At 33.7% G+C, this 144,179-nt stretch overlaps 6 protein-coding genes across 6 annotated transcripts; 2 read left to right on the forward strand and 4 right to left on the reverse strand.

Annotated features, from left to right (window-relative positions):
- Positions 1 to 7,959: 7,959 nt before the first annotated feature.
- LOC107186165 (mitochondrial fission 1 protein) lies at positions 7,960 to 10,035 on the reverse strand. Its single transcript, XM_015573977.1, has 4 exons — positions 9,886 to 10,035; positions 9,185 to 9,394; positions 9,008 to 9,113; positions 7,960 to 8,234 (listed from the first exon to the last, which is right to left on the reverse strand). Exons 1-4 carry the CDS (start codon positions 9,928 to 9,930, stop codon positions 8,146 to 8,148), a joined length of 450 nt encoding a protein of 149 aa, XP_015429463.1. The 5' UTR covers positions 9,931 to 10,035; the 3' UTR covers positions 7,960 to 8,145.
- Positions 10,036 to 12,671: 2,636 nt separating this feature from the next.
- Positions 12,672 to 13,727, reverse strand: LOC107186168 (N-acetylserotonin O-methyltransferase-like protein). The gene is made up of 4 exons (XM_015573981.1): positions 13,619 to 13,727; positions 13,110 to 13,351; positions 12,893 to 13,039; positions 12,672 to 12,810 (listed from the first exon to the last, which is right to left on the reverse strand). Exons 1-4 carry the CDS (start codon positions 13,706 to 13,708, stop codon positions 12,672 to 12,674), a joined length of 618 nt encoding a protein of 205 aa, XP_015429467.1. The 5' UTR covers positions 13,709 to 13,727.
- Positions 13,728 to 43,335: 29,608 nt separating this feature from the next.
- On the forward strand, positions 43,336 to 60,267 carry LOC107186154 (endocuticle structural glycoprotein SgAbd-1-like). Its single transcript, XM_015573965.1, has 4 exons — positions 43,336 to 43,404; positions 55,703 to 55,836; positions 57,642 to 57,919; positions 59,833 to 60,267. The coding sequence occupies exons 1-4, from the start codon at positions 43,390 to 43,392 to the stop codon at positions 59,835 to 59,837; spliced, it is 432 nt and encodes a 143-aa protein (XP_015429451.1). The 5' UTR covers positions 43,336 to 43,389; the 3' UTR covers positions 59,838 to 60,267.
- An 8,209-nt stretch (positions 60,268 to 68,476) lies between these two features.
- LOC107186167 (endocuticle structural glycoprotein SgAbd-8-like) lies at positions 68,477 to 68,875 on the forward strand. The gene has a single exon (XM_015573980.1). The coding sequence runs from the start codon at positions 68,477 to 68,479 to the stop codon at positions 68,873 to 68,875; it is 399 nt and encodes a 132-aa protein (XP_015429466.1).
- Positions 68,876 to 81,622: 12,747 nt separating this feature from the next.
- LOC107186161 (endocuticle structural glycoprotein SgAbd-8-like) lies at positions 81,623 to 89,153 on the reverse strand. Its single transcript, XM_015573974.1, has 2 exons — positions 89,117 to 89,153; positions 81,623 to 82,385 (listed from the first exon to the last, which is right to left on the reverse strand). Exons 1-2 carry the CDS (start codon positions 89,129 to 89,131, stop codon positions 82,005 to 82,007), a joined length of 396 nt encoding a protein of 131 aa, XP_015429460.1. The 5' UTR covers positions 89,132 to 89,153; the 3' UTR covers positions 81,623 to 82,004.
- A 38,032-nt stretch (positions 89,154 to 127,185) lies between these two features.
- On the reverse strand, positions 127,186 to 130,014 carry LOC107186143 (larval cuticle protein LCP-17-like). Its single transcript, XM_015573954.1, has 2 exons — positions 130,003 to 130,014; positions 127,186 to 127,569 (listed from the first exon to the last, which is right to left on the reverse strand). The coding sequence occupies exons 1-2, from the start codon at positions 130,012 to 130,014 to the stop codon at positions 127,186 to 127,188; spliced, it is 396 nt and encodes a 131-aa protein (XP_015429440.1).
- Positions 130,015 to 144,179: the final 14,165 nt, after the last annotated feature.

Consider the following 144,179-nt stretch of genomic DNA (forward strand, 5'->3'; position numbering starts at 1 on the left):
CCTCTATGCATCCACCTATCAAAAAACTATTCACATAAAATTATGTACTCCTTGATATCATGTAAATTTAGTCTGACACATTTCGTTCTATTACCAGTAACAGCTGAGATATTTAGGTGAACTGTTTTAGGTGCCTCGCCCTGTATAATTTAATTACATTTTACTATTTGAATGGGATACGTATGTATGGTATTTTAAAAGTATTGAGACAGTATTTAGGAACGATACAGTGGTTTCATGTTAAGCAAATATACCATAAATCAGTAAAATTATACAGTGCTTGCAATTGAATTGCATGCCGTGTTTACCGCAACGTAGGACCGCAAAGGGTTAATAAAGACAAGAGCAAACGTAAGAATTTCTTTACTCCCTTGCGTATTGTATTAGATTCGAAATGCAATAGAAAGCTTGCATCCGATGAAACATTTGACGGTAAATATTTACAATAAGGAAGCCATCTCCGATTTCGAAGATTTTTCAATGTGTTTTAAAAATCATCACCTTGAGTAGTATTGTGAAGTTTTAGTTGGGGGTCGATGTTTGCAAAAGAACTATTATCAAAAAAAGTTTAATATCGTACTTTGGTAGTATTGATAAATAAAATGACTGATGACCTTGACCTTGACATATGTTTACAAGGTCACCCTCCCGAGTAGCCTCCAGAAAGTTTCAGTTGTCAAATGTTGTTAATTGAAAGGTTATTAACAGAACAATGATGCCTCTTTCTTCAACTGTTTTTCAATAACTAGTTTTTCTTGAACTGTATCTAACCAACTCTGAAGCATTATATTGAATCGAGTTGGTTAAAGACAGTTCGAGAAAAAAAGTAACTTTTTTTGATAATAACTCCCCCAAAACAATAAATTTGTATCTATTTGTTGAAGTAGACTGAGAAGCTCGTCTATTGTTTTTTGGATGATACTTTGTTTCTGTTATTAATATATGATAGAAGAAAGTATTGTGCTTTTGGCTTCAGCGAAATTGGTGAGAAAGCCAAACTATTAAATAATTAGTTACCTAAACTTTTTATTATAACTTTTTTACAAACAGCAATCTCCAAATAAAACTTTCACAACACTACTCAGGGTGACGGCATTGACAAGATATTGAAAAGTAATCGAAATCCTAGGTGTCTCCTTTATTGTAAATATTATTTACCCTTTTGTCTTTCAATCCTGTTTCATAGAGCCCTACAGGCTATAAACTTATAAAAATCCGCAGTCTACTAACGATTGTTTCCTAACGCATCCCGAAACGTGCTGTTCTCCATCGCGTTGAAGTTCAGCGGAACGTTCGCGCGGCGAGCGTTGTCCATAATGTATTGTAAAACGGGGGCGCACTATTTTTTATCAGCGAGCCCGAATGTCCTTTGGAAACGCGCCGTTCACCGCGCGAACACGTCTCCATTGAATCGATCGTATAACGGGGAGACTCTACCAAGGATCCACAGGATCAATATTCAAAGTCTTTGGGTACGTGTTCACGGAACGTACCCCTAAACTTAGCGCCCACGTGAAACGGTGAAATTGTTTCAGTTTTATCGGGAGCCGATTCCGGACGAAAAATACCTCGGGATCGGATTCGAATAACTCGAAACATAGGCGATAAGACAGCTCTAAGTATATCAGATCTTATTTTTTAAGAGGCGTAACATTCTACGAGTAATAGAGCGACACAATAAAAGAATGAAAAATGATGGGTGGGCGGGGGAGGAATGAAAATACAGGGAATCGGTGGAGAAGAGTCTGATCACCGTTTGTGTTTTGCGACGATCGAATAAGGGGGACTGGGATGGTCGTCGCACCGGATTTGGGGGGGAGGGGGGAAGAAACTAAATTAGAATGTCCGATTGTAATTAAATATATTGTAACTGTACATGTCGGGAAGTTGTGTATCGTGGGTATTCGACGGAGGCGAAAGAGAGAAAGAGAGAGAGAGAGAGAGAGAGAGAGAGAGAAAAAAAATGTATTACTCTATCACGATAGAGACGAAGAAAAAATTCTATATTTTACGGTATCACTGTCGTGTACCGACCCGGTAGCGAGGAAGAATTAATTAAGTAAATCACCATCGTATATCGTATCGCTAGTCAATCGGTATGCGTCGAGAGAGAGAGAGAGAGAGAGAGAGAGAGAGGGAGCAGCAGATTACACTCGATGTGAGTGGTTAGGTAGTGAGTGGTGTGTGATCGAGAGTGAATTAATCGTATCTCACCGAATATTAAATTATTGTACAAAATTTGAATTGCCGATAGTTCGTAAGGGCCTATTGTTTCCCGAGATCGACTTACGTTTATATCGTACGGTGTATATGTATATCTAATAGTATACTATCGAGGGCTGCGAAATAGCATCGCGCCCAAATTCGTATCTATGCACACGATTCATTCACGTTCCTTTCGCAACACGGGAGGACGGTGTTAGAGTTCCCCATTTGTTTCGAGAGAGAGGATATACCCTCAAAGTAGTTTTCTACAAACCATCGATCGAGAAGTGCTTTCCGTTAACGCTGTTCGCCGCTTTCAGAGTCACGGGGGCGGAACCGTTTCTACGCGGTCTCGAGCCACTTTTTTAAACTTTCTACTTTGTAAACGGAAACCGTACTGTACCGCGGCGCGGTTTCTTTTTTTTTTTTTTCTTTTTTCTCCGACGCTTTTTATTGGCCACGCGTTCCGAACAGAAAACTGTGGCGACTGGTGATTTTCAGTGTCGTTCTTGACGGACGACAGGTAATTTTTAATCCTCATCCGTTCCCTCATTTTCCCGACTTAATTTGTCCCTCGGTGTCAAAGTGACACAGTGGTGAAACATTAATACACTGCGTGGCATAACGATAAATCCACACTGAAGTTTCCAATATTTATGTAATGTGGTTGTAATAAAAACGACTACTTTCTTTCTAGGGAATAGAATCGATCCTTTTCTGGATTATTTCTCGACACGATTTCAGACATCGTAGGGGGAGTTCCCCTAGTGCCGGACGCTTAAAGTTTTTCTTAAATATATAAACAGAAATAATGTTTTAATCTTTTTATTCTGCATTATTTATAAGTTAACAATATTGGAACTCCAAATAAAGGAACAATATAATCAACATTATCGTAATAGTTAACTTAAATGAACGTTAAACTTTGGTATATGATTTTGAAAAATCATTAAGTGGCCCCTAGTACCGGACACAGTAAGACTTAGTAACTTAACTCAGGACAGTTTCAATATAATTTGCAGCGATCACAAATATAATTATCCGAATACTCGGGAATATCGGTACAAGCCTCGTGTGCCCATTCTTGGCAGTTTGAACATTGAATCCAGTCTTCTTCGTTGCTTTCCTAACACACAACACAGAGTCTCCTGGTTTGTCTCTCTTGGTTTCAGTGATCTGATTTCCTTAAGCTTATTTACTACGTTTTTCTTTTGTTCTTTATTTCTTTTTTTATTTTCTTTCTCTTTAGTCAATAATTTATGCGGAGATGAAGAGAAAGAATGAGATTTGTACTGTCCGGCAATAGGGGAAACCGTTTAAACAAATTCTTTCTTGTAAAAACCAGTGCACTGTATACACAAAACACAATGACAATTAAAAAAGTACTTACGAAAAGATACAATAACGCAACACACACGTCTTTTGGCCAAGGAAAGTGGTAAATATGACACTTTATAATTTATACGATGCACCAGATTCCAGTCAAACAGGCAAATATGAATCGATTTCCTTAGCTGTGCACGCGCGATTGAACGTGTCGAAATCTGATCGTTGTTTTTTCAATCCCCTCTACCACTTACGCGGGATAATGGCTCGCTAGCATTTCAACTGTCACAGATATAGATAATGTTCGATATTAGGTGCCGTCCGGCGTTAAGGGAACTCCCCCTACACTTGGTTCGTTTTATTTCAACCATAATACATAAGAATTGATATTTTTAGGGTGGTTTTATAGTTATGCCACGCAGTGTATAATGAAGAGATAAATAGTTAAATTTTGAAATTCTTTAAAATAAAAATCATGGAACCTCGACTAAATTTACCTACATATGACAGAATAACATCATTTCTTAGGAGAAAAATGTGACAAATTGACACATGGGACAGATAAAGATTAAGTCAACGTCGGTTACTAAAATTTGTTCACGCGAAGACGGCGATGATGAAACTGAGAAAATATTCGTGTATATTTGGTCGTTGTTATTTTATTGTCACACTGTAGTTGTGGTACAATCTAGGAAAAGTAACAAATTACTCATATTAAAATAGTTTATCTAAAGAAATCTTCATAACAGAGAATAAGGATAAAGGAGCTCATAAAATTTTCGTGACAACGAAGTGAAAGATATGTGAACATGCAAACAAATTTTTCCTTGCGTAATTTTGTCATCTTTCGTAAAATAATTAATGTTAGAAAATTTGTGATTTCGTTGATTCGAAAAACATAAATTTTCATCCACCGATTAGCCATTAATTTCTGAAGGTTCACCACGAATGCTTCAAAATGAATTATATACAGGAAGACATGAAATATAAATTGTAGAATTTCAAAGATACATCGTAGTACTCACCAAAACAGAACACTTCGACTTTCAAAGCATTAGGTTTTTTTATTTATGGATGTAATAACAGCCGGGCTAGTTGATTAGCGACTTTAATTATATTAACGAAATAAACAAAAAATGAGTGGATTGGAATTTCTGGAATTTAAAAATTGGTTTTTCATTAACAGAATATATAGATGAAAATTTCTCGTAAAACTGTAAATCATCGTGTATTGTAATTTTGTACACAACTAATTCTCGCGAAAAAGTAAATTATATGTTTAATAAAATAGACAGCCGAATTTATGTTGGCAAAATATTTTACGTCTACAACCGAGAACACGTCACATTCACAAATTATTCTCTATTTCCTTTTTGTTATTATATATTTTAATCCAGGCGAAATAAAATAAAAATAGAACAATAAGAATTAGGGAAACATAATTGATGTCTCTTTAATTGACAAGTCTTTCGTAATATAAAATTAGCTAACTGAATTACTTTTACTAACCAACGCGTAATATTAACCCTTATTTCATTCGACTATCAAAAAACGAAACTAACATGATATTTCTGAAGTACACCAACTTCAAGCTTTCTTTTATTCTATTTTTGAAAAATTCGATGTAAATCACCACTTGCTAATTAAATAAATTGTACAGAGAACGAGGTAAAACGTGGCGTAAAGTAAACACAAAATTGAATTCCTAGGTTCAAGCCTCACGATAAAACAGGGTCACAGATTCGCGTGAACGAAAGCAGCCGATAAATTGTTAGGAACGAAACAGAAAGAATCCGTAACTATGGGCATCGTTCCAGCGTTGATGAACGATTGGAATGCACAAATTAGCGATCGGTATAATCAAAAGAATCGTTTCGCTCGAAAAATGGAGAACTCTCACTAGCCTGTATACCCAGTAGCGGCTGGCTTCGGTGTCCATCTCCCAAGTTCTTCGACCTTCGAATTCAGAATCGTTTCAAATTTCATCAAAAAAAAAAAAAGCTATGAAGACTCACAGGGCTTCACGAAGCTAGCGGTGTGATAGGGATTGGGTAGGGAAACGCGTTTAAGAAAAAAAAAAATGAAGAAGTAAAAGTCGAAACCTCGTATCGGAGCGTCAGCCAGCAAACAAAGCGCAAACATACGCGCGATGACACCTGTACATTCGTGTAAAGCATAGCGGAGCCTTATTGAGAAAAGCAATATGCATCCTTAAAAACTGCTTAAAGTCTTTACAAACTGCTAATTCTATTCGAGTAATTAATTCCTACGCTAAGTAACGTCGATGTGTCTGAATTCTCGGAAACTAACGCTTTTCTGTCAGGCGTCTGACACGTATACCGACGAAAAGCCCCGTGTTTTTCGAGCATTTAACGGCACAACCCACGGATAACAATCTCGAATTTTTTATTGTATCATGTTCCACTACAACGCACAATCTTACTTAACTCTGAACGATCGGTAATATTGCCGAATCGTTTCCACTGCCATGTAAACCCTTTAACTGCACTTACTTGTTACGATATAGGGACGATTTCCTTTGTGGAAACGTTTCGGATCTTCTCCAGAATTATGCGACATATCGGTCTAATAAATGTATTTTATAGAAATTGTTTCGTTTCGTTCGGTTAAAGGGTGAAAATGATCGTTTCAGAAATACACTGCCATTCGTAAATAATGGAACAAGTGGTCCGTTTGAAGAAAATGTAATGTTTCATGTCATTATTATTACTTTGTATTAGTCCAAGTCTGATCCACCGAGCTTTAACCTTTTTCCTTCTAACACCAACTGTAGTTGGTGTCCGTAAGCCATGGAATAAAAGTTTTAAAATAATATTAAAATATACTTTTAAAGAAATACTATTTTTATGTAATTTCTATCATACTTTTATGCAACGGATCTAAAAGTGTGCAGTAACTAAAGATCGTACCATGATACCTACCAGAGATCGTAAACAAACGGATTAATATCCACTAAACAATCTATATTTCAGATCTTCACTGATTTCGTAGTCACTTTAGATTTCATATATTTCCTAATGCATACGTATGACAGTGTATTTCTCGTTACAAAACGTTGTTCAAGTGCGCCTAGCACGAGCAAGTAAACACAAAAACTGTAATTGTACGAAATACACAATAGTATACTCTGGTGACACCTTGGACTATTCGATGACTGTTCTAAGTTACAAATCATGTTTTTCTTTCTGTCCTATTTAATTTCTATACACACGTGTGTGTGCATACTGGAGGAATCGATGTTATACCGTGGGCGGCAACCAGAGTCTTCTCGACTCGGTGTAAATACACTTCCGAAAAATAGCATGTAAGAATCATTCATCGCCTATACGATTTTCTCCCATTTATTGAATCTTCAACGTAAAGTGTATAATAACGGCGAGCACGGTCCCGAGTACGACGGCCATCTTTCCGCCGCTTCTTAGCGGATGGAACCGATCGCCGATGATTGGCTGGGGTTCGAGCCTGTAAATAATATTGCGACGACGAGGAAAGAGGCCGAAGGAAACAGGACCAGCTCGAGAAATAAGGAAAAATAGTAGCGGCGCTCCGTATTTTGGCGTGAAGGATAAGCAAAATGTGTAGACTCGCGAGACCGAGCGGGGAGACGGTGGTTTTAGCGAGTCGTTGGGCCATAACATAGGTCACTAAATGTAATAATATTACATAGGGATATTCCAGCGTTATTTTGTACATAAACAACTTTATCAACGGATATTAAAAAATCATCAATAAATCTATATATAAAAAGTATGATACATGCGAATTTATCTCGAACGATACCCCCACTCCCGTTCCACGAGTTAAATCTTTTATCGAATATGAAGCGGATCGAGAAGTAATTCCAATGACTCATAATAACTTGTTTACGGAAGAACGTCGAAGCATAGCGATTCTACTTGTGTTCCTCAAATAACTGGTACATTACACACATGGCATAGAATCGTGCATCATAAATTGTATTTTGGTCTGACACAACACATTTATTTTGATAAAGGTTTTAGTATCAATACATGTAGATAGGATCGTACAATGACTTTATCTGTATGTACAAAAGATATAATTATATATACTGAAGTTTTCGTACAGGCGAACATTTATACATATATATTTCTCTGTTGTATCTAGATGTCAAATAAACAGACAGTTCTCACTGTCGAGGTTTTCGGGTGTAAGCTGTGACCTCGTGGAATTGTTTTCTCAACGTTCCGCAAGCATTGCAGCTAGCTTTATCAGGGGGTCGAAAGACACACTGATACTGGGACCAGAACATGGCTTACACCCCTGAAGCCTCAACAGTGAGAACTGTATGATGCTGGGCCGTGAAAGCCTCAAATCTCTGCTCAAATAAACAAATTTTTATTAACACTATACACTAAATAATCGAACGAAACAAAAAAAAACACTCGGAATGATGTTTTTTTTCATAAATTAACGTAATATCAGTGACTACAGATATTATAGTCACTGGTAAGATATTACGAGAAAATTGATTCCCTTATCTAAAAAATGAACACACATGACTATTAATGATGTTTGTGATAATCTGAAATAATGGTACACGTATCGACACAAGCAATATTTATTATTTTTCGTTTATTTTTTGCTCATCGCGAGACCAAGGCCAAGAATGCTTGCAATACCAATAATAACCCCTCCTGCAATGGCTATACCGTAGAGTCCCTCTGTAAAAAAAAAAGGTACATATAATACTGACAACAGTGTAGAATCTTAATGCTTCTTCACTTTGAATATTATTACAACCCACATTGCTACCAAATGATACACCGCATGAACAAGAATGTATGCTGAAAAAAAGACTACTAGTCAACTACTGTAAAGGCATTGAAAGGATTTATTTCATTATACGATTTTTATTATATGTACAAATAATACAAGGAAAAAGAGTAGGAAACAGCCATCTATGTACTAAAGTAATAAAATTTCATAAAAACAACTTATATAATTAAATACGAGGTCCCCTGTCGTATAGGAAACTACTTATGTACCAACTATCAGAATGCTGTGTCGTAATGCTTAATATAGGAACCAGTAAGTTTATTATAAAGAAAATACCATAAATAGATATTAAAAAATGCAAGATGCTCTTATTTTATATATACATAAACAGGTACACTGTGTTTGTACTTTCTTTGTATGTCTAATAAAATTCGTGATTTATCATAATAGTGATATGCGAAACTTTTTGTTCCAATTGTAATAATATACAGTGTGTATATTGTTTGAAGGCACAAAGAACTGAATTCAGTTATTATTAATCAGTCTTATTAAAAAGGAATATAGTGACTACCAGCCCATGAAACTACAAATGCAAGAAGAAATAATAGAAAATAAAAGAAGTGTCTTATAATGCTACGTGTAGATTGTAAAAGCAATGAGCCAGAATGAATAACAACCCCTAACTGCCTAAGCCAATAGTAATTTATAAAAAGAAAACCTTTTTCCATTTTTTTCTTGATCAGCGTCTCCAGGTGTTGTACTTGTTTGTTTCCAGGTTCAACTTTAAGAAATGCTCTAACATATGTTAAGGCCTTTGAGTATTCCTGTAAATATAATATTGAGTTACTTAATACTCAATTTCAGAAAAAATTATGAATAATTAATTAAATATTACCTTTACTCTAGCATTTCCAACAGCTAAATAATATAGACAATCTCGTTTCTCACTATCTGAATGGTTGCTATAAAGATCTTCTAATAAAATAATTCCTTTACGAATATCTGCAGGATATTTGCTTCTAACAAGACACCACGCATATTCAAACTGTGCCTTTTGTGTTACTAATGATGAATGGAATTGTTCATAATATATACGTTCAAATTTCTGAAAAAAAAATTTCTTATATATACATGTGCATGTATACTTTAATATGTGATGCAATAACTGAATCTGGATAATTAGAGAATTGTCAGTTTCTGATGACATCATCCTTTTAAATTAAAATATTTCAAACAAACATTCTATTATTAACATATAAAATGACATATACGCAAATACATGTCATAACTTAGATATTACCGTAATATCACTAACAGTATTTTACGATGTTATAAAAAACCACTGATAAATATTTGAAGCCCGAGTAGCTTTAAATTAGTCGTACATAACCTCCAAAAATAATGAATACGTTATGTACAATTGTATATCAAAGAGACAACTGACTACAATACTAAATTCTGCTGGCAAACGAATTATTTAATCTTCGACAATACCTGTATTCGACAGATTAGCTATTGCCCTAAAATACACGTGTATTTAGAAGCATAAATAAGCTGAGAACGATTTCTGTATTTTATGTCACCGGAATGGGTTACCTTCAAGTCGTCAGAAGAAACAACCTCTTCTAAGACATCCTCCATCTTCTAATATAGATACACGCGACCACACGATAAAATAAATTTATCCCGTCCTAAATTCTACCTTAAAAACAAAGAACTCATCACAAATCTACCAACTGTGTTCTGGCAAATCGGACTGTCAAAGCAGAGAGGAAATGAGAGTGCTCATGCCTGGGAATTCGTTGTTCCCGGGCAAGTGCTGCACCAAGCGGCCAATTCTAGAATAATAGTAGGAATCTACATGTTTGGTTCCACGCTAGCATATACAAGAACCCATTCGGCTCCACGGTAGCATCGCAGACAAGGTATAGAAGCATAGACGAGATATTCTCGTCTTTCATTCAACCTATTCATTCAATGTATTTCTTCGAACCACTTTTCTGGGGTGACGTCACCCTATTTTTTGGGGCTGAAAAATAGTTGGCGCGGAATACTAGTATTTCTTAACAATTTATATCTTAAAAAATTGCTCCCAATTTGCTCCCTCGGAATCTAAAATTGCTCCCATCGCAACTATTATATTTAATGAGACATTCAATTATTTAAGACAAAAAATTATTATTTAGGAATATAATTATTACAAATTTTTATAAGCACGTCTTGTAAGTAAATACACGTTTTTTTTAAATAATGATATAAAATATATAATCATTACACCTATAAACGGATTTTGTGTATGACAGCAATTTTTACAAAGTCTATAAATGAAATTAACAGCCCACTGAGCTGTAAATGCTACAGAGGATCCGGATTTGAACATTACAATAACTAAAAATGTCCAATATTAAAAGTAATAAATTCTAAATAAATTCCAAATAAGGTCTAAATAAATTCTAAATACATTCTAAATATATTTTAAATACATTCTAAATATATTTTGAATAAATTCTAAATAAATTCTAAATTAATAACTAACCTATAAATGAAAGAATTCTGAATAAAAATTAAAAGAATATCGAAATAAACATCGGAAGAATCTAACAATGGAGCAAGAAAAGCAATCCCGTTCTCTAATGGAAATTCATTGCATTGTAGATGTCATAAACTATAAACAGATTGCTATACATCCGTTTATCGTCTCCAAAAAGATGTAATAACGCGTTGTATATGCTACATTACATAGACATCCGATTCCCGCACGAGTCGGGACTGTAGAGGGCTAAATTTCCTGGGACCGTACAGGAATCGGTGACCAGTTACCCGAGCACTTTCCCCACCACTCGGCCGTTCATTTGTGCGACGCAGCTGCATATAGGGTGGGCTGGATATACGCAGTTTACGATTATGTTAATTACCTCCGTTATTTTTAGAGATATCAGAAAAGTGTATTCACAGAAATTTTTGTAGTATGGAGAGGGCTATTATTTAGCAATCACAGTTTTTTCGTAGGTAAAGGATCTTTTGAGTTCTCAAAGTTAATTATGTTCTTTTATTAATAATATTAAAATACTATGGAATAAAAATACTTTTTTTCACATAAATCGATTCTTCTAAACATGTTGCGTAATAAAGTATTAAGGTATTAGCTGAATTTAATCTGAAGTTAATAATTCGTGACATATTTTAGTGGTTGCCCCGCGGGTGGTGCGATTCATAGGGTCACAGCCGCGATGACCCTCGTTTCGCCCGCGGGGCAACCGGGCCGAGGAGGTGGTACTGGGGCTACCACCTCCTTTCGCGGTCGGCCCACGAGAAGACAGCGTCGAGAGGTGACCCCTCGGTGCTGTAGGTAGGAGGTGGCGGGACGGCATCAAAGCCGTTCCGGAGGGGGATGGGCAATTGCCCCCCTCCGGAGAAGAGCCCACCCCTTAAACACCTAGAGGGGAGGGCAATGGGCGAGACTGGTCGCGGTTATGCTGAGCGATCCCGTTGCCAGCCCTACGCCCGATGGTCACCAGGGGGTTTTTAGTGGGTGGAACCCCAGATTGGCCGTCTTCACCCCCAGCGGAAACGATGCATCTTTCCAAGGTTTTCCCCACGTAAAAAAAAAAAGGGATGAGGTTGGCAGTAGAGTGAGAGGATAATACATGGAGTCACAGACTTCTCTTTCTAATGGGGCTGTTGGTGGGGGATTCTCCTACGGCTGTGTGGAGGCATTGCATGCGTGCACTATTCCTTCTCCTCATCGCCCGCCAGTTGCTTTCTCCCTTCCCTCTGCGACGTGTGAACAAGATAGGAGGTACTCCAGCGCTACTTCCGTCCTTCGGTCTTGCTTTATCCCTACCATAAGACCGCGCAGTCTAATATATATGCCTATGAAGGTAATGAAACAATCAAGTACCCACACTATCCACATACCTTTCCATTTGCGCACTGCTGCTCATTGGTAAAGTAGCAACGCGCCATTATTTAGATGAGTTTATGGTTACATTGGCATTAAATATTATTTTTCAATAAAATTTTAACTTTCGACGCCAAATCTTACGTTAGATAAATTTACAGTCTACTCTTATAATTGTTAATAGACATTACTACTTATTTACACATTTATTTAATGAAATATGTGTTGCAAATTTTTTGTTTGCACTTGTATCTTTAATTTTTGGTCTAGAAAAATATTTATTTGTTATCAATTATATACTACTGCGTATAATACTTCAGTACAATTTATCATTCATTTTTTCTGTTTTTCATTAATTTATACTGCTCCAATTAAAAAATGTATACGCATGTAAAATATAAATCGAGATTGAAATTATTATACCTTCTTTTACCAACATTTATTACAAAATAAATTATTTACATAGTACATTTCATGTATTTTAACTGTTACAAAAAATTTCATTTAATCGTTTTGTCATGGAGTACAGTGGTATACCCATTACAGTATAAAAGTCACCATTTATTCTTTCAACTAGACATCCACCAACTCCTTGTACACCGTATCCTCCAGCTTTATCTCTATCATGAAAATTTTATATAAGATTTATCTTATATAATACAATATCTACTTCTGCAACAAACCAAAATAATTGATACTCACAATGGTTCTCCTGATTTTATATATAGTTCTATTTGTTCTGTAGATATATCTCCAAATTTTACTTCTGTAGATTCATAAAAGTTTATCTCTCTCTTAGGTGTTTTCAAACACATTCCTGTGTAAACTATATGTTCCTTATTTGCTAGACTGCAATATAGTACATCAGTAACATTTACATTTATTCTAATATCACTTATATATAAATTAATTGTTTTACCTTGACAACATTTCAAATGCATGTGACTTATTTTTGGGTTTTCCATAAATAATGTTACCCATTGTAACCATCGTATCTGCACCAATGATTAAAGAAGGTGGTACAGGATCTTCTTTTAATCTATTATATACATCTTCTACTTTATACTTTGCTAAATCCTGAACATAGGCTCCATGACTTGTATATGCAGATCTATCTAAGTCTTCATCATACAATGAGGGCACTACTTCTGCATTTATACCCTAATATGTAAAATAAATATGAATTAATGCAGCATCGTAAAATAAAGCCAGCTATTCTTCTTCTTCTATTTCAGTTATAGAATCAGCATGAAATTAGTATAGAGTAAAAAGCTGCAATTATGAATTATATAATTTTACATTATTGTATTTTATTTATCAATATACTTATTCAAATAGGTTAATTACAGTACTTGATATGATAATGACCAATAAAGATATTTCTTAATACCATAGTAATATACACTCCTTATTACAAAAAAAGATTACCATTTGTTTTATTATTTCATGTCGTCTGGGAGATCCACTAGCTAAAACAACTCTAGTAGTTGTTAAAACTTGCATTGTTTGTTGTAACATTATTTTAAAACAAACTTAACAGATAATTCAAAATAAATGTTGTAAAATCTATAACATAAAAATGTCTTATATTAACTACGAATATAACTGTGGTTTTTTATATTGGTGTCATGAATACCAAATATTTCAGTGCACACGTTTTTTATTCACTTCTGTTATGAAGTCTATTTAATCTTTCTAGATGTCGCTAGGTATGAAGACTTGCGCTAATAAGAAAGTGTATCTGACATTATTACTTTAAATTTCCACTAAAAATCTACTCGCTATTTATCAATTTAAGATACTCAACATTTGCGACAATAAGTATCTTAACAATTTAATCAAAATAAAACTGCATATCATTAAATAACTTACGACGACTTTTATTATTCTGGAATTATATACCACACGCATTAATTATTAAGATACAATATACTGTATAAAAGATTTAAAACAATGGAACTCATTTTTCAAATAACTTATTATCCTACTACTCAATGTAAATAATATATTATGAAATGTGCTATTTTCTGAATGACATTGAAATGTGTCAATCGACTAGTTTATAGCCGGTAAAGACTGGAACCAAAATGGCGGAAATATGTGTATTCTTCTATTTTGCAAAGTTCACAGATTTAAAGAGAATTAAATAATTGTATAAGTAAAGGCTGCACAGGTCGAGGTATAGATAAATACGGAGAAAAGGTACGCCGAAACGATGAGTATGAGATAACACACCTGTGGTGTTGGTTCATTAACAACCGTTGCGAAAAAGGTAGTGGGGAAGGAAGAAGGCGCGAGCACCTTCGTAACTTCCTTGCATCCTCGCTTTGACACTACTTATATTGCAGAATGCATTTTGAACACTGTGTGCCCAATTCGCGAAACGAATCCCGCCTTTCTACAGCGGGCTGACGAAATTACTGAAAAAGGGTCGTGTTCAAGCAGCGCCAGCTGTACCACCCTGGGTCCTCGTTAAAAGGTGGGATCACCATCAAAGGGCGAATACTTTATTGGGTGCAGCCGTGTGGAAGGAGGATGCGACACGTGTTTTAACGTATCTTAAAAATATTAGATCGAGACGGAGAACTATTTTCTAGGTTCAGAAGGCTCTAATACATCGTAATCGTTAAATTACGTAAATGCCGCATGCCATGAACGAACCTAAAGGTCAGTCAGTCCGAGGTCTTACATAATCGTAAGGCGAAAGGTTGACCCATCTTTACGCTGCAGCCTTCTTAGTTGAACAAAGATTTCGCGGCATTTTTTTGCCATACCTCGCATTGTTTCGACGGTGCAGCGCTCTCAACGGCTGAATTAATTAATTCAGAACGAACTCCCGAGGGTGCTTGACACAGCGCATTAGTCTTATTTAAGTCGTGACTGTGAGAGGAGGTTCCCGATAACGGCGAGGAACACGCTCTTCGGAATCAGTTCTTACGTGGAAGATGAAAGTACAGAATGTTTTTTTTTAACGCTGGAGAGAAAAAGTATGGTCATTTTTTTGGAAAAACAATTCTAAGATCTTCGTTGCAATGACACTTTGGAACCATTTTGGAATATTTAGAATCGGAAGCAATGATGTTGGTACAGAAGTCTTAAATCAAATTTAAAAATGTGATTTGATCATATATATATATATTTTTTTTTTGTCGAATTAATTTTGCTAAGTAAACAATTTACTTTGAAATTGTTTAATGTACCTAGTCATTGAGTCACTGATTTACTTTAAAAAAGAATATGCATTATAGTTAACGTAGACCGATTTGTAGGGTGATAAAATACGTTTGCATTCTCGTGATACACAGATAGACGAATTTCTGAAGTTGGATCTTACTATTTAAATATAACCTTCACGTTATCACAATTAATCTGTTAAGAGTCGCAAATTCGACAAAAGAAATTTGTCACGCTTTCTATTTTTTTTGGTATACAAGACTATCTCCCTCTTGGTTATAATATTTATTTTAGGACATTTGTATTGGCTACAGCTAATTTTATATCATATTAAATTATTTCAATATTTTTCACCAGTAGAAAAAAAAGACAGTTTATAGTTGAACACATTTGAATATTTGGAATATTGGGTAACAATTAATTATTTTTATTAGTATTTTACTTCAAATTTATTAATATGTATATATTGTGTTATTTCTCGTGTTTTTCTTTTTTCTTGTGCGCCTAAACCAAGAAAGCAATAGACTAGACGCTGCTCGCTATTGTAATGTTTAAAATCAAGTTGGACTACGGAATATAATAATGAAGTTAAGCGAGCAGGTGGGCTTGCTGTACACAGCCCTTAACGTCTGTTAATTGCCGCTGGTCGATGAGGAGACCCATTTTCACTAATTACATGGTCTTGTAGTTAAGTACGCGGACTGCCACTTCATTAACGTGATCTTTAATTTCTAAACAATTGTGTCTTTTGATGTATCTGTTTTAATGAATTTTTTGAACTTCTGAATCAAATCATAACTTTGCAGTGAAAATTAATGACATTACACGAGCACGATTCTTGAATGTAATATCAGGACTGGTTGAGTAAAAATGGTTCATTTACAACACATTTATAATGTTTATTACAAACTTTTGAAAACATCAACATTGATTACAAAGCATATTAATGGAGGAATAAACTATATTAACGAAAGAAATAACTGTTTAAAATGAGAGTACGTAGCAAAAAAATTCGTATCAAAATCAACGTTGTCTTAGCAATATATTTAAAATTACGATTTTGTAATTTTAAGACAAATTACATTCTTTTCTTATTCTAAGGAGCAACGATTAGTATATATACGTAGAAAGAGGTCGAATGATTCATAGATCGTTTCGTTTCTTGCAACCTCATCTTTTCTCGAATTCCACGATGCATGTGTAAAACACAATTAACACAGAAAAAGCGATTATTTTACGAAATATTTATAAATGATTCAAAAACTTGGAGTCAGTAAAATATCATGCTAGATTTTGTTTTGTATTTTGTATTATTAGTAATACAAAAGAGATATTCTTCCATTTAATTTAACGACCGTATGTGCGACATATGTTCTTTAAACATTTAGGATGTTAAACGAAATTCGTAAAGGTAAATGTATCTATGCAAATATAATTTTTTTGAAATAAAATGGTCAGAAAAATTAATATATTTTCAGGAATGGTATCTCGATTTTAATAATTTAATTATCGAAAAACACGGTTATTTTTCACTGACGTTTTTACCAAGTTCAAAGTAATAAGAGGTTGCGGAAGCATATTTGTTGCAACTGAAGATGCAAATTACACGGACTTGAAGATTCCGTGAAAACAAGGCGGGTTATCTAAAGATCTACATAATCAGAGTCTATGACGAGTAGGATATTAAAAACCAGTTATTAAAGGGTATTCATGGACAGCATGCCAAGATGTACGTGGATGATGTATGCTATTGTTATTTCATGCCTTCGCTTTTTTTACGGAATCGCCAATTCACGGAAACAGAGATTACTGAGATCATGAAAGCATTCTTCGAAATAGCAGGAAGTTTGTTCTGAGGTTTACGCAAACTATGATAGGGTTGTGCATTAATTAACAGGGTGATGAGATTATACGAAAGTGCCGACACTTTGTTTAAATAGAAAAACAATACCGTCGAGTAGTGCATTTTCTTTTGCTTGTCACAATGTATTTACTGTAGTCTTTATCATAGTTTTGGTTACCATAGAAATAATAACAAGATAATAATTAGAAGGTGATACAAGAGAAATGTTAACAAGTTATTAAGAAATTATTAATATTGTTATACATATACATACATACGTACGTGCATATACAAACATTTAATTATGCAAATGGGCTAACTACTAGTATTAATATTGACTAAAGTTTGGAATAAATTATTCCTAAAATATTGATACAAAACTAAAAAAGAAATTTTAGTTTTCTCTATCATTCTATAATCAACAGTTTGATTTATATGTATATACATATATATGTATATAGGTACATATAATATAGATGCGTTTTTAATATATCTGGAAGATGGTATAGGTTAACTAATTGAATAAAATTGTACAATCTACGTGTCTGTCAATAATTTTAAATACCACCCAAATATTAGTCGGCAAATATTTTGTGGCGGAAAAACCTGCACGTTTTTAAGTTCCAAAGTGGTGGGGGCGCCACCAAAAATCTCCCATAAATTCCCAAATTTTTCCGGCACTTTTCTGAATCCAAGATGGCGGAAAAACCTGCACGTTTGTGGCGCCCCCACCAAATGGTGGCGGAAATTAGAACTAATTCTAGAACTTAAAAACGTGCAGGTTTTTCCGCCATTTTGGATTCACAAAAGTGCCGGAAAAATTTGGGAATTTATGGGACACTTAGTGGCGCCCCCACCACTTTGGTGGCGAAAATTTAGAATCAATTATTTTGTTATTATTTATTATTTCTTATTCCTTTTTTGGTTAATTGATACATTAGGAATAGGAGTGGAGATAGTACGGGATTAATGAATAACGTATATGTATGGTTTGACTGTTTTTTATTGACAAATCGTAAGAAAATATACAATTTACAATGGTATTTGTATAAATTTAATAACAATTGTTTTAAATTTTACTTATACATAATACTACTTAATATAAAGGCACCATTTTCGCGTGGCCAACACAAGATCAGGTTGCTTCTATCTGTTTTGAATAAAAAGAAACATAAATGATTAATAATCTATAAGTGATACGCTAGTTTAGATTAAAATGTGCGAGAAGGGTCAAGGAATCCCAATACGCAAATATGTCGTTACGTTTCCTGCCTCGCATCGCCTTCACAGGAGCCCGCGGTTGCCCGCCACTTGCCCGTGCGGGCAACATGCCCGAGCGGGCTCGGTTGCCCATCACTGTTATAGAGTGATCGTATTATTAAGTGCTTGATTATTATTCGAAGAAATTTTATTTAGAATCGGCCAATAAGAAATTCGTCGTTACATGTTGCTTAAGTGAACTTTCAATCGTCGGTGCTTGCTAAATACATATCTAGGAAACGTTAACAAGATGATAGTGCAATTAATTACTTAAATTCCGATTAAATAGCTTAGAGCTGCAGAATAATGTCCATCGGGCCTTTATCGCATTTATGAAATAACTATCAATCGCAAAAGATAACACATCGATTGGCGTACAATCGGTCACAAAAATATTACCGGTATGAATTTTACTCCTCTATACTTTATTTTCCTTATATATTTGTTTTGACATCTATAATTTCGAATTTATAGTTCTTCATTGAACTCAGTAGCCAATTTCGGAGAATTTAGTTGAGGATTTTTTTATTTTCGCTAATAATAAAACGTCTGTCGTGAAGACTCAGAATTTTCGGGCGACTTTTTTGAGGCTTGGAATCAATACTGTCTTCGTCTCTCTCCCTTTAAAATCCTTGTCATTTCCAGTACTTTTTCTTTTCCTAGTGAAATAGTACTACATAATTAAAAGAATATTCAATAAAAGAATATTCAATTCCTAACACCTTCAAACGACGATTCAACATTATGCTCACAAATACTCCTTCCAAGTGTTTGGGAATTGGAAGCAACGTAAGAAATTCCTTAAACATAACAAGTGCTGAATAATTTTGTGTCTCTAAAATGCGCTCTTCGGTTTATCTTCTAATTTTTAACACGTTGGCAGCTACAGTGAAAAAGGCCGTACGTAGCCAGACACGCTTTAGTTTGTTTGTTAAGTCATAAATCGTAGAAAATATACATGCGTTTAGTTAATACGGACTTGTTTTAAATTATACTACGATATTAATTTTACACAAAAATTGTGTAACCGTATTTAAATAATCTATCCACTTTGCAATGTAGGTATCACTTATATTTGGGTGACGTGACAAAGTGTTAAATAACGATCCATCATAAATCAACCATTTTTTTTTTATGTTTTAGCATCTATATACGGTACTGTAATATGGTGTAATTTATTTATATTGATCGTATACATATATTAGGAGTCCGAATATTTTTGCTATCGACTATATTTTAAAACCAATGGATTTATTTACGGTTTGATTTATTACTTTTAATATTACAGCCCTGAAAACCGGTGAAATTGGCTAGCTTACTTAGCTAATAAGTGAAATTACCGGTATAAGAGGAACTTCTATGTGCATCCATCGTACGTGGCGAAATGTTACGTGGGTATCGTAAAAATTCCAGTGATCCGAGTGACCAAACGTGTTGAGTAATTACAAGGATATTGCACTGCGCATCTGCATCGGCGACATTACATAACGATATTATGTATCGAGTGTCAAACGTTGTTAATCGTGATACAAATTTAATACGCGGTCGTGTGACGACCAGACATTCGGCGCTTCGCAGAAAAAGAGCGTAGGAGTGTTGCGACACATCGCGACGGCCTCATTGCCATATTTATTTTCCTGTTCCATTTTTTTCTGTCTTTGCACGTATCGTCCGTAATTAAGAGAAAATTTTTTGCTTCTCATTCGTGTTGCTGTTCGCATTCGGTATTATTAAATTATCAAAGCATTAAATTCTCAATATCTTCGAGTCTTTGAAATGAAATAAAACTGATCTTACAGGTTATTTGCTAAATAATTTACATGGTAAATTATTATAGAAACATGCATATATTGATTTATCGTTTGTTTAATTTTTTTCCCCGTTTTCTATGGTTTTCTTATATGTCAAAAATGTTTCATATGTGCTCTACTCTACTTTGTATTGTAATACAAGGTAGAGTGGACAATTAGTTTTAGCATAAAAGTTCATTTTTTCGGATTTCTGATTTTTAATACCTACTGTAATTAAATATCCATAATCTTTCGTAAAATGATTTGATTACTTCCACTTTTCGTAATACAATTTTTCGGATAATGGTTTACATCAAATGGATTTTCTAGGTGGAAAATACGAGTAGGTATTATTTTCCTTTGCTTCGATTCAACCGTATTTTCGATTTAAGTACTATATTCATTTACTTCATATTGTTCATTCAGTGGTGAAATATTTATTTTGTCCTTTTAATTTAATTACAATAATTACAACGTCTCGAATGTTTCAAAATGAAATCTATAAATTATAAAAAGATATAGATATTTTTCAAAAATCTAATTTTTATGTGCAAAATATTTATTAACATAATTATCATGTAAAATTCGACTTTAATAGTTACAAAATCTCTTAAGCGTTCATTCATTAGATGCCATTTGCTTTACTTATCGTTCCGATCCCCGAAGGTAGTTCCTCAAAATTTCATTCGTTACCGTCACGAGAGCATCGAAAGGTCGCGCGAATCGTGTGTCTCTTTAATCCCGATTGTAAATTCGACCGCTCCTTTACACGCCTATTGGTTTCACTTGGTCGGAGGGACGATGGAATCAGGGTGGTGGTGGATATTTTGCAATCGGCCATCTCTCCAGCAGGAATGTCATAAGGTAAAACCAGGTAAAATCGTGGCCGACGAGCATTGAGGCGGCGGTAATCGCGAGGCAGTCGTTATTAAATGTGATTACGCAACTCGAAAAGCGGCTTCAAAGGACGGGCGAGCGCGCGCGCGCATTATGACACTATGGCACGTAGCCATTTCTATGGTATGATGTACACGTCATGCCTCCGGGTGTCCGAGTTTAGCATTACATTACAAGCTAATACGCCCGCGATCAGGGGCGTATACGAACGGAACTCGATCCCGGAACACAGGAGATCCTTTCTTTCATCCGACGCGACATTCTTAGACGACACCGAGACCTTACACGGCGATCTAACGGCCTTTTAGATAATCTTACGTGTCTGGTTTTCAATGAAACTCGTACGGTGCCTGTTCAAGTCCGCGCTACGACTTTCGTAAGAGTTCACTTCTACGTCGAAACTGCAGATGTTTAGAATGCTCTGCGGTGCTGAATAATTTTGAAGAATTTCTGAGATAACCCATTTGGCGATAAAATTTTCCTTTTGAGAAATTCAAAGTAAAGTAGTTCCTGGCCAAAAAATTAGGGCCACGCATAATTTTTCAAAGTTTTCGCGGTAATCGTGGAATTAAAAGACCAGAACGTATTTTAATAATAATTTTTATTAACTAATAAAGTACGTACATGTATAGGATGTTCCGTTTAAAAGAGATCACCTATCTTCTCTATTTGTGAATTGGATGGCGGCAAAAATTTTTGGGGTCATTTTTTAATGGTTTTATCAAGGCTACCCATGCTTTTTTATATATATTCATATCAGTTTTCCTGTTGTATATTAGAGCCAATATTATTATGCATTTATCTATGTATAATAGTATCTACAAATTTTAAATTTACTAATAAAAAATTTACTCCACAAATTTTAAATTCACTTATATAACTTTTTCCAGCATTGATTCGTCTCTTGAAACCATTTGAATAGAGAAGGTATTTAGGTGGCCTGTTTTAAGCGGAACACCCTGTACATTACTTACATACATATTAATAATTTGTGTTTCCTTCCTTGATTTTATTACAGCATGCACCCTCTCCGGCATACTGGTTATATGAATATTGCCAAATAATGGTTTTGCCAAACATTCAGCATTTGTTTTTTAATTATCTATTGTGGTGACAGGCGATGCGTATACAAGGGTTTCAAGTAAATTCCAGACGTCATGGGTTTTTTGTCAGAGGAATTGCCTTACAATAAACTACAAAAGTGAAAAATAATAAGATGCAATCATACAATATATATAAATTATTAATATGTATGTATGTAATTTACAGGGTGGGGCAATAACTATGTCCACTTTGAATATTGCCGTTATGTGTAATAATATGAAAAAATGTTAAATACAAAACATACACGGTATAGAAGGGGGCATATTGTGACACAAACATTTTCTGCGTAGGTGAAGGCATAGAGGAGATTTCAAGGTCATCTCTATTTTTTTTTAACGGAATGCTATGTTTTTTTATCGCGATGTGATAGCCGGTGTTGAGACGACTTCAGCGAGCTATCATTGAAGGTCATGCAAGGTCAAATGTGGTAGTAAAATAAACTTGACTGATGCACCGATACGAAGATTGCAACTTTGCATTGACGCAAACGGTCACCACTTCGAGCATCTCCTGTAATGTAAGAAAGTTTATTTTACTACCAGATTGTACCTGCCCTTGTATGACCCTGAAGACCATAGTATACTACATGGTTGAACTCGTCTTAATGCCCGCTTTCATATAATATAAAAACATATGTAGCATTCTATTTAAAAAAATTAAGGTCACCTGTGTTTCTAGAAAAATATTACAAATACAAAGACTTTAGATACGCTATCATATTATTAGTAATATATACTATAACTTCCTCCTCTTCGGTTTTTTTTCTAATGTTTACCGTTTACGAAAAAAACGATGGTAAAAATTATCGCGAACACCCTGTATATACTACTAACGTTACATCATACAAATAACGAGTCACGAAACTATTCGGATAATAATATTCCAACAATGAAATGCCGTGTCAGATTGAAGAAATTTGTACGTGTATCGGTAGATCCGCGTTAAGAGGCGAGAATTTATAACAAACGAAATGATACAACGTACGAAAACTTTATAAGAACAATTGAAATACACAATAAATTGTCATTCGAATATTTTTGTTACTGACTGTTATGTCCATTCGTTGATTAATTGCAATCGTAAATTATCGATAGTTTTTCGCTCAAAACTAGGTCTTTAAATAATCATAATATTTCTGGAGAGGTGAGTCTAAAAAGAATAGATTTTTGGTAGGTGAAACAGAGTTATCGCATTACAGACCATGTAAAATAAAGGCTGAAAAATATATTTTGGATGAACCCAAGACCGAGAGACCCAACATTGGCTCAATCACGGACGGAGAGGATCGAATCAGCTCAACCTACATATGGAGGACCCAGAAACCAATCAGTGTAAGTCACAAAGTAAGTTAACAGAGATAATTGTTTAGAAAATTGACTGTAAAAAGTAATATATGATATTAACAAATAAAAAATGATTCGTATGCATGGGATACATACATATGAAACTGGTTACGTATAAAATAAACAATGAAAGTGTATGTACACGGCATAAGTAATTTTTAATGAAAGAGTGACCTACACTGATTGACTTCTGAACCCTCCGTATGTAGGACTAAAAAGCTCGGAACGGGCCAATTTAGAACTGAAGGGCACAACTCTGAGGATCCTCGGTGCCAGTGACCCAAGCTGATGAGAGCTGATCCAAGGAGCTAGGCTGAATTACTTTGAATCGATACTGAAAATCCTTAGATTGTAACAGTTCTAACCTACCGTACATGATACTTAAGTATGTAACGTAATTAGATACAAAAATATCAATTATCCTTTAATCCCAGAACAACGACATATCAGATGCGCTTACCCTACTTCTAGAACCGTGATTGCAACAACGGCATTTTCTCCTGTTATTACAGTTACAGTTCCTGGTCAAAAAATTGGGGCCACTCATAATTTTCAAAATTTTTCGCGGTAATCGTAGAATTAAAAGACTAGAACGTAGTTTAATAATAATATTTATTAACTACTGAAGTACGTATATATATACAGGTAAACAAATATGTAGCATTATAGTAAAAAAAATTAAGGTCACCTTTGTTTTTAGAAAAATATTAAAAAAAACAGAAACTTTAGATGCGCTATCATATTACTAGTAAAATATGCTATAACATCCTCCTCTTCGGTTTTTTTTCTAATGTTTACTGTTTACGAAAAAGACGATGGTACAAATTATCGCGAACACCCTGTATAATTGATAATGAAGAAAATTTATCGAAATAACTGCTCAATCGGATAAATGCAATGAATAATACCATTATGCTCTTCTTATTCGTCGTTTATTATCGAAATAAAATTTTACTTAATTCCCGTTTCTTATCCACCGTCCCATAAAATTTTAGCTGGAATCGTTACACGGTTCCTTGAACACGCGAGCACCCAGTCTTTTTTCATCATCGACTCGTTTATGTCCGTCGTGATCTATACGTGGCATCCATTCGCACGTAACTTACTCGAACGTCTCATCTTCTCTCGGCCGGCTGTATGAACGGGCTGCATGATTTGTCCATACTTGCCACACTGTCCTGGCAAGCAATCCCGTCGATGCTTCTTTCATCCATTGGAATGCAAATTACAGCTTTAACGCGCAGAGAAAAGATTTACAATGGTCCAACATTAATGGTACAGTGTAACAAAACGGGTATATTTTTGTATTTGTAATGGTCATCGAATGTTTATAACCCACGAGAAAACATTGTATTCACGAAAATGAAGAAGTACGTCTTCCACTTATTTATAATTCAGTGAATGAATACGATGTTTGGTTTAGTTCAATATTATATTACGTAGGTGATCTCGCCTCTCTATAATTTGGTCGGTTGAACCTGCTAAGATTATTATTGTAATGTGTAGAATTTGTTTAAATGGTGTTCATAGCATAGTAAGGTTTAGACATTGGAGAATTAAGGTATCTTTTGAGTAACAAAAAAACTTCAGGTTTATGTATAAGTACATAAATACAATGGCGTCTGGGGGGTGACGATGTGAATAGTGCTCAAGCATTTGTTTTCCATTAATGTAACAATGCATGTACAGCATATTTTATCATCATTATTATAAGTAATGAAGAATTTAAATAAATATATTCGTTCTTCAATTTTTTAGAATTTAATTTTGGTTATTTACTTTAGTGACGATTATGATTAATTACTCTTACCTTAGTATTCAAACTACATTTTTATCATATGGTTGTTTTAGAAATCCTCAACTATTCTGAAAGTATTGTTTACCAGATAATTTAGAAAAATATATTTCCATTATTTAACTCTTATTATCAGTAGCCCGCGAATGTTTACGCAAATTTCCATTTACGTTGATCATTTTGTATAAATCAGAGCCATAGGAAATTATGATAATATGATCGTGATATTAAATTAGAAGTACTATTGAATATTTTATTGCATTTTATTAATGTTTTTATTTTATTATGTCCCGTATCTGCCATTAATCTATAAAACCCGAAAATGTTGAAAATATTTAGTCGAATGTGAAGTGCCACGGTCAAATAATTTCGTATGAAATAGTAGGTTTAAAGTTTACACAGTAGACTCCACGGTGGCTATTAATGACTCATTAGTAATGATGCATTAGTAATGACAATCTATTACGAATATATTATCAAAGACCAAACGTTAATTTAGATGCGCTCGCTGCACCGTGTAACGTTTCGTATGTACGTCATTAAAAAAGTTTTATCATCTTATTTCTTAAGTTGATTTTTACCGAATTTCGTCGGAAGAATCATCGCCTGTCTCGTGTGTCACCGTAAATGACTCGATCCTGTTATAGCTTACAATAAGTCTTTCTCTCTTAGCTAGATATCATAACTTCTCTCGTTTTTCTAATCAAGCTTTGAACAAAGTAAAAGGAGCATATGAAACAATACGGAGGATCCCATTTACGTACAGTTAGAAGTTGATCGGCTAGACCTGAATAAAAAGTAACTGACACAGAGTGGTAAAAAAATTCATACAACGAAGAGTTAAATAGTTAAATTTTTAAATTCTTTAAAATAAAAGTCATGGATCCTCAACTAAATTTACCTACACATGACAGGATAACATTATTTCTTACGAGAAAAATTTATTAAATTAACATAAGGGATGGATGACAGTTGAAAATCCTTCAATTACGAAAACGTTATTAATTCTCTATGTACCATGCATTCGTATTTTCGTTGTCGACATATAGCAACCTTGAACAAACATAAGTAGTCTCTACGATGCGTCTTTGGTTACTCGTTACATGATCGATTCGAGCGCTTTATGATTCACGGTCGCAGCTGTGAAAACGGAAAGAGTCGATTGTAAGAAGAATCCACCGAAGAAGTGGAAACAAATAAACATCCGACAGATTTTCATCGAGCGTGATTTCTCTATCGGTAACGCGAATCGTTGCGGACCACGCGACAAGGGAAAGCTATTATTGTTCTGTTGTAATGAAAATTAATGCCTCCGCCATCGATTCACGACTTAATTATTGGAATGGGCACGAACGTGTATATAATGAATGGAACTGATAGGTCCGAATATATGCACGATGAATATTTGATACGATCGTTTGTGTTAATTTCATGCCGGACCTTGGTAAATCGAGTTCATGCCGTAGAATTAGTTACGTTATTATTATCGAAATTTATAGCATACATTGCGACAACGCGTTTCACATGGACTTCTATGGTGCAGATAACGTTCTGCGTATCACGGCACGGAGAATGAAAATGTAAAGTGATAATATTTGATATAATCAGAAAATAATCAGTCGATTAACCACATCATAGCTGGTATGAAGAGTTTTTTGACAAGGAACATTTTATAAAGAAATATATCCAATACACCGTAATTCAGAGGTACTTAAGGATGGGATAAATTTCAAATGAATCCATGAATTCCAATTTAATTCGTGGGGTTTGATTACGGTCTATAAGAGGTGATGCTTTATTGTGTGTATTTACAAAGTACTTGGATTATATAAGCTGATTTGGAACTCTGGAATGAGTACCTGTAGGGGTAGAGAATGTAATTATAAGCACTTCGACATTTGAAAGAATCGAATCTTGTATAAGTAGTATATTTGAACCTTGAAGGACAACTTGTTTTTATTTTTCACCGAAAATGAATCACACGAATGCACATAATAAAAATCTTTTCGAATCTATTTAGATCAAGGTTCGATTATACTTGTAAGTATACACGGTGTTCCCTAAATGATGCAATTCGTAAGAATGTGACTACATGAAAACATAAGTCGAAAATGTAGAATAACATTTTTTTGCACGATGCTTTGTTTCCGTGAAAATTGCATTTGAAAATTTACACGTGCAATTGAATAGGACTTGGTTAACCTGTCTGTACATTGTATTCTGTTTCTACTTATTGCCACTATGAATATGCCGACATTAAGGTGGCTCACGCAAATTTTTAATAATCATAAATTTAGTTGAAAATTTTTATAGAACGTTCTTAAAAAATTCAACTTTCGATTGCCACCAATAAATTGCAAGGTCAACAATAAAATTATTGAAAAAGAAACGTTATAAAAATTTCTTTTTACCATGAGCCTCATGGAACTGTAATTGATACTGAGAAGTTAATAACATCTTGTTTAGTTACAATTACATTTTCATACAAAAATTAGGTGGTTATAGATTTCTTTGCGGAGATTGTGATGGCACGGAAAAAAGATATGTTAACCATCAAATAAAACTAAAAATTAAGATTAAAGTAGCTTAGGTTTTAATGCGTTTAGTAGTATCTTTTACGCATGTCTGCTATGCGCAACAACGTCACTTGTTTTCCTTTGGTTTGTTCGATGAACTTTTCAATATTTTCTAAACAATTACAAAAAAATATAATTTCTTTTACAATAAGGAAAACAAATGTTTGTTTTTTCTGTTTATTTGTAATTTTTGTTTTGATTTCAGTATTTCGAATTTGATTTGTAAAATTGATAAAAAGTATAAAGCACCATATGAGGCCCCAGCTTGATACGAAACCAAACGCGTGAGCTACCTTAAGTGATATTTGGAAATTGATTCCCTTGAAAACGAAGCATCTTACAAGAAAATGTTCTACATTTTCAACTTATTTTTGTCATTTCAGGAACACCTTATATATTATTTGATTCAATCTTAATTATTTACTTTCTGTAAATTACAACATCCCAGAGAAATTCAATTTGTTGCATAATGTGCTTATGGATAATGTTTTACTTCCTTTTAGTCATCTTGAAGAAAATGATTGAATAATTGTTTTATGATTAAATGAAACGAACGACGAAAATAACATTCGACATATGTTTTCGTTCTTACACGAATTAACGTTAATGCGGAATTAACCGATCTTCTTGACGTATGGCTGACAATCATTAACAAGCTCTCGTCGTGAATCACTCCTGTACATCGTTGATTAGAAAACCGTTTCTCGCGACAAATGCGCATTTTACGTGTAACCACTTTAGCATACTTTATCTCGACGTGTTACACGGTTATCTCGTACACGCGTCTCAGGTAATTAATTAACATAGCCTAATAGAGAGACTAAGCACGTCGCACGAATGTATATTAAAATACATACAAAAATTTAGAGTATATTTTTGAAATTCAATTATTATTGTCGCTTCGTATCATTAATGTGTATTTTCTCTCTTAATAGAAATTTAAATTTATTAAATTTTAATAATAGTTACGGAAACAGTAGTGAGGTTTAATGTTCATAATGGTGTAATAAGATTTCGAATTTATAATTAGTTATATGTCATATTTTCATAGCTTTCAAGGTCATTGTAGGCTTTATTAAACGGGGTCACGTATTTTTAACTGTACTATGAAAAGAAGAAATATTTATCCGTTCGACAAATATAAATAAATTACTTATAATAATAATAAATTATTGTCATTTGTTACTTACAAATATAACTTTAATCACTACTATTAGTTATTTATTAGTTATTGTTATAAATATACAGTATACAGGGTGTCTCAAATCGGGTTGTGTAACCAGACAGGAAGCGATTCTATATGGAAAATTAAGTCGAAAAAGAAGAATAAATTTTGTTCATACGGGGCTTTGTTTTCGGATTAAACCACTTGGAATTGTCATCGAATATGCGTGTATTCGTGGTGACTATAAGTAGAAACGGAATGTAATGAACAGACGCGTTTTCCTATTCAATAACACGTCGATCCAGCAGTTTTTTAAATTCGATTATGTCGGAAACAAAGCATCATAGGAAAAAATGTTATTCTATACTTTCGATTTGTTTTTGTATGTAGAATAATCTCCTGCTACACCTGACATACCCTGTATATTGCCACTACCTTAACGTACCGTACATGAACAAAGTGATGAGAAGTAATAATAAATCATTTGACGATCAGCAACAAAGATCCAAAACTTATAGCTTATTTTGTACTACGTTCGAAATATAAAATAATCTGCTTTCAAGTAAGGAAGTATAAAGAAACTATTCGTTAAGAAATCTTTTTAAAAAAGAAACTATTCGTGAAACTAGTCAAACTACATTTCGCTTAAACAAAAACATTTAGTTATTATTAAAACTGTATTTGTATTTGTTGTTTGTTACAAAATTACTCGAATAAATATTTACCGAACACTACTGTATCGATTCTTTAGTACTAACCAGACCTGCGAAAATTTGATTTGAAATTAAAATGAAAAATAACTATTTGACATAATTTATTTCGTAACTTTATTTTTAATATTATTATTTGAAAAGAAAGATATTATCGATTCATTTGAAATAATAGCAATTTCAAATAATAAATTATTTTGTTACTTTTGTATTTCAAATTTGGCGAAAGAAACAATACTCAAAATGATATGGAACAAAAAAGTTTTATTTTAAGAAATTTTTAGAACGATTTGCTTTAAGCACAACCCGCTCTTTTAAAAGTTCATCCATGAATGATTTTTGCTTGGTTCCATCTAATATTGGCGCGAAAGAAAATAATCGTTCCACTGGTGTAGAAGATGGAAGGGGTGTGTTTGTTATTTTTAAAAAAAATGTCAAAAAATCAAAGTCAGACCTAGTCACCTGATACAATTTCGAAGAAAAATTTCACAATTATCTTTAAGAAATACTTCAAATGATTCGGAAATAAAATAACATGTTATTGGAAATAATATTTCAAACAATGTTATTTCAGAACGCGATCACAGGCATAGAAATAATTATGAAAAAAAATAACATGTCATTTTAAATAATATTTCAAATAATGTCATTTCAGAAGCGCCGAGGTCTGATACCAACAAAAATTATTCCATCCGAAAGACAGCCAAGTACATTCACTATCCACGTAATGGTATGTCAGCATCAGTCTTGAAAAAGAAAAAACTTTGAAGAATTCAAACAGGTGACGCCGCGAATTGAATCCATTAAAAGCTAGAGACAATATTAATCATCCTCACTTTCACTGGACGAGTAATACGTGGGTGTTACCGATGTATTACACGCTCGTCCCCTCCCGTAACATTTTATAGTTTTAAGAAACGAAACCGAGTTAACGGCCGTATTGCGTAACACTGAAACGAGATCAAACCATTAAGGGTATATCCACCGATTCATCAGGCCCGATATCAGACGAAATGATCGCGGCAAAAGGTTTTCGACGACTCCTCTCTTCTCGTGGCATTAATGCCGCCGGCTCGACGGTACGGATTCGTTATTAATCTTTGCGTCGAATGTATCCCTCAGCCTTTCTCGCGGTGCATACCCACGGTCATACATCGACATTTACATCGTGTCATCCATGTGACGCGGGACGTCGTGCGACGTGAAGTATGCAACGATCCTTCGGAAGACTACGGTCCTCGGCTGTTCGGCGAACCGTGGAAAGCATGCCGCTTATTAAATGTAACAAGTTCATCCAATGACGCGATCGGAAATACACACTTTCTTCCTGGCCGAACAACCCAGAGAAGAATGAAACAATGACTCACATATAGAGTTGGGCATTAGTTATTCAATGTGATCGTTACGGGTTGTATTTAACGTGAGTAACAGTTTCAATGGGTTTTACTCCCTAGGAATTCATGCTCGTAGCGGTTTTCGTTCTCGAGAGAATTGGGAAATTAATGGAAAAAGAACTGAGTTTTTTTGAGATTAAAAGGAGTATTGGCAATTCACGCATGGCGTATATATCACAGTAAAAGCGTGAAGTTTAGTAAGTATATGCTTACTAGGCAATGTATGCATTTACGTACGATTTTAGCAGAAGTATGAACCGAATACAAAAATGTATACTATTTCTAGTAAATGTATTAATTTACTAGATAATGCATATATTTCCTACAGCACGATAGTGAAAGAATAATGTCGAAAGTATAATTTTTTAAAGTATAGATACATTTAAAGAATAAAAACGAAAACTGAAAATTTAACACTTTATTTGATAATTCAGGGATTTTTTCTAAGAAAATTGGTTGTTTTTATTTAATAAGTATAAGAACATATGTCAGGTTAGGTTGGATTTGTATTCAATACAGTTAGAAAGAAACAATGATAATGTCAAATAAATACTTCAGTTACATAAATTGACAGAACATTGGTTCTTTCTATTTAATAAATATAAGAACATAGGTTAGGTTATATTTGTATTAACTACCTATGTAAACTGTAAAGACTTGTCCGTATTATGCCATAATTTATCAGTTATATGATTCATATGAACAAACGCTAGCAAAAGTGTTCATTGAAATTAATTCATTTTTGTATGGCCATGTTTTTACTAAATCAAAAATATAAATCTATGCATTTAATAGTAAAAGTATAAATTTCGTTCCTTGTGAATACATTTACTTGTCAGATTAATAAGTTCATATATTGACTAGGAAATATATACATTTACTGAATTAACGCTTTTACTGTAACATATACACGGGGTGTTTCAGTTCGCCTTGTACCACCGGGCAGAAAATTGAGTTTGAAAATTCAACGAAGCCACATATATGCAGGCTTGCAATATAAGTGGAAACGGCCTGCTATGAGAACAAACGCGTTAGTTTTGTTCTGTCGCCCGTATGTTTAACAAATTTTTAAATTCAATTATCGCGAAAACGGTAAGCATCTTCAAAAAAAATTATATTCTACAATTTTGACTAATTTTTTTCTTGTTTAATCACCTTCTGCTCGGTTGGATTCTGAAACAAACTGTATGTACGAATTGCATTTGCCTGATTTGTGTTTTGAACAGCAGAGTTGAGCACTGTTTAAATTAATCTGTGTTTAAATAAGTATTTAAACGAGGTATTCAAGGTTTTTATAATATGGGTTGCTAATGAATTTGTTTGCCCATTAGTACGGTTAATCGGTGTCCCATCATAAATAAGCATTCTATAAACAAATATATGAGTCACCGTATCACGACGAGAAGAATTGCAAACGATCGTGCCTCATTCTTCTCCTATGATCATTGAAACAGTAAGTGGAAACAAAGAGTGCACGGTGTGTATATCTCATTGAAGATTGAAATGTCAGAGTTTTCAGACCTCGACGGCGATCGGCCGCCGCCACTTCGAAACTGTTCGTACCGCAATTCCGTTTCGCGTCCGTTGAGCATCTTCTTACTTTTTTAGCGACAACGTAAAGGTCAGAAAAATTCTCGTTCTTGCGACAGAAGGTGTGTCGCGCCTCGCGTATCTTATCGTGCAAAGTCGTCGACGCCACCGAATTCTTCCTTCTCGTCCCGTCATTACTGTGCTGACATTTTTTTTGTTCACTTTTCATATTTAGCCAAAGGAAGCAACTACGAACCTATGATTAAACACGAAAGTTCTGTTTGTTGAAGGCTGTTTGGCGTCGACACATCGATTGGTCGAATTACATTTTTTCAGAATGTTTGTTGTATGTACCTATATACAGAATTATTTTTCATAAAACATTAAACATATACATATTATTATATGTTATTTCCTTAGAAATTTTTGAAAAATTGAGCTATATATCTATCAATTGAAGAAAATGGCTGGCATTTAATTATAACCCGTTTCATCAAAACACTATCCGCGGTTACAAATATACCGTGGGTTTTTGTCTGAAACAGGTTTTTAAAATTTTATATTAAAGTAGACAAAAAACACTAGTACTTATCGAAGCCGATTTTGAAAATATCAATATTTTACAAAATGGCGGCTCTTTGAACTTAAACTTGTAGTTACCGACACGAATTTTCAAATTCATTTGTTACTAAAAAATACAAATGCACGAATAATAAATTCGCTTCGTCAAGCACTAGATTTTAGTTTTAATTATATTCCCACAAAGTTTGATCCAAATTTAAACAGTAGTCTTTTAAATATTTCTGGTCACGGTATTGAAAACTGTATTTCGAGTAAGACGTTTTCAAATAGCAACCATTTTCTTCTGTTTATAGCTATATAGCTCAATTTCTCAGAAATTACTAAGGAAATAACAGATAATCAGATGTTAAAATCATATGTTAAATTTTTAATGTACAATAATTTTGTATATACAAAAAAATTGTTTAACTTTACACTTATTTAAGAGCTCAAAGGTATGTAACTCTTTAAACAAGAATCTAGTTTATGTTGTATTCATTGAAAACCGTGCCATGAAATAAATTAATAAAATCAAACATTTAATTTTGTACTATAATAACTTGGCAAAGTACGAACATTAACCTAAGAAATTTCAAATTGCAATAGGTAACATACCTTACATTAGAAAATAACATTTTAATTAAATTTGTTCGTTACTAAAATCATTCTTTCGTTCACGATCACTATCGACTTATTCTTCACTCTTAATTCCCTTTCTCTTATCATTTACAAATACTATTTCCAAGTACGTCCCTTGAATTTTCCGTTGACAATATCGGTGTCAGAGATTAAAAACAATTACAACAAATTATTAAAATATTTTCTCAATCATGTCTATACAAAGTTCAATGTCGAATTCGTTTTTAGTCGTTCAAATTCACGAGCGAGTTATGCAAATTACGCATGGATTCGTGAAAATTGCATTCCGCGGAACTTCGATGCATTATCGTCGATTGGAACTCGCGCGGCAAATGTCAGGGTTAAGCAGAGGATCGACACGTTAGAACGCCGATAATCCGATATCGCGGTAAGTCGCGGTCGATTTATGGAAACTTAACGTTGGTTCAGATTTCGTTCGATTTCGTTCGTTCTGACGTTTATCGCGCGATTCATCGGCCCAGGCCGAACTCTTGGTTTCCGTATCGCGCGCGCGCGCACGATCGCGCGTGCTTGCTTGAAATGTCGTAATTACGATAAACAGCAAAAGTGATCGTTGTTAAATGTCAGCCTACGCTCGCTGGAAATATTTTATAATTATCTTGTAGATACTTGGAATGAAATAGAAGGAGATTTTTTTCCCATTTTCTTGGCTTCGTGGAATCTGTATCGAACGAATCCAAGTAAGTCCGTTTTCGAAACTCCATCAGATTTTGCATATCATAACGGTTTACGTAAGAAATTTTCGTATGATTTTGTGGTCAATAACCTTTGATTGATTAACCTTCTCATAACGATGTCTGGGTTAATTGGTTCAGTATGCCTCGAAGTTTTGAGAAATGAGGATGAAATTAGAAATGAGGCTAAATAATCTGAGGAATGAAGAAAAATCAATTTTTACCAAAATGCAAATTGTATATTATTTGTTTACAAATTTTTGTAATTAAATATAGTATTTTTGTATAGCAAGTGTAGTATCTGGTATGGGTCACGTGTGACCCGCCCATCGGCTGTCACGTCCATTATGCGATGGTTAAGCAGCATGCATATTCATCAATATATAATAAGGATATAAAAGTAGCAACCAATATATTTATTAACGTATTTACGACCGCTATCCTGTTTCTGTACCGTTCGTCATACATCACCCTAGATTTCTAACATTCTATTCAGTGCAACGCGCTTGTCTGCTTATTCACGGTATTAAAACAATGTAGAAATTGGGTAACGAGTAATATAATCCAATGAGACGTTTTTTTAAAAGTGGTATGAGTCCAATTTTTAGAAGAATGGGTTAGTTTTAACCACGGATGAATGTTTTCTTTTTATATTTATAATAACAAAGTCAATATAGTATAATATTCTTAAATGGATTGGACAAATATTAGTTTTAAAGCGAATGAAATATGAATACAAGTTTCTAATATTTCTATCTTTACAATTGTACTTTCAGTTTTCTGAGATAGTTCTTTTATTAAACTTATTCTAATAAACTTCTGAAAAATACATATCAAATGAATAAATATCTTTACATTCAATAATATACATTTTCTTTTGATTATAATCGTTATTCTTTATATTTTGCAATAACATTTGAGAAAAATCTGCTTCCACTGAAATAAAGATAAAAATTTTGTATTGCTCGCAATTATTTACAACAATTTACTATTTATGAAACTGGTGTAAGTTTATTGAGGATAATAAAAATGGAATTTTATTTAGAGAATAGTTAGAAAAAATGATCGGGTAATAAAATTAAACTTGTCTGGAATTTATTAACGTTTCATAATATTTTTAAATAGGGTAAAATGCAAAACACTAAATATCTCGAAATAAAGAGAAGTAGACTTATACCACATTAAAAAGAAAACCGGTCAAATATAAAACAGACTTTGTTCAATTTTTTAATGCAAATTGTAATGTTTTAATAGTCATGCCTATGTAATTGCGGTCACCCAATGAGAATCAATAACTTCGAGTTCCACGGGTATGTATACGATGCTGATAGAACATGTTAATATTGGGGAATTATTACATTCGACTATTGTGAAATTCATCCGCCCCGAGTGACTTCAAACAAATCATGTAATATTACATTGCAAAATAATATACGTCCAACAAACGATATTACATTGAATATATGTATTACTCCAGGAACAATAAAAAGTTACACACGTAGTTATACTATGGTTGTTACATTTTTACTACTGGTATAATTTATATGCATTCATTTTTCTCTTATTGGCGTTACATAGTGATACTCAATCGCCAGTTCAATATACACAGTATAATAATATAATTTACTTTTAATGTATATAACGCCTTTTTTACGTAATATGTTCCAGTGATTGGATATTGTCAGAAATGGTAGTTCCAGTTCTAAGAAATTGCCGCCGGGTATAGGAAAGATACTTAACCAACGAATACTCAATAATATACAAGATAGTACCAAATAAGCAGTTGCACAGAAGAATCAGTTTGTGATTTAGGTATTCTGTAAAGTTTTTGCGATTTTGAAAGTCAAAGTAAATTATTAGCACGTCGTGTGGAACATGAAATCTTGATTATGCAAATTGTTTTCTTCGTCTCTATGGTGGAACGACACGCAGAAAAACAGAAACTGATAACTATTAACCTTTTCATTTAGAATTGAATCACTTTCTTTGGACGCTAAAATAAACTCTGTAACATAAAGAGTGCAGAAAATTGTTAGTTGGATAGGCGTTACTTTCTTAAATTCAGCTTAACATAAGCGACAAAGCAAATATTATATAGTATATTAGAGGGGTGGGCAAGTTTTTCGGTAATAAGAGCCTCATGTAATACATTTTTGAATGTTCAAAGCCACTGAAATAAACAATTCTAAACTGCATACTATAGTACCTACTATAGTTTATTAATATAAAAGTTTTGAAAAAATGGCAATTAAACTCAACAGTTAGGAGCTGCATACGACTCGTGAGTTGCAGTTTGTTTACTGTTGGTATATACTGTAAAACGTAAGATTGTTATTACGAAATACAAAATATTAACAAATAAATGTATTGAGATGAGTAAAATTAAAGTGTATACGTCACGGTAAGAGCGTGAAGTTTAGTAAATGTATACACTTACTAGTCAATGTATGCATTTACGTATGATTTTAGTAGAAGTACAACTGAATATAAGAATGTATACCATTTCTAGGAAATGTATTCATTTACTGGATAATGCATATATTTTCTACAGCACGATAGTAAAAGTATAACGTTGAAAGTATAATTTTCTAAAATATAAGTATACTTGAAGAACAAAAAAGAAAACTAATCACTTGACACTTTATGTGATAATTTAGGGATTTTTTTTAAAGAAAATTGGTTGTTTTTGTTTAATAAATATACGAACATACGTTTGGTTAGGTAATATTTTTATTTAATACACTTAGAAAGAAACAATTATCATTTAAAATAAATACTTTAGTTACATAAATTAACAGAAAATTTCCCTTCATATTGTTCTTACTCATTTTAAGAGTATAACCTAAGTGATTTGTACCCATAAAATTAACTATCTTTGTAAACTGTGAAGAAGCATCCCTATTGAGCCAAAATTTATAAGTTATATGATTCACATGATCGACTGCTAACAAAAGTATGTCTTAAAATTAATGCTAAATGAGAAATGTAAATGAATGCATTTACTAGTAAAAGTATACATTTTGTTCCTTGCGAATACATTTAATAACCAAATTAGTAAGTGCATATATTGACTAGGAAATGTATACATATATGTACTTACTGAATAAACGCTTTTACTGTAACATGTACAAGAAGTGACGTTGATCAGACTGGCTTCTGACAGTCTGAATATCATAATGTAACTTTCTGATCAGTAGATTACAGACGTTTATTGGAATTCATTCAAATTTTCACGGATCATGTTGCAAAATTGTAATAATAATGAAGTATCTTTATCACACCTTGTATAACACGCTTCGTTTCGAGAAAATCGAATAGAAAATCTGCTGGATATAGCTGTCCAATTGAATAGGACTTGACTAAAGCGTCTGTTCATCACATTCACTTTCTACTTATTATTACCACTAAAAATACACACGCGTTGGATGAATTGAAATGAAAATATATTATCTTGGAAACGAAGCATCGTACGAAAAAATGTTTTCTATATTTTCGAATTATTTTTGTATGTAGAATCTCATCCTGCGTTGTACCACCATTTCAGAGACACTCTGTGTAAAGAAAGGAACAAATAAATGAAGCATGGAGTAAAAAAGAAAAGGAGAATAATGAAGAAATGTAAAGGATGAGATGGAGCGAGAAAAATTCGTTGTTTTGAAACCTAACACTGTGAGGGGTGAATTCGGTGAAAGTAGAACGTAAACACTCTCTGGCCATGTTTGAACGCTAGAACCACCAAAGCAGACAAATTAACTGGTTCGTCGACATCTATGAAAATGTTTAACGAGATTCCTTATCATTGAATGATATAATTTTATTTATTTCCAATCACCGAGATGTTTCGCCACCGATATTGCAATATGAGAATGAAGAAATTCGTTAATTTAGAAATTTGCGTATGTTATTAAAAAGACTGTCACTTTTGTCGAACAAATAAAAGGGGATTTACCAGTCCATCGTTGATAACTCTAGAAATAAACATTTGAAACGAAGAGAATAGTATGGTAGATGTCCTAATTACTGCCATTTTAAGATAGTACCGTAATTTCATTTAATCATTTTAAGTGTTGTTTAATCTAAAAATCGTCTCAATTTCAATCATAATATATTGTATATTAAATACGATGAACTAATTAATAATTAATTAAAATCTGCGAGAAATGCCAACATCTCTATATCTGTCACCTCAAATATTAATAGTAATTCTTATATACTTTAACAATTAATTTTGTACAATACATACAGATTAACTAGTAAAATTGCGGCTCTTTCTTTATTATGATTTCGCTATCGCGTCTGACTTACGCAGTTGCGTTTTTGACGCTCAAATTACACTTTCATGTTTTAACATTAATTTTTATATACCAGGTACACACAAGTACATGTCTTTCTTTGTTTGCACGTAAATCGGAGTCCTAATGTGGTAATCAAATTTTGTTGTGCACTTTAACGTTACATTTTTATTAACACATTCGCTACCAGCACATTATTTCGAAAATGTTCGTTACGCTAGATTTTCACCTTTCTAGTCAACGGAATATCTTTATCTTTTTGATCAGAAATTAAAAGTACACAAAATAGAAATTATAACTGACACAAAATATAGGTGAATATTGCAAAACCCATTCCACTTTTATTTAAGAAAATATGCTGCTGTGTAATCGAGGTGTGATGCTGTGAACTTAACACTGAACGTGTTAAGTAAAACCAGACCTGGGCATTTCTTAAATTATATTACTTGAAATATTATTTCAAATAACATGTTATTTTATTTTCTAGTCATTTGAAATAATTGTGAAATTGTTCTTTGAAATTATATCAGATGACTAGGTCTGAGTTTGATTTATTGACATTTTTCTGTAGGGGAACACTCCTGTTCCATTTTCCACACCAGTAGAACGATTATTTTCTTTCGAGACAATATTAGATGGACCGAAGCAAAAGTCTCTGCTGGATGAGCTATTCGAAGAGCGGACTCTGCTTAAAGCAAATTGCTGTAATGATTTCTTAAAATAAAATCTTTTTGTTGCAAATTATTTTGCATATTTTGAAATACTTCATGAATGTTTAAATACAAAAATAACAAAACAATTCATTATTTGAAATTGCTATTATTTCATATGTATCGATAATATTTTTATTTTCACATAATACTATTGAATACAAAATTCCGAAATACATTATTTCAAATAATTATTTCTTATTTTCATTTCAAATAAAATTTGCCCAGGTTTGAGTAAAACAAATAAAATACCAGTATTAGTGACACAGACAGCAATTGTGAGAGCCAGAGTGTATTAACTCATACATTTGAAAGTTTAGTAGAGAGCAAATAAAAGAAACAGTCGCTACCTTCGAACTATTGAATGGACTTAAGACAACTCCTCGATGTGTAGAAATGGTGAACATTGCATTAAGTCCCCTATACGATAGACATTACATGGTTTGACTCGGAGCAAAATATGGACTCAATATAATTATCACACTATTATATTAAAAACTAAACGACTTAGAGGGAATTAATTTTTACCATCAGTTGGATTGAAATATTTTTTAAACAAATTTTTAGTAATATTTTTATTTTTAGAACTATTTTTTAGTAAAATGTCATTTGTCAAAAAAAGTGGACTTAATACAGTCTGGCTCTGAGGTCCAGATATTCAGTTATGCAGTAGAGTCTGTTGCAATGACGGAGAATTCAGAAATAAGAAAGATTACCAACGTTAACAAATCGCCCGTATAATTCACGTGTACGCACACGCACAATGGAATCGTCCCGTGGATCGTGCGTGTAACGAGCGATTCAAGGAAACCGCTACATTCGAACACCGCGGCAACTGTATACGTGACCTAGACACTGCAACCCCCTCGCGGGACACGGCATTCAGCTGTCGTCCGTGTCTATTGCTTTGTGATTCGATATTAGAAAAATTCCAAGCAAATATCCGGTAGAACCTTGCACGAACTACCAATTATCTCCGCGCTTCTCCTTCGTTCCCTTCTGTCTCCTTCGCGCCACCGTCTTTGCTCGTTCGCACCTCGTGCTATCGCAAACAAATTAAATCGAATGCGACGTTATTTACAGTTTGTTCCCGCGTACTTCCTTGTTCTCGAATTTCCTTCCTCTATTCTCCTCGACTAGTCATCCTTTCCCACATTATAGTAAATTCAAGCACATTACTAGAGATTCTTTCGGCCTTATCGTGCTTATATTTTAACTTCACTTTATTCCTATTCAAGTAATGTGTATCCTTGCCTTTACCCATCCTTCCATATTGTATGAAAATCAAATACATTATTTGATATTTCTTCCAATCGTTTTATCGTGATTGTAAGTAAATCTATTAATTCTATTCTATCCAGTGTTGATTTTATACGATGATAATTTGAAATATTTTGTATGTAACTTTTCATTTCTATCTTTATTTTCTTTACTTTCCGACTTTATTTTTATTGTATTTTATTTTACTGAAAATGCAAATTCAACTTTTTATGTTTATTTATGAAGGTCACGCCCACTTTGCGCTTAGTAGTGACCATGAAAGCATATAATATAACGTACTTACATGATTAATGCAATTTTTCAATTTCATTAATTATACATATCATTACTACAGGTACGGTTTTATAAACGTCTATGATTGTGCCTCGAGTTTTAATTGATTTAATATATTGGGTTGTACTAAATGTATGTAGGTTCTGTCAAATCCATAATAAAACTATAATAGGAATAATAATACTAAGAAGAATATTGTATAAAATCACAAATGTTCAACATTTTGCTTTTGAATCGAATTAACATTTTGCCTATTACACATGGGTGACTTATTCTGAAGATAAAAGTTAATATCTGTAATAAAATGTTTAACGAAATAAACTTTTCTCACCTCCATTAGCTTCGAGAATATTAAAAAATGAGGATTTTGATAAATGCATTTCATTTTTTTTAACAAGACCATTCTAACCCCATGAAAATTTTCTGACAACAAAATCTGGTCGTATTTTGAGCCATTTATTTTTAACACCAGAACCATCAAACCCGTCAAAACGACGGATTTCAAATTTCTTCGTTTACTATTACTGAAATCATAAATGTGTTTCTGTTAGAATTTTGATGTTGGCTTGTAATTTCTTATAGGTATATTTTAAAATATACAATATACTATATTACAATGTAATGCATTACATATTATACGTATCAATATATTATACAATTTAATGTAGTATAAGTTTAATGCTGTTCTTTCTTATTCTACTATCCTTCATCAGGATAAAATGGTTTTATAACACAAACCGATAGAAGAACCTCAGAGGCTCTCAGTACAGAATAAGTGAAATCAATAATTCTAAAATATTTTCCTTCCCTTAATTATTATTATTTATTCAGTAAAATAGTGACATTAAAATTTTAATTATATATTTTATGTATATATTTTTCGTTATAAAATAAAAAAAAGCCTCAGAGGCTCTTCAATCTCGATTAGTTAGAAGGTTAACGTAGTATAAGTTCACTTTTTTTTGTTTCTATATCGTAATTTATTAAAATCCATTCGTCACCATGTCAACCATACAGTGGCTGCCAATAATTTCCAGCCAAACTGTAATTCTACCAAATTTTCGTTATAACTAGACTGCGGAAGTTTATGCAAATTCACAACTTCAGATACCAATACTTAAAAATTAGAACGTTGTAGAATTTTGTAATTCTGTACTACAAGCTTCACTACGTTAATAATAAAACATAGATAGCATCAAACTTGACTGAAACCTTTATTTTTTTTTATTTTCCAAGTCAAAAGATGCTATAAATGCATAAACTTCTGCAGTCTAGTCATAACCTGTATCAATCCAGTACTTGTTAGAAAATAGAAGAATTTGTAATATCACAAAATCCAAAGGAGCAATGTATCCTGAATACGGGTACATCACGAGTTTATTCGTATTATATATTTTCAAACAGATACAATGAAATTACTAGACCGCGCATCCTCATGCAAATATCAATTTTCAAAAAACATATTTACAGAAACTAGAAAAAGAACGGAACTCTTTTTACTGCATCAAAGGTTTCATAAACTCCCACATATAATGAAAACCATATAAAAATTTATTAAACATTTTACTATACCGAATTTCAGAAAATTGGGTTACGCCATAAATGCATAGATTCCGCAGTCTAGAAATTACAGTTTGGCCGGAAACGTTTAGCAGCCACTGTGTCCCATCGATTTCCGTCGAAATTGGCCAAACTTCATTTTCAAAACGAGCCCAGGTCGATTGCATCTCCATCCGTGCGCCGTTTTAAGAAATCCTCCGTTCCAACCATAAATAGAAGCCACCTACTCACTGTATCCGTACCTCCTGTCTCATCCTCTCGAAACATTCCGTAGGTCTCTCGACGACGGCTTCCGGTCGTACCGTAAAATTCGTCCAATCGAAAAAGAAAAAAGAAACAAAAAACGGTACACGGGCCCGAGATCCCAGTTTTCCTCTCGCGACGTATGAAAAATCTCGGTTCTCCGGTTCCATCCGAGCGCAATTTTTCCGAAGATGCACTGGTCAGAAGAAGTGCATTGTGAAGAGGGCAGGGATGACCCCTTTCACTGCACCACGTTGCTACGGTCGTGTATATAAAGAGCCGTAGCATCTGACGAAGAAGCACAAGTACCAACCCATCAGCATCCTAACCGCTTCATCGCCGGTGTCCGTGTGACAGAGAGATTATGTTCACTATCAAGGTAGGTGCGCACAGTCCGTAAGACACGCGACCGACACAGTAGCACGCCGGACTCTGTGTCCATCGGCGCGCAAGAGTATATACCGCGAGTTAACCGTCTGTTAGCACCGCGGTGAGTTAAACGATGGTTGTTTCGTGGCCGGGAACTTTGATTCAGGGGGATAGAAATATATAGTATAACTGTGGGGAAAATGAAAACGACCGTCCTTCCTCATCGCACATTCTGTACGTTCGGTTCGCTGGTTTCACGGGCCCTCTATGGGAATCGACGGATTGATAGCGGATAGAGGTAACGGTAGGAAAATTCGAAATTTTGTTTTAACTTGTCTGGAACTCAAGACGTCCTATTTTACTAGGTAATTTGTGTGAACAGAATTAAATAATGGTTCTCTTGGTATGTTCCTTTTGAGGATACCATAGCCGTGGTTTACACGATTTCAATTTTCTGTCAGATTTATTTTAACTCGTGTTAATACGGGGTTCTATATACTGTATCGATGGAATTTACGCAAAGCCGTGTACACTCGTATCGACTAGGCGTAATTTTCTTGTTTTTTTAACTATATTCTGTTGTTTCACATTGTAAAAACTGTGACTTTACAATTAATGAATATTTATCACACAATTTCGTATCTTATCATTTTTTTTATACGAACGAGTGAATACGGATGTGAGAGTTTTTCATTTTTAGAGGGGCAATATTTTCTAAAGTACCATTTTTTTTATTTTACTGTGATACTTTCATGAGCATAGTGGTCGTTTGCTACCTTCATAAAAAAAAATTCGGGAAATTTTCACCGATTTTTGCAAAATAATTAGGTTCTTAAGGGATTAAGTACATTTAGAAGAGTTACATTACAATTCTCCATTATTTCTCTGAATTTGTTCGCTCTACTGCAATTGTTTTTGCTCTTTATATTTACTTTGTTTGTGTGCAATTGATTTGCCTGTGTTTATTCATGGAAAATAAGACATGACCCACTGGATCACGCCTAACACAAATGTGTTAACAGACGATTCGTGTAATACTAGGAAATTATTCTTTTCTGATGTTCTAGTCTGTTTTGTTCCCCATCTAAACGCTGCATTTTTAAACATTTTAATTGTTCAACGGAAGATCAACAAGTTTAGAAAACATTTGATAAAAATGCATATCTGCATCTACGAATTTTCCGACAGTGTTTCATTTCTAAGTTGAATATCTGTGATTCTTGCTAGTGAAAGATTTCCTCCGATAACATTGATAAAACACCACGTTTACACTGCTATCTTACAATCGTATTATGCTTACTTTTCTCATTATTTTACTCTTCTTTCTTTTTTTAAATATCACATTTGTGATAATTTCCGTCGTCAAACCTAAAAACACATGAACTCACAATATTTCTCTGTTACTTTACGTCTATATTCCTCCATTTGATTACGCTAGATAGATCACAGAAAGGTGTCGCTTCTTCGCGACTTCTTGAACTACGAGGTCAATTAATACATACAAAAAATGGTGCAACGACTTTGAATATATGGAAACTGTTATACAGTTTCAGATAAGACTAATTAATACGACATAAAAGTGATCACGGAACGCTGAGATCTGTTTATTAGTGATCATTAGACTGCGAATTTTGTGCAATCGATCAATTTTTCGAAGAAATTTTTATTTTTTTTGTAACCTAGTAGAATAGTAAATAAAGCAAACTGATCTTGGTTTGACTACAGTTCCTGTAAATTAATGGTTAAAAATCTATATTTGCATAAACATACGCAGTCTAGTGATTATGTAAAATACTCGGTATCCCTCAATTTTTTTCGTTCAACGCATAGAAAGGGTGCAACGTCTTTCAAAATATTAAAACGCATCTACAGTTTCCGATAAGGCTAACTAATACGACGTAAATCACGAAATGCTATGATTTGTTTATTAGCGATCATGTAATATCGTAGTCGGTTTCCGCCCATTTTTTTCCGTCTCGTGTCATCGCTCTGCGTGCACGCGATAACGTTCGTCGCAAAATAAAACGCGTTGAATAAACAGAGAAACATGAGCATCAAGGGTAAACGAAATATTTTGCTTGTTTCATTTTTTTATCGATACACACCGTAAAACAAGGCGCGGGAAACGCTAGCCGGCCAATGGGGGGAATATTGTCTTTAACGCTGTTCAGGGTTTTCCGTGGTAATGCTGAAATGCGATATCAAAGTAATAACGTTACATGCGCCGGTAATGGCCCCCCCTTTGTATAAATTGATCCGATAATGCGTGACCGATTCATCTTCCCCTGTCGCGAATTTTAGCGAAAAATCCTATCAAGCGCGCCAAACCAAATTGCTGTGTGTAACCGGCACGCATAAATATTATTTAAAGCCGATAATTACATAAACTTTTCACGGTCTGATCACCAGGTTCCCTCGTATTCCTAATTTTGTAAACATTTTTTTGATTATTCAGTGCGTGTCTTTAAATACAACATTTTCAATATAAGACGTTTGTATACAGTTCTTTATAAAACGCTTTAGTATTCACAATATCGGCCAAGATGATACCAGGTTTCAGATATTATCTAAGAATGAAGCATTAGTTTGTAGAGATTTGTTAATAATCATGTTATTTGTAGGTTTATCAACGATATGTGCGTTGGGTTTTTGTATATTTTATAATGATGTTATATTATCTGGTCTTTAATTGTGGAAGCTGATCTCATAATTGTAATCAATAGTGTCTTCAATTTTTTCAGTAGAGGATCCTTAAACTCTTTTTGGCGTATTAGTTTAAATGCAATCACATTTTGATATTTGGCATAAAGAATACAAAACCTCTTTCAAAATTTTATACCCTCTTCCCTGTAGTCAGTACTATCCGAATCTCAGACAGATACATTCATTTATTTTTAGCCAGAGTTGGGTACAATGTTTAAAAAATTTAATAAGCAAGTAACCCTGATCTTTAAACAATTAATGATATTAATCCGATCACTGTATCTTTTTGATATCTCGTAGAAAAACTTTTTCGGTAAATCAGAAACCAATAGTGATTTGAAGATTTTTTGAAACATTTTTTAAAAATATTTTTTTATATACAATGTATTTACTCACGATAAATAACAAACTAGTAATCACACTAATACCGTTTTTCTAATGTTTGGATCTCATTTAAAAGTGTTTCGTACTGCCGATCGGCAAGAAATGTTCCAGATTTTATAACTAAAGTGACAAAGTAGGCGTCTATTGTAGTAGACAAATGCAGTTCGCGGGTTGAATAATTGTTTACCAAGTGTCTATTCATCCATGCAAATAACATTATTCTAATATAAACATTTAAATTTTCACATTTAATCAATTAAAAATGACGAAGTCTTTTTTTTATATCTTTTATTCATTGTTCGAAACTCTTTACCTAGATAATGAATTTGCCACATCTCTGTTCTCAGTCACCTTCGTAAATTTCAGTCTCGGTAATTCTCGATCCTTACGCACGCACAGTGAATCACAGAAGTATTCCTACTCTCGCAGTTCTTGAATTCGAATACCTAATAATTCTTTAACAATATATATTCTAAAATGTTTCTCAACGCGGATATGTAGAGCAAGAACTAAGCTTTCGAATTATGCGTCGTTTATTGAAAAATATCAATTCATAGTAATGTAAATGAAAACCCATAGTAATATAGTATATAAATTCATAGTAATATAAATGAAGCTCACAAAGGTATTCGTACTCGTACCAGTTTTATCCTTGTGAAATCAAAATATTTGCACATATTCGTAGCTCCATAAATTGTACGAATTAGAATACTTTTACGACATTGCATTTTCGATGATTTGTGTAAGTTTCCATTTACGTATATTACTATTTTCAATGAATAATGTATCATTCGAAAACTTAGTTATTGCATAATATAATCTCATTGATAAACGTTTCAGAATGTTATTATTAAGATAAGATTAAAGGTTCAGATTAAAGAATATTGATCATTCGAATTTAAGAATTGCGAGGGTAAGAATACCTCTGTGACTCACTGTATATTCCGACGAATAGATTCGGTCGAGTTGTACATTTAGTAACCGAATCCGACGATTTTCGTATTTGCGTGTCAACGCGCGACGCCGACCTTAAGCACACACTGGCCGACGATCCTTTCCCCGTGAGCGTATAACATTTAAATTACGCAGGAGTTGCATCAGGATAATTCTACGGCCGATTACCAGCGCCTAGAGTTTTCGTTATTACCGCTTATGTCACTTGTCCAACTGGACACGGCGTTGTGACATTTCCATTCTGTTTTTCGACGTAGAAAGTACTTTCGGCGGCCGTACGACGGAAAATTCGAAACTTTCTCAAGATTGTCTCGCGATTGAATAGAATCGCCGACGGTAGAATCGGAAACAACGAAATTCGTCTGAAGATGAATCCAGGATTATAGGACTCTCATTGTTCTCCAGCCGACCGTATCTACGTCGAATCGATCCATCGTTCCTCGGTACGGGCATTAAAAAAAAAAAAACGAGGCGTTCGAACGTCTGTTCGTTAGCGATGGCCGTTGCGATTGCATACAATCAAAATTAACGGAATTCGAAACGAGGGAACACTGGGGACGGGCGCGAAATTAAGAATAGAATTATCATGACAATTACGTGGAACGAGGCGCGCGATTGCGTCACGGTTGCCACTAGTGTCGACATCATTTTTTTTTCCGCCGTACAATCGTTGGGGGGCAGCTGACACGCGACACGGGGAACAGACGCGTGTTCTGTTCGAGGGATTCGAATTGTGGCATTTTTCGCGCCATTTCGTTTGTTCCGTTACGCCATCTGATACGTGACCGCGATTGTGAAGGTGGTCCGTATTGGTAACGTGTGACAATTGAATGTGTCCGTTGTTTAGTGTTACGGTTAATATGTACTAATAATAATTGTGGAGTTGTTCAGATTTATTTTGCGTTAGGTCGATTTTTTGCTATAATAATTATAAAGAAGTCTACAGAGATTTACCTTGCAAGAAGCTTAATGTTGTTCATAATTGCAGTATTACATAGAATGCCATTGGAATATCTAAAAACGAAGAATTTATGTCTTCGTTCAGATTTATAATTCTTGGGGCGTACAAGGTTTATTTGAAGTAAAGTTTATCGGAATTGATGTAATTGCTCTAAGTCACAATTAGACACGTATTTGATTTTGCTCTGATAGAACGTTTTGTTTTACTTTTTTTTGGCTTTAAATGCATATTAATTTCAATTTTCTGTAGAAATCAGTGATTTGGAACTTTGTCCACTGAAACGGAAACATTATAGGTGGTACTTTTCTGGTTTAACCCTTTCACTACGGCAGCAGTCGCTCAAAATGGGCATTTGTTAAACATAAAGTCGAGCTTTTGCCAAATTTTTAGTTATTTTTGCTTGAATTATTGATTATATTTAAGTATTTCTTACTAACAATTATGAATAAATAATACATGTTAAATGCACGCACCTCCTTAGATTGGTAACAAATATTTAATCGAATAAAATGTAGGATAGTAGCAAAAAATAAATCGAGCATTGAACGTAAGAAAATATTTCCACTAACGATCGAGGAGGCTGCATCGAAGAATTATTTAAATTCAAATGGAAGGTTAAAACAAAAATAATTATCTTTTATTAAACAGTGGCGATGAGAGAACGTTTAGTTGTCTCCAAACACCGAACACAGTCCTGAATGACTTTAATTACTATTCCTTTTCTGCAGGTAGTTAAAAATGTTTGAATACATTCTTATATTACTTACATTATTTTCAGTAACTTTGATATCCTAATAAGCATTAAATTGTCCTATATTTGACACACAGAGAAGTGTACTTGTTGCTTCATTAATATTGTCTTCGAAGATAACTAATTCTTTTATGTACATACAAAAATATTTTCCATTCTCAATGTTTAAATAACTTTTGCAATGCTCACGGTAAACCGCTTGATTTCATATATTCAGTCAGGGGTGGTATCTAAGAAAGGGTTAAAACATGTACACCAAATAGGCTTCTAATATTAGATATATACAATAACAGTTTAATTGTTATAACGTCATTTATTTAACGTACACCTCAGTTCCTACAACTGTTTGCCATTTCTCTGGCAAAAGCAGTACCGACTTAAAAACGACGATCATTACTTTAGCATAAACCTAATATATACAACCGAAAATATTGATAATACAACAATCATAAAGTTCTTTTTGATATTTTAATATTAACATTCCAAGTTTATATCTTGTAAATGCAAATCTAATGGCCATTTCTCCATCCACTAATTTTCTCAAACTTATTGCGCTATTCCCCGTAACAAAAGTACAAAATTCCTTGTTGATAAAATTTAAATAAAATCACAATAATTTAAGCAGGACGGTCATTAAATTCTCAGTACACCAATTTAAAAATTACCGGTTGTCAACCGCACGAAACATTGAAAATCGTTGAACAACAAACACCAATTATCGAATCGTCAACGTCTATCCTCGTGATCGTTTGACATTATGAATGAAGCTGCGTCTCTAGTTCTTTCATAATTCGTCTTATTACGCGTTTCAAAAGACAGGTGTCTGGCGGCTTGATTGCCGGAACGGTAATTCCTTCTCCGTATCGTACATACCTACAACGCTCGTGTGAAATTTCGTTGCGCTGTGTCGTCGTGTCGAGTGAAGCTGGGTAACGATGGAGCCACGATTAATCAACATTTCGATCGGGAATTATTCGTGGTCAAGATAGCCGGCGGCGACAAGGATCGAGGTCCTATGAGCGTCAAATGATCGCGTGTGCCCCGGTCCAGGGATCGTTTGAACTTCCGCGCGGAGACGAGGAAAATTGTTAAATATAGAGACTATAAATATTTATAGAAATAGGTATAAATTTTCGTGGACCAATTACTAGACCCTAGAATCAGACAGAAATTTTATTGCTTCGTTAAAACATTTACTGACATCTAAATTGACTAAAAGTCTTGTCACACTTTATTAAACTTTACATTATATCGAGTTTTGGGCAATTGTGAGCGCTATTAATGGATCAAATTTCCAGTGTAATTATACAGGTAGTTTTGGAAATAGTGGTAGAATCAGAAAGTATGCGATTGTACATGGAAACATAGGTCGAAAATGTGGAATAATATTTTCTCGTACGACGCTTCGTTTTCGAGAAAATAGAATTTGAAACTGTACTGGATAGGCGTGCAGTTTAGGACTTGGCTGACGCGCCTGTTCATTGCATTCTGTTTCTACTTATTCCCGTTATGAATACATAGGCCTTAAATGAATTTTGAAAATTGATTGTCTTGGAAACGAAGCGTCGTACGATAAAATGTTATTCTATAATAAGTGTAAAATCACATACTTGCGGGCTGTACCGCCATTTTGAAAATATCTTGTACATGTTACAGTTCGAACCCAAATTCCGTCAAGACCCGATCTTTCGAGTCAGTACTAGTTGTAACAAATTCTGGAATTAAATGTGTGTTGTTAGTTAAAACTAGTTACTATTGAGAAAAGTGTTTAATATAATATATTCACAGTTTTGATTAGTTTTGATTAAAATCGGTCTTATAAAATGGTTTTTACGGTCAGATATTTTTGGGTCCGTTTCCTTTTGTATTTCGTATCAGTCTTATAGTAGAGAAGCATGTGTCGAGGAAAAACTTCTAACGTTTCATCAGATAAAATACATAATAAATTTATTTATTGTTGTTAAATTATGTACTTATTACTAGTTTTTCTTAGTTGCAACTGACTTCACCCGAAAACGAGTTTTAATGGTGAGGGTGTTTCGTCAATGCCGATTTAAACTACTCAAAACGAGTATTACCTGGACAATTTTTAGGTAACATCCAGCTATTCTTAAATACATTTGGTTATCTCTAGAATTGACTAGTTAATCCTAGAATCCAAGAGAAGTCCATGATAAAACTAGTTTTTATGTATTGACGGATTTCGAAATCAGAATATAACATGCAGTAATGGACAAGGTTACCACTTTTCTATTATCTTTTTATTTTTATTATTTCTCAACATCAACTTAGTACTTTAATATATTGGGTTTTGTACAGCTTTTAATTCTCTGTCAAAATATATATTAAACATATGCTACAGTTTTACATTGACGGTATAAAATAATAAAAATAAAACAAATCGAGAAAGTGGTAACTTTTCATCTGCTAGTACATATAGTTACTGGACTGTAAGTGTCCGACACGAATCTTCTCAAGAGGCTTGACTTCGATCTCCCCGTCCTCTCCCGTCGACGTAACCGACGTCGCTTGGCCTTCTGCGACTTCATTGTCTGGGAGGGTACACGACACGTAGGAAGTGATCGCTTGTTCCAGCTCGGTCATACGGTCAAGGAGAATCGAAATATCGATTACATTGTTACGAGAATGAAATCGTGTCCCGGATAAGGTTCCATTCACGTCCCGCTGTTCCTCGTGATCGGCGATCAGGAACGCGTTCTATGAGGAAGTGAGAAGCTAGAACATAAAGGTGGAAGAAATCTTCTTCGATTAAAGATGGCGTATAAAATGTTACCTAGTTCCTTTGAGCAATTGCAAGCAAACGTCTATATGCTGAAATTAAAATTGAATTGCCTTCTGTAATTTGAATTCTTATCTTGATGCAGGAAATGATGGACTGATCATTTTTTTAAACGTTTTGCTCATTTGTGCTAGAATACCATTGTATCTGTAGATCTGAAGTGATAACTTTTGAGCAAACTACGAATAGTTTATTTATGATGTGTTCCTTTATTGAGGTACTAGGAAGTTGTAAATGACACGACAACCCTTGGGTTGTATTAAATTCTTTATTGTAATAAGTTTTGGATAACAACTGTGTCCTATATACAGTGGACGATTTTGCATTCACAGTAGGTATCCCTTAAACCTGTAAAACAGGGTGAAACAACGTTCTTCAGAATGAAACTAGTATGAGTAATAAATTTCGAATTATTATATTTAGAAACTAGTGTTCGAATCTTTCAATATGCATAAACATTCGCTGTCTGCCTATAAATCCATATAATCCAATCTCCACTTGTACTTATATTGCATTTCACGGTAAGCTCAAAAGATATCTAGGTAAACATTTTTGAAACAACAGACAAGATTCTGAAATTTGTTAAGGGAAAGGCACTATTGGATGCCATTGGTAATTCGAAGGTTCTTAAGGTGTTACTTTACTGTAATGTTCTTAAATTTGTTTCATATTTAAAATGGTCAGTTCAATATTTAACAGAAATTAGTGGTACAACAATCGGAAGTTTAATAATCTTTTCCGGAAATTCTTAAAATTTTGTTTATTAGTCTCTTCAATCATAAACGAGATACAGCCATCCAAATATTAATTAAAAACTATAAAATCCATCTAATAAATTTAGTGTAATACAGAGTAACAACTTTTTTCATAAAATAAAATTGCTATCTACCGTGTATTGAATGGGGTTAGAACTTGTACGAAAAATGAATTTCTAAATATTTAATTAATAGTACAAGTAATACATTTAGAACTAACTGGTACACTGGTTTAAATTAATTCAAATGCAAGCATTTATAGTCAATTTTAGGTAACGATTTTTCAAAGATGACATACATTTATGAAAAAGGAGTATATCCTTAAAAAAGACACAGTGTAAACGATTTTTTCTGCCATTTTTATAGAATTCGAAGCCTAACCCAGACCATGTCTGATAATTAATTAAAGAATGTCGAAAATATTACTCCCTAAAGAATTAATAAAAAGCAATGTGCTAAAACTAATTGGAAATGATTTTTATATGTACCGATCCCGTAACATTTATTATATCGTAACAGAATGGTTTCATCAATTATGAACTCTCCAATACTTTTATCTGGTGATGTATATAGACTATTGTATGTCACTTGTAATATTCAAATCGATAAAGATCTTAAATCGTGTAAAATTCATAGTAAATATCAATCGTTCCCCAACAATGACTGAGGAGGGTACGAAATGCTACTGTGATTCACCGTGTGCAACATCTGTGAAGGCAAAGACATTTCCGCGAGCCGTGCGCATGCGTCGAGCGAGGAGCAGCCGGTACGATGAAAAGCAATCCGGTTAGGGGGCTGACATTTAGGGCGCGGGATGTTCCACGGAGCAGCTTCATGGCTGATGGGGGTTTCTTGAATGAAATTACACGTTTCACGGACGACGTGCCACGGAGAAAGAAAGACTGAAAAAAAAAAAAGAAGAAATAAACGGGCGCATTACAGCCAGTACCACTTTCGCGTCCCGCCATTACGCCTTGTATTTCATAATGTCATTTGCAACTGATGTAACCCGCAGCGCCGTTGGGTCGTGTCGTTTCTTAGGCATTATCCGTCGTCCTCGGTGTGTTGCCCTTTTGCAGCCACGCCACACGTTACTTTCACGAATTCTATGAATATTTGAACGAAAAGGTTTTGCAAACCCGACGTCGGCTAGGGATCGGCATCCCCCCATTGTCCCACGTGTTTCCCAGGCGCTGCTACCTCTCTTTTGCAGTCACGAAACAAAGAGCAAGTCGAGGACTCGCGTTCCAATTAAAGTTAATTGCCCCCCGGGGATGCTGTACGAACGCCCCCCTATCCCTCCCGCCCAATGCTAGGGGATCAACCGTTTGATTCCTATCGTGTTCCGCCGGTCTCGATCTGTTTCGCGGACGATCCACGCGGAAGTCCTTGGACCAGTCGTTGCAACCTTATGTTTCATTAAACGCTACTGGCCTATGATTAAGATAATTGTGTACACGAGGAAGCGGTGATTTAACGCGGCCGACATTGTTGTGGTTGTCGAGCACTTGATTAGGATAATCTGACGGTATGGTTTCTTCGTTTAGCGAAGACTTTGTGGTCTTGAAATATGATGTGAGTGAAGTATTCAGTATAGACGCCACTATTCACACGTATTTTATCGTTTGTCTGATTAAATGTTGGATTTGACCTTTTTTAAGGTAGTAAATATAAATAGGTACTTGAGTTCTTGTGTATTTTAATTTGATACTAGGTTTTCCTGTTTGAACGTCCTGATTAATATTGAACAGTTTGCTGCACATTTTCTTTTAACTTTGGGCCACTATTCCTGGCAACAGTTGAGTGTCCTGTCGATTGAGTAGAAGAGAACCATGTATATGAACTTGAAACTGAAGAGAACTGGTGATATAAAAGCGTAAAGCAATGGTTGGTATCCTCTTTCATTGTCTTCTTTGTTCATAAACTGTGCACACAGTAAGCGACCAAATATTTTTGAGGTGGTACTATATGTATATTTTATTAAATATAGGTATATTTCTTCAACGAGTATTTAACTGAAATCTCGATTTTTTTAGAAGTTTCTTTATACAGACTTTGTTTTACTTCAATGCATTTACGAATGAAATGCTAATGACAAGTATTGGCTACCTCACATTTTTTATAACGATCTACGAAAGTGATGAATAATAAATTCTATTTAATTTGGCACCCAACGACTTGCTGTACGATTACAAGTATTGTAGTGTGACTCATGGATTGAGAGCCTATACTTGACCTCAAAATGTTGTGAAATAATCACTTTGTTTGCACTTTCAATTCTATGAAACTTTCATATATTTATCACTTTCCTCCGACTTCACTCAGATTTTGCATAAATTCGAAATAAGTGATCGTGCTTACTCAGACGCAGAAATTAGTATTCATCGTGTATGCGAAACACGCAAAGGATGACGCAGTCTGAGCATCATTCCACGGTGTTCAATGATACAAAAGTTTACAATTTTAGAATCAGAGAAACCTTTACACTGATAATTACTTATAAACTCATAAAGTTAACAGTAAGAAATAAGTATTGGTCTGTTGCCCAATTTCAAATATGAATATAATTTTATAATATGAAACTCTCGAATATACAAAACAGTATAAAGCAAGAGTCTAATCTGAAATTAATGAATTTTCTTAATTTTAATCTGAACTTATTAGATCCTTTAATTGGCGAAAGAAATTTTTTTTTGTTAAAATGTCTCTAAAAGATCGACGAAAATCGCAATTTGCAGAAAAACATTCATCCTTAAATAACTTACAATAATTTCTTAACTAGTATTAACATTTGTGACATTTTTTTGTGATAATTTTTCAACAGGTCTTGTATATCTTAGAAAAATAGTTTCTTCATTTGGAATACCTTTTACCGAAGAAAGATTTCGTTCTTGTAATTAATTCCATGTCTACAGCAATGTTCACCTTTTTTTAAGGCGCGATTTCATTCTCACGAGACCTTTCAATACCCCTCTCTGACGTCAAGGAACTTGATTTCAGGTGTTGGTGGCGGTCGTACTCTGTACGACAGGGACGTTAGCTGCACCTCAACGGCCTTCAGGCGGCGCTGACAAAGATGCGGTGATCACATCGCAACAGCTCGAAGTTAACTTCGATGGCAATTACGTGAATAAGTAAGTTTTCACCAGAAGAAACAAATCGTAAAACTCATCAACTTAATCTTCATTCCCTTGAGAAAAATTAACGCAAGATTGATCATTACACCCAAACGGATTAAAGTAACAAAATACATCTAAACAAAGTAAAAATATATAGTAAATATTACGCGAAAAGAGAAGAAACATTTTATTAAAAAAGTAGTAAATGTAATTTACAGAGTGCAATCAGTAAATTGTATATTAATACAGGCTTTATTTTTATATTAATTTTGTATTGTCCAATTTTGGCTGGTAGTAAAACTTACTAAAAATAAATTACATCTAAGACTGAATTATTCATTATTTGTTTCAATCTATCATTATCGCAGTTTCAATAGAAAACAACTTTCTCCCTTGTTGGTGCAGAGCTTTGGAGAACAAGGACGAATGTAATAGAAACAATACAAGATTTCAGTGCATGAACAAAAAAGAATAACTTATCACTTGTTACACCTGATAGGAAAGATCAAGTACAATGTTACAAGGTTCAATGGGCGTTTTATTGGTCGACATGTTGCAAAGCATTGGTTTTATTCGTCGGCTGTATGGCACGCGAGCGCACAATGAGCAAAGTAATTACACAAGTTGAAAACAATGGACAGAGGATAACAGGTATTCGAGCCCCAATGGCGCTGGGTTATTCATGTGATTCGCAATTCTCGCCCACGGCAATCTCTGTTCTGCATAAGTATATTGTTACATGGTGGCTGAGCCAATCGCTACTGTACCGAACGTTTCCCCTTTAGTTACGTGATCGTACCTTTTTGCATGACCTGTTAAGGATCGACAATTTGTATTCTCACACCAGGATTCAATTTTCAACGGTGGGATTTTAATAGAAAATTTTTATAAATCTACAGGAAATAATTTAACCTATTCTTCTTTTGCATCTTTTTTTTTTGCTGAACACACAGTAGGCAGTGGTATTAAAATTCCGATACTAAATTTATGTCTTCTCATACTGCATTTTTTAAATCGGTTTATATGATTATAATAAATACATTATTTTCATTTTTTTAAGGAAAGTTCACATTGGGGAAAATAGACAATCTTGAGTTTAGAAATTGAACTGGATTCGTAGCGTGACTTTGTAATAAGTGAACAATTTGCCTCCCTTTATGGCAATATTTATATAATTTATGTTATTGCAATACAGTTCAAGATATGCTATAAGAATCTACCATATCTTCAGTGCCTTATTCAAGATATGTATTAATCCAAAAGGAAACATTTCTTTCCCATAATACTTTGCATCATAAAGAATCATAAACAAATCGAGTTATAGAAGAATTAAAGTAAATTAGCTCAGTATAATCTAAAGAACACTACGTAGCAATTACTTAAACAAGTACATCAGACAAGAAAATTCAAAAGCACTTCTCTCTTACAATACAAACTAGTGGTTAGAACCTCTAGAATCATGACGACTAAAGAAAAATGTTCTGAATAAATCTGACTTGGTAGAAAATATCGTTAGTAAAACACGAATGTCATAGCTATTTCTTTACAACACATATTTTTCTATTCATTTCTCATTGGCAGTTTCTAAAACATTTATTCCTGAGCATTTTGTCTACCGTTATTTTGACTTCCATATTCCATGAGTCCATCTGAGAGAAGAGACTTTTTCGTGCCAAATAATTCGCATACAAAAAATATCCTCTCGCTTACATGACTCCAGAGATACTTAACGCGATTACTGCTACTGGATCCAACCTTTTATATTCATTTCTTCTTTCGTCGATGATACGAAACGTGATCGATTTCTTATCATTCCTCAGCTTCGAGACGAGCAACGGGATCAGCCACCAAGAGTCGGGCCAGCCGAAGCAGGTAGACAATGAGACACCCGTGGTCTCGCAGGGCTCAGATTCGTACACGGCGCCCGATGGTCAGCAAGTGAGCATCACGTACGTGGCCGACGAGAACGGTTTCCAGGTGCAAGGCTCTCACATCCCCACGGCACCTCCAATACCGCCAGAGATCCAAAGGGCGCTCGAGTGGAACGCGGCTCACCCCGAAGAGGACGACGGCGGTCAACCACGACCACCTGGCCGAGGTCTGCTTCTTTTTCCTTAATTACATCGCAATTTAACTCTAGGAATACAGGTCAGGTGGAACCTTATACAGCATGGTCGTTGAATTAAAGAATTAAGCAGGGACATCTATTGATGTAGCCAGAGACATACACGTCTTATAGAAGAGTATCTTCTTTTTTTTTTTTATTTTAGTAATTTAACGGGTATTAACCCAGTATACATATATAACAATTAATGACAATAAGATTAGAAACAGTTACATCAATATATTATACAGTATGGAATTAGTCACAACAGGAAATTTTTAATGAAATATTAACAAGATTAAACAGTTCTTAGTGCTCTATGTAGGAATACCTTAAAGTATTCAATAGAGCCACTGAAAAAGTCAATCAGATCCGTGAAATTATTGGCTGATTTCAGGATTCGATAAATTGGATCGCCTGAACCATATTTAGTTTACATTATAAGTACATTTATAAGCTTGAATAAAAAAGAAAGATCGTTGACAACTCTGCGATCAGCCAAAGAAGTCATATTTAGTGTGTTTAATAAAGGTACATAGTCGTGATCATTACGCCGCATAGGGGTGTTCAGTCTAAAGGCAATGTACCTGATAAATTTATGCTGCACTCTTTCTACCATTAACATATATTTTGAAAATTGAGGAGACCAGACTGTTGAAGCATACTCTAACTGAGGCCGGACTAATTGAAAATACAGTAATTTAATGGTGTTAATATTTTTAAAATTAATAGAGAAACGTTTGATAAAGCCTAATGTTTTGAGAGCAGTGCTTACAATGTTATTGTAGTGCTTTGAAAAATTTAACACTGGTGTAATCCAAACGCCAAGATTTTTAGTTTCATTAATTTCTATTACTTCATGACCATCAAGATTATTATATCAAGATCTTAACACTTTTGCTGTCAGAAGTTGTTTATAAATTGGTTACATAAATTTTCTCCTTATGTTTTTTTATTAAAACTGTCAGGTGTTTTTCCGTGATCAATAATTATATGAGTAAGGATAATCATTTAGTTGTTAGGAATTAGGACGTACAGTTTATTTCGAGTTGACATCGTACGTTCCTTTTTTTTCAGAAATGGTAAACTCATTATCTAGATGAAAAGTTTTGAATAACGAATAAAAGATAAGAAAAAGTATTTCGTCATTTTTAATTGTTTAAACGTGGAAATTTCAATTTTTATAATAAAATAATACTTCTTTATGAATGAATCGACATTTATCGGACAATTATTTATTTTTCGATCGGTCGATAAATATGACAAACCTTTGAAAATTTACAAATTTATAAATTAGCACATTTCTTCACTTTCGTATCGTAATATAAATTCTGAAAGATTTGAGATAATGTAAAGTTATAATATTTTAATTTTGGTAGTTCTAGTGTTAGTCTCATTAACTGTTTAAAGCTCAGAACGATACCCTTAGATACTGCTGCGTTTCACTGTGTATTATTCGAATAAAATTCTGCCCAATTCTGTTGCTGTTTCATCACTCGAAACATGTAAACTTCAACTTGCTACCAAATCTACGTCCTTACTGTATAGGTTCCAGGACCTATATCAACCGGTCGCCTAGTATAATTTACAATTGTACCGTGAGCTACTTTATTTAGCTACTTTTCGCTGGAAATAATATGATTTCAGCGCGATTGTAAGGGTGAAACACTGTGTTCAAGTTCTTACTGTTGAGACTTTCGGGTGCAAGCCGTATCTTTATGGAATAGTTTTCCCAATGTTTCGTAAGCATTGCAGCTAGCTTTATCAGGGGGTCTAAAAACACACTGATCTGTGTTCAAGTTGTTTGTGAAAAAATCAAGCTATTTTCAACGATACGATAGAGAAAGAGAATGATAAATTCAAACGTGTTTGTTCGATACTTAATCAAGCTGTCCTATGTTCCGCAGGTTAAACGGGCGAACAATACCTCAAACGTGACCTGACTTCGAGCCAGCTTGCCATGGACAGAACCGACCCCGGGCCTCCGATGCAACCATAAAAATAAATATAGTGTGGTATATTAATCTAGGATTATACGTAACAAAACGAAAAAATATTAAGGCGCGAGCCAGCCGGTATATATAATAACTATATACTTCCGAGATTCTTTACCTTACCTGTATAGAAGAAAGTGATGCGCACTGTTCAGCAGCTTACGACAGGATCGTGCCGATGCGCGCACGCTACTTTCAATACGTAAATAAAAAAAAAAACGCGAGAAAAAAAAGAACGACGCCATCGCAGCTGCGTGGACGCGTAACAATAGCGTCGATAGTATATACATTACGTATATTTTAACTTGTGATTTTTGTATATAAATAAAAAGCGTTTTGCCGAAGAAATCTCTCGCTGTGTACTCTCATGCAACACCCTCCATACGCTTGCTAACCGTCCCTTTGATTCTTTTCTGTGTTCGTAGTACAACTGACAAGTGAGTACTTAGGTATTTTATACCCACTTGAATATCTATTCGTAGATTTCTTTTTTGTATAAAGAAATAATTCCATGAGGCTTCTTGGATTCCTTACTTGCGGATTCATATATGTAATAATGTTCATAAGTTGGGTGTTTTATACCCATCAATTGAGTATGCACACATAGCCCTGTACAGATTCTGTTTACACATCCAGTGGACTCTAATGTTTATTATTCGACATTCTTAAATATCGTAGCTTAATTTATAGTGGTGGGATTTTGAGTAGACTAATACATTTCGAGAATGTTATGATTAGATCTGCCCCACGTTACAGAGCACTCCTGTGTTAGCTGCACCGTTGCCAAGGAGTAGTTTGGAGTAACATAATAGATGTAGTTGCGTTCAATGCATGTATTTTATTTATGAACAAAAATTCTGGCTATAAGAAAGAGAGAAGTGACCGAAGAAGATTATTGTAGAAAGTTGTCTTCGCAGATTATTATGCCATATATGAAAAGAAGATCGAAAAATATTCAATTACAAAGAAGTGTTGTGGAAGATATGAGAAACTTCGATGTACCAGCAAAAGAAAATATATCCACCAAAATTCGGACAAAAAAAACGTTGCTTTATTTGCTCAATCAAAGACCGCAAAAAATGTGACAGAGTTTGTGTCAACTGTAAGAATCCGGTATGTAAAGAACATACGACTTATATGTGTAAAAAATATAGTTAACAAGTTTTCATACTAATATTATCTGTATTTTTATAATAGTGCTGATTTAGGAATAGAAAAATTTGTTTTTACTGCGTTGCTGTCTTTTTCACCCACGATATGTAAATCTGATGAACGCCAGAGTCGTGTTAAAAATATAGAGGTTTCAAAGATCGCTTGTTCGACGGAGGATTAAAGTAATATTAACATACTTAATTTCTAACATACTTTACAGACCTAAGAATATTTCGGAAAAGACAAGATTAAATCGAAAAAGTCTCTAAAATCGTAACATTATTAAACAAACGAAATATGGGACCCGAAGACTGGTGTGTCTTATAACAGGTGTGGACTGGACCACTTCAGTGATGGATACAGACCGTGAAGACAGTATGATAGCGCTGGTCTCCAAGATAGATTCATAGGACACTCGATGACTGCTTAATTTGAAGGAATTTTTAATGATACGTTAGAAATATCTGAAAGTTAATTAGAAAAATGAACTGTTCTGGTCAGAGATTTTGGAGTAAGTGCCGTGTAATATATTAGAGTCCTGTTACCAGAAGGCACCCTTGCTTTATTCACTTCGGGGCCAGATCCTCCAGGAACAATGTTCTTATTCTTAAGGGGTCATGCTCAGTCAGAAATTTTCAAAAAATCGATTTTTCACTTAAGTACAACATCTCGAGAATATTCTGTGCAAGTTTCAAGGTAATCCAATTAAAAATGACAGAGTTACAAGCGTTAAAAAATGAACAATTAATACAAGTGTAAGCTTGACTTGAAACTTTAAACGCGTTTTTCTCGAAACTACATTTTTCAAATCGGTGATCAATATTTCTCGAAAACTACTGTGTCGATTTACATGAAGCCTTTTGCGCCTTATTTCAAATCAGAAAAACTTGTCCTTGAACGAACAATTCTTTTGTTCGTTCCATACTTTTTTTTTAATTGCCCAAAAACGAGTGATTTTGTAGGTGAAAATCACACTTTTTCAGGAAAACGTCCGCTATTTTGTTCCTAATCAATATTTCGAAAAACCCCACGTTCAAGGACAAGATTGGTTCTTCCATTACATAAATCTTACTGAATTTTTAATTCCAGATGAACCGTTATTATGTTACAATGATCACGGCAGACCACTTTTTGTGAAGAGACATCCAGGAGATCGCTCACCATTTATTTACTAATAAATATTATTAAATAAAAAAATTACCTTATAATCTAGAAACTGCAAATTTTGAAACACGAACACATTTTTTGAAAAAGGTCTTATAGTTTTCGAGAAAAAAGTTCCCAAAGAACACTCTTTTTTCAGCCTCCTGGCTGAGCATGACCCATTAAGGGAACTCTCCCTACATATGTGGTGATGCGGCATATCCTCAAGAAGACACTCAAACTGGGTCGAGATAGGACTCAAACTCATACACAGCATCCCATTTTAATACTTATGTATACTCCCGGTCTTAAGTACAGTAGAATTCCAATAAGTTGGCATTCAATGATCCGGTATGCGAAGCTCTGATCACGATCGTGTCCACGGAGGAGATATAGAAGCGCCTTAACATCTTATGGGACTTCCTGTGACATGTTCTGAAATAGTGATCGTGCAAAAAAATCAAAGAATTTCTACTGCCCCCTCCGTTACGAGAACGGTAAATTCGAAAATTACAAAAAATTCAATCCATGTCGAGCTCATTATGAGGTACCCGCGCCATCGACGGTTTCTTCCTCTTCAAACTCATATTATAATGTACACAAACAACAAATATGGCTGCCGCCGCATTCTACTGCTTACAAACAGACTGAATCTGGCAGAGGAATATTGCAATTACACACATCTAGCGTACGCCGCCAGAAATGGAAATTTCGGCGACAAATTTACGAAAACTTTACGAGGCTTTAAAGACCGCACGGAAGATTTTCAAGTTACAGGAGGGGGAATTATTTGCGATTGATAAATTGCATCAATTTTATAAGTCTGAATAATGTTTACGCCTAATTTTACTGACTTTATACAAATATTATTTTTAAGTACACTGTAAAATCATACATGTAAGTTGTATTTAAGGCAACTATTGTTAAATTTATAGATTGTATTTGTTTTTATAAATTACATATTTGTTTGCCATTACAAATTACAAAAAGATAATTCTGTATACAAACACATATTATGTAATAAGTTATTACTAATAACGATGTATTACCAACAATCTTGGATAAGTTGTCATTTAAAGAATTTATATTCTTGGTAAATAGCATTACTATATTAACCATGGCCGTCGTTCAAATTATTTTCCTCGTTTTCACCGTATTACAGATATAGTCCAGTAATCCGACATATTTTATAATCTGCCAGCGTTGAAGTCCGGAATGTACCGGATGATCGGAATACAACTGTATTAGGACACTTATTGAATATAAAACAACGGGCGTTACGATATATTATCGATATATTTTCACTGTTGGTAAGAAGATTCCTTTTTATGAACTACGGTTTAAGCGAATCAAATGTCTGCTTGATAAATGGACACCTTTCAAAAGTTTTCCAGTCTTTTTAACCTCTAAATCGAGGACAAGGTTCGTCAGGTAACAGTTAGAATGGAAAAAGGGTGTCACTTCACCAGTAATCATAGAATATTCAGCAACTGCTATATGTATTTATCCCTAAGTCGTAATTTGGTTGGACATTGAGACACCATTATCTTACAAATTTCTATCAGAATACGCATGTTTTTTTAGGTGTCTCCCATTTATGAGTATCGTTTAAGTGTGACGAGCATTTAAATGGACAGGTGACTGATGCTACATGTCGCAGTGAAAGAAGTTGGGTGGTACTGAGACATTAGAATACCTTGTACGATGTATTCAAAAGTCAGTGATTCCGCTCATTACAACCACGCTTAGTTTGACAGGCCATTTTTCAAATGTTGCGGCCCTTTAACGTGGGAAAAAGGTTACTCTACACCGTAAGATCAATTGTATCCACGCAACATTATGATTTTAACTCTACACAGTCAAGCTTCGTTGAAATGACGACAGCGATTGAAAGATATTGCTTTTCCTTTTCAATGCTGCAATTAAACAAATTCTGTCAATATACAGAGTGATCTTAAAATAATAGGTCTAACTTTATGCATTCTCCTTATCGTCACGAGAGAAAACAATAAACATTAGACAAACAGAAATGTTTGAATTGCCGTCTGTTCGTTCTTTTTGTTTGAGAATATCTGAAACAGCTTCTATTGTAGACTCGTTGAGAGCAGAGTTTGGAAGATTTCTATTTAAAGAATTTTTAACAAATAACCAATGGAAATAAGTTTTTACTTTTAAGTAATAATTAAATTTTTCGGACACTCGAAAATTATATATTTGACGGCTATAATATTATTGCAAGTATGTATTACATGAAGGTGAATAACGTTTTAGTTATCATATGGGATCGGGTAAAACATTACCAACTTGACCAATTCGTCTGGTCCATTTTTCGTCTGCTCGTCACTGTTTGCTCTTTTCTATTAAGACTTCAGTACCGTTTCAGAGATATCATGACGGTCTTTTTTTAATGCCTACAGAAATTGATCGTTTCGTTTAATTCCTTTCAACAAAACGTCTCAGAACCAATGCGTTCGACACGATGCTCGACGCGTAATTAGTGATTATTTAAATCGAGTGTATATTTACACAATTTACAGTGACGGTTAATCGACGATCTAGGTGCGGATTGATTACAGGTTGCTGGTCGTCCCGTAATCTAGCCGGAAAGGTTTTCTTTAATACGTGATACCGGTCATACGAAGGCTGAACCGGTATCACCGAGTGACATTTGATGGAAAATGTCGGTGATAGCGAAGAGTATTTCAAACTATAAAAGGTGCATGCGATGAACGACCGTTCGTCAGTAGGATTTTACACGCGATATCTGGCAAATCACGAACCGAAGCAGACGTGGATCGGTAGCCTTACATCGAAGAAATATTCCACGTTCTAACGATACCATTAGGTAAATAATACAATCTAGCACATTTAAGTATGGAAATTTTTATTCTTTTTACTCTCTTGAATAGTCTTCATCCTTTGATACATTTGACAATTCGAATACGTTGAAGTTCAACAGCATTTAATTTAAATGCATTAAAGAACATTAAATATAAGTTATTGATGTGTTACCAACAGTCTTGGGCAAGGAGTCATTTAAAGAATTTGTAATAATTTACTACTAATAAGTAACATAATAACAAAATTTTGTATTCGAACGAATTTCAATCGTTCCAGATATAATTCATTTATCATTTCCCGTTGTCAAATGAAGATTACTTTTTTTATTTGTGATAAAGTTCGAAGCAAATTACATATAGTTTTGAGGTTTTCCTTGTTTGTTCAAATTCCAATCATTGTTGTTTAATTAATATTACCATTTTTTATCAATTTTTCTTTAGAAAAGGTACGATAAGCTCTTAACAATTTACATGGACAACAATGGACTTCTTGAAATAATAAATAATAAAATCCTTGTTTTAACTTCTACCAAAATGCTACTATATGTAAGTACGTCTGCGTTTCAAAGAAGAAGGCTGTTATCCACAATACACATTTATAATATTGTTTCTAAACCAAAGAAGAAATTAAAGATTTCCCAATTTTCCAATTGAGTACTATTGATATACTATGTCTTTCTTCCATTTGAATTATCTAATTTTAAATTGTCTAAATAGGAATAATTTGTTATTTAATCGTTCGAGTGCCGCAGTTTATTGCAGAATTTTAATCAGAAAGTACCAAGCTTCTGCCACCACGTTTCTTTCGTTTTACTTAGAAAGTAGTGTTTCTTTTGTTTACAGCATCATTTGCAGTTCTGTAATTGATCAGGTCCTATTTAACGTTTCAAAAATTACCAGTTATAAAAATACAAGTGTTTAACAATTTAAAGTCATCATTTCAGCGTTTATATTGCTAATACAGTTGAACATCACGGACGAATACGTCGGCGCTTTCTGATTACAGAATGCAAGCTACCCGAACGAGCTACGTGGCTCTCGATATACGGTTAAATAATTATTTAAGAGGTCATTTTATTTTGATGGCCGAAAAAGTTAGCTGTATTGAGGGACTTTTTCCTTAGCACATACAATATGTAATCAAATGCATCTTGTTAGCATTTATTCAATTACTAATAAATAATGTAACAAAATTGCAGAAATAATTGTATTGTTTTGTTTTAAGTTTTTTCTCAGCATGAAACTGACATCTCAAAAAAAGGTATCTCCATGACGCAGGTGACTTCTCGGCAAAGACTCAACTGAAACAAAAAATTCAAAGAGATTCTTAATTAGTATAAGTATCGCTATCGCGGGAACCACAGTCATGTTAATATCTTTAATTTATCATACTTCTTACATAACAGAGTCACCAAAAATGCTACTGTTTAATTTGTTTATTTGATCCGCGCCATTTTGTTATTTTTTAAAATACATTATTTCTGTGGTTCCTGCGATAACGACACTTATACTAATTAAGAATTTTCTTGAATTTTTTGTTCCAGATGAGTCTGTGCTGAGAAATCACCTGCGCCATGGAGCTACCTTCTTTCTGGGATGTCACTTTCATGCTAAGAAGAAACTTAAAACAAAATATGCTAAAGTTGTTTTTGAAATATTTTAATATTATTTAAAAGTAGTTCAATAAATACTAACAAAATGCATTTGATTACATACAATATTTACCGAAGAAAAGACTCCCTAGGAATAACTGAACCTTTTTGGTTGTCGAAGAAGAATAACCTCTTAAGCAGAGATTAATTTAACCTTCGAACGGGTGCACCATTGGCAAGCACACGATCAGGAGCGTGGTGAACTCAGTTCTCGAGTTGAAAATAATCATTTTAGCCCTCTTATATATGAAATATACACTTCCGACAACGGTTCTCCGTCGATAGTAACTACCTTTTGAATTATATGTGATGGGAAAGTAAATGTTAGCTACCAAAAGGTAATGTTTTTTTTACTAAACTTTATTACAGATTTCGAAATACATATAAAGGCACTCTTTATTCATACAATCCCCATCGTTTTCAATAACCCTTTGCCTAGGTTATTTTAGTGTAGAAAAAACTTCAATTAAATTCAGATGAAGTTAATTTAGAAAGTTAAAAGAACATCCATCACAAAGAACAACATTATTTTCCGGCACCCCTAATAACAATATACCCAAGATTTATTTCCCCAAGACGTAAACAAAGAAATACGTGTATTGGTGAACAGAGGTAACCGGCACGCTTGCTCGAGGGTTAAATAACCCCTGAAATAAATTTGTTTAGAAATTATTTACCAGGAGAATAGTCAGTTTATATGAACACTTCGGCCCGATTTTTTTTTAGCGTTCATCAATGACTCTAGTGGCGTTTGATAGATCGTCATTTATTGAACAAAAGAATTCATTGCGAGAAATTTCTAACAATGGGGGTTTCGAGATATTGACATTTCTATTCACACGCTAGCGGTGGCTACGTGCTGCGAATGGTAGGCAGCGTTACCGCGGGAACTTGGCTGGCAAATTCGCGCTCTGATTGGTCGGGGTTTTTCGTTAATATCTGGGTAACGAAGCCTCGGATTACATTGTTGCTAAGGAAAAAAATGTTCCAATTCACCCCCCGAGTGCCCCATTTCCGGGTCGGACAACATTTTTGTTACACACTGTATACAGATCAGTGTCATCAAACCGTCCTAAACGGGGATTCCTGGACAGTTGCACATCATGTGCAAAACATTCGCGGTCCTCGAAACCGTTCCTTATTATATTTCGGCGCTGACTTCCAGGAATCCAAGAAACAATACACACATCAATCCCCACTTCTTCCAACACCAACTCCTACACCAACAAAAGTTCTGTATTTTCCACCAATCACGAGTCGATCCGTTCCAGCAAGCATCTATACATTCACTCATTTACCAGAACACATTCAACCGTCAACGAGAACACATCGAGCAGTCAGAACACAAACAATACACACATACACATATATCACAATGTTAAGTTTATATTAAATTCTAAGTTGTCCCAAGTCATTTAAATCACATATTACCACACACCATCCTTTTTAACAATCTCCATGGTATTAATTTACCAACGAGCAGTGGTAAATCGCGAGTTTATCGCCGCACCAAAAACGTTATAAAAATTCACATTCAGAAAAATAAACCTACAAGTTTCACAGGTTTGTCGGAATATACTTTTTTCTGTAGTAAGTGACAATCTACCAATTACTACCAGAGTCGTTCGTGAACATTAAAAAAACATTTGGGCCGAAAACGACCATTCTCCTTCGTAACCTATAGCTCGCGTGAACATTCATTTCTGACGTTCGTTCTTCGTGTTATTTCAGTTAACAATTCTTTCCAGGAGAACTTCTTCGATACGAAAAATGTACCCTCGCACGATAATCCTTCTGACGCTGACATGTATGGCGTTTGCCGCGGACAAGCCGATACCCATCATCAGTCAAACCCAAGACATCAGCCCTGACGGTAGTTTCTCCTCGAGATGGGAAACCGGGAACGGGATCATCGTTCAAGAGGATGGTGTCTTGAAGAATCCTGGCCAGAAGGATGCCGAAGCTGAAGAGGTCCGTGGTTCAGCCTCGTGGACAGCGCCGGATGGGACGAAAATCAACCTCGGTTGGCTGGCCAACGAAAATGGTGCCAATTTCCAAGGGGCGCATCTACCGACGCCACCGCCGCCCCAACCGATACCGCCGCTCATCCAACGCGCGTTGGACTGGATAGCCACCCATCCCTACAAAGACGAGAAGAATAGATTGTAATTCTCCGTGACGTTCCATTTCGCGCGGGATCACACGTTGCGAGGGAAGCCCTGCGTGAGCTTGCGCGACCCTTTCCTCACTCACCATCATCCGAGAGACTTATTATTATTCGGTGCTCTGTTTGGTCTGAGTGTTTGGGAGACGTTTGAATATCTTGCGAACGCAACGAATAGCACGGTGTATTGCGAAACTTGGGATCGAGGTTTATACCGTGACGTAAACACGAAATTTCGTGGCTGGTTCGTGGGGAGATAGAGTATCTATAGTCGTTTCGAACGAATAAAAATTTCAAGGATTTTATATGTATTTTGGGAAGCGATTTCTTTTTACTGAATTATCTATTGGGACCCTGCTTCGTGTTATTTCATTGTAGTCGGTGGTTTCCTGCGCTTAACACATTAACTACCGAGTGCTGGAGAAATGAATTTTTCTCTTTTTATGTTTTCAGTAGCAATATGTCAGTATAACTGTTCCAAAAGACACTTAATAATAGAAAATGTTTTTTTCATCACATTTTTTAATGGGAATTATATGCTCCATCCAACTGTGGGATTTGTCGTTTTGGTAAATCGAAGCCAGTCTACGATGAATTTACCAGCAGATTTCTTAAATAATTACGTTGCTAATGGATTATTATCCGAAGAAGACAACGACGACTAATCAGGTGAGTTTTACTAACGACGACATTCCGAACTTTGCGTTTATTTTTGATAACTTTCCCATCGTCTCCATGGTAAACAATTATACATTTTGGATTCCTTAGGACCTGTAGAAAGATATCCTGTAAAAAACTTTCGTTGCCAGTCAGGTCCAAAATTGGCCACTTTCTACCATTGTCCTTTTTCACCAGCTGCATACAGTATTAATTTGACGTGCGACGTGCGTTCGATTATTACACCGACGCAACAATGTAATAGCTGCGACAAAGGAGACAGGGAAATATTGCATAAGTGTCGGAGTAGGAAAGTTCCGTGTTGCAGCAGCTGCGTCGTCACTGTTGACGGCGTTGTCCTCGTTCGTTTGGATTACAGGCGGCTTGGTACACGTGGAAAATCATTTCCCTCCGTAAATAACACAGACACACATTAATTGTTCTGTATACTTACAGATGTATTTTGCTAAATAGTTTATATTTACTCACGGAAGTATCTTCTCAGTCTACGTATGACATGTCTCATGTGTTTGATTAATATTAAAGTTAGAATTAACAATTATCCTTCATATTAATGTAAATTTTGAGTACCTAATATACATTGTTGATTGTAGGTCTCCAATGTATGAGGTTGGCCAGAAAGTAATGTCGGATTTTTGCAGCAGATGATGCATTTTCTTATTTTTCAATACACAACAATGCTCCTAACTAATAAAATATACACCCAATTCTGTTTTTATAGAAGCTTTGTGTACACGATGTTTTAACACGAATTAGATAAAAAATTTCGTTCTTTCATTATACGATCTGTTTTGATTCAACACAATAGACCGAAATTCTAAGAAAAAAATTTTAATGAAAGGTCCTAAATGAAAGCCTTAAATTGATCAGTAGATTGAGTAATCACGTTGGCAAATATAATCCTAATAGGGATAAGCTTGAACATGATCTGAAGTCATTAATGGCATCTTACAGAGAATCAAATAATAGTCTAGCTAAAACTCGAACACGGCGATTAATAACTGGATTCGTTCTTAAAACCACTGAAATAGCACCACAGGAGACTAGTATGTACTAATTTTGTTCAAGAGATCACAGAAAGAATTTCACCAATCGAACAAAAAGACGGTGACCAAGCCACTTTTCTTCGTTTCATATGAAAATTTACTTTATATACTACATTTTTATATACATTTGCAATCTTTATAAAATAAAAAGTGCAAACACGTAAAAATTATAAGATTGTAATATGAATTTTTCATATAGTTTATTGCATTATTTTTGCTGATTTTTTCGGTTTGGAATCAATCTCCCATTTTTCCATGGATATAGTATATTTTTGTACACGAATTTTGTTCACACGCATTCATCCGGAACGTCTCTATCGTCTAAAAACAGAATGGGGTGCATACATGTTCTGGAAGGTGACACTTCAACGCGTTGGTTACAAAAAAGTCATTACTAGACTACGGATCTTTATGCAAATATCAATTTTTAAAGACAAAATCTTATGCAAATATCAATTTTCAAATATTTACAGAAACTAGAAAAGACCGAAACTTTACTTACTGCATCAGAAGCTTTATAAACTTCAATGTAAAATAAAAACTACACAAAAATTTACTAAACATTTTACTCTACTGAATTTCGGACAATTGGACGCGCTATAAATGCATAAAATCAGCAGTGTAATCATTATGATTTAGTTGAATTTTCTGAAATTGTTGCCGTTTTGAAAATGAGTGACGGGAATATGTACCTTCGTGGAATTATGCTTTTCTATTTTGGGATTCGGAAAAATGCGGAACCAACAACGAAAAAGATTTTCCTATGTGCACGGTGATACTGATGTAAACGAACGGAAATCAAGAAGCAGAATTACTCGAAGGTACACTTGACGTCAGACATTTTCAAAACAAGATTTTATGAAATTTTAACGTAATCGTTAGGGTCTTCTTATGCAAATGACACATTGAATTGTCACCTTTCAAGATATGAACAGTTACGCGCAAAAGTCTTCGTACTTCCCATATAATGGTCAGTTTAATATAAACAATAACTTTGTATAATATCATGTTTATTTATTAACATATGAGGTAATAACTGTTTCATAATAATAAGTATTAGTCTATAGGAATGCTTTAACACATAAGAAATAAGGAATTATGCTTCTCACAAAAGTGACTTTCTTTATGGGGTGTACGAAGACTTTTATAAATTACTATATATTTTATTAATTAGAGGCAGTGTTTTGTATTGAAATAAAACCAATATCATGTCACTGCAGAAATCTGCCATTACTTTCTAGCCAAACCAAGTCGAACGTAGTCAAACGTAGGATTTAATAAATTTATTAAATCCCAAGTTTCAATCGTATTTATACGATTCACTATTGTGTCTGTCCATTACGTACCAGTTCTACTTGGAAACATTTACGCCGCAGTGTTACTTGATCCACAATACGCTTCCTGTATTTCAACTTACAGTCTACCTAAAGTCGTTATAAAAATAACTATTACCATAAATGAATAGCAAAATATGTTCGAAAAATTTTTATGAAAATATAATTTAAAAAGTTTGATTTTCCATACCGAGGAAGATATGAATTTTAGAATAAGAAACCGTTCTGTCTCCCCTTAAAAAATCGGAGCGCAAAATAAAATTTTCGTACCAAATGATTTCTTTTAAAAATTCTCTGTTATTCATTTATAGGCCTTTAAAAACAGCGAAACATTGTTTCATATCTATTGTAGACTAGGAGTTATATGTATAGGAATGGGTAACAAGGGTGATTCCAATAATATTAGTGGTTTCTCCTTTATAGTCTGAAACGAGCACTGCCCAGACACGACAAAATTCGTAGGTCGGACCATTCAAATAACTGTGCGAAGTTTTATCAAAATCGGGGAAGTAACACTTTTCGAGAACATTTCTCGTAAGTGGTTTCAATTTCTATACAAATACATCTATAATAAGTAAAAATATACACTGTTCCTCATCGTAGTTTCTATATCAGTAAATAAATGAGGTTAAGGTTAAGCAAATATAATCAATTTTGCTAAATATTTTTGTTTCATACAACGATATTTTGAAGGTAACATTTATAATTCAGAAACTCTGTACACGACGTATAAAGAAACATTAGGCTAGCATAAGAGAGCAGAATGAGAAAGAATCGGGATATAAAATTGAATGGTGGAGTTAGACAGGAGAAAAGGAAGACTCGACGATAGGAGAAAGTTTTAGTTTACGGTATGGGTTGTTTGTGGCATGTTTATGTCGAGGCGTGGGGGTTGCAATCGAATGACAGAATGAATGAGGGCGATATAGCATTCAATTAAAACGACCGTACGAGAGGCACCTGTTATTTTACATACCAGTGTGGTATTATAAAGATAGTACAATCGCAAAATATTGAATCGAGTGACATAAAGAACGCTACATCGTCCTGTGGTCTGGTTTTTCCGCTGTATAAATCAGACGAATGCAAGATAATAGTACAGAACATACATAAATAATGGAGGATACACGTGTACAGTTACTAAAATACTCGCCCACTCACGTTTCACCTGTTTATTAATGTTAAAATTAGAATTTACCAGTATAAACCTTAACCCTTTGAAACATAGAATATTACAATAATAAATATGCCTAGTTGCTCAGACATCGTTTTGTATAAAATATGTCAAAATATTATTTTATTTAAATTATGTTTTATGTTTAGTAATTTCACGATTTAAAAGTGGTATGAATAACGTCCCACCATACGAGTTGGGTATGAAAAAAAGGTGGGACATTTTTCAAACTACCGTGCTTCAAACAGTTAATTAATATATTTTAGATTAAGATATACTCAACTGAGAAATTATAGACAGTTTATTTAAAAAACTATTATTTTTATATCTAGCGATTTTACAACAAATCTAATTCAATCGGTGGACAGTAGAGTAAAAGCTGTAGTAGGATCACGGATATATCCGACAAAGTATTAATTTATTGTAAATAAGTTCATACAAAATAAATATTCGCTTTTTTTGCTACTTACACCGATACCAATTGTTGTTCAAATAAACTGTGGGTAATTTCTGAACTGAATGTTTTCTAATCTAAAGTACAATTAGGGTTTGTGCCAATACAAATTGCAATTAGTAGATTACGGATGTTCATGTATGTATAGCATTTCCTAGTTGCGCAAAATATAATGAAATAGAGATTTTAATAATATTCGATACTATTCATGTATTACCATTAGTATAATAAAAAATTGCCACAAATTTCAGTTTTGTGTATTGGTACCTAAAATTGCATAAACTTCCGTAGTCTAGTAGTAATTAGTCTTGTAATTTTCATATTGTTTAAGTGTACAATACACAGTGTTCCGTTATTAGAGTCAGAAATTTTAAAGGGTAATTCTACCTGTGAAAATAAAACGAAAATCGAGAAGGACGAAATCGTGATAGAGGTTTTCTTTTCAAGTTAGTAACTGTCAAAAATTGGGATCAGAAACGCTTGAAACCAGGCAGTCTGCGTACAAACGGTAAGCGGTAGGGCACGACGGGCCTGGCGCTGTTTACATATTTCTTATTATTTTTCTGTCCTTTGCATAGGACTCAAGTAATGGTTCCTTAGTTTAGTGGAAGTCGTCAATGGGAATGCATCTAGTAGTCGCGATACAGCCCTCGAAGAAGAGCATCTGGATTTTTTTTCTAGTATTAATTTAATTTATTATAGAGACTTTTAGTTCACTTTAAATTGTTTTTTTAGTGCTTAGTCTGTGACTGTGTGTGTTGTATTCTCCCTTGAGGAATTAAACGAGTCATAAAGTTTAACTTTGTGCAACGATTCGTGTGTGTTTTGTTATGAACTGCCGCGAGAAAATATTGTGGTTACACAGTTTTTGCTGCCAGGTAAAAGTGTATTCTCTTTTTTTTTTAGTCACATCGGTACTGCCATGCCCAACGCTTACCGTTTTTACGCAGATAGAATGATTTCAGCTGCTTCTGACCCCAGTTTTTGATGGTTAATAATTTGAGATCGAAGCCTCCAACACAATTTCGTCATTCTTGATTTTCGTCTCGTGTTTAGATGTAGAATCACCTTGTACAGTTTCTGACTTATACAGGATGTTCTATTTAAATTGACCCACAATATTAAAAAATGTTTCTAATGCACTACTATATTTTCTAATGCACTACTTGATGCTACACGTTATTCCGTACATGGAGCAATAATCAACTTATGGCGAAATAGTGCATTAAAAAATATACGGTTCCACGCGTACACGCGTCCACATAGAAAAAAATTACATCAGAAAGTGTGCCCCCTGATATCATTTAACTTTTGTATGAAACATTTTTTAATATCGTCAACAGTTTTGGGGTTATTCGAGTGGGTCGATTTATACAGGGCACCCTATACTTATGGGATGGTCGGACTCTTTTGTGTGCAACTGTACACAAGATCAAGACAATAATAAGTGAGTAAAAAAAAAGTCAAACTACGTATTTCCTTTGTTCATAATATTAAGAATGAAATGAAAAAAAAACTACTTTGGGAAATACCAGTTTCAGTAATATTCTTTATTACTGTATTTTCTGTATTTATTATGACACCATGTAGCCTCTGACAATGAGATATTTTAGTGATATAGTTATGGTAAGGGTATTTATGATAGATTTAGTATTTCCCATTTATATTTTCTATCGGTAAATAAATATCAGCTACAGAAATTGAATAGATTCTTTCGTGAAAGTTAATTACATGAAAATAATATTTATGACTTACTACGATATAATTAATAGATGTATGAATTTCAAACTTTCTGTTGCCGAACACTCTATGGATTAAACGAAAACTCCCACACGAGATAAATGGAAAAATATCTACGATCTTTGTGAATTCTGTTTTATCGAGCATTTATGATTTGTAGTTCTGATAGGCTGACGATAGAAACAACATCTATAGCTTGTATTCACGACACAATGTAGGAAACTAATCATTGTGTAATTCCATTGTAAATAGAGAACATCTCCGGCTACTAAAATAGCCAATGTATGACGTTGGCATTTGTGAAAGTTCAATGACAGTTCTTCAAGATCTGATCGGTTTCGATTCCCTGAACCACGGAGGATGAATACGGCCTGTCACGTTGACATGGGCCATCCCCTCGAAACAGTTACGTAATATGCATTGATCAATCAAGATACGTTCAACATTAACGGTTACCAATAATGACAATAATGTCGTATCTTTCACTATTTCCTGTTTATTCAAATTTTCTGTTTCGTGGGAACACAATTTTTGTGTGCTCAGTTTCGAAAAGTAATAATCGAATATCCAGACATATGACGACGTACAATGACTCACAAGTTTGTTCACGAAAGGCTCTCACTTCTATTTGATAAAATTATTTACCAAAATGTAAATTTTATTACAAAGTTAAGAAAAATTGATCACAAAAGGATGATAAAAGTAATAGTAAGGAGAAAATATAAATAGAAATTGGGTAAAAGTTCTGACACCTAATTGTTGTTTCCGGAGTCTGTGAACCAATACGTAAGTCACTGTATGCCATTGTAATCAAAACTAACGGATTTATGTATTAAGTAGACGAAGTATTATATATGCCAGACTTTTTGACAAAGTTTATCAAAACATTATAAAATCAGATATATAATATCATAGTTAATAAAATAACAAATCTAAACAATTATGAAAAAATAGATAAAAGAAGAACTAATAAGTTATGTCTTAATGAATATAATATTTCTACACCTGTTGCAAGTTATCTTCGTTAATTTCACAGGCACAGGAAACTTATTAAAACAAATATAATAAGATCCATGGAGTCTGACACTAATAAAATAAATAAATTTAACGTTTCGTAATATTGTATTTATTAATAAGACTACACCTCGTGTTCCATGTGACTTCCATTAGCAAGAATGCATTACGAAATGTTAAACTTATTTATTTTATTTATGCCCTTGTATGACCCTGACGACCATAGTATACTACATGATTGAACTCGCCTTAATGCCCGCTTTCATATGATGTAAAAAAATATGTAGTATTCCATTAAAAAAAAGTAAGGTCACCTATGTTTCTAGAAAAATATTTAAAAAACCAAAAACTTTAGATACGCTATCATATTACTAGTAAAATATACTACAACTTCCTCCACTTCGATTTTTTTCTAATGTTTATTGTTTACGAAAAAAACGATGGTACAAATTATCGCGAACACCCTGTATATTGTTAGTTTTGATTATTGTGAACAGATACGCAGTTCTTTTTAAATATCGCGTCTAATATAAAATCTATCCCTACAGTTTTTTGTCTAGCTAGTTAATTAGTGTTTCTCATCTAATTAGTTAGTTATTCAGTGGTTCTTACTTGTTTAGTTAATTAGCGGTTCTTAACCTGGCGGCTTTAATTTAAACGAAGCAGATCTCGTTGTTCCGGCGGCGACATAGGGCTGCCGAAGTTAGCTAAGTTTACATTGTCCACGTGACGGCGTACCTCTGAATAAATTACGCCGGGGCATAGCTGTATGGTCACAGTATCGTGATTGATTAACGATGGCACGGCAGATCTACAGCGGGCACGTGCTCAAAACGCCTGGCACTGCCTCGCGTTGGAACTTTCTATCGTAAATCAGCAAGAACTTCACAGAACCGAGAACAGATCAGGTCGCTCCGTGAAATTACGTTCCTTCGGTTTGTCGATAGGAGCGGCGTGGGAGTTGGAAAATCGGCGATACATTATTCTATTTCGGCCGATTGATCTCTTCGTGTGCTGGAACTGACTGGCGAATGCCTGAGCCGTTCTTGCATTCCACATTGTACGTACCAGAGTGTTGGGGTAGGTATTATGTAAATTAATCTTTACTTAAACAATTGCTTGAGTAAGAAGTGGCTTTCTGTATAGAAATTCAAATGAAAAGAAGAAACGGTTGTTCGTCACTTGAACTATTGTAAATAAATATTGGGTCGTTAATTAAGTTCTACGGATTACCTTAAAATATTTACTAAAATAATACCGTTACAATTTTTCTTTAATTTCAATTTTATTACCGGTAGTTGTTTTGCAAGTTCACTAGTGAATTGATCTGGGTCTTTCTTTATCAACCCTTAAAAATCATCAGTTTCCATTTCTGCTGGTAGTCTAACCTGCATTGTTTGTCTCTCAAGGCAAAATCGCTATTCTGGAATATTTGGAACCATCTTTTATATGTGTCTGAAGATTCGTCACCTCTAGCATAGGTTTCTTCAATCAATCATTTATTGCAGTCATCTGTCAAGATACCTAGAATTATCGATGTTCAAGCGTTTTGTATTGTTTTCTACATGTCTTATTATTGCTTTTATTGCTTTCCATAGTCCCACAACATTTTTTAATCGTTACATCGTGCTTGACATAAAATTGTAAATAAAATTTTGTTGCATAAAATCTTTCTGTGGGGTTATGTACAGCACCAAGTAATAATTGCAGACTCCAAAAATGATGTCAGATATCCGGAATAATATCGTAAAACGAATAAATAAATGTTTGGAAATGGACATCATTTTGAACATTTATTTAAACGAATTTGAACCGTACACATTCTTCTTAATATCTTTCGACGCCTCCTGAAGTTCCTCTTTAGAAGAGTATTCTTCTATAACTACTTAATTCGCTATAAGTGCTACAACTATTAACTATAACCAAATAATCATAGTAGTACCTACATCGAAAGGAGAAATAAAGAGAAGAATACAAAGCACTTTAAAAGCAATAACTCCATGAATGTTGTCCCCTTCCCCACCTAGGATACTCCCACCGTCCAAATATTTTACACCTTAAATGACGAATCCTACTGAACCATTCAATATAAGAAAAAATTCACGTCGATATCTGCAGTGATATCGAAGGAAACAGCTTGTAACCCTTTATGTACTACATCACACCTGGGCATTTCTCAAATGATATTATTTTAACTATTATTTTAAATAACATGTTATTTTATTTTCTAATTATTTCCATGTCTGTAATCACGTGGAAAATAACATTATTTGAAATATTATTTGAAATATTATGTCAAACAACATGTTATTATATTTTCTAATCATTTGAAGTAATTCTAAGAAATAATTGTGAAATTGTTCTTCGAGATTGTATCAGGTGACTAGATCTGAGTTTGATTCATTGACCTTTTTTTAAAGAGCAACATCCCTCTCCCATCTTCCACACCAGTGGAACGATTATTTTCTTCCATTACAATATTAGTTCGACCCAAGCAAAAATCTCTCAGGGATGAGCTTTAAAGATTCCTTAAAATCAAATCTTTTTGTTGCATATTATTTTGTGTATTACGTCTTTTACCAAATTTGAAAATCATTCAATATTTGAATTTGCTATTATTTCAAATGAATCAATAATATTATAATGTTAAAGCGAGAGATTTCAGATCAGCGGCGTCGTTTTGGTAACGATGTCCAAAACAGGGACAACTTAGAGTTGTGGTACGACCGTAGAACAGAAAAGATGTGTCAAGATAAGTACTCCTCTTCTTCAAATAAATAATTCTTCCTTTTTATAAACATTGTCTTTATTTAATAGAGTCATGCCGCGCCCACGCAACAATATTTTTATCTTTAAATAACAGTATCGAAAATAAAGTTCCGAAATAAATTATTTCAAATAATTATTTCTTATTTTCATTTCAAATAAAATTTATTCAGGTCTGTACTACACCCTATATATTAGACATTCGATGAATGTCCCCCTGTGGAACGAATCAAAACACAGTAAACAGAAGCTAAGCAGAAGCTCGGCTTCGGGGAAAAAACAAATTCATGAGGGGTTAAAAACTTTTCCGCCTAGCCATGAATTGACATTACTGTATCTACGTTTTATACACTTTAGTTTCGCATACATTCAACGCTGGTAATTTTAGCGTTAATTTGTCATATTTAACGGACAAATTAATATGCTGCATTATACAGTAGAATCATAAAGGAATCGTGAATAATAATGAAGATCGTTGACGGGCCAAAATAGCGATCGAAGTTGGCGCGCGTTCGTTTACACTGAAACTTTGTAGACGTAAGCCGTGCCCGTAACTGACGTATCCTGACCTACCTTTTGCTAACGTGTTTGTAAACTAGCCTTAACCCAATCCGCGTTTGTATTTGATCTGGACGGTCGTTCAGTTCAGACCTGGAGGAATTTCATGGCAAAGAATAAATACCGTCTTGATATAAAGTTACGGCAGCTAAACATTACGTTAACAGTTCGACCAGTTTGTTTTCTCAATCGGGGAGCAAACTGTTGCGTCGTGCTGTCGTTTGATTTACGATCGAGGTTGACCAATACTATAATATGCAGGGGTGACTAGATTGAATTAAATTAAAATAAACTTTTAAATCTACATTGACTTTAGAATTCGTTTTCAAATTTGAAACCAAAAATCGAGGGTAAAGAAACGTCGATGTTAAACGTGTTATTTAAATATATGAAAAAAAGCATATAGTTAAGAAACGAATAAAATTGTAAATTATAAGCGTTTATAAGATTTCCGTTGGGAAATATTTTCTCGATTTTTAAAAGCAATTCAACAGAAATGTCGTGGAGTTGTTAAAAGTTCATATATTAAATATATCTTACTGTGCAAGGTTGTTATTGTGGAACGGTAAGTATTACAGTTAACTACGTAAAACGAATGTTTTTCTGCAGTTAAAAATTTGCGCTTGAAGAAGTTAAGGAACGCAATAAGGAAACAAGCGTCTTTCGATGCTAATATTATATAGGATGGGCGAATAAAAACTTTAAACGTTTGTGGAACTATTGAAGCAAGAGAAAATATCGTGAGAACTAAGTAATTTTTATTTGAAAAATTTTCTCGTTACTGCTCCAATTCTAGATGTACATATTCAAAGCGTATAACTTTAACTTCGTACATTCACGGTACGCGTCACCAAATTGAATTTACGATTGACTTTCATACTAATTTAACTTCTGGCATTATTTAGAACTTCTTGTCGAGTTAACATTGATTACCATGAGGTAGATTTTTAAAGAAACAAATAACTGTATTTACTTCAGAAATTATAGATATATGGTTCTATTACTTGTCAATCTTATAATTGGTAATGCTTTTTAATTAGGTTAAACCTAACTCAACTTTTGTTACTGTGAAAAACACCTAATAAGGTTATAACTTTTTACTGACGAAGTGTGTTTTCTCCACAGAATTATCTGTATTTACTGCACTTGTAAACAATAGGTAATGGTCTTTACTCTACAAATTATAGATATAGTGAATCCTACATTCGTTCACAGACTCTTTTGAAATAACAATTAGGTTTCTAAATCTAAAAAAAGTATTAAGTGTAAGTGTTGGTAAGGCGTCGAGAAGACATTGACAACAATAATCGAACAGGTCGTCCGAAAATAGGAATCTTTGAAGAAGACATCGCAAAAGTGCGTGAAGCACTAAAAATTCAACCGAAATCTTCAGTACGATTGTTCGAAAACGAGCTGGGATTATCAAATGTTATGATTTATTGAATGTTTGGAACTTTGCTAGATTTGTGTATGATTTGTTCCTCGCACATTGACCTGTAATCCAAACTCAAATCGTAACAGTATCAATTGCAAACACCAAAATTCTTCATAAATAATCTCGTAATTTCCAAGGTCAGTCACCGTAAATGGAAACCCATACTCCGCATTCAATATACATAAAAACTGAAAAAATTAAATAAAAATGAAAAAGAATAACATTTTCCTATTTGAGACTTCGTTTTCGAGAAAATCGACTTTGTGAATCATCAGGATACGCGTGGAATTAAATAGGACTTGGATAGCGTGTCTGTTCATTTCATTCCATTTGTACTAACAATGGCGAATACCAGCGTTTCAGATTAATTTTCAAAGTCTCATGCTCGAGAACGAAGTCACAACAGAAAAAATGTTATTCTATCTGTTCGACTTATTTTTCACGTAGAATCACCACCTATCCGGTTGTACCACCAGTAACATGACACCCTGTATATCCCGAAAATACTAGTACGGTCAGGTAGGAGTAAAAAATCGATACCTCTTTCTCTCTCTCTTGAATTGCAACGTTTATTGCGTATGCACCGGTGACATATATTCAACAACGATTACCTATAACGTCGTTGCCCGCAGAGTAGGTACATGCTCGCGTCTGCATGGGCGACTTAATACATAATACACATAAAATAATATACGATACATTGATACAACATATATATATATATATAGAAACGTATACATATATATCTCCGTAAGTATACAATAAATATTTACAACAGATTGAACCAGAGTGTGCACGTGGTATCGTTAGAGCCGGTCGAAGGGAGGGACACGACGAGAAGCGACGACGGAGCAGACTCATCGTGATTCGTGGGCAGAACAGAGTTACGAAAAGAAAGATTCGGTGAGATCACTGACGACTGGCCGTCCTGTCGTTTACACCTGATTCTGATCCTCCTTGGATGGATTCGCCGCTATCCATTCGAGCGCCTTCTTGATCAACGGTGGGATCTCTGGCGTGGTCGGTAAATGGGCACCCTGGGGCTGGAAACCGTCAGCATTCGCGACGTACGTGAGTGAAATCTGTTGTCCGTCGTCGCTCGGGTAGCTAAAGCTTCCCTGCGCGTTCATCGCCTCGTTCTCCGAGCCTGCGTTCTCCACTTTGCCTTCCTCTTGCGCCTTGATCCCGTTCCCGGCCTCGTAGCTCCATTTGTACGAACCGTCCGGGTTTGGACCCTCTTGGCTTTGGCTAACGATGGGTACCACATCCTCCGCTGGGGCGGCAGCCACGCAGCTAGCCAACGCGATCACGGCTACCTGCGGATTACGAAGGAGATCAGACGTTTTTGCTATTCCAACCATGATCACTAGACTGCGGATTTTATGCATTTATACCCAATAAGGTTTTGTGTAATACAATAGAGAAAAAACTTTCGTCAGATGCAATGTGTTTTGTACTTTATTCTGAACCCAATAATATATTGTCGTTTGCAAGAATTAGTTTAAAAAGTGTCATTTTGCATAAAAATCCGCAGTCTACTGATCACACACGTACGCTTCAGATTTCACCCCGTTTGCACCTGGAAGGTGTAATCTTTCAGTGCTATATTTGTACTGCGTCAGACTTTGGAGTCACGAAGTGGAGGAAGCTAGTGTTCAGTTAGGACTATTTCTGTATAGAGACCGTGGAGGTATGAAGTGGAGGAAGCTAGTGTTCAATTAGGACTATTTCAGTATACAAATTTTTGAGGTAGAAAGTAGAGAGAGCAAGTATTCAGTTGGCAATGTTTCAGTATGCAGACTTTGGAGGTAGAATGTGGTGGAATCAAGGATTCAGTTAGTACTGTTTTAGTATACAAACTTCTGAGATAAGAAATGGTGGAATCAAGGGTTTAGTTAGTACTATTACAGTATAGAGACTTTGGAGAGGGATATGAAGGGAGCAGTGTTTAGTTAGCACTATTGCAGTATAGAGACTTTGGAGGTACAGTAGATTCTTGATAAGTGGTCGAAACTCAGGACCGCATAGAAGTATTTTTAAAAATCCCACCCGTCTCCTGCCCCTTATAATTTAAAATACGTTGACGCTCGATTTTTGGCCTCTTTGGCTATAATTTCTGCCCGTGACGTAGATATGTTAGAACGGATACCAATGTGTTAATGAAAAATATATTTGAATTATATTTTTTTGAATTATATTTACTTATCTCAGATTAACTCCTTTTCTCTCATTATTGCTTCTGATATATTACACATGATCCAGATTGTACCGTGTTTGGAATCATTTTAATTAGAAGTATCTTACAAATATTCTTCTGAAATTTTCATAAAAGAATAAGCAAGAATAAAGAAGTTTTATTGCTACATTAGTGTGGTTTCATCGATACACGAGCTTTGAATTATTCCTTAGTCCCCAATTTTCTGGTTCTAAGGAAGACCTTGCCTAGTAGTAGTGGCAACGCAAAAGTTTTTAACGTGCAGCTCTTTGCAAGCGTTAATACGTTAAGAATTTACTGTAATAATACCTAAACTGGAAAGTCTTGTTCTTTTAAGCATTTAATGTTGCGTCAAGAACATATTCATTCTCGCCTATAAGTATTAAGATACTTGTTTCGACTGGAGAAAATGTTGATTCATAGAGATCGCGTCTTTTTCACAACTTTTATGATTCACTGTTAGCGAATGCATTAATTCTTGTAACGCTTTATGGTTCTCCAGAAAATAATTTATAGTGCTAATACTGTATTTGTGGTTATTAACGACGATTAGGTAATATAATTGAGTATAGTATGTACGGAATTGATTTCCGTTATAGGGTTTTAAATATCTCAGAAAGAATGACATTAGGTCTATTTAACAGATCTGTCTTTTTTTTCGAGGCACGTTAATATTAAGATAAAAACTTGTATGCAAAAGTAGTTCGTAAATTATTAGAAACGTGAAAAGGGTCATAGATAACGACGACAAATATATCACGAATTAAGTTAAATAAAAAGCACAGGAAACGGCAGAAGTTTTCCAACGAACCGAATAATCTGTAATCTAAGAATAATAATAATATTGCAAGGATATTAATATTCGGCGATAATCATTGTAATGTTCAGTTAGATTTGCTTTGACTTGAAACTTAAAGCACGGTTCGGAATATCTGGGACAGATAAAGTTCAGTAGCTATTCAACAACTGCATATATCGCTGATTGGAGGATGTACTTTAGAAAGTAATTAGAATCATGTCGTGTATCAGTGTGAGGGTGTACTTTGTAAAGTAATCACAAATGGTTTGTTTAAACTGAAGATTGTATTGAACTAAATATTTTAATTAATAGTTAATTATTAAAATAAATCGTTCACTTAGCGAAATTCCAGTAATTTGTCTCGATCGTCACGTTTAAGACAGTGTCAACTACGTTTAGCTGCTGGATGCAAATAGGTTAAGCGCGGTTTCGCTGACCATTGTGCTTCGAAACTGCAACGGATGCAGTGGTTTTTGTGCATCAATGATCTTGAATACCTTGATCTTTGAACCTGAAGAGAAACTGAATTGAGTATTCTGTTCTTATGTAGGAAAACTGAACGAACATATCGACAAGACGAAGGAAGACTATTTCTTAAGTAACTCTTTTTCAGAGATGAAATCATAGCGTATATTTACTCAGGATAAGTAGGGCGAATACATGTTCTAGATATCACATTGAAGCAGGTGAATCAAGTGTTGTAAGTCCAATCGTGGTAATATAAACAATAATCCACTATTTACTTAAGTGTCAAACAATACCGTTTAAATTTGATACATTTTTCCGCCCCCTTGCACGATAAAAATGACGGGATATAGTAATTAATGACAGATGTTATCAGAAGATTATGCATCCCTTATTCCTTATTCTTTTAAAAACTTGAAAAAGATCAAGAATTGTGTATTTGTGTACCGAATACGTAATTTTGTCTGTTATGTATCCATAGAAGATTTGAATTTTTTGCAAAACTAGAAATTACTGCTTATTTATTCGATGTAATAAAAGGACACCATTATAGTGAACGATATTGTTTTAACAAACAATTTAGCACGAATGATTATAACAATTCTATAAAAACAGATCAAAATTATACGATCCAACACATTCCAACATTATGTACAAAAACGAGTGAATTAAGTTATTAAATTAAGCAAATGATTCAGTATTGATTTTTTCAATTCCTTTCATATTGAAATAATTTTTGCAGCATCGATTAAAAATGTACATTTACTAATTTAATTATGTTCACTTACTCGTGATATCTGAATTTTTCTGTTTAATTCAATTAATTGCATTATTCGAATGTTTCATAATGTAGAAATATATATATTTAAAACAAAAGTATAGATAGTAACAAATTGGTTTTAATAGTTACAAAATCTCTTAAGTGTTCATTCATTGGCGTGTTTACCCTGCGAACACGAATTATTCATGAGTTTGTAAAATCAGTGAACCTATTCAAAATTTCACGGGTTCGAATAAAGTGATTTTATTTAAAACAGTTACATTTTAACAAGACAATTTCTACGATTTCAATTTAATTCCACTTATTTTTACAGACAATCCGCGTATCCTTTTTCTGCCTCGTCGTTGTCCTACTTAAATATACTATTACCAACGCTAAGGATAAGAATGACCCGATCTAAGTAAATACAAGTAAGTACAAGTAAATAATCTACACTTTCGTTTCGATACCGAGTATTTTTAGTATCGATACTATCGGTTGATGTATATATATATGGAAAAAAATTACTCATATCAAATGGAGCGACTAATCGATATGAAAGCTAATGAATATAAAGGTGGACCATTAGTAAAATACGTCTCCGTTAATAGATATTTATTAATAAAATATATCTTCGTTAAACTCCGATATGGGAAAAATCATAATCTGGATAAAGAGTTTCGAACAACGAATAAAGGATAAAACAAATACTTCGTCATTTTAAATCATTTAAACCTGGAAATTCCGATTTCTATAACAAAATAATACTTCTTCCTGAATAAGTCGACATTTGGCAAACAATTATTTAATCTCATTAACTGTTTAAAGTTCAGGATGACGCATTTAGATTCTGCAGTTTTTTACTATGCATTATTCGAATAAAATTCTACTCAACTCTGGTTAAAATATACTATATTAACAAAAAAGAACTTTGTATTCATTTTCTTTTTTCGATACAAGATATGATTAAAGTATCGATACTTTGACGGTATCGGTGTATCCCTAACTGCAACTTTTCACTGTGCATTATTCGAATAAAATTCTGTTCAACTATGGTTAAAATATACCATATTAGTAGAACAGAATTTTGTATTCATTTTCCTTTGATACAAGTAGATATCGATACTTTTTTTCGATATTAACAAGGGAAGGCACGGAAGTGTCCCCCTCCAATTTTGATGAAACTTCGTATGTTTGTTAAGCAGTCAAAAATAAGGAATACGTATTTTTTTTTTATCGACTGATACGCGACTTTATGGGGTGAAACCACCTCTCGAAGCTTCAATCCGAAATTTTCTTGCTATAAACAAATTATATTTTGGACAATTTGTTAGCACCATATTATTCTACATAAAAAACCGCAAACCTCATCCATTAGATGTTTTCATGTATCTCCTCTGGTTTTCGAGATAGTACGTCCAGCTCGAAACTTCAAGGGGTGGTTTCACCCTTTAAAGTCGCGTCTCAGCCGATAAAAAAAATACGTATCCCTTATTTTTGACTGCTTAACAGACACACAAAGTTTTATCAAAATCAGAGGGGGACACCTCCGCGCCTTCTTTTCTAATTGTAAATAGATATCGATACTTTTTTCGATACAAGTTATGAGTAAAAGTATCGATACCGTGGCGGTATCGGTTTATCTCTAGCTAAGGATCTTTTAAACACGTTCGTCTTTAGATCTAAGCCGCATCCTAAATAAACACACATGGAATTTCCACGTGAATACGTAATCGCGAATTAAACCGACCACGAGCGTTTCTCGCCTCTGGCTCTCGCTTCTTCGTTCGTTGTTTACGTTATTGTGTTTGAACCTTGTCTATAAATTACGTCGCGGAAGATCGATTCCCAGCGTAATCACGGGCGTCTGCAGGGTGCGATTTACACGGCTCGTCAGACCACGCATCAATTACAGGAATCGATCGCGAAGGCTCGTTCCGTGCTCGTCCTTCTCGCCGAAAACGGACGCGGGAACTCGCCGCCAGTAGCCGATATCGTTTCAGAGTCGGCCATGTCGACTGGTAGCGCGACTGATATTAGGTCAGACGTAATGGATCCAGTCTGACCGAAACGGACATTGGATCAAAAATTTCACGTTCGATCCCACGATCGACAAGTTCCTCTAATTAATAAACGTCGTAAATAACGATTGCGAGCATCGACATTTTAAACGATCTACGGATATCCATGGAAATCAACAAACGGAAATTTGAATATTTTTTGTTGAATTTTCATCATGTACATTACTCTTTTATGTCTTTAATTCTTTTTATAGTAAACCAAGCAGTAATTGAATGCATAAATGTGAATGGCAATTAGGCACAGAAATGTAAATTAGGTATAAAATTAAAAGGATTAGATGTTTGTAAATAGAGGTTACACTTTTAATTATAATTAGAATTTTATACAATTCTTATTATAAATATTTCAGACATGTATGGCTTTTACACAATTTACACTTGGTAAATAATTTTTTACAAATTATGATAAAAATAAGTAATTATTTTTATAGAATTTTCAAGAAGAATAAATGTTATTGCAATTTCAACAGCTGTTTTGTTGTTCTAAATAAACATATTCAAGTATTAATTTGAAACGTACATAAATTCAATAGTTCGATCATTCACCGGTTAGTTTACAATTTTTTTTTATGCCTTTTAATATACTGCAGTTGGAATATCAGAATCTTCGTGTTCTGTATTCTAATACTAGAAACGAATCGCAAGAATTTTCATGTTTTCATTATAATCGTTTAAGAACAACTATTTAAAAGGCACGTATTAGATTCTTGCATAATAAATATCTCTTTTGAAGTATCAAATTCAAACAATTATGGTATATCTTGAAAAGCAGACTTTTGATTGCAATAAGATACATTTTGAATCTTGATCTCATATTTCCATTCACAGGTCAAATCGAGTAACTCCATTTTTTCAAATTTCATTAAATTTCTGTGCCAAAGCAGTTGATTGGTGCATAACTTTTTATATTTAAAATATTTCAATAATGCAAGGTCTGTGGAATTAATCACTATGGCAAAAACGGACATTGAAGCAGAAATTTCCGAAATTTCATGTTCGACAAATTCCACTAATTAATAGACTCTTATAAATAAATTTTAAACGTTCCACGAATATCCATGGAATACAACAGATGTACGGTCAATCGTTACCTTTATTCGCGGTAATTATACGAAACGTAACGGATATTTAGCAAACAGAGCCAATTAAGCCGTGGCTAACACCATCGAACTCTAATAATCGTCGAAATATATGGAATGCAGTAATACCATACACGTTATAGAAATATTTTCAGGTGGACTGTTTCCACAGATACACCTTGCTCCCATTATCGAGACACCCCACGGTACCCCTCAAGGTCTGCGGGAACCTCCCTCCATCGTGTCGTATTCACCCTACTTACCTCGACGCGATTCCTCTCGATCAACCACCCCGGAGATCGTCGAACCGTACGTACCGAACAGACGAAAGAGAAGAAAAAAATAATAATAAAATATATACGGAAGAGAAAAAAGTCACAGGTAAAACGGCGTTGTCACACGATTCCCCCGATACAAATCACGCACAGAAACCGTGTATGTGTAGGTATTATGGTCGCGGATATTCCCGGCACTTAGACGATCCTCCAAATCGCGGTAGCTCACTGAAGACGGTTCCCAGTTAACGTTCCAGACTTCCGTAACCCCACGAGTCTTTCACCCCGTTCGGTACTTTTCCGTTCCTTTTTTTTTTTTTGTTTCTTTTTTTTTTCTACAAAATCGCGTCTCGCTCGTTTTAATTGCGCTTACCAGTGACGTGTACATGCTGCAGCAGTAATCGCTGATGGGCAAGTGTTTATCAAGCCCCGCAGCGCTCGTCGTATATATACCCCTGGAGGCATCACCAATACGATCGTTTGCCTAAGTAACCGATAGCCACCTAAGAGGGACTCGCGTATGGGACACCAGAGAGACCAGAGCGGGCCCCGGGGGGAGAGAACCGTGAGATGAAGAGAGAAATAGTGGCGTTTGAAAGGCCGTGGGACAGAGAGGGACAATGGTACGGTACAGTGACACATACGTAGAGAGGCGGAGGGAGCTTAAAGAGGGGTTACACGGATCCTCATTTAACACGGTAGGATCCGTGCACACGGTGCCTATATACATATGTATGCCTGTATGTGTTGGTGAAAACGTACGGGGACAACAACACACTGTACATCACCCAGAGAGAGACTACCTTCCCGGGGATCAGCATGTCACATTGCGCTAAATGTCATCGGGTCCCCGTTATAGGATGCTTACTCAATTGTCATAATTTCTTTAACGACGCCGCAACGCGTGCCGGGGCCCTTCGCGAGAAAAAAACAATGACCGCTGAAGTGTAGTCTGGGGAGCAGTACGTCACCAGGGTGGTCCATTTATGCGAATCTCGCTGGACGAAAATAGGAAACGATCGGACTTTCTCTGACACTCTTGAGATGGATTTTTTTTTGACGACAGACATACCAAAGTACTATGCATCGTTACAAGTTGCCTCTAATTCAGAGATGGGCAAACTCATTATCTAGATAAACAGTTTCGAATAACGAATAAAAGAGAAAAAAAAGTATTTCGTTATTTTTTATTGTTTATACGTGGAAAATTCAATTTTTATAATAAAATAATACTTCTTTATGAATGAATCGACATTTGTCAAACAATTATTTAATCTCATTAACTGTTTAAAGCTCAGAATGTCACCTTTAGATACTGCTGCTTTTCACTGTGTATTATTCGAATAAAATTCTGCCCAACTCTGCTCTAAATATACTGCATTTCATGATGGAAATAAGCCACCACGAATTTTCTGTGTTCTTTGTCAATGGTGACTGAACCTTGTCAGGATAGGACCCATACACAGTGTCCCACCTAACGTGAGCACCTTAAATATCTCACTTTTTTTCATGATAGAAAAAAATGTGAGAGGAACATATTATTTGATTGGTAGGGCCGAATATTGTAATTAGCAAACCAAATTTTTCAAAGTTATATTTTTGGAAATTTCAAGGTCATGGATGTCTTTATAAATGGGACCACATATTTTTATTATAATGACGTAATAGTTGAGGTCAAGACCACCTTACTGACCTATAACAATATGAACTTGAGTACGAAATATCTAGAGAAGTATAGGAATAGATTTGAATAGAGAATAACTACGAGTTTACATAATGATAGAAATTGACGAGCATTTCATTCCCAATCCATTGGTATTTACTTATATGTATATACTTATGAAATTGCCTCCTACAGTTTCGCAGATTTTTATTATTTATATCCCGTGCGCACATTTGCTGAATCACCAGACGATACTAAATTGAATCGTACCGGAAGATATTACATTATCAGCCGACGTTATTTACACGCGTGAGTGAAAAACAATTATTTTTGCGACACATAACAGTCAACTTTATTAAATTTATATTGCATAATATACACTGCATGGCATAACTATAAAACCACCACAAAATATTCAATTCTTATATATTGTGGTTGAAATAAAAACGAACCAAGTATGCCATGTCTGAAATCGTGTTGAAAAATAATGTTTCTCCAGAAAAAAATAGATTATATTCCTTACAAAAAAAGTAGTTTGTTTTTATTTTAACCACAACATATAAGGATTTAAACTTTCAGGGTAGTTGTATAGTTATATCACACAGTGTATGCAGAGCAGATGAATTAAATTGATCATTTTAATATGGAACGAGTAATTTGTATAACTTTAGGAACATTGTAATGAGCACAATGATAATGTTCGCAGAAACGTTTCAAACATCGCGGCTTTCGGAACCAATTACAAATAATAATAGTTACGTCACCACACACAGGGTGTTTGAGGTCAGGTAGTACAACCGGGAAGGAGGTTATTCTACATGCAAAGACAAATTGAAAATATGGAATAAAATTTTTTTCCTGTGATGCTTTGTTTCCGAGATAATCGACTTTGAAAATCTACTGGACACGTGTGTAATTGAATAAGACCTGCTAACGTGTCTGTTCATCACATTCCGTTTCTACTTATTGCCACTGCGAATGCAGGCGTATTCGATGGAATTTCCAAATGGTGTTTTTCGAAAAAGAAGCCTGGTATGACAAGAATTTATTGTTCTTTTCCGCCTTATTTTATCTTATACTACCCGACCTGAGACACCCTGTATTTTGTCTGTTAACCATAAGAGCTTTCCTATTGGATATTTTTCTTGGGGAATTTTCATTATGAACATTACTTTCCTTTTATGCCTATAACTTTATTGGCCTTTTGTTTTATGCTTCTTAATATACTGCAGACGGAATACCTAAATCTTCGTGTTCCGTTTTCTAATGTTAGAAGCGAATCGCAAGAGTTTTCATGTTTTCATTATTATTATTTAAGAGGTTATATACATTTGAGCTGTTAAGTAAAATAGAAAATTATAAAAAATTCAACATATACATCTTATTATATGTATTTCCTTAGTAATTTCCGAAGAATTAAACTATATATTTATCAAAAGATAAAAATGGCTGCCATTTATTATAACCCGTTTTATCAAAACAGCATCTGCGGTACCAGATATATCCCTGTGGGCTTTTATTTGAAACAAATTTTTTTAATTTTATATTAAAGTAGAAAAAAGAAATAAGTACTTATCGAAGCCGATTTAAAAAAAATCAATATTTTACAAAATGGCGGCTGTTTGAACTTAAACTTGTCGTTTCTGACAGAAATTTTTAATTTCTATTGTTACTAAAAAAAGAAGAAGTACACCATTCAAAAATTCACTCCGTCAAGTACTATATTTTAGTGCTAAGAATATTACCACAAAGTTTGATCCAAATTGGTTCAGTAGTCTTTTAGATATTTCTGGTACTAATTTTAAAACTGTTTTTCGAGTAAAACGCTTTTAAATGGCAGCCATTTTCTTCTGTTAATAGATATTTTTAATAAACAATAATTCTGCATGTACAACAAAATTTTTTTATTTCCCCTCTTATTTACTAGCTCAAAAGTACGTAACACCTTAAGAATTACTATTTAACAAGCAAGTATTAGATGATTGCATAATAAATATTTCTTTTGAACTACGCAATTCGAATAATTATATCTTACCTTGAAAAGACGACTTTTGATTGTAATAAGATACATTTAAATTGACACGCTATTGCCAACGAGTTACAAACTTCTTGATCTCATATTTGAGCTATTCACTATCACAGGTCAAAAATTATTAACTCCATAATTTTGAATTTCTTCCAATTTTAGTGCCAAAACAGCTAATGGGTGTTCAACGTTTTATATTTAAAACAAAATTTAACATCTAAATTTTCCGGAGTTTATTATTTTGGCAAATGAACGGCTCATTTAACGGTCCGTACATACAGTGGACTCACGTTAAAGTAGCGCTGCTGGGGCCCTCGAGGTAGGTTTTTCCTGGAAACGGTACATTAACGTGAGCCAATGGGCAAGCAGGATCTCGTGGCAGATCGGTCGATCAACCAAATTGATCAGAACTATAATTGCAGAAGGCCACCGATAGCTTAACGTGCGCTACTTTAACGTGAGTCTATTGTACCTGGATCAGCCGACTTGGTTTTCCTCTACAATACAAACGACACACACAGTCGAAGTATGAATAAATTTTTTCCAAGCATGTCACCTAGAATAAATATTTTCAAGAATTTTTCCAAATTTCAAAAGAAAATTTGAATTTTATTAATACAGCTAGTATATCGAATAATATACTACGAAAAGAAACATTTTATAAATTCATGATTCAGTATTTAATAGTTTCACGCAGAACCAATGAATCCCTAGTTCATCGAAAGGTTAAAATGTTTTCAACAGATAACATGTTACTTAATTACTAACGTACCATTGCGAAATTGAATTCTTACAAGTAGTGTGTTTACACACTGCCAGTTCGTGGATAATGATTTCAATTGTTCGATTACTTAAACGTCGTTATTAACGTCCACCCAGAGAGATAATCTGTCGCGGAATTAACGACTATCTAAATTTTCCTTGTACCCGGATTCGATGTCAAGAGATACCGGCAGCTAATTTTAAATATCATGAATAGTCGGCAAGCAGGACGCGGGGAAGCGTCAGTCGATGACTCGAAGGCAACCTTTCATTTAGTAACGTGCAATTACACGATACACGCAATGCTCCGTAAAAAAAGTACCGACTGTTTACTTTGTTGCTAATTTTCTTTTTAACTGTAAGACAGTTAAATTGGCTGCGAACGGTCGCTAATTACAATGGGGTTCCGCGTTAGTAATTACTAGACTGCGGACTTTTATGCAAAATAACATTTTCTAAAGTAATTTATTAAGACAGGAGCAAATCTAGAAATTTATTTTTCCTCTGAAGTATCTTATTTTAAGAAATTTATTTTTCCTCTGAAGAAAGTTCTGTTTTTTATTGTATTTCACAGAGCCCTATGAGCTATAAATGCATAAAATCCGCAGTCTAGTAATTACTGTGCATTGAGTGCGCGTACTGGTGAAAAATATTAAAGACGACAAACCATTCGAAAAATGATTTTCTAATAAAAATTTGTATTTTTAACAAATCACTTTAACAAAATTGAATGCAAAACTGTAACTAACCTTTTTTTTTCAATTAAATTCATTGTAATCGGTAATGTCTGATTGTTTGAAAAATTTCTGAACGTCTTGTGGTTATTTTTTCAATTTTTGAGGATGTTGTTTTCTTAAACTTAACTGAAGTAGATTTTTAAACCATACGAGATTTAACAAACTTTTTTTGACATTACTCCCTTTATATTATTACAAAGGAACAGTTGGAAGCAAAATTTATTTCACTATAAACTATATGTGCAGTTTCTATGTATGCATGAACTTGTATGCCATAAGAGTATGATATCAATTGAAAAATATAGATTGTAACTCTGCCCTTAAAAACGCTACTTTCCGAACAACCCATTATTAATGAAACACCGTTGGAACAGTATTTTTACAGTTGAATTTAGTGTCCGTTACATGAAAAACTCACTTCTTTTCCAAGGTTTCTGACCAAAGGAATTGTATGTCATTTAATTTTTAAGGGTTCAATATATCTACGAAACACGTTGTACTTTATATATGTACATGAAAGACTCGAATATCAGCGTTCTACAGTCGAAATTACTGTACGTAAGAATTCATTGGTACATTTCTTCCTACTTTACCTTTGGGACATATTTTATTAACGTACAATAAAATTTTATTACAATCTATTGAAGGAAATTCGAAACATTCAGTTTCGACGAGGTTGAAATTTATGAAATTTACCGTTTAAGTGGCAAGCAGAGGGGGCTGCAAAAATTTCACTACATGTATTTCTTTGTAGTTTCATTCACACGTAAATTCACTATCGTGCATTCAGTGACTCACATATTCGTTTACATATTTTCGAAACGGCAATTCTGAAAAAATTTGTATGCAATTCTTGTTTATGTATTCCCATTAACTTCCGTTCTATCATTCTTCTGTGATAAATTTTTCTTAATTTTCAAGTATGATTCGGAATTTGGTGAGACATTTTGTTCAATAAATACGACCTGCCTTCCGTAAAACAGATTTGTAAGCAAATGTGGTTGAGAAGTGAGAATAAAATTGAGATGTCAGAACAATTTTAATCTATACAGAAGTGCAGAAAGAGCTTATTCAATTTATTTAATATTGCTATTACACTGTAGCTGCGTTAACATACACTACCATCATAAATAGGACACTTAGCCGATATGAAGAAAATTATTTTGTCAAATGTCTACATTTTAGACCATTTGTTTTAACTTTATGGTAGCATAAGCGTTGTATATTGAGCTTCAATATCATCTGAACAGTATTTATTTCAAACTTTTAGCAACTTCGTAATGCCTTATAATATTTACTATACACGATGAAACAGAAAAAGGTTTCATAACTTCTGGGGTAGATAGTACTTGCCAAATTATGAATGTAAGTATTATTAAACATGGGTCGAAAAATTAATATTTTCGAAGTTATAATCAATTCTTGGTTTCGGTTGAAGCGAGTGACTTTTTCGCCTCGGAAGTAATCGTATCCGTATGGAAACAATAAGGACAATTGTGAGAAAACAAATAAAAATGATAAGAAATCTGCTTTAACTGGGAGAAGAAGGAATAATAAGGTAATCCATTGTTTCTATACGGTACGTTAACCCTCAAAGAAAGAAAGTCAGTCGCTTTAACCGAAACAAAGAATTGTTTATAAATTCGAAAATATTAATTTTTCGACCCCTGTTTATTAGGGCTTCTTCCACCATTTGGCAAATTCTATCTACCGCAGAAGTTATGAACCCTGTTTTTGTTTCATCATGTACAATCTCTAGCCAAAAAATTAGGGCAACCCATAATTTTCCAAATTTTTCCTAGTAATCGTCTAATTAAAGGACCAGGACGTATTTGAATAATAATTTTTATTAACTACTAAAGTACGTACATATATACTCCATACATAATACCTACATATTAATAACTTGTATTTCTCCTCTTTGCTTTTATTACAGCATGCACCCTTTCAATTCTCCTTATGCATTGTTTTATCGTATCCATTATTTTGGAATGATTTTGCGAAATGTCCTCAATTTTTTTTAAACCATCTATTGTGGTGACAAGTGCTGCGTACTTATACAAAGGTTTTGAGTAAACTCCAGACTTCAGATCCCTTGGAAAATAAACTCGCAAAAGTAAAAAATAATAAGACATTACATACAATAATATATAAATTATTAATATGTCTGTAATGTGTATGTACGTACTTTTGTAGTTAAGAAGAATTATTATTAAATTATGTTGTGGCCTTTTAATTCTACGATTAACGCGAAAAATTTGGAAAGTTATGGATGGCCCTAATGTTTTGACCGGGGACTGTATATGCAATAATTGTCCTAATATTTATGAGCTGAAGTAGGTCATTTTTGATAAGAATCGAGTCACTATACGTTAATCTTTAAGATCATATCATGCTCTCCACTCTTGTACTTCCTCGGCAACAGTGAACGTGTCATCCGTCAACTTTCTACCCATCTATCCATCCTATTTTATACATACTCGTCGCATGGTTATTACCTTGAATCAAGTTTGTAGACGCGTGTCTGTTTTAATCACCGATCAAAGTTGCCCGATTGGAATGTTAGCTGGTTATTCATTCAGTAATCGATCGTATATTGATTATTATTATAAAATCTCACGTTAACGACGACTGGTTTAAGCAAACCAGAAAAAACTTCTTGCAACATAAACCATTTTAGTATATGTATACGCGATACCTATCTAATCGAATGATTCGTGCCTCCTAGAGACACTACAATAAGAGTCTAGCTCGAGGCAGCCACTTTTGATTGGTTCGCCATAACTTTGCTATTCCCGCTGATTTTTAAATCTATTAATTATAGTAATCTTAATTGTAACACAATTTTAAAAAAGTAAATGTTTGAAAGTTTGTGAAAACAAGTTTTTGTCATGTAATTCTAATTTGTTATAATATTTATTTATCTTAAAATGCAAAATTGGATAGTAATTATGTATAGTCACAAATTGTGATTTTATATGAGCCAGTGTTTTAGAAAGTAGTATGAGTCCATTTATTCATACATTCAGATATTTAAGGGTTTTTGTTTGAATCGACTACAAAATATCAGCAAACGTTAATAGATTCGGGTAATGTTTTTAAAACTAGAAAATTGCTACATTTTATTATGTGATAATAATTAATAAGATTGTTACAGAAAATGAAAGATTTTTTCAGCTACAAATGAACTACTACCACTTTCTATAATAACAAATTATGAAAAATATGAACAACAGCAATTTTAAATTTATATTTTAATTGAAGTTGGCTTTTACTACAGTTGTAGGTTGACAGTTGGGAAAAAATGTGATTTTCAACATTTTTAATTATTTCTATCTCGTAGCAACGATAACCGATTTTGATGAAATTTTCAACATGCATATAAGTAACATAAATCTTATTATATTTATTAAATTTTCATTATAGCCTCAGATTAAAAAGTTGTAAGAAACAACCTTCACTATTTCATCGCGATTCCGACCAATTGCAAATTTTTCAATTTCTTTTATACACATCATTTAGTAAACTAATGTCGCTAATTTCACAAAAGAACTCAAGTCATTTGGACCAATTTGATAAAAGTTGTTCCGTTCGAAAGGGCGTACGAATACTTTTGTCCGGTACTGTACGTATTTCTACACACTTAACCCCGCCACACTAAGCTGTACAAAACCATATCAAGCCACGCCAAGTAAAATACCATTATAACCGTTTCTATAGCTAAGAATGAAATAGTATATATTTCTTTCTCTCTCGTAGGATTTTGCAAAGAAATAACGGCTAATGGGCTCGTGTCCAGACTCTTATTACAGTGTCTGTAGTGCCTCCTGTAGCTAACTCGCTTATGGGTCTACCCTGTAAGAAACGTCAAATGGACTACGTGCATCGTAATCGTTGTGACATTTACAAAATACGTTCGATTAATAACCGCAGTAATAAAAGGCGTAACTTCGAAAACGTGCCAGAGATGTCGAAACCTCGACGATTGACTTCTTAGCGGGTTTGAAGCGAACAATCAGAAAAACAAGGAAGTGTATTGTAACAACGCAAATGTATGTACCGTTCAAAAAAAGAAATAGCATGGGAATCATGTCCGATCGCATTAATCATGTCTCTTCGCTTCTTAGGAGAGGAGCTTTCATCCGCCGCGTGTACAATCACCGGGCTTGACTTTAAACGAAGCAACTAATAAATCATCCGGTTAAATCGTTCGTGGAGCAATGAATTATCTGCTGGAAGACACGTTACTCCGCTTCTTTTACGGAAAATGCGCGAGGAATACGGCGAGAAACGATAATAAATTCTCGTTTCCTTAGGAATGTCAAGTTCCTTGTTAAAGGCAACAGTCGCGACCGTGCATGATTCGCTGGGGCACGTCATCGATATCTACGAACAATTTTCTCGAAGTTCCATGGAGCGATAGATCGGCCGTACCTTTAAATACGGGATATGTTACTTTATTCCGACACTTTTATTGCGATATTACCGACATATGAGGTGAGCAACCCTTTATTTTCTGACTTGTGCTTTGTATTACCTCTTATATTGTAATGAAATGCTGCCATGAACCGATACGCTTAGAAGATGGCTAATACTTATAAGGAGTTACCATTTCGTTCAAGTCCACTTAGATGCTATAAAATGGTACCAGCATTCAGAGCCACCATATTTAGCTACTTGAATAAAGAGAATACAAAAACTATAAAAATTAGAAGCAAAAACATATTTGAAGAGTTTTTAGGTATGTGAAATAAAAATTGCGGTAAAAAAATAAAGATAACGTAATTCAAGCCTTTTAAAGGGTTAAATTGCCCACTCGCCCCCCAATATCTTCGAAACCATTGATGATACCGAGATGTGACAGCTGCTTCTTGCGTGGATTTAACCACGATTCAATAATAAGTTAATTAATGTTTCGTTACCGCATGTAATAAGTTGATGTTATATTTAACCACTGAATGTGAGTTGGGTGTTTGGGGTCATATGATCTCTCTCGTAGGATAAAATGATCCCAGGAATCATTTTACCCATATGCTATATTATTGTTGTTTGTTTCAGTTACAACAATGTCCCGTCATTATGAAAGAAAAACAACGCGTCAAAGCTGTTTTTATTTAAATAAAATTTAATAAATGAAATGCTTTTTAATGTTCGTCGTATTTACTATCAGTAGGTATAAAACGATCCCCGGGGATCATTTTATAGACATACATTACAAAATGATCCTTAAATATGTCTTCAAAGAAATGTGAATAAGAAATACATATAATTAATCAGGTGGCTAAACTTTATTTAAGCCAATGATAATATAGATAGTCTAACTTACAAAAACTCCTTTACTTTTATTTAAATAATGAGCCTTTGTATAAATTACGCCTTGTATAAATTATATGAGCATTTGTATAATTACGCCTTATATAATTTTTATATAAATTACGCCTTAAGGCAGCGGTGGGTAAAGTTGGCTCCCGGAAGCTAAAATTTGTCCCCACCATCGTCCACCGTTACCATGGAGTGACAGAGACAAGAATTTGTGCTTCTTTGTTTCTACGAAGGCACACGATGCGAAAGAATGGTTGGAAGGGGAAACAGGCGCGTGAGATGCCCCTACGCTGCCCAGCGCTGCCTTAAGGGGATCGTTTTAGACACCTTTACCCTATAAACTATTTATAAGAAGATGCCATTAGTTTTGGAGATATTTTTATCTCAATATTGCGAAGTGATACCCAATTTTGGTATAGCCGGTACGCATGACATCTAACATTGTGTGCTTGTATAAATAGCATGTCAACAAATTTCGAATTAAATATCCTAAAAATGTTTGATAGGTCTAGAAAAGAATTAATTTGAAGTAATTTGTTAGTATAAGTTGTTAGAAGTATAATTTGTTAGTATAAGTGCTTAGTACCCTGAAAATTTTAGACTGATTGATACACTTGTCATGAGCTGCAACCATAAGTATGAATGGGCCTGTCATTGCCTAACAAATTGTATTACTAGTGCTATTTCGCAATATTGAAATTAAAATATCTCCGAAATTAATAGTTTTTTTAGCATACATATATAGTTTAATACTTCTTTTGCAGGGAATGACGAACTGCGTCGACTGATGCATTAAGAAATATATAATTCCATTTAAAGGAACAAGTTTGACCTTGATATGTCCTCTACACGCCTACCTATAAAAGATTATTTGCACCAAATTATTTTCCCCTCGAAATCATTCAACTTTTAATCTGAAACAATTTTCAATATCATTCATGATTTCGAAGATATTCGTGGAGATCGATTCAAATAACTTACTCTGTATACATAAGATAAACCGTTTTTTATTATTATTTTCACTTTATATATTAACAATAAATACTTTGTATGTTAACAGGAAAAAGCAATAATATACCATTCAAAGTAAGCATCCATTGATGCTTTGTACTCTTGTTTTGGAGACAAACCTGAAGCTGAAAATTATACAGTACTTTCGTGAAAATGCAAACGAAACACCTGTCTCTAGATTTACGAGGAGTATACGTGGCACGTGGTTCTTTTTTACGAGGCAAAAAAACCGTGTAAATCTCGAGTGCACTAGTCGAACGAAATATATGAGAGGGAAACTCGTATATGTTATAACAATTTTTATTTTGCATGTGTTTCATTAGAAATGCCACGCGATATATAATGAACGTACAGAAAAATGGATTGAAATTTTGATTCCGTATTGTTATTTCTGTATTTTAAGGCTTATTATTCTGTATATAAATATCATTTATTTCTAATTGGTTCGAAGTTAGTATCTTCGTCATTCGAAATGTTTTGTGTTCGCGGCTAAAAATACACTACACTGACCGAAATTTCTATTTAAATCACCATGTTTCTTAATGAATAGAACTTTGGGATTAATTAAAGAAAGCGTACACATCGATCTCAAAAAATAAATATAACATTTATTTAAAAAAAAACAAAATATAATTCAACAGACACAAACTGGGAAATTTCTATAGTCATACGCTTTTGACACAAGTCAAGTTGAAATTAACAATTGTTTTTCACTATTTATATATTAATAATTATTTTAATGACAATAACGATGGAGCAATAAAGTTGGTGGTATCTTGAAAATATACTAGCCGAAATTTCTTTAAAGTCATCTTTATTTTCTCAAATATTTTCAAAACACCATCAATTTTATTACTCCATCGTATCTGTTTTTGTATTTTCATTCAAAAAAATGTAAGATACACTAAATATTAATATAGAAATAGTGACAAAAAATTGTTAATTTCAACTTTACTTATGTAAAAAGCGAATGCCTTTATACAAATTTCACAGTTTGTTTCTGTTGAATTACATTTTTTTTTTAAGTGTTATATTTATTTTTTAAATCTAATGTATACGCTTTCTTTAAATAATCCAAAAATGCTACCAAACACAGATTTTTCATTGGTATGGAATAATTATAAGAATTCATCAAAAAACGTTTTTAAAACTGTATAAAAGTGTCGGCCATTGTATAACGTAGGCACTAATAATGAGGGTTAGTATAATATACATTTCCTAAAGTCGGTTCGAACAAATATTTCATTCTTTTTTTTTTTAAACGAAACTGTCGATCCCTCGGTAAAAAGTTTATAAAATATTTTTATTCGTGATGTCATAATCTTTCGCTGGCACGAATAATCGATACCATACGAGATTGTTATGAATTTTAATGTTTAAAGTCGTGTTCCATAAAAATGGCCAGGCATCGTTTAATACTTTATACAATTTTTTTTTGCTCTTCATCCGCCAAAATGTCAGCTTACTCTCGAAAAAAAGCGGTCATCAAAATTGTGTCGATAATAAATAACAATTTTAAGCTTCATCGAATTTTGTTGCAATACCGAATTTTAAACAACTAAGTATGCTATTAAACGCATAAAATACATAGGTCTGTCGTTTGGTCAGAGACAAATTTTGATAAAGGCAAATTACGAACGTTATAATTCAGCCTTGCCCCCTTACTTATGTCGGTGATCGACACGTTACGATACAGAGCAAATAGTCACCTGTTCGCAAGATGTCAGACAGTGGTATGGCAAATATAGGAGAAAGTCAGCGCCATATGTTTGGGCTTTTAATTAGCTGCATTACGTAACATGTGCAGTGCATACAAAAGACTTGCAAATAAATATCACTCGTGAAAGTGGCCGACTAGGTAACATCATTTCGGAGCGCTGGAATCCTATAGACCATACTCGAAGTGTGCCCGCTCTTAAAAGGATAACCACCCTGAGGCATTTAAAAATGGGTTAAACTTTGGGAAATTTTTCTATAGGTAATGACTAAACGAAAAGTTTCAAGTTTTCTGAAGGATAAAAATGTAACTTTATATTCTCTAATCTTTTAAAAATAAAAATGTTACAAAATGATGGAATTATTTGATAATTCAGGAACCTCTTTTGCTAGAACATCGATTTCTGGCCGCCATTGCCAGCAAGGACTGGAACGTTCGAAATAAAAGATGCATTTTGATTTATAAACGAGAATGTATTACCTATAATGTAGTACAGGATTCTTCCAAAATTTTAATTCAGAGGAATTGATGAGGAAAATCCTCTTTTGACTGCGAAAAATCAACTTTGTACGTTTCGAAAAATTTAAATAATTCAGATGTGGAAGAAATCCAACACTCTAGATTACAGAATAATTTATGGAGAAGATAGGCTGTATAATTTCAGAGATTTTCTGGTGGCCTTGCCAAAAATCATAGTTTCGAGGTAAACGCACAAAAAGCTTTAAGATAAAATTCTTCTGGAATAAAAATGATTTTTTCAATTTTGAAGTAAATTTCTATTTCTGTACCCATCGCCGTAATATCCCCAGGTGTTCGAATTTTGAAGGATCACTTCGACATAATAACATATTCACTTCAACTGTAAAATAATTAAAAAAAAGGAATCAATTATTTGACACCGTCAAGGTGCACCATTTTAAGGGTTGATTAAAGACACTTGTATTAGATTCATACCGAGATACATATGTATATATGTATGAACCAATGAAATCATCAATAATGTAAGTTAACTTTGACTAAATGTTAGGTAGTACTGTATAAAAATACTCCTAAACACACTTCAATCCATCTGGGGGGGACATTTATGAACCCTCAAATTTGGCAATTTTCACTGATATTTACGAAGACTATTTTAACAAAAGATATTTATTTCCGCAACTATTAAAGATACAAACTTGGTTTTATTTTCATTTTAATCGTAAAGGATCGTTCTTTTCAAGTAATTTTCTGTTTTATACGTAATGTTGATTTTTCCTATACAAAAATATTAAAAATACCTTTGTTTTGTAAATTTGACACCCAGTTCATATCTGGAAAAAATTTGAACAATATGTAGCCGTATTCTGTAATCTTTCCTCTTGAAAATTCGTTCTTTCAATCCGCTTACACTCTCAAAATTGTGGTCGAAGCAGGCCGACAAATGTCGCAGCGTCTGGCGATTCAGGTAAAGACGCCACCCGAAAGGCCGCTCTCCTCAGGTAGTCTCGGAGCAGCCGATGTCCTTTGTACCACGAACGACATTGATTAAGCCGTACAGTATTGTAGTCGACGAAATGGAATTATTATTATTTTCCTGTCTCATTATTACTGTTCGTGTGTTATGTTCCTATGACCCCTTTGTAAAAGGTAGGAAAGGAAATGAGTAAAAAGTATTAATAACATTTCAAAGACGTTTTATTAAGGTTCTGTAGATTTCTAAGATCTAGATACCATTATCAGGTATATATTGGTGAATTTTATACGTGAGAATTAGTCTTCGAGGAGCTCTCGTTGTGTCCAGAGTGGAATTCAAAGACATTGAAAATGGTCCGACGGTTGTGTTCCAATCCATTTCAACGCACCTTCAACGTTCTCATCTAAGTCAAAACTTAAGTAGATTACTACCATTCCTCAGTCCTTTCTTTTCCTATATTCCTCAACCATCATGAGTGTGTGACCGTTGTCAAGTGAAGATGTTACGTGTCAAGTGGCGTTAAGACCGGAAAAGAACATCATTTGAAGATGGACTATGACCCGAATAATCTAAATTTCCACCACGTAGAAAATCTCCACAAGCAAGTCCATCAGGTATTGTTAATCCTTAGTGTGAAAATAGTAAAAGCTCCAAGAGACTACGATATACGCAGCATTATTACTCGTCGAAATAATTTAACCATCAAAAGTAAACCTTAACTTTCAATTGCACAGTTTGTTATAAAAATTTCTAAATAGATTTAGTATCAATAGTATCTATTCATGATATAATATTACCGACATTTTATGCTCTATAAAATTGTAAAGAAATTGTTAGAAATTTGTTTATTTATTTATTCAATCAACAAATTCTTAACAATTCGTTACACAATTTTATAGGGCGTAAAATGTTACTAAATTTTCATTGCATCAATTCTTGTTTATATCTACTATAGTTTTCAAGATCTACAGGAAAATAAGAAAACTTACATTAATCTTTAAAGCATGCTTTCACCTTCAAAAAAATCAAACGATAACGAACAAAGAATTGCCCGATACATTTATTGAGGTACCCTACAAACCTACAAAGTTTAAAGAAAAAAATCGAAATTTTGAGATTGCCAAAGTTAAGTTCCCTTGTGAGTCCCACAGGAACCGAGTTAAGAAACAGTATACTTGTATGCTACTATAATTCTCAAGCGAAAAAAGTTCCGGAGCCATTGCGGCAAGCGATTTGGTATTCAGCGCGTCGAGTCGGTGATTCCCTCGCGAAATAAGTTCTTTGAGATTAATACTCACACTTCGGGGAATCGAATTCATGGTTTGTGAATTACCTACCAAGGTAAGGTTAAGCAAACCGTTGGTGGAATAACAAGAAATTCACCGACGTGGAAGATCCATCGTAAATTTTCTTTTTTTTATTTGAGCACAAAGGAACTCTCAAAGAAAGTTATATGGCTTTACATGGGTTTTAATATAGATTGTTAGATTACATATGTATGTACAATATTTAGAGATATGGAAAGGTTTCTAAAACGATCCCTCGGGGTAAAATGATTCCTGGCTGCCCTGTGGTTATTAATGGTGCTATATCGTAATGTCGTTCTACAATAATTCTCCCCGCACGTCATTAGTCGTTGCTCGAAGTGCCTTGTGAATATCAGTGCTCTGTGTGTTGTCCACAAGAAAAATTTTAAATTACTGCAATTTATCTAAGATTCCGCGCGTCAAAGCTGTTTTCGTTTACATAAAATTTAATAACTGAAATGCTTTTTAATGTTCGTCGTATTTACTAGCAGTAGGTATAAAATGATCCCCGGGGATTATTCTATACACATACATTATAAAATGATCCTAAAATATGCCGTCAAAGAAATCTTAAAATGCCTTCAAAGAAATGTTAATAATGATAAGATAGATAGACTAACGTACAAAGCTACTTTACTTTTATTTAAATAATGAGAATTTGTATTTTTTATATAAATTATGCCTTAAAGGGATCGTTTTAGACACCTTTCCCCTACATATGGATTTCGATGGTGTAAGATGTTGCATGTTCATATTTGTAGATTACAATTTCTTAAAAAGTGATATACATGTGAAAACGCTGCAATGTTTGGCTGACTGAGTGTCTTTGAGTCCTGAGTGACTAGTGACCTTGTATTTTGTGGTAGGAGCAGTTGGCATTTTATTGGTTTTTTAATTAGTTTCAATCTTTAAGTGTCGTACAAGGTGCATTGCCAAACTATGTGGTTCAAATCTTGTTTTTCGTACTTGCAGTAGTACTTAGCTTCATTTAAAAAGTCTACACGTGACAGTGAACCAGCGAGATTATAATGATCGAATCTACAACGATTAATAGTTACAATGAATTTTGGTTTCCCGTAACGAATCGTCCAGTTTTCTTCTTTTTAATTGTACATACAATTGTTACAAGTGGTGTGATAAAACATTTATCTAACATTCGATAAATAAATAATGAACAATAACTAGACTGTGGATGTTTTGTGAATTTATAAATTTGGTCACTAATATATGAAAAACAGAATTGCACAAAATTATATTTTCTATACTGGGGGTTTTAATATGTTAACAATAACACATGAATGCTATTAATTTTTCTTGAAACCTTTATTTTGCTACATCTTGCGAGTCTGAGGACGATATCAGTCCTGGGCACGTCTCAAATGACAGGTATTATTTGAAAGATTACTTCAAATAACGTTATTCTAATTATTTCCATGCTTATCATTATGTCTGAAATAACATTATTTGAAATGTTATTTCAAATAACATGCTATTTTATTATCTATTTATTGGAAATAATTCTTAGAAATAATTGTGAAATTGTTCTTTGAAATTGTATCAGGTGACTAGATCGGGGTTTGGTTTATTGACATTTTTCTGAAGAGTACCACCCCTCATTCATCTTGCACACCAGTCGAACGATTATTTTCATTCGCGATAATAGTAGATGGACCTAAGCAAAAATCGCTCACGGATGAGCTTTTCGAAGAGTGGGCTCTGCTTAAAATAAGGTGCTGTAAAGATTTCTTAAAATAAAATCTTTTTGTTGCATATTATTTTGAGCATTATTACTTTCGCCTTTGAAATACAAAAATAACAAAATAATTCATTATTTGAAATTGCTATTATTTCAAATGAATCTATAATATTTCTATGTTTAAAATAACAGTATTGAAAATAAAGTACCGAAATAAATTATTTCGAATAATTATTCCTTATTTTCATTTCATATAAGTTTTGCCCAGGTCCGAACGTGTTATAAATGCATAAATATCCGCAGTCTGACAATAACGAACAAATAGCAATAAAAGTGACACATACGAATGACAAATAACTTTATCATGTTAACTAATTTATTTTTATTTCATCCTTCCATTCAAATTTTCAAATAAGAAATAATTTCCTATTTAAAGAAATATTTCAGTCAGGATTATTTAAATAATATCCCAACTCCGACACTTGGACCGATTTGACAAAAAGTAATTTTGACAAAAGTAAATTCGCCATGTTGTTTCGCAACAAATTTTCTTCAAATCCACGCCTAGCATATAAACAGACAGATAATAATTATAATATGCCTAAATTGAAATTACAAAACGGTCATCGTAACACCGCTGTACCGTGCCATTCTCATTTTTTCCCCTTTATTTACCATCGGTTTCAATTATTCATTTGCGTTTCACTTTCTTCCAGCTGTTCGTTCACGTCTCGTCGCAGCGAGCGTCGTCGAAATTACGCAAATATTTACTAAATGCAGGATTAAAATTTAAGAGTCGACGGTTACACCGAAAGGTTACACGTACGCGGCACATAAACGTGTGACGCCTCCCACTGATGCAACAGTTCGAGGCATTATCTTGTCTTTCGAGGGAACAGACGACGCGTGTACACTGATCAAATATACCTACTTGCATCACTTTTCAGTACTTCGGTGTCCGGTGCTTTCCATGCAACCCGCCACGGATACGCTTAATTATTTTTTATCGTCCTCCGTACACGATTGAATCGAATTTACATCGGTTTATAAATAATCACGAGTTTTCTTTTCGGTCTACACGAAGTACAGATTCAAATTATTATGAACTCTTCGAATTAACATCCATTTGAATTTTAATCAAAAAGGGAATTGAAAATACACTTATAGTATATGTATAGTACTTTCTTTATCACAAAATATATTGTTATATTTTTGCTGTAATATGACAACGATTATAATTTCTCAAAAAATATGTACCAGTATTTCGTCACGCTACTCTTCGCATCTATAATTGCTTAAATTCTTCTCGGCATACTTTCAATATTTCATTACTCAAAATTTAACGCTCTCTGATATTTTGGCATACAAAATATAGCATTCAATTTAAAAAAACGAAGTTGACCTTCAAATCTCCGAAACGCCTCCACTTAGATAAAAAATATATACATTACATAATGTATCTCTCCAAGCCATACTTTAACAAAACATTTTGCTCCATTGATGAAATTCTTTCTATGATCTTTTAAAGAATATTAGCACTAGTGTCCTGTGGCATCGATGTTTCACTCGTTTTAAGAACGAATTCAGTTATTAATCCTTGTGTACGTGTCTTGATTGTCTTTAATGACTGCATGTTCATCAATTCAAATCATTCACTTCATGATGTCATCAATCCTTTCAAATCACGTTGGAACTTACCAGCTAGTTCCTCATTGGGATCATGTTTGACAAAACGATTACCCAATTTACTGACCACCTTCAAGATCTTTCATAAAAAACTGTTTCTTAGACTTTGGATCGATCGTGTTAAATCAAAACAGATCATGAAAAAAGAGAATGAAAATTTTTTTCTAATTCCTGTTATACCAAAATCGTGCAGAAACAGAATTGGGTGTATTTCCCCTTTTCCGTTAATCTTTCGTATTCTGATTCATCCTTTTACTCACTCACGACCAACTACATATATATGTAAAACCGCTTTCCTCGTCGCTGTCCTCTTTCTCCTTAGTTTTTATCTCGCTGGTTCACGTTTTCTCTTGTATAGTCTAATACATTTTCTATCTCACTTGTCCACTACCCATCCATTCTTCTCTCTCGTACAGGCTCCTCGCTGCACAAGACTCTTTCTATGTTATCTCTCTCTTCGCGTCTATACCCGCTGCATTGTGGGGCTTTCATTCAAGTACGCATTCTTCAGAATGCGCGGTGACTCGTGAGTGCATCCGCGTGTAACCTTTCCGCGAGTACAGTACAACTTCTATTGCAACAACCGAGTCCCCCCATATCGTGCTTATAAGGCCGTTGGAAATACATTGCCTGCCATTCTGATATTTCAAATTTACCCGACTGCCATTCCACCCGGGAAGTTTCAAAAGCGCGATTTTATTGCCCACGAAAGTTTCAGCAATGAAATCCAGAAATCGAGCCCCACCCCCATTTATGCGGCCATTTTTCTTCGTGCTCTTTATTCCATCTTATCGCTTTCGAGAGTTTCTTTCGTAATTGCAGTTACCGAAATTGAAGGAATATACAAGGTCGAGAGGATCGTTTTTCCTTTAATGTCGATTATAATACCGGTTTGCATAAACAAAAATTTGTAGAGTAGGGGAAACGTGTCTAAAACGATCCCTTTAAGGCGTAATTTATATAAAAAAATACAAATGCTCGTTATTTAAATAAAAGTAAAGTAGTTTTTGTAAGTTAGTCTATCTATCTTATCATCGGCTTAAATAAAATTTAACTACGTGATCAATTATATTTTTTATTCACATTTCATTGAAGGCATACTTAACGATCATTTTGTAATGTATGTGTATAAAATGATCATCGGGGATCGTTTTATACCTACTGATAGTAAATACAACGAACATTAAAAAGCATTTCAGTTATTACATTTTGGCGGTAACGCAGCATTGTTATAACTGAAACAAAAAACAATAATATAGCATATGGGTAAAATGATTCCTGGGATCATTTTATCCTACTAGGGAGGGATCATATGACCCCAAACACCCAAGTCACATTCAGTGGTTGTATATAATATCAACTTATTACATGCAGTAACGAAACATTAATTAACTTTGAATAAAACTTTTAACTGTGGTTAAATCCACGCAAGGAGTAGTTGTCACATTAAACCGTTTATGACAAAAGTTACACAACATTGAAAAAGACCTTATCTTAAATAATTTGCAGTAATTTTTAATTTTTCTTGTGGATAACACACAGAGCACTAATATTCACATGGCACTTCGAGCAACGACTAGTGACGTGTGGGGAAAACTATTGTAGAACGACATTGTGATATAGCACCTCTAATAAGCACAGGGCAGCCAGGAATCATTTTACCCCGACGGATCGTTTTAGACACCTTTCCCCTACTTTACAGATGTTTCTGTTGTGATCACTTCTGCAATCAGATTTTTCTTACCGAGTACACAGTTTTTTGTAAGACAAAGCCTGGATCTTGCGAAAAATGCAATTTCTCTTCAAATTGTTAGTTTTGCGTATATGTCACAGTAAAAGCGTGAAGTTTAGTAAATGTATTCACTTACTAGTCACTGTATACATTTACGTACGATTTTAGCAGAAGTATGAACTGAATATAAGAATGGATATTGTTTCTAGTAAATGTATTCATTTACTAGATAACGCATACATTTCTTATAACACAGTAGTAAAAGTATAATGTCGAAAGTATAATTTTCTACGATAGAGGTATATTTAAAGAACAAAAATGAAAACTAAAAAATTTGACACTTCATTTGATAATTGATGGATATTTTTAAGAACTCTTTTTAGTCAGTTTTATTCAATAAATATAAGATCATAGGTTGGGTTAGATTATATTTTACGTGAATTAACATAAATATATCTTTTAAACAAAATAGGTAACTTTTTTTTTAAGAAGAAATAAGTGCTACTTTTCTATTTACTTATTACAACACGGTTTAAACTATGGTGGCACATTCCTTTCCCAGCCACATACATTGTTTTGAGTTACATTTTGTTTTACATTGGCATTTCATAAAACCTTGCCCTGATCCTGTGGACTGTTCATTTGCCACTGTTCTAAGTGTCTTGTGTCCCTATTATACCAAAATTTATAGGTTATGTGATTCATGTGAACAAATGCTAGCTAAAGTGTTTACAGAAATTAACACATTTTTGTTTGTGCAAATTTTCACTAAATCAGAAGTGTAACTGTATGCATGAAAGTATAAATTTCGTTCCTTGTGATTATATTTACTAGCTAGATCAAGAAGTGCATATATTAACTAGGAAATGTATACATTTAGTGAATTAAAGTAATGTCTCTATGAGTGTGACGTACTCGGGTTGTCACTTCGCAGCATTCATGGCAAGGCGAAAAAGTTTTCAATCCCTCATAAATTTGTTTTTTTGCCGGAAGCCTAGGCTTTGCTTAGCTTCTGTTTACTCTGTTTGGAATGGTTCTTTAGTGGGTCCTCCCCAATTGTAGAAATTACTCCTTTGTTCGTGTCGCATTCATCGAGCAATCACTGTAACACTTTTACTGTAATATTTATATAGGGTATTACGTAACTAGTGGTACAACTAAGTACAACAAAAATGTAACATAAAATTTTTTCATTGCATACTTTGTATTCCAGAAAATCTACTTTGAAGATTAATCTGAAACTCGTGTATTCGTCACGGTACTAAGTAGAAACGGAATGCAATGAACAGACGCGGTAGTCAAGTCCTGTTCAATAGCACACGTATCGAGCACATGTGCAAAGTCGATTTTCTCAAAAACGAAATCTCGCGTGAAAAAACGTTATTCTGTATTTGAGACTTATTTTTTCATGTAAAATCCTGCTCTACCCAGATATACCACCAATTACACGATACCCTTCATAAGCAACATTTATTTGTTGGTACAAAGTAATTCTTATGCTTAGAAGTTTTATTTGAATCTCTTTAGCAATCGGAAATGTAATTGAAGTCTCTGACAGCCTTAGTTGAAGTAAAAATGGAATAAATACAATTTAGTGTATAAAACTTTCCTATTGTACAGTAATTGTTCTTTTTTATATTTTCACGAAATAACCATGAATTTGGATGGATGAGGCATGGAAGGAAGGATTTTATTACCTAGAAAGGGATTAAATTGTTGTGAAATGGGAAAGTTAGGGTTCCATCTTAAATATTCTTGATTCTTTACGACATGAGTTGTTTATGTGTATGACTTGTCAAGCAAATATGAAATACTTGTTTGAAGAAAGATCACAAGAAAAATAATATTCTTAATGTATTTGGATTTCACACTAAAACAAAGATTGTGTTTGAAATGATTCCTCCTTATAATATTATTCAAACTCAATATATGTAATTTGACAATTCAAATGAAAATAAGAAATCGTTATTTATTGCTTAAATATGTAGCTCCCCTTATCATGTATTACTTGATGTTTATTATTTATCTGTGTTTATAAAATACAAACACAAAGTAGCTGTAACAACTTAGTACCAAAAGTAAAAATATTAATACGAATAATAATCTAAATATTAATAATCACACAAGTTAAACGTATAAGTTCGTAGCCGAAGTTCATTTTATATATTTACAATTAGAACTTACTATAGCACCAAATGAAACAATGATTTAGAGAATTATGCGAGTGAACAATAAAAAAAGCTATTCGATTTTTATTCAAGAATATTATCGTGAAAAGATGCTGAGATTTTATTCGGGCGAAGTAAAGATATAGAAGTTTACTATTTGAGCATCCTATTCCAGAATATCGTTAAACTGTGCGCGTTTAAAATGTTCTTACAACGAGATATCGTTAAATAAGCTATTATTGAACATTAAAAAATCATTTGTGAAAAAGTAGAGAGAAAGTGTACATCTTAGAGCTATAAAAAAATATAGCCATATCTATCATGACGTCTGATTCATCATTGATTTCATCACTATACGTAAAGTGTACATTAAACTTCACCATAAAAGTAATACCCCATTCTTTGATTGATGTCTTTTGATGTCTTGGAATAAAACAGGTTCTCATATCTAAATTTTCATATCATCAATCTGCTTTTGCAAAGAATTTATAAAGTTACATGACACGATAGAGATTTTACAACATAAACTATGAAAACGAGGCCTGCTCTATACAAAACGTCATGTCTAACACTACATAAGGTGTCACATAAAATGTCATTTTAATCGGACAATCATTATGCATTTAAAAAAATTACACATACGTTAAGAAACTTGAAACATGACAATTAGACGACGAATTTTATGCTTTTATGAAATATACATGCGCGTAAAACGATGAAAGAAATTTGATTTACACAAAGACTTAAAAATTTGTTGTCTTATTTTAATTTCTCAAGTCCTGTAAGTAACGAAAGAAATAAGAACCTGGTTAAAAATTCTTAGTCTGGTCTAATTGTCAGTCAAGGCGAGTTTGCGATTGTGAAAATACATTTATAGATTTGAAATTTCATAAAGCAGAAATGGCGTGAGTTGTTTAATTACTCCAGCAACGTTTCTCATCTCATAAAAGAAACACAGTTTGCTGTAAGTAGTATGAAAATATACGTTTTTTGTATATATCTCTATTTGGCTTATGTGATTTTTCGTAAATGCTTCTTTTATGATACACTTTCAAACAAGAAACATACAGGTCGACATCACAGTCCCATATTATTTGTTTTATATTATGTTTCCATCAACAAGTTAAATATTGTATTATATTCTGACAAAATGGTTCCATGTTTTTAATTTATAACAGCATACAGAAAATTTACTAACAAAGAATTCATGAACACCATGTAATGAAATAAAATGCTTTTGTTTCCGTACCTTTAATGTATTTGTAAACTGAAACATTTATTATGTTACAAAGTATGCTTTTATACGAATCCCTTACAAAACAAACTGTTCTATTTTAACCATATCAAGTTAATTGCACGCAGAGTTGGGCAAATTTTTATTCAAACACATTTTAAAGAAATAAGAAATGAAATTGCGAAATGCATTGTAAACAATACATAAATCCGATATTTTTCGAAATTTGTTTCAAATAGATGATTTTTTATTTATAATAGTACAAAACAAATATTAAATAGTTTTTTGTTTCCATAATTCCCTTTATAATTTCAACGCTTCTTGCCCACCGATTATCACTAGTTATTCTAATTATTTTTTACAAACGGTGTGAATAAGATAGCAACACAGAATTGATATAAAATCTTTGTCTAACAGCCATAAACTAACGATACTTTTGTAAGGTGATATACGTAGAATTTAAAACAAAATGAATTAATACTAGTTTTGGCTACAGACGGATGTGTTCATTTTGTACATATTTAAAATAATAAAGTCAATGCAGTACAATATTCTCATGAATTAGCCAAACAAGTTTGACTGTTAAATGGAAGTGCAGAAACATTATTTTTTAAAATGGTACAAGTCCATAAACAGTTAATAAGAACGTTATTTCACTCGAACAATATTTATAAAAATTGTGACATAGTAAAATTAAACATGTCTGGAATCTTAAAAGCATCGAACAAGCTTATTTGGGTCTAACAATATTTTTAATAACAATATTTTAAAATGCAAAACATTAAATATCTCGAAATAAAGAAAAGGGGACTTATACCAGTCCCAAGAAAGAAAAAACAATATGGCTCAAATAATAAGTAACAAAAAGTAATTATACTAGATTTGTAAATAAGATATAACATTACTATTTTAATCACTTTATTTAAATTCGTTCAGACGCCAAACACCTATTTGTCATTTTCATTGGAATATCGAATGGAGAAATAATTTGTTATTGAAGTATGTAATTACATAAGTAACGGTTAAGTAAAATGATGTCCCCTCTCTCTGTCATTAGGTCAACGACAGTAAACAGATATCGGTCGCAGGGATTCCCAACAACGGGACATTTTCAAATCATCGGCGTGCGCTCGCGCCACCTGCACCGGAGATGAAAGTAAAATTGAATTTTACGTGCGTTACGTCTTCTAGCCTCCGGGTAGGCGCTCTCTTAGAATTCCTGCGGTATATGCTTATATGTCAAGGTCGCCTTCTACCATAACTTCTTCGCCGGTTTACGATTTATTTGCAATGAGACGGTACGATCATTACCGTCTACGATTCTCTCGGATCCGGCGTGCTCGCTAAAATCCGTTAGATTCTGTCTACAGTGGCGAAAAAGAGTATCTGTCAGACCTGGGCAAATTTTATTTGAAATGAAAATAAAAAATAATTATTCGAAATAATTTATTTCGGAACTTTATTTTCAATAGGTACTGATATTTAACAATAAAAATATTATCGATTCATTTGAATTTAATAAATACATATCGAAGATTTATGTTAGTTATATACATGTTGAAAATTTCATCAAAATCGGTTAATGTTGCTACGAGATACAGACCATTAAAAATGTTGAAAATCGTAGTTTTTCCCGACTTTCGATCTACAACTGTAGTAAATCTAAGAATTCTCACATCTTTTGATGTCTGTCGCTCGTTTCTGTATTAACCGATTTCAATGAAAGTTGCAGTATGTACATAACTAACATAAATCTTCGATATGTATTTATTCAATTTTCATTATAGCCTCAGATTAAAAAGTTGTAAAACACAACCTTTAATATTTTCTTCGCGATTCGGACCAATTGCAACTTTTTCAAATTTTTTTTCACATCATTTAGTAAATTAACGTCTCTTAATTAGTATAGATAAAGTAATTAACTTCGTCATTTGGACCAATTTTAAAAGAGTTGTTCCGTTTTAAAGGGTGTACGAATACTTTTTCCACTCACTGTAGTCACCTGATATAATTTCGAAAAACAATTTCACAAATATTTCTAAGAATTATTTCACGTGATTAGAAAATAAAATAACATGTTATTTCGGACGTGATCAGAGGCAAGGAAATAATTATGAAATAAAATAACATGTTACTTGAAATAATATTTCAAACAATATCATTTGAGAAGTTATTTTTTCTCTATTTATTGTAAGAGGAGGATAAAAACAATTTCCACCAGGCTGTACTCTAATATAAAGCTCACTTGTTCCAATAGCACTCGGAAGGAAATAATTCTTAACACGTTGACTGTCACAGTGAAAAAGACTGTACGTAGCCAGACACACTTTATTTCGTTTTTTAAGTCATGAAACGTCGAAAATATATGCGTTTAGTTAATGAGACTGTTGATCGTGTTTTAAATTATACTGTGACATTAATTTTACCCAATACCTTCGTAACAGTATTTAAATAATCCAGCTTCTTTGCAATGTACGTTTCACCTATATTCAGGTGACATATGCAAAGATAAGTGATTTTTAAAAAACGTTGTGGGCTTTGCTCATACAATACTCAAATATATAAAAAATATTTTTTCTTTTAAGTTTCTCTAATGGTGTGATTTCTCATGCCGCTCACTGCACCGCTGCAAACAAAACCAGGCGTTAACGGTAGCCAACAGTACTCGACATAGGATTGTCAGAAATCAAAACTAAAATGGTTTAAAACGTTTGAAATTCTGAATTTGCATTGGTTTATATAAAGAGAAAATGTGATGTTTCATAAAAATTATGAAACATAAAATGTTTTTCACATTCAGTTCAACATTTCAGTTCATAAAATGTTTTTCTACAGTGTTTGTAACGTGTATTCCTTTCATTTTCAAATGTAATTTTCTCAAAAGCTCAATCTCAATTTTACTTCAAACAAGACAAAAGAACACCATTCATTTACGTCAATGTTTGTTCTAAATAATCTATTGTGTTACCACCATTTAAATGAACCAGACCTGGGTATTTCCGAGATGCTGTTATTTAGAATGTTGTTTCAAATAACATATTATTTTATTTCAAAATTATTTCCATGCCTGTGTTCACGTCCGAAATAACACTATTTGAATTACTATTTTATATTATAGTGATTTAAAATAATTCTTAGAAATAATTGTGAAACTGTTCTTCGAAATTATATCAGATGACTAAATCTGAGTTTGGTTTATTGACACTTTTCGGAAGAGTAACACCCTTCTTCCATCTTACACACCAGTGGAACGATTATTATCTTTCGCGACAATATTAGATGGATCCAAACAAAAATCTGTCATGGATGAGCTTTTTGAGGAGCGGATTTTGCCAAAAGCAAACTGCTGTAAAAATTTCTTAAAATAAAATCCTTTTGTTGCATATTATTTTGAATATTATTTCTTTTGCCAAATTTGAAATACAAAGGTAATAAAATAATTCATCATTTGAAATTGCAATTAGTTCAAATCAATCGATAACATTTTTATTTTCAAATAAGAATAATGAAAATGTTGTTCCGAAATAAATTATTTCACGTAGTTATTTCTTATTCTCCTTTCAAATAAAATTTAGCCAGGTTTGACATAGATGCATAATATATTAACATAATTATTTATTAGTTTCACAAAACCAGAGCGATCCTATCACCCGCAGAAAATGTCACCTCGAAACTTTCGCGCTGACTCGATGTATCACGTGACAATCTAACATTATAATGTCATTCCGTGCCACCGTCGAGCACGGTGTCTTCCTTAATACGTTCTTATCCCAGAGGAACACGTACGCGCTATCAGCTTTAACTACGTGTTCCCCGTTTAAGCGGATAAATCCAAAGATTCACCGCTCGCATGGAATTATCCCTGAAATTTCAACTCCAGTGGGAAGGGGGGAAAAGGTTGGAAATTATTATGGATAAACTGAAGGATAACCTGAAGATATCGATACTTCTACTCATAACTTGTATCGAAAGAAAGTATCGATATCTACTTAGTATCGCATAAAAAGTATCGATACCTACTTGTATCGAAGAAAAATAAATACATTGTTCTTATTTATTAATATAATATATTTTAACTAGAATTGAACAAAATTTTATTCGAATAATACATAGAGAAAAGCTGCAGTATCTAAGGGTGTCATCCTGAGCTGTAAACAGTTAATGAGATTAAATAATTGTTTGCAAAACGTCGCCTCCTTCAGGAAGAAGTATTATTTTGTTATAAAAATTGGAATTTCCACGTTTAAACGATTAAAAATGGCGAAGTACATTTTTTATCTTCTATTCGTTATTCGAAACTCTGTATCTAGATAATGAATATGCCCATCTCTAATTTTAACGAAGATATATTTTATTAATTAACATTTATTGATTGACAACCACCTTGACATTCATTTGCTTTCATATCGATTACTCGATTCATTCGATACGAATACATCTTTTCCATACCGTGTATACATATATCGTAACCGAATGTATCGATACTAAAAATACTCGGTATCGAAACGAAAGTATCGATACTAAAAATACTCGGTATCGAAACGAAAGTATCGATTATTTACTTGTATTTACTCGGAACGGTTCGTCCCTAGGCATTATCCCCAGATTCGAGGCGCGAAACCCGGCTCGTTTCCAGCGAAGGCGTCGTAATTTTAAAGCTTCTCGTTATTTGCTTCGTTGCATAATGTTACAATATATTTTCTACGTCGTGTTCTACGTTACGTAACACGTTCGACAAGCGCCGCGTTGCGACACGATATCTCAATGATGCGCGCGCTAGCTCACCGTGCAAAAAGAGAGAAAAAAAACGTTGAAAGGAAAAAACGGTACACCAACAAGCAGAAAAGTACTCTTTTCTCTTCCTTTTATTCCTAAGTACAGACCTGAGCCTACCGCGGTGAACCTCGTAAAAATCCATCAGCTTTGGGCGTCGTATCAAACTAACGGAACCCCCAAGATTTACGGCCCGGTATTGTCCAAGAAATCTCAGCTTCATGTACAACAAGCCTGGCATCGATTAACGAGGCGGCTTTCTTAAAAAGTCCCTCTAGCTAGGGGAGACTTCTATGGCCGTTCTACGACCATTCATAATTGTCAATCTTATGCAACTGCGCAGAATTGGGTATTATTGGAACTTAACTTAAGGGGCAAGCCTGGTGTAAATGGGCTAAGAATGAATTAGGAAATTTGTTGTGAAGAAATTATTAATCCTAGAACGCCTAAGGGTGGGGGGAGAGCTCCCTGAACCCACAAGTCGAATAGCGTAAAATTATAACTATTTCCCGTCTACAAAACATTCTAAAGAAATGATGTATTGTTGTATACATGTTTAAGTTTGTATTCAAAAGTCCTTGTTAGTATACAGGGTGTCTCAACTAACTTGATCATCTCAAATAATGATTTAACGGTACAGTTTATGAAAATTTTGAGGCCTGGATTTTAAATGGCATTAAGAGACACATCTTATAAAGTACGTGCTCTATTTGTGGGTGGAAGCATTTCAGAGATTTCAAGGTCACCTTGATTTTTTTTAACAGAATGACCTATTTTTTGTACCATAGATCGATAGAGTATGAAATTCTGAGTAAAAATATGTTGACCTTCATACGTCCTTAACTTAATAGTTAACGAGATATTTACAAAATAATCACTGCATTGAAATTGCTGTACTGAACTTGAGGGGCATCAGTTCGAGCACCTATAGATTCCAGATAGTAAGTACGTATTCAAAATTATTTTTGAAGGTGTTGGTGACGGATACAGTCGAACTAATGGGGAGTCAGGGAGGGTTAATTTGACACATTCTTGTCCTAAGAAATCCTATGCTGTTATCTGTACGTAAATGTAGCTGAGGCTCCGTGACTTTTATGTTAAAGAACTTGTAAATTGAACTATGTATCTCTTCATTATATTAACTTTTTATCACTGTGTCGATTTGACACGGAGGAACAAATTAAGTTGGGAAAATGACGAATGGATAAGGGTTAATAAAAATTGTGGGACACATTCACAGGGTGGATATTACATGCCAAACTAACAAGGAAATCAAGAATAACAAAATTGCGTTCCAGACTTCATTTCGGTGTTATTAACACGTTGACTGCGACAGTGGAAAAGACCGCACGTAGGCAGACACACTTTATTTCGTTTTTTAAATAATACATAATTCATCAGAAATAAATGCATATTAATTAATAGAGGCTGTTGACCTCTTGTTTGAAGTTATACAGCGAAATTAATTTTACGTAAAACTTATGAAACGGTATTTAAATAATTCAGCGTCCTTGCAATGTACGTATTACTCATATTTGGATGAAATGGTAGTCCAAATATTAAAATCCCTTTCCCCATTAGCGGCCCGAAAAAAAGGTGATATTTATGATTTTTTTTTAAAGAATACATTAAAGATATGATAAAAAACTTCCTGGTCTTTATTTATTATACTTTCAAGTAAATAAAAAAAATTTTTGTTTCAATATTCGTGCAGCGTGGCAAATTGTAAATGGCGCTAATCGTGTTCCAAAATTACACTGTACAAACGGTATCCACGATATCTCGATATAGAGTAGACCGAAATCAAAATTTCAAAAATATTATTGAATGTTACTCCAACATCTATCGCATAACCTACCACGAAGTCGAAAACATAAAATGGCCGCATTTGATATGAGTCTTAACAAAGGTATACAAAAAAGAAGGAACGTTTACGAATATTATTATGAATTATAAAAGGTTTATGCTTCAAAATTTTCAATAGTAGGTTACACAATAGCTGATTCCATTATTAAAAGAACGCAACAAGAAGTTTTGACAATTAGTTAATAGCTTTTTACGTTATGATGAGCACCAGTAATACAGTGCAATTTCAGATCAACACGATTAGCTCCACCTACAATGCAGGAATATTAAAACAGAAATTTGTTTATTTACCTGAATGTATAATGACTAAAATCCAGGACGTTTTTTCACCACACCTTCTTTGTTTCTTTAAAAAAAATCCTAAACATCACCTTTCTTCCGGTCGCTAAAAGGGAAAGGAGTATTAACCGTTTCAAAATACGTCTGATGGCGATGGGTTATTCTACTTGAGAAGTGCGTTCTTCAATTACTTCGCGTGACGGTTTCATTCATATCTCATTCATTAGATTTACTGGGTCATCGATCGAGCTCGTGTATCAGGTGAAAATCGGCTGTTGGAATTGTATAATCCATCGCGTCAGGCGTATTTCACGCGTATTAGCATTGGCTGCTTCAAGGCAATGAACACGCATGAATTTTATTGTGGTCATAACCAGGAGCTCTTGTATGAGCGATCGGCGTAGAGATGATGTAAAAAGATTGAAGCGGAAAAATCAGAAAAGGTCATTCAGAAAGAAAGTCTACAAGAAGAAGGATTGTAGTAACATAATTGACAACCCGTTTTTGAAAATAACTAAACATTACAGGTTACTATTTTTAGTTAACGGTACATTTTAATTACTAACATTTAAGTTATTTCTATCACGCGTATTTCACCCGTATTTTCAATAATTAATAACTCGGAAACGAAGTAAATCTATAGTCTTTAGTGCTATAAATCCTTCCTCAGAAACGACAGAATCCAGAGCACTGCAGCATGAGCCCGAACGCATTTGATTTCAGGGATTACACATCTTTGAGCTGTTAAATAAGAGGGAAAATTAAATAATTTTTGAAAATTGAACTACATATCGAGCAACAGAAGAAAATGATTGCCATTTAAATGCGTTTTACACTAAATGTAGTTTTCAAAATCGGTACCAGAAATACTTAAAAAGCTACAGAATCGATTTGTATCAAACATTGTAGTGATATTCTTAAGACTAAAATCTAGTACTTCACGAAGCGAATTTTTAAGGCGTGCATTTTTTTCTTTTTTTTAGTAACAATAGAAATTGAAACTTTATGTCGGAAACTACAAGTTTCAGTTCAAACAGCCGCCAGTTTGTGAAATATTCATGTTTTCAAAATCGGCTTCGATAAGTAGATACCAGTTCCGCTTATCTACTTTAATATGAAACACTTGTTTCAGATAAAAACCCACAGAGATTTATCTGGTACCGCAAATTGTGTTTTGATGAAACGGGTTATAATGAAATGGCAGCCATTTTTTGCCATTGATCGATATATAGCACAACTTTTCAGAAATTACTAAAGAAATAACATACAATACGATATATATGTTGAATTTTTAATAAACAATAATTCTGCCTATACAAGAAAATGTGTTAATATTCCCTCTCATTCAACAGTTCAAAGGTTTCTAACCCCTTAATTATTGTATCACCAAATACAAATAACAATTACAAATTTATGTTGCTAATAAAATACAATTCTGTTGAATATTGTAAGAAATATCTATTCGGTAGATGATATTATAATGCGTTTGATTATTTCACCATTGTCCTGTTTCTATAATATTAAACTTCGTAAACTCAAAGCACAGTTTTCGCAGTTCAGAAACTAGTAGCGATAAAACAATTAGAACTAGAGCGACGAATTGCTGGGGCAGGGATCGGTCGCGAGGCGAAAATATAACTCTCGCGTCGGAGAATCTGCGGGCGTCGTGACGAGGAAGAGAGAATCGCTGAATCATGGAAAAACGGGCAACTTTCTCCGTTTGGGGCCCTATGTGTTGTTGCCACGATTCGAACGGTCGTTCGATACGAGCAATTAGATGCTCTGGTCTAGTTGCGGTTGCGCGATCCGGGCATACCGGTTATGCCGCGCGCGACCTTTGGGACTATCCTGTCTGCGAAATGATGTGACGTCTACACCCGCGAAGGTGGGAGAGGGGCCTACGGCCCCGGAGAGGACGCAGATGATCGCTGCGCCGACTAGATACAGTGGTGCCCACGTAAACTAGGTATGTTCGATCCCGATTCAATTTTTCAGAAGATCGGTTCCATTGGTTCTAACACGTCACTGCAGCCCAAATAGCACAAAAACGTCCTATGTAGAGGAAAAGTGTCTAAAACGATCCCTTTAAGGCGTAATTTATATAAAAAATACAAATTCTCATTATTTAAATAAAAGTAAAGTAATTTTTGTAAGTTAGTCTATCTATCTTATCATTGGCTTAAATGAAATTTAGCTACGTGATCAATTATATTTTTTATTCATATTTCTTTGAAGGCATATACGACATATAGGTAAATACGACGAACATTAAAAAGCATTTCATTTATTAAATTTTATTTAAATGAAAACAGCTTTGACGCGCTGTTTTCCTTTCATACTGACAGGGCATTGTTGTAACTGAAACCAAAAACAATAATATAGCATATTGGTTAAATGATTCCTAGGATCATTTTATCCTACTAGAGAAGGATCATATGACCTCAAACACCCAATTCATATTCAATGGTTGAATATAACCTCGACTTATTACATGCGGTAACGAAACATTAATTAACTTACTATTGAATTGTGGTTACATCCACGCAATAAGCAGTTGTCACATTAAACCGTTTACGACAAAAGTTACACAACATTGAAAAAGACCTTATCTTAAATAAATTGCAGTAATTTTAAATTTTTCTTGTGAACAATACACAAAACACTGATATTCGCATGACACTTCGAGCAACGACTAGTGACGTGCGGGGAGAACTATTGTAGAACGACATTACGATATAGCACCACTAATAACCACAGAGCAGCCAGGAATCATTTTACCCCGAGGGATCATTTTAAACACCTTTCCTCTAATAAGATGTATATGTTGAATTTTTAATAAACAATAATTCTGCATACAAAAATAATTTTAAAAATTTTCCCTCTCATTTAACAGCTCAAAGGAGTGTAACAACAACCTTGGTCAATGATATCCATAATTCAAATATCACAACCAAAAGGTGTTGGTCCGAAAACATTTGTCCGGTACTGTATGCAAACCTTGCCTTTTTCCGCACGCCGCTGGACATGCATCACTGTCCTTTTACGTGTAATGTGTGACAAGCCTGAACCAATGTCGGTCAATGGTTAATGACGTCATAAGCCTCGTACGCTGAACACGTATGTCAAAATGTACCCGTATATCTCACTCTGGTCCTTTCGGTCTCCTTCATCTTTTTTTCTCTTCGCTTTTGTTCATGTCTCCGTCGTGTTTGCGTTGTAATTCTCGTGGAACGTGCATGGTCCAGCCGAGGGGACCGTGGAAACCGCGTGGTTTCAAGACCAGGACACGAACCAGAACGCGAAGAGGTAATGGCTCGAAACGTTACCTGAAATTGAGATATGCGAGGAAAATTATTTACAACAATGGAAATTGAATAACAAGGATTTCAGTGCGTTTGAAACGCTTCCATCAACGTTATGTTCCCGATAGATGACGGACGAATAGACATGGTATTGTCCTCGACGAGAGATATAGTGTGGTGAGTTCCCATGTGACTTCTTTTTGTTCCCAAATATCGAAACCCATCACAAGGGTCGTCATCTTGGAATTCTGGAGACTACATAACTGCAGTTGTAATGTAAATAATTGCAGTTTCAGTTAACCCTCGGAAGATGGACTCGTGGAAGGCGCAGCCGGGTAATTTTTGACCCACATCGAAATATCGTGTAAACGTTTTATCAAAAGTTTTGGCCTGTGTTTTAGCGTAGGCTGAACTCCAGGTCACAAGTGACTCGTGTTCGTCATGCAAAGGTTAAATACTTCTAACACTGTTTGTAGATGTGGCTTCCGTAGCGGTTTATGGATTTCCCAGGGAAACTATCTTGAAGGGAATAATGATGATTTATGGTAACTAAGGATTAACCGATTACATCTATCTAGATGGATAAAAATATCGATTTTTTGGTTGTTATGTTTCCTAAAACATTTGAATTTGAAGAATATGTGCTGAAAATTATCAACACGATACTTGAGAGATTGATTATTTCCTTCCCACTGTTGCCATATGGCTAAGCATTCTAAATTACCAAATAAAATATTAGTATCGTATATTTTATCATATCTGTAATTATACATATAATAATTTGTTTTAGTTTTGTATAGATTGCATGACACAAATTTTTATATATGTTTTCAAAGACTTATCGGTAAAGTAAGACATTATTGTCCTTTGCTTTTTCAATTTGCTGGAATTCCAGAGTTCAGCATTGTTAGCAATGCAATAGGAACTTATAAAACTGTTACTTCTTTTAAATATTTCAAGAGCGTTCACTGTTCAATGGCAACAACAGTGGATTTTTTTACGTACAATAACTTTACAATGTCAATTATTATGCATAACTGTGAAACAAATAAAGAGGTTGCCAAATGGTAACAAATGAGAAATAGTACTAAATGCTTTCAAAATGTTGAAATATTCTAGTGAATCATTTATACTTCGTGTAATACAGACAAAAGTACAAAAACAAATATTTATTCGTAATTATTAGATAGTTTGGGAATGAAAGGGTTAATCAAGCTGCATAGCTAGAACGCAAGAAGCATAATTTTCGCGCATTGGGACCTCAGATGTACACTGTGTTATAGAATTTCCCTATTTTTATTATCTTTATAGAAAAGGGTAGTGTTTGGGTCTAATATCAGAAAAAAACAATCAAGCATCAGTGCAAAAACAGCCTTTCTAGACTCCATGACTAATAGCCAATTTTTTATTCATAATTTCATCAATTGCAATACCAAATTACAATTGAGGTGATGAGTGAAAAGGAGGCGTGAGTATGAAAAATTGGTTACAAGAAAACAGTGTTCAAAGAATAATCAGAGTAGTCAAGCTATATGTTAAAATGATCTATTCTCGTTAATTTTAAAAATATTGGAATGAAACTTTGAGGATGTATGCTTTTTTAAATTTATATCTATAAATACTCTCAATTGTAGAGTAATAAAACAAACTAACAATAAATAGCATAGGGTAACAATTCCTTCTTCAATTTTTACTTATCGTTTAACAGTAATAATTAGATTACGGATGTTTATGCAAACTCAAGCTTTTGTACATAAATTTTAGAAAACCAGACGCAAGCAAAGACTAATTTTTGTTATCAATGGTTCTACTACGTTGGACATAAATTGATACATTTACTAAATATTACTGAAGTCTCTATTTTATTCACTTCTATACATTCACTTATGCTACAAATGCATAAAATCCACAGTCTAGTAATAATAAAATCAATAAGCGTATTATATAGTAGGTTTTCGGACAGAAAAGCGTTAATACATAAATGAAGTATTTTATCATATGTACTTTTGTATTGTAATTAGAAAACTATTTCTCACAGTGTGAACATTAAAGAGATCTATGAATATTATCCGACTCACAATCAGTGGAAAACGGAATATGCACACTTTGTTTCTTGTCTTTTGCAAACTCCGCTTTCTCACTTAACAGTCGTCAAATCTTTAATTTCGCTACACGGATGATGTAACGTGTACTAATTAATTCTTCGAAAAGAAGAGCCACGACTAATCGGAATGAATAATCCAAGAAATATGTCTATGTAATCACGATCTTGGTTTATTACACTATTGCGCAATATGAAACACTGCGCTGTGATATAATACCAATTCGATGGAATTAGAAGGTTTTAATACAATATTTTCAAGAATAACAAGGACTTATGTCACGAGTAACCAAATCACGTTATTGTTTATCACATTAATATGAAAAGAAAGAAACAACTAAGTGTGCTTCTGTGACATGATAACGGTTGATTGTAACTATTAATTAGAAAGGTTTATAGAATAATTTCACAGACTATACAAACTTACGGCACAAACAATTGAATCAAATTAAAGATCGTTCATTGCTATTTATCACGTTAATTACATTAAAACAACTCGAAAAATATAACAAATCACTGTTCAGTGACATAACAGCTGCTTTTATAATTTCTGAATGAAAAATACTAAGATTTGATATAACGATTCCGTATGCAACATAGATTTATGGCAACAAATAGCTGAATCCCATTAACGCATCAATAACTATTATTTATCGCATCGATCACATCAATTATGGCAAAGGATAGAATAATATGAACGACTATAGAATGTAAAACGATGGGAAACGTGAAGGATCAATGAACAAGAAAGCACAATTTAACTTAAAATACTTAAATTTATTCTGCGGTTGGTGTCAACGTTCAACGCAATCCGTTACAGCATATGGTAACATTACAAACGTACAATCTGACACTGTATCATCGCGGGCGAAAATGTCAAGTAGTTTGCACTTTACAAACAGTTATACACAGCTACCGTGCACGATCGTCGCGAGTCCTCCGCGTGCGATCGAGACGAATTACAACGGCGAGAATAAGTGTAGGCGTGCGTACTTAAGTCTACAAGAAAAAAAAAAACTTTGTCGCGATGGATCACCGTGGGTTCAACGAACTCAAAGGACCCACCGTCACGTCAATCGTGTCCTATTTCTACTGTGTACGTAATTCGCTTTCAATGGCCGGGTCAGCGGGCTTCCATTCAGAGAACCAATCAAACATTTTTCATTCGAGCAACAAAATAACCATTCAATTCGATACACAAATCTATCCTGCATATAATACACGCGAAAAATTCGCAACATTATTCGACCTTAGACTCGATCGAATAAGATTCCATTCGTCGTTCAACAAAGCCTACAAACGAATAAACGTGAGAAATAAAAATGGCGTCGCCGCGAGAGCCACGATAACAAGCGAACGCTTCCAAAGATGGCCGCCCGGCCGGTTGATGGCGCCACATGTTCGTTCATTCATTCGGTACTAAGGGCCATTTCGACCAACTTTAATTAACCTTAACCAACGATTAAGTTAGCTACACTGCTGATCGGTTTAATCGTTGATTAAAGTTAATCAGAAATTATTCGAACCGACCATAAACTTTTCAATCTCAAAAATATTGATTCCGTTACTCTTGATGATATATTCGTTTATAAGAATTTCTCGTCCGTTTATACTGTATTTTGCGGTGGGTGCGCGGCAATATATTCCAGCGCCTTCAGAATCCCAGCCGGGATCGGCGGCGGTGTAGGAAGGTGCTCGCCCTGTGGCTGGAAGCCATTCTCGTCGGCGACGTAGCTCAAGGCTACCGGAGAACCGTCCTCGAGAGCGTAGCTGTACGATCCTTGAACGGCGATCACCGAGCTCGTCTCGTTCAGCTGCCTCGCTTGCCCGTGTTCCTCCGCTTTGATGCCGTTCCCAGTCTCGTAGCTGAACGCATACGAGCCGTCTGGGTTCGGCCCGTCGGCTGTGTACGCCAGGATGCTGACGGGCGTGGGGATCTCCGCCGGTGCTGAGGACGCGGAGACCGCGAGGAGGGCGAAGACAGCGCAAGCCTGGAATTAAATGTTGTTTCCATTAATGGTTAACGAATCGATTGACGGGTTTTTATTTATGCTGATGTATAATTCAAGGGAAAATACAGACTCCTCTCGATTATTGTCCAAGCGTTATCCCCACCATTGGGAGGGGGGCGTCAAACCTGTCAAACGCATACTTTGTTTCCCCTCTGCTATTGTTGCCGAGGCTCGGGCTTTTGGCAAAAAACGAATTTACGAGGAGCTAAAGCATTTCTCCCTATAAGATTATTGTCCTGGCACGGACCCAAGTTCGGGACGATAATCGAGACGAGTCTGTACGGTAATTATGCAGTTTAGCCACTTTTCTCAATTTTAGCTGTAAATATCTTGGAAACTGAACTCAATGGGTGCTAACATGTACAGGAAGAAGTTTAAAATATTGAGTTTTATAAAATATCCAAAACTGTCATTGAAATTGGTGTTGAGTGTATGATTCTGGATAATTTCCCACACTTTTTTATGCAAAAATATCAAATATACATTATTTTATCGACTTTCCCCGCTTGATTTTTTGCTTTAGTGATAAAATGAAGCTCTTTAGAAAAAGCGTAGTGAAATGGCGTGCACGTATAGGCAAGATTCATTGCAGTAGTAGCAGCAGATTTTTGGGAATAACTGAGGAAATACATTATTTTTTCGATCTCCACGGCCTGACTTTTCGTTTTAATGATAAAATGAAGCTATTTAAAAAAATACTGAAAATAGGTACTATTTGCCATGCACGGATGAGAACATATTCTATACGGTTTGTCCCAGAAGTTTGTGTAGTGAAATCAAGGCAGCACGATCGGTCGATAAAGATAACAATCTTTTGAAAATTACAGAATTTATAAATTAATTTCTTTACTTTGATGTGATCATAAAAGTTGCAAAAGATCTAAGAAAATGTATTGTTATAACATTTTGATCGTCGTTCGAAGAGTGTATTGACAAAAGTCATTTTGACTTGTTTGGTAGTTCTAGTGTTAAAGAGATGTACTTGTTCGCAATAATTATAGATACTCTGGAAATGGCTCTGAATATTATTCTTCGAGATGGTGGAAAGGACGACAGTCGAAACTTTTTAGTTGAATGATTTTACGTAACAATTTTGGTCCCAAAAGGTATCTTACAAATTTATTATCCACTGTATTCGTCTAATTCAGCTACATCAAATTGATTCTTGTTACCCAAATTGGAAATGTATGACAAAGAAACTAACGATTTATAAAAAATGACTGCTTTGACTTTAATTCGGAAACTTTTGGGACAAACCGTGTAAACAAGAGGGAATGAAGAGTTCTACAAAAGCAGAATGCAAATAGAAGTGAAGAAATGGAGAAGGTATAATGTAAAGAAAAAGTAAATTACGGTGATACAATCGAATTGTTGCATAAAAACTAAAGTGTGAAAGTTGATGCAAAATCAAAGTTTTAGATATTGCCATATAAAAATGAAAATGGAGCAAAATTTTGAATTCTGTATTAGAGGTTTTACTACATTAACAAACACACAAAATATTATTAAACTGTATCGAAACGTGTATTTTATTACATTTTTCAAATTCAGAGATGCTATAAATGCACAACACTAGAACTACCAAAACAGTCAAGATGAGTATATTTATTTCCTTACTTAGACTGTTTACAACATTTACTGCAATATGAAAATGACGAAGTTAGTCAATTTCTAAATTTGGTATATCGGTAATTGTAGTGTTAATTGTCACGAAACTGGGATCAACAAGCTTATAACTCGTTTATGACCGTGTAACTTGAAGTTTTCGATTATTGAAACTCTGCAGCTCAAAAAGTGACACCCATTTATTATGCATGTAACACCGAAAAGCTTAGTAATAATCGATTATCGTTAAATGAAAATGTAATGTAACGATTATATAACGTGTAGGTCGAGTATTGAAATTTTGTCAATAGAATATGTTCACCTTTAGATCGTAACATACGTTAATCGGTGTCAAACTAATTCCGAAATCGCTATAATCAAAGTACAGTTACAAAATCAAACTTCGATTTCGGGTGAAATTGAGCCAAACGGTGCACCAAGGTTAACGCTACAGCTTTATCAAACCCGACAAAATGATAAATTACATATTTACTATTTTAATTTTATCGAAATTATAATAGTTCTTTTTGGCATAACTTATGTTGGCTTTTAATTTACAACACATTTTATTTTATACTAGATTGTACTAGATTATATTATACATTCTGTACATTATTATATTATACAATTTAATTTAGTAATACCGAAAAATCCAAACGGATGTGTACGTGATACCTACACGTAACATTTGAAAGAATTTATCCTATCGAAAAGATTGATTAGTCGAACGTGCTACTTAATTACGAAGTTGCGAGGACAAGTCACGTCCACAAGATAAAGTAGATGAAGATGCTCTGCGTAACTCACCAAAGTGTTCATGATGATCAGAGTTGTTTTCTCGTTGTAAAGAGCAAGTCTAACGGGCGGGTTTATATAGCGACGCCGAAACCTTGCGAGGTGCGAGGACCTCCCTCTCATTGATAGATTTCTGGCCGAATGCTTAGACACCGGCAAACATTACGAAATTTTCAGGGGGGGTCTAATAGAGGGGCACTCGGAACAGTGACCGCCAGTGCAGAGACGCGACGTCCCGTCAATCGTACAACACCGCGTCCCCGAAAGCATCTTGAACAACGAATTCGTATTCACGTCGTAACAGTGGTTCGATATCCGAGAAACATGGCATAAACTATAATAAGGTGTAACATTTTCTACAAATTATTTTATAATCACTTGAAAATCAATGTAAAGCAATCTATTTAAAAAAAAAAATCGATAACGTTGTTACAGAACTTTCTCAGCATTTGTAACTACTATATTGGATCGTTCGGAAAATTTATAGCATTTTGAGCTCGCAGTGTCTTCGTTACCTTTGTATTGGACAAAGGAAAAGTCGTTTGATCTGGTGAACATGTGTACTATTTTTCTAGGTGTGGATTGAATGGATTTAATGTATAAGTTACTCGTCGTTTTCTTTTTCGTTTTCTGTGAGAAATACCGACGAAACGTGTCAATATGCACGAAGTCCAGTTTTCTTATGGTCTATCAAAGTTGTAAGAAAATGACACTATTTTGACAGTACAATTTTATAGCATCTTTCCAATTAACTAGACTTTGTCCTATTAGATGATTATTCCTTTAGATCGCTAGAATATCATGTGTCGAGAAAGAACGTCGAAAAGAATAGCCATCTAGGAGCAGGTTGAAAAGTTTCTTTAACCAATATAATCGAAGTTGCATATAACTGGTAGAATGAGGTTAACTGAAAAATGAAAAGAAATTGTAAAAAAGATTAGTCAATAATAATACGATGTAAACTCAAATATATAGATTATAACTCTGCCTGTAAAGAACAAAGGTAACATTGAGTCTCCGAAAAAAGTGCAGATAAAGAAAGTCTTATTTACTGAAGTTAGGCACACTTAAACATACTTCAACTCTAGTTCAACAGAGTTTTTGTGTAAAGTTCAAGGAGAATTCTGAAATTTTGTGACGACACTTACATGGGCCACTCAGTATATTCAGCCATTGATCTATAACCAAGAAACACCGATTTTCGAATATTAATTTTTTCCTTTAGTTTTCGCCACGTTTTCGTGATTTAAAAACCACTGTGCGTCATCCCGATAAATCATCGATCGCAGAAAGTTCCCACGGCCTCGTTACGTGAGTATTAATTAAAGGGTTACGGCCACCCCAAACTGGGCCGAAAAAGTATTTTCACGAATTTTTTACGAAAAATCCACGGGTTTAATATGAAAAAAAAAGGTTTTCATTGAAACGCGAGGTATTTTACGAACGTCGAAACGGAATTTTTCGTTTTCTTTTTATATTTATGAATGACGGAAGTATGGTGACGTTCCCGTTTACGTCGCAAGTTCGCGTGCTACTCTCGCGTCAGCGATTTTCACTTTCTTAGTACACTTGAATGCCAAACTATAAGTGGTTTCTCGTATTTAAAGGTGGTCTTTACTGTTTGAGTTAGGGCCTTTTTAAGATTTCGTAAATTCTCGGAATACTAGCTTCTTAAATCAAAATTTCTATGTCCTGAGGAATAATTAATAACCACCGGCGAGGAATAATTTATCTTCGCTGATTACGTTACAGTACTTGAGTATAGTTTATTTCTGTCATTCTGTAATGTCTCGTTTGTGCTGGGGCGAAAAGGACCCGATGATCTAGTTTGTAACAATTTTTACTGAACTTACAAAATGAGCTCTTTAATATAACAGTGCAGAAGGAGAAATAAAGATATTAATAACGAGTTTATTATAGTTTTGTCATAATTACGATAGTTTTTTTTTCAAATTAAGGTATTTAATTCGCGATGGATTGAAAAGGACTCGAAAAACGCTCTTAGGCACACACGTCATAATTTCACAAAATTTGAGGTTGTGTACTAACTGAGCTGTATAATATAGGATTTATGTATTTATCAGAAAAAAAAAGCATGAAAATAAATTTTGTATGTTCAAAAGACTAATGTAATTTAACCGAAGTTCAATCTTCCTGAACCAACATTTCAGGAACCTGAATTCAACATTCAATTCATATACGCAATAAACAAAACAACATACCTAAGTCCACAAAGTTTGGAGAATACATCGATTGCTCGCTTTTGATTTTCCATTTCTATTAATCTGCTTATCCAATAACTGATTTTGTATAATATAAAACGAATAGACTTATATTTCATATTTTTAGTATGCTATTACATACGAGTGATACAAACAGATTTAACTTGTGTTTTACAAAAAGAATGCAATGTACAGAAGAATATTATGCGAAGGGAAGGAAATAAACATATATATCGTAAAAATAAGGGGAATTGTTGTTCAGAATTTTAAACGGCAATATCTTGAAAGTGAAACCACGTGACATGTGGTGTTTTTCCTGGCAACCACAAAAGTGTCATTGGTAAACTACGAATGTTTATGTAGATTCATAGTTTTAAAAGTCAATGTTGAATGGAATTTTATTTTTTCTGATGATGATTGTAATAATAACAAGTAAATAGTATTGAACTTCCTGAAAATGCTAATTTCGCTACATGTTGCAAGCCAGGAAACGCTATAAATGCGTAAATATCAACGGTCTATTTAATTATTAAGAATACGTACACCGAATTTCATTAAAATCGGATGAATGGCCTTTGAGTTATTCCTGACACAAGGTTGAAAACTATAGTTTCTTTTTTATAAGAGTAAAACGTTTGTTGTTAAAACAAATTGTGCTATGGTATTTACTTTCGGTACATTATTATTAAAGGTTCAAATTATTGTTTCGTTAAAACAAACGTTTTTCATGTTTCTTAAACGTGTCAAGGTAGCGTAACCCATAAATCCTACGATGAAAACCTATTTGGACGTTCTTATTGAGAAAGCAAATAATTTTTTTAATTTATTGATTAGTCTGGTAGGATTTTTAATAGAGTTCATTAGATGCAGACTAAACTGTGGATGTTTATGGAAATATGAGTTTCGTGATTGAATTTACAGGAACCGGAGTCAAAGAAGTGTCTATTTACTTTATCAAGCGTTACGTCAGATTCCAAATTAAATAAGAACTCCATTAAACTTTCTCGAACTTCTTACTACACTGAGTTTAAAATAATCCTGTGTGCTGTAAACACATAAAATCTGCGGTTTAGTTATGATATATTACTCTTGGTTTTATAGAACTTATCAGGTCATTCCGTAAATAATTTTTCTTTGACCTCTCACAGTTGGTAAAAGAAGAGGCAGTAGTTGCTTTTTTGTAAAAGAACATTTGAAAATGATTAAGTGTTGAAGTATGTTTATAGGAAAAAGTGGCGAATTCGCCGATAATTAAAGAAGCAACTACAAGTATAAACTAAGGTCAATGTCCCTATTTCTAATCATGTAACAGCTCTGCTATTGCAGAAATTGATTTTTATTATTTATTTATGCAACAATCGACAAAAACAACTTAATAGATATAAAATTTAAACCTCCTTTTATAATTAAATTTAAATAAAATGATTTTTAAAAACATGTTAACATAATAATAGTTCATTTAATATGAAGTATAAAATGTCCCTACTTCTGCTCAGCGAAAATGGAAGTACCAAAACCAAACTTTGAAGAAACAATATTAAAGATTCCGTAAGTTTTTTTTAGTAAAAACGCAGCGTCCACGTACTTATAAGTCACGATTGCAACGGAACCGTTCAAATTTATTTCTATTAAAATGCTGCCATCTGTTGAATAACGGACTGTAGCATTTTGTACAGAAATACTAAACTAATTTAAACGATTTTTTGTATAACTAATTTATCGTTTAACTATCTACATTAAACAACAAATATACACACTGAGTAAACATCAGGACGTAATTAGAAATAGGTACATTGACCTTATGTAAGGTTAAAATTAATTATATAAACGGTATTACTAGTGGGATAATTCTCTAACTTTGTTCACCTGAAACAGTACACCTGTCTTGAATTCAGTATAGATATAATTTTATTTCTAATTTTATTTTTCAATTTAACTATTTTATCAAAAACCTACGAAGCGTTTAATCATTTCAATTAGTCACAGTTAGTCCACAGAAGTATCTGCCTATTCTAATAGGTAAATATAATATATTTTACATATTTCGTCAATGTCAAAGTTGGTATGACCAATTATAATTCATATTAATAGAAATGGTGATTAATCTACTTTGAATGAAGTATTTATTATGCGTTCAATCAGCAAGTTATATACAATTTAGTTGATGAAAATATTGCCAACACAGCCAACGACAGATAAATGCGAAAACTGACTTTCGCGAGTAAAGCATTAATTTATTGCAAAAAAGGTTACATGAAGTAAACGTTACGTTTGAGAAAGACTATGACATGTTATTCTTTTGCTACTTCCACAGACAAGACTGTTTTAAATAAACCACGTTATAATTAGACTGAGGATGTTTCTGCATTTATAACACATTCCGTAACTTGGATAATGCAACAAAGTAAAGAGTTTGATAAAATTTATTATTAGTTGTGTGTTATTACTAATATAGTGAAGCCTCTAGTACAGAATTTAAGATTCTGTCCTATTTTAGTTTTTAAATATTTGTATCTAAAATTGTGTTATGATTTTTCAATTGAATTCATCCTAATCTAAGATACATCAGTCAATGTTCATACAAATATAGATTACAATTAGTGCATCGACCATTAACATTGATCAAATATGTAAAATTCGTTATATCTACGGTGTGACTTTTGCAAGTATTATTTATTTATTTATTTATTAATACATCTTTTGTCCTTTCGGACCTCGTGGAGCTATGGTTTTACATACTTAAATCTACTTTTACTCACTAAGTAGCATCAAACATAATACTGTTATAATAATCAATATGTATATAAATATAAATACCATTATAAATCTACATAAAAATATAATATAAAATAATATAACGATATAAATCTAGAGGCAAGGAATTACACACATGTGAACCGTGTTTGAAAATTTATATAAAAAAGTCAGAAAGTTCGTGAAACGTAAGGGGTCGGACGACGAAGGAGAGACAAAAGGAAATGGCGCCCCACGTTTCATACTTTTAAATGGATTTCGAAGTTCTGCCAAATATGGAATTCATTTGCGAACGTTCCATTGACCCGGTGATCCCTTTGCGCGAATTTTCGTATTTCACGTGTGTTATAAATACAGCCCTGTAACAAATCTCCAGAGCCTTGGGCCAGAGCACGCGAACCGAATACATAAGTTAATCTCTATCTCTTCGACCGTGCGAGGGGCTGACTGCCAAATTTTTTTTTCATTCCAGGAAGCATGCACTAGTCGTTCAGTAATTTTTAAGCGCACGCGTAATGGCGTTGCCTTTAACTGTAGCGGCGTTTCTGCTCACGTCGCCGTCGTCGTTCTTTATATATATTCCTCTGTTTTAAGAGGACGTTCCCATGAAAACGTTCAAAAAATAAGTGGTTTTTAGGATTTTTTTCGGTGCAAAAGTATACAACATACAGGAAGAAAATAACTGTTTCAAACTGTTATATAAAGGTTCCAATTGAAACAGTTATGGAGAACATTTATTCTGAATAACTGTTATGGAGAATCTAAACTTTAGACTATATCAGTTTCAATTAAGATTTTTATATCAGCTTCCATATCAATTTTATAACCGTTATTTTTAACTTCCTTATAAGTTTTAAAACAGTTATAGTACCGATTCTCGTAGCGATTGAACAGAATTTTACAACAAATGAAATTGTAATATATTGCGCTTATATACATATAGATTACTGTATACATTTTTGTTAAACACTTAAAAATTTATATTAATAAACACTTTTCATATTACAAAATAATTGTATGTATACAAATGTGTACATCTATATTTACTGATTTATTCATAATAATTTTTAAAATATAGTGCTAATACATAGTAATCTACAGCTGTAATGTGTTGTGATTTCATTTACTGTAGATTCTAAACAATCATTACGAAATTAGTTCTATAACGTTTTGGAACTTATACAGAATCTAAAAAATAACAGTTATAGAACTGATATAGGAGCTGATATAAGAACCTTAACTGAAACTGATATAGTCTGAAATTGAAGTTTTTCATAACAGTTATTCAGAATAAAGGTTCTTCATAACTGTTTCGAGAACCTAAATCGATATCATTACAGTTTTCAAGCCCTCTTTATATAATATGTTATTCAGATATATGAAAAAATGTTATTTTTTAACATTGTTGGTCATTTTGGTGCGATTTTATAATATCCACTTGGTGCACATGTTGCAAAAAAGAGGGCGTTGATGGTAGCCAACATTACTCGACGTAGAATTGTCTGAAATAAAAAAGAAAACACATAAATTCTTAAATGTTATATCAATGACTATCTTATAAGCTTTCAAAAACGCAAAAAAAATAAACGTTAAAATAGAAGTTCTAACGGAGGGACAATTTTACACATAAAAATGTTAGTATCAAGAAGATATATGCTGCGAAATATGTCATCGAAGGCTGATACGATAGTCATTGACATAACATTTACGAAATTATTTGGTATTTTAGTTTCAAACAATTCTACGTCGAGTAACGTTGACTACTGTGAAAGCCTTTTTATTTGCAGCAGTGCACTGAGCGGTATTTAAAAAATTGCACCTCTACGGGAACTTAAAAGAAAAATGTCTTTTACATATCTGATTAATGTATAAATAAATGTCACAACGTTTTTTACTACATGTATGTTGTAAACTTTTATACAGGAAAATCATCTATTTCTTGAGCGTTTTAATGAGAAAGTTCCCTTAACTTCCTTCCACTCGAGTACATAATTCTTGTTTATTTTATGCTGTTACCTTCTCTTGAAAATTCTTACGATATTCATGATAGCTATTATACCCTGTCAATAGTTTGCTAAAACAATCCCTTCTGTTTTTCATCTCATTTTTTTATGTCGCATCAACTTACAAATTAATTTATTTTAAGCTTCTCATAAGGTTATTAGCAACGGCAATATTGCGTTATATTACCGTGTGAAAATAATTTTGTGTTTCTTTGAGGAATTGCAGCAATTGATGTATTTTTCTATAGTTGGAGAAGTTCTCTTTTGTGTTGTAGCTTACGTTGTTTTTTTGTCGTACTGTTGAATATTTATCGCAGTATATAATTTAGTGGTTGACAGTTAATTTTACATTACATTTGTCACAAATTGGAACCTCTTTTATTTTCCATTCAATACAACAGAGTATGCGTGTCGCCATTTTAATCTTTATGTGATTCAGTAATTTCAGTGAAATATAAATGTACTTTTAACTTCCTTCCTTGGTTTTTTATATTCAAACATGGATGTATGTATGTAGTGTTTTTTTAATATATTTGTGTCAACATTTATATCACAGAAACTTGATCGATGAACAAGGCACACGAAAAAAATGAAAGAAATTTATTAGCTGTAATAAGTAATCCACTATTTTTTTCAATAAACTGATAACTCAGTTAAAATTTAAAACATCTGTTTACCCTTTTAATGTTTCAAAATCGCGGTGAGCTTTGAAAAATGAGGATAAATATAATTAAAACAGCATAAATTTCTGATTTTGTCGAAAGTAAATATAACTTAAGTTTTAATTTAAATACATGTAATTTTAAACTTAATTGCATATTCAGAGAAAAATTTTTGCCTGCACAGCTTTTGATTAAAGATTTGAAGTGTAATTCTTTTTGAATATTTACATTCTAAATGATTAATTTATTTCTACCTCACAATTTTCTACTATTTCCGGCTTTTTAATTACCTCCACAGACGGCATAACTTTAATTGGCAGATATCGGAACGCCGTTTTGTAACTCGGTAATAAATCTGTTCACGGATAAAGGGAGGGAAGATTCAAAGGATTCGGACTCGCGTAGACGTGGATATCTTTTTTCTTCTACTCCTTTATTGCAAATTAGAAGTCTTATACAGTACTGAACAAAATTCTAACAACTCAACTGTAAAAATTCTTTGAGAATAAATTTCTTTAACATTTCCTACATCAATTAACGAACGGCGTGGATTTGACCAATATTATTAATATTTAGAAAAATAACTTAAGAAAATCAGGTACCCACAAATAATTAGATAAGATATAGTGTATCTTGTATCATATATGTGTATCTAGATATAATAAAGAAAATAGAGATGATTAATTAATCTTCGGAGAATTATTACGCTCAAGTTGTTATAATTTTGTCCGATACTATATGTACAATAATGTACAATTATTGGTATAACCATAAAATATTAGGTTGAACGGAAAATTTTTGCTTTCAAACGCTTTGAACTTTACCACGAGTTGTCTAGCAATGATGCCACAAATTATGGCAATTTACACCTGTAAATGTCTTTATCCATTGCCATTGGTTGACACACAGGGGCATCATCGAAACAAAATCGACTGATTGGAATCCGAGTGCAACAACGTATTCGAAAACAAAATACAATTCCGTGGGAGTATTGTCAAAAATCAATCAGGATGTCCTTAGAAATTTCGGTTATTTTGGTTTTTTTATTTCGATGATCCGTCGAAGATGAAAGTCTTCGGGAACCAATAAACGCAAAAGGCAATGCTCTCCGGCGTATTTGGCAACGAAACAACGCCTCTGGCGGGGTATTTAAATTCTGCCGTTTAATCCCCTGAAATATCTTGATTGATGGAGTTATTAATGGAAGATAGAGCCTCGTACTTAGAAATCTATGACCTTTCCCATAGAGAGGAACGGACACTCGGATATATTTTACGAAATTCGTAGATCAATTTCGTTTTGCCGATACTAACCGAGGTATAAAAATAAATTACTATAAATGAAAATAATAATAGAATAATAATGATTCCTATACCCAGTTCGCGTTGATACGCTCTTCGATTCGGCGACGCGGTGAATGCTCGGATTCCACGCCGGGAATTGTCGTTTTGAGTCATCTACCAGATTCCCCGTACGATTATTTGCCAATCTTCGTTTTACCGTCGGTAAGACAGAATAATTAAGTCTGGTTGCAAATGTTTAAGGGGCTTTTGTGAAATTGTTCATCGCTTTTCATTCCTTCTTTTTTTAAGGTAGCTCACACGTTTGGTGTCGTATCTAGCTGGAGCTCCACATAGTACTTAATACTTTTTATCAATATTAACAATTTAATTTGAACGATTAATATTTTAAACTACTTCAGAATACTGAAATGGGAAACAAAATTTAGAAATAAGTGGAGAAAAACAGAAATTATTCTCCTTATTATAAGGAAATTTTAATTTTTTTTTATTGCTAAGAAAAAATTGGAAAGTTTGTCGAACAAACGGAAAAAAAACAAGTGACGTTGACGCTTATAGCTGACATGCGTAGAAGATACTACCAAACTCATTGAAACCTAAGTTTGTACATTTTGATCTTAATTTTTAGTTTTACTTGATCGTTAACATATTTTACATAAATGTCATTTTTTGTAACTAAATAAGAAGTGATTAACTGCTCAGAATCAACTACAGTTCCATAAGACTCGTGTTAAAATGAAATTTTTATAACGTTTCTGTTTCAATAATTTTATCGTTGACTTTGCGATCTTTTGGTAACAACCGAATGCTGAAGCTTTTAAGAATGTTCTGTTAAATTTTCAACTACATTTATGACATAATTATTAAAAATTTGCGTGTGCCACCTTAATTTCTACAATTTTCTCCATTTTCTGCGATCGCGAGGAAGCAGCTAATTTTGTACTGTTACTGATATTAATAGAATACTCGAATTTACAGTTTAAGAAAAACGAGGACTCATAGGAAGTTTATGAAACTAATAGAGAAATTAAATATCCACAATTATATTAAAATTTCAAATTTATTTTTCCGTCTATCGTGAGCACAGACCAAAAGCACGGGTATTGCTTAATTTAATTTTGTCTTACGTAAGTAGTTCCATGAAAAATTATTTCTTATTTGGAAATTCAAACGAAAAGAAGAAATAGTCATTTGTTATTTACAAATTTAACTTTAATTATTGTTGGTTAAATATTATTCATTGCCTGTTATTAGTTATTTTTCGGCCGTTGCACAGAAAATCTATATTCTGTATCTAATATCTGTCATGATTTTATTTTACCGTTCGTAAAAATATTTATAAAAAGTACTAATATTATGTGTATTTGATAACGATTTCGAAAACCCAAAAATAAAAAAGAAAATAATAATCATCCATTTGTCAATAAGAAAATATAAATAAATTATATGTATTTGGATTCATTGAAATAGGTCAGATTTTAATAAAAAGTTTAATTATTATTTACGGATGAAATCATATTTTCAATTATTATTACTTACAAGTAATTTTAATACAAATTTTTTTATCCTGGACTAACCCAGATTTTAACATGTCTTATATAATCAGGAAAGTGAAAATTGTTAGACTGATTGACTGCAGTCAAGTTGACGTTAAACGACAAAATGAAAAAGTAAATTATAGAGATATATTGATTATTATTGTTGGTATACCATTGATTTTTCCAAACTGGACCAATAAATTATGATGGAACTAATTTATTCAAGTATTTAAGCATACACATTGATGTCGATAACAAAGTATTAATTGAAGATCTTTCTACTACAATAATATTATAATTTCTTATTCCATATACAGGTACAGTCACTTATTTTCTAAGTCACAATTCTATAACTTACAGAATTTATTTCTAAAATTATCGAAATAACGACAGTTCAATAATGTATTTATGGTTAACTCTAGGAACTAAAAAATCCACATTTTTTAAGAAAATGAATGGTATTGTATCTGATCTGTCAGCATTCTGACTTATTATATTATTTAATTACTGAAACTATTTCTACATTAATTTTAAAACGTACCCTAAGATAAAAACATAAATTCTTAAGTAGTAATCTTTTATTTTATCAAAACTAACTGTTTCGAAGCATGTACGTTGTAAAAGTTATTTGAAAAAAGATGAGATAATCGTTGACAAAAAAATTTCGTTTCGATATTAAGGTAGTATCGTTGCTTTCAAGTTTTTGCTGATGCACATTATAAGCGTGAAATGACTTCGTTAATAAAAAGACAAGAAAAAATTATCAAGACACTCCTGACATTTAAGAACAGAGCGTACCGAATTTACAGTGTCGTCATCTCTCACCGTGCCATTGACCATTTAAGAATAAACGTTTATCAGAGATCCACCTACGGTTCTAACTTTCGTACAATTAGTTAAGAAACTTACGACTGTTTTCTTTTTTCATGTCAACGGTACAAGCATCCCCGAAATAATAATGAATCCTCCTCGATCCTTTTACGCGTATGTACAGGGTGTCTTACATAAATATAATCAGAGAAATTTTGAACCTATAATTTTATATCCGTGAAAAATTGTTCTATGCAAAAAATTTCAATTAATATTCCAAGTATAATAATACTTTCGAATTTATATTCTTTTTAGAGTTTACATTTTTCACATCTGTATCCTTAAAGCATTAAAAGTTGTTTCAGTATTTTATAACACAAGAACGTATTTCTTTCAAAACAATAACAAGAGAATATTAAACTTTTTTTTTTAATAGTTTGCAGATGTTGACTGTTTTATTTATTATTATACAGTTCGTTTTTTTGTTTTTATAAATACATCTCGTACTAGGGAAGATATGCGAACGTGGCAGCGGAAAAATACGAATCCTTGAATCACCGGTTTATTTTTTGTATCGCGGCAGATATCAAGACGATATTATAACACAAACACTTGTCCCGAGGAAAGCAATATTCCAAGACGAATCCGGTGGTTATGCAAAACCTTGACCAATTATACACTTCGATTTTACAAGCGACCATTCACAAATCAGTGTATCACATTATGCAAAACACGATGACTCACCATGACTTCCTAATGCTGTAATTTGACTGGAATTATTCAGATAACTGAACATTTTTCAAGACCAATATATACGCAACTGTTTCGTCATTATAGGATAGGAATATCGAAATTGACAATACGTAACATTCAGATGCATTTTAATTATTTGTAACAAGTATGCAATTCACAGAATCAAATTTTGTAGTTATTACATCACGCTTGTGTATATTTGGAAAGGTCGTCACGAAAGTGTATATTTGCAGTAAGAAATGCTAAATCTATTAAATATTTGTACAAATCGCCCTATTAAATGAAAAGTTTCTGCCCGTCCTCAGAAATATTATTGAAATTATATTAAAGATTTCTTGATGAAATGCAGTAAAACTATCTCCAAATATGAAATATAATCATTTTCGATATGTATGCAATAAATACAGTGACTCATACATTTTCGAAATAACAATCAAGTTTAAATTTTTGTAACAATTGCTATTTATGTATCGACTTTTTCTTTATCTTGATTATCCTTTTCTGATGAATTTTTCCTAATTACATAATAAAGCTCGCAGTTTGGCACGTAACTTAATTAAATAGACATACACTACAGCATTCTATAAACCAATGTGTGAGTCGCAATTGATAGTTATTACAACTATTTATGTATTTTGATATACGCGTATACTAAAAATAGTAACGTATCTGCTGTTACAATAATAGTCAGTCGATCACAGACGCTTATGCAAGCTCACATTTTTATACACTGTTTTATCACGGTTAAAGCTAAACGGAATTCTTTTTTCTCCTTTACAAAATCTATAATATTAAGTTCAAGGTGAGACAACGGTTCAGTAACTTAATCAAAATTGTTATTGCATCGCATTTTACACATTCAACTACGCTACAAATCCATGCGTCAACAACTAAGAAATAAAAATTAGTTAAGTTATTATCGTAATTTCATACAAATTTCTTTAAAATAAAATATGATAAATACATAATTCGTGGATCGAATTTCTCAGGTACTGATTTGTAACTTGTCTTTGCCGTCGATATTTTTCTTACCGATTTAATTCAAGTTTTCATAAAAAAAAACATGGGTCATTGTAAACATACATGAAATAGCAGTACGAAACAATTATTCATAATAATGTCTTCAGAAATTAAGACAACTCTTTTTCTATCGCCACTTATTTATTCCACCTCGTAGGATTTCTCAAGACATCTTAACTCGTAATTCTAATGAGAAATAGCATAATAATAATTAAATATTTCCAACTCATAAAGTCCCTCAATCGAGTCGCTCAAAACTTCGTCTCCCACCTTATATGTACAATCCCCGTCGTCGAATGAAATGAACCGGTGAAAATTGATAACGAAATCGTGTGGGACACAATCTTTCACGCTCATTAAGCTGCGATAAAAAGGGGGTCACGTACGGTCGAAGGTGGATCTGCGAAATTCGAGCGATAAATTACCATAACCCGTCCATGCACGCGGTTCCTTCACCGTTGACCACGTAACGCTCGTTGATGCCGCAGGAAGGGAGTCGTCGGCTGCGTCTACCATGTGAAAGTAAAAATACTGTGTAGTATTTGGGTTAGCGAGATGCGGTACGAATTATTATGGTGCACCTTGTAGCGATGGCACCAAGTCCAACGTGCGTTCTCGGTAGAACAAACACGGGACGCCGCGTACACAGTGCTCCTTTTTCCCGAAAAGCTAGCCAAAATTCATAACTTCGTTGGATTTGCATAAAAATCGCTATTCTCACATTGTTGGGGTCGAATATCTTGTCAAAAATGCAAATTTCGAAACATTTTATCTTTTTCGATTTTTATGAAAAATTCAGCATTTCTATGTTTAGCAGATATGTATGTAGGTAGTTGAAATATGTTGTTGCAAAATAATAATACACAAAGTAAGAATTATAAATGTTGTTTGAAGTAAAAAAGGTACTATTTCATTTATGCATACATATAGTCACTGGAATGCTCATCGAGGATACGAATTTATGTCATAGACTGTGAATGTTTATGCATTTAGGACACAAACAAGTGTAAAAAGTGCGCGAAGAACAAAGTTTTAACAAGAAGTAATCAAATCTTTTATATATTTTTGACTTAACAAACCTTTTTTTGTAGAAATTAACATTTCTGCAAAGTATAACCTTATGAAT

Source organism: Dufourea novaeangliae, unplaced genomic scaffold (assembly GCF_001272555.1).
Source record: "Dufourea novaeangliae isolate 0120121106 unplaced genomic scaffold, ASM127255v1 scaffold76, whole genome shotgun sequence".
In the NCBI taxonomy this organism is placed as follows: domain Eukaryota; kingdom Metazoa; phylum Arthropoda; class Insecta; order Hymenoptera; family Halictidae; genus Dufourea; species Dufourea novaeangliae.

Bases quoted from the DNA above. Each gene is read 5' to 3' on its own strand.
- LOC107186165 (XM_015573977.1), bottom strand. From the start codon at position 9,930: ATGGAGGATGTCTTAGAAGAGGTTGTTTCTTCTGACGACTTGAAG. The intron at 9,114-9,184 runs GTAATATTTAAT...TTATATTTACAG, and splicing joins TTGGAAATGCTAGAGTAAAG to GAATACTCAAAGGCCTTAAC. The intron at 8,235-9,007 runs GTTTTCTTTTTA...TTTTTTTTACAG, and splicing joins CAAGAAAAAAATGGAAAAAG to AGGGACTCTACGGTATAGCC.
- LOC107186168 (XM_015573981.1), bottom strand. From the start codon at position 13,708: ATGTTACAACAAACAATGCAAGTTTTAACAACTACTAGAGTTGTTTTA. The intron at 13,352-13,618 runs GTAATCTTTTTT...TTTACATATTAG, and splicing joins ATGAAATAATAAAACAAATG to GGTATAAATGCAGAAGTAGT. The intron at 13,040-13,109 runs GTAAAACAATTA...ACTATATTGCAG, and splicing joins GCATTTGAAATGTTGTCAAG to TCTAGCAAATAAGGAACATA.
- LOC107186154 (XM_015573965.1), top strand. The intron at 55,837-57,641 runs GTAAGTTTTCAC...ATCATTCCTCAG, and splicing joins GATGGCAATTACGTGAATAA to CTTCGAGACGAGCAACGGGA.
- LOC107186167 (XM_015573980.1), top strand. From the start codon at position 68,477: ATGTACCCTCGCACGATAATCCTTCTGACGCTGACATGTATGGCGTTT.